Source organism: Macrotis lagotis, chromosome 1, assembly GCF_037893015.1.
Source record: "Macrotis lagotis isolate mMagLag1 chromosome 1, bilby.v1.9.chrom.fasta, whole genome shotgun sequence".
NCBI classification, from domain to species: domain Eukaryota; kingdom Metazoa; phylum Chordata; class Mammalia; order Peramelemorphia; family Peramelidae; genus Macrotis; species Macrotis lagotis.
This window is the reverse complement of record NC_133658.1, coordinates 430,841,227-430,985,405: the sequence shown is the minus strand read 5'-3', so window position 1 is coordinate 430,985,405 and position 144,179 is coordinate 430,841,227. Positions and strand designations below refer to the sequence as shown.

Below are 144,179 nucleotides of genomic sequence, written 5' to 3'. Positions count from 1 at the left end.
GAGGGTAGGGGAAAACATTTATAGAGTCAAAGGCAAATTACAAAGATCTACAGGGGGCAGTCCCCTTTGGTAGAACCACATGAATTGCAAGAGGGAGAAAATAAATACAAATATAAACTTCTGGTTCATTTTTTCTGGATACATCTAATGTCTTTTATATCTCCAGGAGTCTGTCAATGATCAGATTTTTTCCAAGTACATTCAGGTTCTTTGTATCTTCCTTTCTAATTAAATAAATTGGAATCCCAATCTAAGACTTGTTGAAAAATTTCTTCCCCAAATCTCTCAATGAGCCTGTCACCCACAAAAATATTCATGAACCCCATAGAGTTGTTGGTCTCATAGTCATTGGTCCTATCAAAATTTCATTTATACCTGGATTTCAAGTTCAGAAGGCCTATTTTCAGTCTCATGAGGTCTTTACTAGCAATTTCCTATAATCAGACAGAGATTTAGCTCTGAACTTTATAATCTAAAGCATCAGAATATGCCACATGGTGACTATAATCTTTCAGTGGCAACAATAATGTATGCCATTGCATGACAACTTTAGATCAGAAACAATGAAAATATACAAGGTTGCCTGTCCCTGATTTCATTATCAAAGTTGGACAAAGCTGTTACTATCAATATTAGATTAATATTACAATGAATTAATTTACAGATGAAAATTTTTCAGAGGGACTTTTATCACAATTTAAAAATCATCCTGTATAGATGGTTCATTTGGATAGCACTGACTGATTTGTATATCTTAACTTTAATTTATATATAAACAGATGAAATAGGCTTTTTTTTTTTTTTTTTAGGTTTTTGCAAGGCAATGGGGTTAAGTGGCTTGGCCAAAGCCACACAGCTAGGTAATTTATTGTCTGAGGCCAGATTTGAACTCAGGTACTCCTGACTCCAGGGCCGGTGCACTATCCACTGTACCACCTAGCTGCCCCGAAATAGGCTTGACAATTACCTAATTATAACCCCATTTTGTCCAAGGATTTCACCAGAATTTTATAACACAGAATTTTCCACTACATTATCCCATTTTAAGAGAGGGCTAAGATACTTCAAAAGTTCATTGACCTCTTTTCAAGAACTTGAAAACTGAGATGGGGGTAAAGGCCTTTATTGCAGAGGGAATAATTTCCTCAGGCAAGTTGTTTCATCTACCATATGCCCAATAATTCAAATGAACAAATTCAGTTTTCATACTAGACAACCTTAAGTCAAATTCTTTAACTCAGTTCCTAAATTCCTAAAAACTTTCAAGTAAATATAATAGACATTTTTAATAGTGCACAGAAAATGTCAACCCCCATATGGTTTTCTAATTAAAAGTGATCATATAGCTTTAATATATTTCTTAAAATTGTAGTTCTGTTCCTTTTCCTTCAGTACTAAAATTTGGATTAAACCGCACACACACCCACTCATATCATATTCATATAGTCAATTCTCAAAAGGATTTAAAGACTGTGTGTTGAGATTTTAAGGACTCTGGCCTAGCCCTCACAAACCTCAAGATAAGCTCTGTGATCTATCTCTTTTTAAATCTGTGGGCTAGTGGAGATTCTAGAAGAGCTGCTAAGGAAATAAATACACAGACCTCTGTACTACAGTATTATTTTTATGTTAAGACTAGTCAGAAAATAATTTTAGGGTCAAATATAATTCTTTTAGGTACCTTGTATGTATATTAAAATTTTAAATAGCCAAACAATAAGACCTATCTGTCAAACAGACCAGAACTTAAAAAAATTTAGGGAGAGAAAAATAGAATCCTTTTCTTCCCCCCCAAAACAACACGATTTTCAGGAAAATCAGTGCTGCAGTGCCAAATTATGTTTTTGGAAAGGAAAAATTTCTAATTTTGAAAAGGGAGACTGAAGAAGAAAGTTGGCCAAAAAGAACAGAAACAACAAACCAGCAGAGATAGCTTAGAGCTTCATTCTTTCTGCATCACACAGAACAAGGAGAAGCAGAAAAAGTAGAAGAAATTGAATGAGGCAGGAGAAAGAGGGAGAATGAATGCTGCAGTAGGGGGAGGGCAGAGAGAGGCAGAGTTTACCTTAAAATCATGTGAAGTAGGATAAATGGGAACAGATGGGATTATAACCCAGGTTTGCAGAAAGGATGGGTCCCCCCAGAACCAGTCTTAAGTAGATAAGGCAATGAATAAGGAGGAGGAGCAGTAGCTATAAAAGGAAAACAAGCTGGAACTTTTGGAGAGAGAAGACACCAACCCAACAGTTCCATAGGGGGAGGGGCTGAGGGAGGTGAAAAGTTTGGGGAAAGAGCCAACTTTTCAGGGGAGAAGATATGGAACCTTAAATGAAGAGAATTGAGTCTTGTGCTCTCTTGGAGAATACCATCTATATCCAGAGAATTGTGGAGCTTGAGCAAATACCAAAGACTATTACCTTTAATTTAGGGGAAAAAACCCCATTATCTTATTATGTAATTTTGCTATCTCTTATACTTTATTTTTCTTCCTTAAGGATATGATTTTTCTCTCTCATCACATTCAACTTAGATCAATGTATAGCATGGAAACAATGTAAATACTAACAGACTGCCTTCTGTGGGGGGATGGGGAGGGAGGGAAGTGAGATTAGGGAGAAATTGTAAAACTCAAAATAAATAAAATCTTTTTTTTTAGGTTTGTTTTTTTTTTTTTGCAAGGCAAACCGGGTTGAGTGGCTTGCCCAAGGCCACACAGCTAGGTAAATAAAATCTTTCTAAAAAATAAAAGATCCCCATCTTGACCAACATAATTTCAAGTCATCACTGGTTAATTTAGACCACTGTGGTCATTAGGATTATAATTTTTAAGTCATATTAAAAAAGCAGGAGTTCTCTCTCCTGGATCTCTGACCCTAGATTTAGATTGTCCCATGGTCAGGTACAACAATCAGTTAAAACAGCAATAATTATATGTAAAATCAAAACACCAAAAGCCACAATAAGATATTAAAACAAAAATCCTCCATATAATAGACACTGGACATAAGACAGGGATACTGGACAATATTCCTTGCTCTTTACCAAACAAAAGAGCCAGATCTAACCACTAGATCACTCCAAAGAATGCCACACTTAGATCTAGAATTAAGTCCTCAGCACCCACCTGGCCACTTCAAGCCAAAACAATTTTCACCAATCTTTAAGAATCCCAAAACAAAAGATAATGAACATGAACATTACTAGGATGGACTGGACATGTTAGAATACCAGATGTATGCTTGCCAAAAGAACCATTTTCTGTAGAACTCACACAGAGCAAGCACTCATAAGGGGGTCAGAAGAAGCTATACTGGGACACCCTGAAGGTCTCATTGAAGAACTGTAGAATTGATTACATGGCATGGGAGACACTGGCAGAACCACCTAGCATGGTGTACCCTCATCAGTGAGGGGGCTGCACTCTTATGAGGAAGATAGAATTGAAGCAGCTCAAAGAAAATGAGACATATGTAAGTTTAGAGGACCCACCCCAGGTGTTCACATGGACTATTTGTGCCTGACCTGTAGTAGAGCATTCCGAGCTCATATTGGGCTAAGTCACAGTCAGACACACTGTAATTTGCCTCAAACATAGTGATGTCATTTTGATCTTTTTTGATAATGGATAAGAACCAGTGTGAGGGTCTGATGACTGAGTAGGAGAAGATTAAAGGACCTTCCACTGTGAAGGGATGCTGTGCACAGCTGTGCTGACCAGATAAGTCTTGGACTGTGGCTGCAGTAAGAAGGAACTAGCAGATGCCTGGTGAGTACAGTAGCTGTGGGTGGGGTCTTGCTGGCTGTTAGCATTTGTTGGAGAGCAGAATTCCTGGTTTTAGTTCCAGTCAAAGAGGACAGTTGTTAATAAGCAACCACCTGAGGGACCCCAGGGAGCAAGATCCTTTATAGGACAGAGTGTCTGGGGACCCTAGCCATGATTTAGGAATGGAGAAGAGAACACAAGGTTGGACCCTGAGACAGACCTCAGAAAATAACAGTAAGAAGGACCTAAGGCTTAGGGCATCATTCCCCATACCTTGGGATGAGAATTTGATTATTCCAATAATTTCTAAAAACAAATTAAAAATGAATAAATCAAAAAGAAAGAACTCAACCATAGGTATCTTTTATGGGGATAGAATGAAGGAAGATACTATTCACTTTCTTTTTTTTATTCACTTTTAGAGAAAAAGATAGCAATTGGATATATACATTGTACAGCCTTACATATATATGTATATTTATTGGTGTCCACATATGTGTGTGTGTGTGTGTGTATATATATATATATATATATATATATATGTATATATTTGCCTTTAATTGTAACCTTCTTTGATGGTGGTAAGGGAATAAAAAGTACATAACAGAGAACAAAAGAAAACCTTTAAGAAAGGCAAAGGAAAAAATGGATAGCTTTGAAAACAAATACAAAGGTTTTCTTGAAATGGAAATTCATTGTTTTATATTGAATCCTCTCTTTTGTTCTGCTATGTGCATGGCAATGTTCTTTTTTTCTTTTTCCCATTTTGTTTTTAAGTTTAAAATGAATTTAAAAATGTACAATCCCTTTAACCCATACCTCATTCATTTCTTACAGCTCAACAGCGTTCCATCATACCTTAAGTTATTACACCATTCCTCATCACCCCATCACTTAAATCCACTTTTACTTACCTGTCATGGTATCACCTCCCCACTGTCATGGTCTTCTTGGAGAACAATGGACTAGCCTCAATTGGATGGCACTCCTCTAACTCATTTTCCAATTTCTTTAACACTATGGAAAAAATTCTATAAATGTTTTTGTACATAGGGTCCTTTCCCTCTTTTTTGATCTCTTTTAAAAATTTTTTTGTAACAAATCATGACACTGGGGCAGCTAGGTGGCACAGTAGATAGAGCACTGGCCCTGGAGTCAGAAGGACCTGAATTCATATCTGACCTCAAACATAAGAATTGCCTGTGTGAACTTGGGCAAGTCACTTAACCCCATGGCCTTAAATAAATAAAAATAAAAAAAAAAATAAATCATGACACCAATCAGTAACTATGCCCCAACCTAGTCACATTTCTTTCAGAAGAACCTCCCCATGTCACAAAGAAATCCCATGGATATGTTGTACTGCAGTTAGATACATCCACATCCTGTTTGAGGATAAGTCTTTTTGAACCATATTGACCAGCTATGCATATCTTGGGGAGCCATCATCTTGAGAGATGAAACTCTGAGGGTCTGGAACTTGAGGCACTATCATTATTCATACATGATTATCCTTGCATAGAGCATATCTCAGCACATATAGCAAAACTTATAAAAACTCCCTGTATAATCTACCCCCTTGACAAAGGAAAGATATATTGAATATCATATATTCTATATTGTTCAGTGCTTCTGATGAGCTTTGTCTCATTCTTGATACACTGAAAGTGAATATCTCATTGTCAATGATGCAGATATGTGTTTTAAAGAGATGAAAGCTTAGAAATAACCAGGTAGGTTTCTGGAATCACTCTTCAGTATTGCTGTCCCATTTGATAAACTACTAATGCATTTGCAGAGAACTGTACCTAGTTCCTTGCCACCACATGGAGTAAATGAGGAAAAAATCTACACTTGTGAGAAAAGTAATCTCCAATGATGAGTTACCAACTGGATGTTGATATGAAAAAGTTAATATGCAAATATGACTTAGATGATTTTGAAAGCAGAAAAAAAATGTGCCTCTGTGCTTCAAGAAAACTTGTTTAAGTTAGTGAGAGCGAACAAATAAAAGAATCTATTGGGGGCAGCCAGGTGGCGCAGTGGATAGAGCACTGGCCCTGGAGTCAGGAGTACCTGAGTTCAAATCCAGTCTCAGACACTTAATAATTACCTAGCTGGGTGGCCTTGGGCAAGCCACTTAACTCCATTGCCTTGCAAAAACATAAAAAAAAAAAAAAGAATCTATTAAGACTGTTTCTACCAAGGGGAATACGTTCACAGCATTAAACCTATGGAGTGGAACAACATTATCTAGGAAGCCTTGGAATATGTGACCAGAAAACCACTTTACCAACAAAACAACTGAGTTGCTTTGAGAAAATTGCTATAGTACAAAGATAATCAGAATCGGAGAATGCATTCATTGGTGTATAGAGGTAGAACAATAAGGGGTTCTAATAGAGTTGACTTTGTGTATTATTCCACTAAATAGAAAGAGGTAACCTTATAGAAGAAGGAGCTAGAATCTGGAGGAGGGTGGGGTGGGAAGCTGTATAACCAGGAAAAGCCTCTTGTATGAGGTCATGCTTGAGGCGAATCTTGAAGGAAATCAAGGGAAGAAAATCTTTGAGTTTTAATCTGGAGATGAATTGTGTGACTGTTGTACAAGACCTTGCCTTGCTAAGTATGGAGAGGTTTAGCCACCAGTTAGTTACTCAGTCACTAGGCATTTATTATCTGCTATGTGTCAGACACTATATTAAGCATACCTGTGTCATCTGAACATCATACCACCTTAAAGTGGACACCTTAAGAAGCTTCCATTCTTTTGTGGCCCTTGAAGAACAGGTGTATATTGACCACACCCAAGGACATGCACATCCTCTGAAAAGACTCAAGAGAAAACTTTAGTTCACCTTGGAAATAAAGGTTTGATTTTTTTTTTTTTTTTAGTATCTTGATGCAAGTGTCATGTTCTATTTATTTTATTTGAGCTTTGAGTGATGAGTGCAGAGTATGTTAGGTGATTGAGGGAGTGACTTAAGAAAGAAATAATGTGCAGTCTCTGGGATACCACCTCACACCTCTCAGGCTGGCCAATATGACCAGAAAGGACAATGATCAGTGTTGGAAGGGATGTGGGAAATCTGGGATACTAATACATTGTTGGTGGAGCTGTGAACTCATCCAACCTTTCTGGAGAGAAATTTGGAGCTACACCCAAAGGGCAACAAAAATGTGCATACCCTTTGACCCAGAAATACCACTACTGGGTCTATACTCTGAAGAGATGATAAAAAAAGGGTAAAAACATCACTTGTACAAAAATATTTATAGCAGTCCTGTTTGTGGTGGCAAAAAATTGGAAATTAAGTGAATGTCCTTCAATTGGGGAATGGTTTAGCAAACTGTGGTATATGTATGTCATGGAACACTATTGTTCTATTAGAAACCAGGAAGGATGGGAATTCAGGGAAGCCTGGAGGGATTTGCATGAACGGATGCTGATTGAGATGAGCAGAACCATAAAACCATTGTACACCTTAACAGCAACATTGGAGTGATGAGCAACCCTGATGGATTTGTTCATCCTTTCAGTGCAACAAGCAGGAACAATTTTGAGCTATCAGCAATGGAGAATACTATCTGTATCCAGGGAAAGAATTATAGACTTTGAACAAACACCAAAGACTATTACCATCAAATTAGAAAAAAAGCATTATATTATTATGTAATTTTACTATCTCATACTTTGTTTTTCTTCCTTAAGCATATGATTTCTCTGTTATCACATTCAACTGAGGTCAGTGTATAACATGGAACCAATGTTCCAAAGACTAACAGAATGCCTTTTGTGGGGAGTGGGGGGAAGTAAGAATGAGGGCGAAATTGTAAAACTCAAAATAAACTCTTTCTTTAAAAAAAAGAAATAATGTGCAGACAAGAGACAGAAATAATACTAAGACATGCAATTTGATTTTCAATTGACAGAAATACTTGATTATCACTACTCATGATGCAAGGCTAAGACTGGCAAATCACTATGACTTGAGCAGGCAGTAAATGTTCCAGGTTATAAAGCCCACAACTATCTTGTCATTTTGATTAATAACTTCAAAATGCATGTTTACTGTCTGATTATCCCTTATAGTGCATGTGTATAGATAACCCATATATATATATGTGTGTATATACATATACATATGTGTGTGTGTGTGTGTGTGTGTGTGTGTGTGTGTGTGTGTGTGTAACTTGTGGGAGTCATTGGTAATAGACAAGTTTCCTTAGAATTATCCTAGGGACTGTTTTGAACTTCATCTCGCCTACAGGAATGTCATCATCCTGCAAGATTTAATCAGCCTTGGATATTCATATCTACCTCATCAGTATCCTCTACCCCTGGGGCTCCTCTGAATAGAGGGTAGAGAACCTTCAATAAGGAGGGCTCCCAGACCAGCTAGCTCTTCATTTAGCTTTTTCTTTACATCTGCTTCCCCTTTTCAATTTCGTTTTGTGTGTTGTCTTCCCTTACTTGACCTTAGACTCCTTGAGATCAAGGGATCTTTATCTTATTTTTATCTCCAGAACATAGTTCAATTTGACTTAAAACTGCACTAAGATTTTTGAGACATCTTGTATAAGCATGTATATACACACACACATATACACAAATATGCACATTTATTCTTTGATGCTTATTTTTTTGTGTGACCTTAGGTAAATCACTTATTCTCTTTGGGCCTTACTTTTCTCATTTGTAAAATGAGGGTGTTGGGTTAGAGGAAAACTTCTGATATTTCTTCTATTTTTAGTCTATCATCCTAATTCTACCTCAAAATCAGGTTGCTGGGGATTAAGGGGTTCATTATCCATGTACAAAGCATCAGAATTAATATCAAAATATTTGAAGTTGAAAGGAGTTTTTAGTAATAATTGTAGTAGTAATTCCCACAAAGAGTACCATTATTCGCAAACCCCACAATGCCCACTTTAGATAACTATTCCAGGAAAAGGTTCTTCTTATTATAGACACAGTTATTTCTTAGGTTGCTGAGCAGTTTCATTTCCATTTGGTCCACAGGATGCTTGGTGTTATAATAGATAACCAGACCATGGCATATCCCAGAAGCATAACAGATACCAATAGGACCTTCTTGAAAAAGAATAATAGATGGATCAAACAAGGACTATATTTATTGATTTCTGTGTGTGAAGCAACATCTATGCTAGAGACTGATTGGTCTTTATCCTCTGCTATCAAAAAAAAGATCAAAATGGCACCACCATGATAAGTTACAGTGTGTCCACCTATGGCTGATCAGACCAATACAATGTCTGAATAATCTATCACAGGTTGGGCACAAATAGTCCATGTGAATGCCTGGGATGGGTTCTCTTAAGATTGTGCATCTCGATTTCTTTTGAGCTACTACAATGCTGCCTTATTCATGGAGCACTTGATAATCAAAGCTAAAAAATGAAACTCCATTCTCATGAAGTTTCCATTCCCATGTGGACATACATATGTATATGTAAAATAAATGCAAGGTAATTTTGTCATTAGCATTTGGAGGAATTAGAAATGAATTCATGTAGAAGGTGTTACCTGAACATAAGTACATTCCAGAAAAAGGGGACAGCCTGTGCCACTGTGTGAGAAATAGCAAGAAAGCCACATTGGATTGTAGAGCTCATGAAGGCGAGTAATCCATAACAAAGGCAAAAAAGTAGATCAGAGCCAGGTTGTAAAGGGTTTTAAATTCCCAGTGGAGGAATTTGAGTTTGATACTAGAAGCATCAAAGTAGTTTATGGAGCAGGACTGTGACATGATCAAATTGTGCTCTAGGAATATCACTTTGGCAACTCTAAGGAGGATGGAGTGTGAAGGTGAGAGATTTCAGGGAGGGAGACCAATCAGGAGGTTATTATAAATAGTCCAGATGAGAGATGATGAAGGCATGACTAGGGTGGTGACTGAGTGAATAGAGAGACAAGGCGGTTGTGGGGAGATGACGGATCTGGATATAAGATATTATGAGGGGCAGCTAGGTGGCGCAGTGGATAAAGCACTGGCCTTGGAGTCAGGAGTACACCTGGGTTCAAATCCAGTCTCAGACACTTAATAATGACCTAGCTGTGTGGCCTTGGGCAAGCCACTTAACCCCATTTGCCTTGCAAAAAAACCTTAAAAAAAAAAAGATATTATGGGGACACATGCTTAGACCATTAGACTAGTTCAATGACCATACTGAAGACATTTTCAGTCTTTTATTTTTATTCAGTACATTTAGTAACAATTTTTTTTTGGTAAAACAGGCTGCTGTCCATATGGCCAGGCAGCTCCAATTTTTTGCCACCTACTTTCAGACATGTACAGATCACAAAACATAATTAGTTCCCTCTGGGTCCATATCCTTGTAAAACCTGCTACCACATCACTGAGTGGTGTTATTGTTCAGTCATTTCAGTAGCGTCTGACTCTTTGTAACTCCATTTGGGGTTTCCTTGGCAAAATATATTAGAGTGGTTAGCCCTTTCCTTCTCCAGCTCTTTTTTTTTTTTTTTTTTTTTTTTAGTTTTTGCAAGGCAATGAATGGGGTTAAGTAGCTTGCCCAAAGCCACACAGCTAGGTAATTATTAAGTGTCTGAGGCTGGATTTGAACTCAGGGATTCCTGATTCCAGGGCTGGTGCTCTATCCACTATGCCACCTAGCCACCCCCATCCAGCTCACTTTTAAAGTAATATTTTATTTGCTTTCCAATTATATACAGTAGTAGTTTCTACCAATCATTTTTATAAGGTTTGGAATTTTGCAATTTTCCCCCCACCCTCACTTCCCTCCCCCAGTCCCTCCATAGAAGACAGTCTGGTAATCTTTATGTTTCCATGCTATACACTGATCAAAATTGAATGTGTTGAGAGAGAAATCATACCCTTGAGGAGAAAATATAGCATTAGAGATAGCTAAATTATATAGGACATAAGATACTTTTTAAAAAAATGAAAGGTAATAGACTTTGTCTTTGTTCAAACTCCACAATTCTTTCTCTGGGTACAGATGGTATTCTCCATTGCAGGTACTTTAAAATTGTCTCTGATTATTGCATTGATAGAATGAGCAAGTCCATTAGGGTTGATCATCACCCCCATGATGCTGTTAGGATATACAGTATTCTTCTGGTTCTATTTATCTCTCTCAGCATCAATTCTTGTAAGTCTCTCCAGGCTTTTCTGAAATCCTCCTGGTTTCTAATAGAACAATAGTGTTCCATAACATATGTATACCACAATTTGTTCAGCCATTCCCCAATTGATAGACATTTATTTGATTTCCAATTCCAATGATTTCCAATATTTTTACCCATTCTTCATGATCTCTTCAGAGTATAGACCCAGTAGTGGTATTGCTGGATCAAAGGATATGCACATTTTTATTGCCCTTTGGGCATAATTCCGAATTGCTCTCCAGAAAAACAGGATGAGTTCACAGCTCCACCAACAATGTATTAGTGTTCCAGACTTCCCACATCCCTTCCAACATTGAATATTGTCCTTTCTGGTTATATTGGCCAATATGATAGGTGTGAGATGATACCTCAGAGCTGCTTTAATTTGCATTTCTTTAATCAGTAGTAATTTGCTCTAAAGCAAATATGACTATGGATCGATTTGATTTCCTTATCTGTAAATTGTCTCTGCATTTGACCATTTGTCAATTGGGGAATGTTTTTTTTTTTTATAAATTTGACTCAGTTCTCTATATATTTTAGAAATGAGTCCTTTGTCAGAAATACTAGTTATGAAAATTGTTTCCCAGTTTACTATATTTCTTTTGATCTTGTTATAGTGGTTTTGTTTGTGCAAAAGCTTTTTAATTTAATGTAATCAAAATTATCTAGTTTGTTTTTAATGATGTTCTCCATCTCTTCTTTGGTTATAAACTGCTTCCCTTTCCATAGATTTGACAGGTAAACTATTCCTTGATCTCCTAGTTTTCTTATAATACTGTTTTTTATGTCTAAATCCTGTACCCATTTTGATCTTATCTTGCTGTATGGTGTGAGGGTTGGTCTAATCCTAGTTTCTTCCATAGTGACTTCCAATTTTCCCAACAGCTTTTATTAAAGAGAGAGTTTTTAATCCCAGAAGGTGGACTATTTGGGTTTATCAAACAGCAGATTACTATAATTGTTTTTTGCTGTCTCTTTTGCACCTAATCTATCCCACTGATCCACTCTGTTTCTTAGCCAATACCAGAAAGTTTTGATGACTGATGCTTGATAATATAATTTTAGATCTGATAAGGCTAAGCCATCTTCTTTTGTCCTTTTTCATTGAATCCCTAGATATTTTTGACTTTTTGTTTCTCTATATGAATTTAGTTACAACTTTTTCCAGCTCATTAAAGTAATTTTTTTGAAGTTTGATTGGTAAGGCACTAAATAGGTAGTTTAATTTAGGTAGAATTGTCATTTTTATTATATTAGCCCAGCCTATCCATGAGCAGTTGATATTTGCCCAGTTATTTAAATCTGATTTTATTTGTGTGAAAAGTGCTTTATAGTTCTTTTCATACAGTTTCTGAGTCTGCCTTGGCAGGTAGAATCCCAAGTATTTTATATTATCTGAAGTTACTTTAAATGGAATTTCTCTTTCTAGATCTTGCTGCTGTATCTTGCTAGTAATGTATAGAAATGCTAAAGATTTATATGGGTTTATTTTATATCCTGCAACTTTGCTAAAGTTGCTAATTGTTTCTAGTAGGTTTTTATTTTATTTATTTTTTTAGGGTTTTTTTTTTTGCAAGGCAGTGGGGTTAAATGGCTTGCTCAAGGCCACATAGCTAGGTAATTAAGTGTCTGAGGCTGGATTTGAACTCAGGTACTCCTGGCTCCAGGGCCGGTGCTCTATCCACTGAGCCACCTAGCTGCCCTTTTTAGTTTTTTTTTCCCCTAGTAGTTTTTTAGGGGATTTTTTAGGATTCTTTAGGTATGCCATCATGTCATCTGCAAAGAGTGCTGCCTAGCTGCCCCCACTCTCTAGTGTTTTTAGTAGGAATGGGTGTTGTATTTGTCAAAGGCTATTTCAGCATCTATTGATATAATCATATGATTTCTGATAGGTTTGTTATTGATATAGTTAAATAACAGTTTTCCTTATATTGAACCAACCCTGAATTCCTGGGATAAATCCTGCTTGATCATAGAATTATCCTAGTGATAACTTGCTGTAATTGCTTTGCTAAGATTTTAAGATTTTTGCTCCATATTCATCAGGGAAATTGGTCTATAATTTTCTTTCTCTGTTTTGACTCTTCCTGGTTTAGGTATCAGTACCATAATGGTGTCCAAGAAGAAGTTAGGCCTTTACCTATTTTTCCAGTAGTTTATATAGAATTGGAACCAATTGTTCCTTAAATGCTTGTTAGAATGCACCTGTGAAACCATGTGGCCCTGGAGATTTTTCCTAGGGAGTTCAATGACAGCTTGTTGAATTTCTTTTTCTGAGAAAGGGTTATTTAGGTATTTAATTTCCTTTTCATTTAACCTGGACAACTTATATTTTCATAAATAGTCATCCATTTCACTTAGATTATCAAATTTATTGGCACACTGTGGTCAAAATAATTCTGAATTATTATTTTAATTTCCTCCTCATTGGTGGTGCGTTCACCTTTTTCATTTATGAAACTGGTAATTTGGTTTTCTTCTTTCTTTTTTAAAATCAAATTAACCAAAGGTTTATCAATTTTATTAATTTTTTTCATAAAACCAACTCTTGGTTTTGTTTATTAGTTCAATAATTTTCTTGCTTTCAATTTTATTATTTTCTCCTTTAATTTTTAGGATTTCTAATTTGGTATTTAATTATCTCCATCTCATTTTACAGATGAAGAAACTGAAGCAAAAAAGGGTTAAGTGACTTGCCCAAACAACTAGTGTCTGAGGTTGGATTAAAACTCAGGAAGATGGGTCTTTCTGACTCCAGGCCCAGTGCTCCATCTATTTAGCCACCTAATCTGCTATGTCATTGAATACCAATTCAACACAAACCTTGAAGGGCTTGTTGCTCTGACTAATGAGGTAAGTGTTCACCTAGGATCACAGAGAGTTTTTGTAATTAGAAGCAATGAGCTACCTGATCAATGACTTGTTTTGCCCTCTCTTGTTTCATCTTTCTTTATGATTTTATGGTTGAAGTAGAACTTGTTTTTATTCAGATTTAAATAGTAATCACCAAGGCGGCTAGATGGCACAGTGGATAGAGCACCGGCCCTGGAGTCAAGAGTACCTGAGTTCAAATCCAGCCTCAGACACTTAATAATTACTTAGCTGTGTGGCCTTGGGCAAGTCACTTAACCCCATTGCCTTGCAAAAAAAAAACCAAACTAAAAAAAATAGTAATCACCATTCCCAGCCAACTAAAATTCCAGGAAGGGTGACTCCTAATAGTGTGGCCAGAAGGGACTCTAACATAAGTAGTATTTTTGATTCAAATTTGTGTAGGTGGTAGCTGAAATAGTTTCTTCTCAGATTTGGAGTATTCTTCAAAGCCATAGATATTAAAAGCTATTGTCACTTTGTGTTTTTTTTTTTTAAATGTCTTCTTTGGAGGATGAGGTATGACTCCATTTGACTTCCACATCTTGGTTTGAATGATATTTCTTTTCAACAATTTTTTCTTAAGAAACTTAGTTGGCTCTCTATATGCCTCCTTATACTTTGCAGTTTTCTGTTTTGGAGGACAGTTTTTCTCTTCTGTATCTGACATCTTTAAAAAAAAGATTGTGACATTGACAGGGTGGGGAGACGTTCCCCTTTGCTCTTGAGTGGGTTACCAAGCATATTGTTGCTATGTGACTCAGTATTCCAATAGCAAGATGTTTACCTTTTGCTTTCAGGTGAAGTTTTGTAATCTCCAGGCTTTTTCTGAAAAGAGACATAGCCTTTTGAAAGAGACCTTAAATAGGTCTCTGTCCACTTCTTGTTTGAACAAGATACTAATGTCTCAGCTTTTTGAATGAAGCCATTGTCTTTGCCTTTCTTTTTATCTCCAGCACAGTGCTTGGTATTGTCAGAGGTGCTGAATGAATGCTTATTATAAACTTGATTCTGAAAATCCTTTAACACATCTGTGCCTTGCAATCATAGAGTATGGATGATTCCCTGTAATCTTTTAGGAATGATATTTTACTTCGAAAAGTTCTGTGCGTGTTCAGCTGCAGAGAAGGTCCAGCTCACCAGCCCCTAGGGCCCCAAGAAATCATTTGGTTTGGCACAGCCACGGCAACCTTAGGTGGGCCTTGAAATTCAATAAATTTAGGAGCTTTTTCAGAGTGAATTAATTAAATATTTGACTAAATATAGCAGGTTAATTTTTTAGTTGATAATTTTATATGACCCATGAATGATATAAATATCCAAATGACCTTTGGTAGAAAAAATGATTCCCCACCCCTATTGTACTCGAACCTTTATAATTACCTTCTCAAATAGTTTTGTCCTGGTCCATATTTCAGTCAGTAAATAAGTATTTATTAGGCACTTGATATATATATATATATATATATATATATGTATAGGCACTATACTATACTAAGTGCTGGGGTTACAAAGAAAAGCAAAGATAAGTTCCTCAAGGAGTTCACAATCCAAAGAGGGAAGCAATAAGAAAACAAAAATGTGCAAAAAAATTATGTACAAGATAAATAGGAAATAAGCAAAGTCTTTGGAATTTAGAGGGATTGAGAAAAGTTTTTTGTAGAAAGTGGGATTTTAGTTAGGACTTGAAGGAAAAGCCAGGGGACAGTGATGAGGAAGAACATTTCAGATTTGGGTAACAGCTAAAATGTCTGGAGAGAAGGGAGTGGAGTGTCTTGTTCCTGGAACAGCAGGGAGGCCAATGTTTTTGTATCAAAGGAGGGGGAATGTAATGTAAAAGAAGACTCAAAAGGTTTGGTGGAGTTAAATAGATTATGAAGATTTTGAATGCTAAATAGAAGATTTTATGTTTGATCCTGAAAGTAATAAAGAGGCACTGAAGTTTATTGAGTAGGGAGGGGATATGATCAGACCAAAGTGATACTTAATCAGGGTACATAATAAGATTTGTCTTAAGTGACTTTGCAAATGGTGAATGTCTCCATGGATAGAGTCACACTCAATAAAGGACCATAATGATCTCCAATGAATTGAAGGTCTATTATATCTATCTATCATCTATCTATCTATCTATCTATCTATCTATCTATCTATCCATATATTCATATGTACTATTATGTAGAGTGATTACAGATGTGCCCCCTGACAATATTATAGCTGGTTTTAACTGTTTTAACTCCTGTATATTCCTATGTCTATATGTACATATATACATACATATATACATATATATATATATATATATATATATATATATATATATATACATACACACACACAAGGAATTAAAACCAGCTGAAATAGTAGCTACTTGTGAAGCCTTGTTGATTCCACATCAGGGAGCCCACTTACATAACCGTTATAGTATGCCCCTTGTTGTGAAGTGGGAGAATTCTTCAATAGACTTGGTTTCTACCTACCACAACATAGGATTATAGCTGTACTTCGATATCTTTTTACAATCTAAATTTTTGATATATTTTGTTTTTATATAGCCCAAATAGTCCCCATTTCTCTCCTGTTCCTCTCAGTCATCCCACACAACACATATTTTTAAGGAAAAAAATAAGAAAAAAATCAGCAAAAAAAAGAAAAAATAAGAAAACAATTGAAAAAAATCTGATAAAATATGCTCAGCATTCCTTGTCTGTTCACTCCTTTTATGCAGAGTTGTAGGAGGAGGCAGGCATCTTTGCATATCTCATCTCTGATAGCTCTTTTTGGAGGTTAAACTTGTTCATACTTTTGTAACATGCTTTTTCTTTTTTTTTCCTAAATAATTTTTTTTATCACTAAATGAATAAAACATTTATTAGGTACTTAGTATGTATAAAATACGGTGCTGGTGATAACAATAGAAAAGTAAAACATTTCCTGTTCTCAATGAGTTCACATTCTTATGTAAGAGACGAGACATATGGAAGATTTCAGTTGCAAGTTAGATGGAAAATTCCCATGATTAGGGTGTGACATCAGAGCAGGTGTTAATGTTTCTACTTTAATAAGATTTTCATTGAAAAAAAATCATAAAAGTTTCTGATGTTGACCCATCAGAGCAATTTCCAAGTTGTATCTCCACTCCTCAGGATGGGTGGGAAGCATTACTTTTCTCAAGGCTCTTGGGTCCAGGGTTCTAGGCTGTCTGGGACAGGGTTTGAGGGAAGGTGGTGATGGAGGTGGTTGCGACGGTTGGACTTGCTTGGCACATACTGTATCCTATTTCAGTCACCTGCTGCTTGATCTAGGTTGACTTGCCTGTCCTGTGTGTGGAAGATCGATCGTTGACAGTTGAAGGGACCAGTGGAGATGGCTAGCCTTATGCACAGGAATTACTTCCTGGATGATGGCTTTGAGGACTAAGCTAGAACAAGACAAGTAGTTAGGAGTGTGCTCCCACCCTGTTGGCTCCTAAGCCTGACTGTTGGATGAAATCTTTTGTCTATATATTTCCTACATTTCCTCATGGGTCTTTCCCTCCCTCCCTCCTAGCAAAGAAAAATTTTTTAATGAAAAAATTTGACAAAACTGATTAATACATTGGAAAAATCTGAAAATATGTGTAACATTCCATACTTGTGAACCTCCTATTTCTGCAAAGGCCATGCTTGTTCTTATTTGGGACAGATAGCTTAGATTATTTTGTGTTGTACTTTACATTTACATTGTTGTAATCACTGTGTTTACAAGACTCTGTTTACTTTACTCTATATCAGTTCATATAAGGATTACTGTGCTTTTTTATATTTATTATACTTATTTCATATAGAATATTAATTAATATTCCTTTATTTAAAATTTTTAGTCATTCCCCAATTGTTAGATATTGACTTTATTTCAAATTTTTTTACTACCGTAAAAGTACTGCAGTATATGTGTGTGTGTGTGTGTGTATATATATATGTGTGTGTATATATATATGTGTGTGTATATATATATATATATATACTTTTTTTAAAACCAGTGACCATTTGAAATATATGCCTAGCAGCGGAATCTCTAGGCCAAAGTATATGAACATTTTATCCATTTAATTTACATTTTTCCAAACTGCTTTCCCAAATGGAAATTCATAGTTTTACCACCAAAGTTCCTAGTTTTGATAATAATAGGCTGGCTTAATAACTACTAATATTAGCTAGCATTTATTTAAGATTTACAAAATTCTTTACAAATATTATCTTTTTTTTGTCCTTACTACAACCCTATAATATAGGCATTATTACATTTTATACTCACATCAACCACAAGAGGTAGGTGCTTTTATTGTCTGCATTTTATAGATGAGGAAACTGAGACTGATAGAGGTTAAATGACCTATTCAGGGTCCCTTAGCTAATTAGTGTTTGAGGCTAGATTTGAACTCAGGTCTTTTTGATTCCAGGTTCATCACTGTTCCTATATCACTTAGCTGCTTTCATATTATCTTTGCCCAAATGAATGTGCAGAGCTTAAATCATTTCACCAGTGATTTGCAATCTGTCCTTTGCATAGATCATATTTTCATTCCTATTTTATAAATAGAATCTTCATATAGAATGGACCATATTCTGGGGTGATTTATTTCTACAAGTCTCACCTCCTATGACCCATGCATTTCTAGGGACCCTTGCAAATTCATAGGGAAGTTGATATGGTGCTAAGTGCCCAGTTTACAAATGAATAAGTGAAAAGCAATCTTTATACATCAAGAAGATCATGTTCTATTGAGGATAGCAATATGAATATATTGATATGTAGAAAAGAAATGAAAGGTGTTTTAGTGAGGAGGACATTGGCAGCTGGGGCAGTCAGGAAAGACTTCAGGTGATATTTGAGAAGAATTTCAAAGGATTCTAGGAATTCCAAAAGGTGGAGTTAAGTAGAGAAACATGGGAAACAATCAGTGCAAAGAATATGGTGTTTCTTGCCATGTATGAGGAACAGTAAAAAAGGAATGATGTATAAGAGGATTGGAAAGGTAGGTATGATCCACATTGTGAAAGATTTGAAATGTCAAATATTTAATCCTAGAGGTAATAGGGAACCACTATATTATTATTATTATGGGTTTTTTTTGTTTTTGTTTTTCAAGGCAATGGGGTTAAGTGGCTTGCCCAAGGCCACACAGCTAGGTAATTATTAAGTGTCTGAGGTTGGATTTGAACTCAGGCACTCCTGACTCCAGGACCAATGCTCTATCAACTGCGCCACCTAGCCACCCCAAGGAACCACTATATTATTAAGAGGTAAATTGATAGTAGATGGATCTGTGCTTCAGGAAAATTATCCTGGATGAATTGGATTGGGGAGAGAATTGTGACAGGGAAGCCAATAAAGAGGAATATTAAGAGGGATGAAGTGATAAGACCTTGAACTGGGGTGGTGACTGGGTGGGTTGGTTGATTCTTGTTCCTTGTTATTGAAGAAGACCAAAATGACATCTCTAGGTTAGAGACAAGTTAGTTTATCCAACTGTGATTGATCAGACAATATGAGCTTGGAATCCTCTCCCACAGGTTGGGCACAAAGTCCATGTGGACACTTGGGTTGTTTAATCTTATGGAGTTCATGTTTCTTTTGAGCTGCTTCTATTCTGCCTTGCTCATAGAGCACAGCACTCTGATGAGGGCAAGTCATGCTGTGTCAGTGTCTCCTATGCTGCACAATGAATTTTAGAGTTCTTTTTTTGTTTGTTTTTGTTGTTTTTGCAAGGCAATGGGGTTAAGTGGCTTGCCCAAGGCCACACAGCTAGGTAATTATTATGTGTCTGAGGCCAGTTTTGAACTCGGGCACTTCTGACTCCAGGGCCAGTGCTCTATTCATCTAGCTGCCCGTAATTCTAGAGTTCTTTAAGAGAACTTAAGAGTATTCACCCCTTTGTGAGCACCTGCCCTGAGTGTGTTCTCCATTTGGCATTCTAAACGTGGAAAACCCTCCATAATTGCCTCTCTGTGGTAACATTTAGCTCAAGAAAGGACCTCAGTATCTTCTCCTGCCAGATACCTTCAGAATCTTCCTAAGATAATTTAAATGGAAATTTCCTGGCATGGTGCTGGTAGACGGCCTAGTTTTCACAGGCATACAGCAAAGAGTCAGCACAATGGTTCTGTAGACCTTGAGTTTGGTAGTTAGTCTAATATCTCTTCTCTCTCACACTTTCTTTTGGAGCCTTTCCAAAACTGAGTTAGCTCTGGCAATGTGTTTATCAACCTCATTATCAATATGTACCTCCCTGGAAAGGACACTGCCAAAAGTGAACTTATCCATTGTATTCAAAGCTTCTCCAAACAATGGTTCCACATATGGATGATGCAGTGCTGGCTGATGGAATACTTGTGTTTTTCTTTAATATTAATTTTTAGACCAAAATTAGCACAAGCAGCAGAGAATAGATTCATACTTTGTTGCATCTCAGCTTTGAAGGCTGCATTGAGTGCCATCATCTGCAAACAGAAGACCATGCACCACGCTCTCTCCATTTTGGTCTTGGCTTATAACCTTTTCAAGTTGCCATCAGTGCAGTAACTGACCTTGAGGCCATGTTCATCCTCATTGAAGGCATTTGATAACATAGATGAAAACACCATGCTAAAAAAGCACAGGAGCAAGGACAACTCATTGTTTCACTCCTTTGTTGACAGGGAAATCTTGAGAGCATTGTTCACTATCCAGAAAGCGGGCATGCACGCTGTCGTGGAACTGACATTAATACTGATGAACTTCTTCAGGCCTCCTAATTGAACTATGTGGTTAGAAAGAAGGGGACAGATGTGGTAGATTTTGTAGAGGTAGAAATAGTAAGATTTTACAGCCTAAAAGATACGTAGGGTGAGTGAGATGGAAGAATTAAGTTAAGTAGAGAAAGACTGGCCTATGGAAAGTCAGTCCATGTAGCAATAAATAACTTGTCATTTCTCCTGTGTGTGATGAAAGTCTCACATTGTGAGATGTTAAAAGATTTTCAAAACATTGGAGTCCTATAAGAAATCATATCTTGGAGATTGTTGAATTGGAACTAAGTGGGCATTGCTCTTTTTCCTTTGTAACAACAGAGAGATAGGACTAATTTGAACTGCCTTCCTGGGAGCAGCATGGTGGAAGGTTGGTTCTTTTGTCTCCAACTCTGGACAATGATTATTTAATGTATGGCTGCCTTTGTGTCTTGGTTTGGGTAAGTTTGGGTCAGTTAAGAAGTCCTATGAAAAATAGCAACAGTAAGAATAGTCATCAGAGAGGTAGGTGCTGGGAATGGATGAATAAAGTTGGTCAGCCAAGGGCAGCAGCAATTTCAATGAATTTGACACCTTAGAGAAGAATACCTTGGACTATAGAAAGGAATGGATCCAGACTGAGCAACCCTCTTTACAGAGTGGCTACACCTAAAGGGAACTTCATGGAGGCTCTAAAAAGGAGAATGGGACTTCAAGTACTGAAATAGTGAGTTACCACTTTGCCAAAAATGGTCTCTCTTAAGTTTACATGCATACTCCATGTGTATATTGTATGTATTTGTGGGAGAATGCCTTTGAGGACTGTTTTGTGTCAATTGTTTATACTAAATTGTCTTAGCAAGAACCTTATCTAAAAGTGAATTGTCTGGTTAATATGATTGTTCCTCACAGTATCACTGTGAGGCTGGGCAGTACAAGTATTATACTCATCTTAAAGATGAGGGAATGGAAGTTCAAATTTGTGAAGTACTAACTTAGAGTTTAGAAGTAACAGAAAAGTCTTAATAGCTTTTTAAATTTGAATTTAGTATTCTTACCATTTATGTCATGCTTCTACATTCATGGCTATAGACCATATCCTTTCCACATCTTATCAGTGATATTTTATAAAATGCTGTGGCTAAAAATATTCATCTGACCACCTTCTTGGGGTTAGTCTTACTGCACTTGCACTTGCACTCATGGGTTTGATTCCCAGAGGACAGCTTCTGCCTTGAGTTATTGGTTACCCTTTCGATAGCTTCTTCTATTACTACAATTCATGAACCTCTATTAATGAATTTCAGTCAGTAGCGGTCAACCAGTAAACAAAAATGATTCTTAGGAAAGACATTTACTAAAACATCATAGAAATAACAGTAGCTTAAAAACCTTTCCTCCATAAACCACAGTTATACTTCCATTGTGTTCATGGAAAGAGTAGACTTTAATTGAGGGGAAGATGAGGCAGAGAGATAGTATAAGGCTCTCTCCCACCAGCAAATTGTTTCTTGGGTCTGTTGCATCACAGGCTCATTTCCTGTTGATACACAGGTTATACTAACAATAAAATAAACATTAGAGTTAAAATAAACAAGGACTTTGGTAACTTCATTACCATAAATGTGGTCTTTTTCTTTTAACTTTGAGTATAATTTTGTTCTCCTAATTTTGTTTTGGTAACTACTGTGGCACTCAAAGCACTTTAAAAAATCATATTGTTTTTCTTTAGAAAGATTTTATTAATTTTGAGTTTTACAATTTTTCCCCTATTCTTGCTTCCCTCCTCCTACCCCGCACAGAAGGTAGTCTGTTAGTCTTTACATTGTTTCCAAGGTATAAATTGATCTGAGTTGAATGTGATGAGAGAGAAGCCATATCCTTAAGGAAGAAAAATAAAGTATAAGAGATTGCAAAATTACATAACAAGATAATGGTTTTTAAAAAACCATGTTAATGGCCATGGTACTCAAATGTTTTCAAGTAGATATGTGATCTTATTAGTTTGGAATAAATCTATTGTTTATTTTTAAAATTCATATTTAAAAATTTTGAGTCCTTAATTCTCTTCCTTTCTCCAGTTCCTCTACCATTCACTGAGTAGGCAAGCAAAATGCTATCAATTATACATGTGAAATCATGAAAACATATTTGCATGTTGTTAAAAAATAAACAAAAAAGTAAAGTGAAAAAATTATGCTTCATTCTGTACTCAGAATTAATCATTTCTCTCTTTGAAAGTGGATGTAATTTTTCATCACTAGTCCTTCAGAATTGTCTTGTATCTATCCAGTTGATTAGAATTGATAAAAGTCTTTCATAGTTGAGCTTAGTTACAATATTGCTGTTACTATATACAAAATTCTCTTGGTTTTGCTCACTTCATTTTACAATAGTTTGGGGTGGCTAAGTGGTGCATTGGATAGAGTGCCAGCCCTGGAGTCAGGAGTACCTGAGTTCAGATCCAGCCTCAGACTGTTAATAATTACCTGGCTGTGTGGCCTTGGGCAAGCCACTTAACCCCATATACCTTGCAAAAACCTAAAAAAAAACCCCAAACCAAAAAAACAAAACAAAACAAAATACAATAGTTTATATGTCTTCACAGATTTTTCTAAAAATATTCTGCACATCATTTCTTATAGTACAATAGTATTCTATTACAATTATGTACAACTTGAATTGTTTACCCCTGGATGGGCATCTTTTTAATTTCCAATTCTTTGTCACCACAAAAACAACTTCTTAAATATTTTTGTATATAAAGATACTTTTCCTTTTCCTTTGGTGTCTTTGGGATTTAGACCTAAGTGGTGGTATTGTTGGGTCAAAGGGTATGCATAGTTCTATAGCTCTTTGGACATAGTTCCATCATGGAAAAGTGTTAAGACAGACTATCTGTTTACTGAGCACCATCTTCGCTAGAACTTGCTTAGAAGTACAAAGAGACACATCACATATCTGGTGATAATTTTTTTTGGCTATGACAACTTGTAAAATTCAGAGAAGGCCATTTTAAGCTGATTTTATTTAAGAAATTAACTTTAAAAAAAGATAGGGCCCCCCATCACCTAATTAGTGTTTATATAAGGAATGTGACAGTAAGCAGATTGGCAAACTGTGAAATTAACTGGTTGAAATCATAGCTCTTATTCTTGCTGTCCCCCAAATTCATATCTTGAATGATTGGAATAATAATGTTACATTAGAAAGTTTTGATGATAAAGTTACATTTGGTTGTAATGTATCATTAGCTTATTGTGAACCAGGGCAAATGAAATAGGGGGCAAAACTTTCTAGAAGTAAGGAGAAGTCATTTGCAGTTATAAAAATGATTAGAGTTACCTTTGGTTGTAATCTTTCTCACAGTTAAAATATTATAAGTAGTTATATCTCTGAGTTATTATTAATTATATTGTTAGTAAGTGTTAATGAGATGGATAATAATTTTAATTTTGATATAAGTTGTTTAATACACAGGAATTTTAATTTTAATACACAGAGAGCTATAAATGACTGCTTCTGTGGAAGTGGTATCTCCAATTTACTAAATAATATCTAATAAACTGGGGGGGTTAAGCTAATTGATCAATTAATAACAAAGGTTGCAATTTTATTAAGGAGGAAAATAAGCCTAGATTATTCTAGAATATAGGATGCTGAGCATAATTATAGTTATAAACCAAGAAGCAAGTTGAGGGATGGCCAGCAATTGAAACTGGTCAACATTGTATAACTCTGCTATAGTAATTTACCTTTATGTAGAAACCTCATGCTATACTTTATGACCTTGGATAAATTCCTTCTCTCTGAGTCTTAGCTGCTGTCTCCTTAAAATAAGAACAGCAATACCTTCCCTACATCTCTCACAGGAATGTTGTGTAGGAATCAAAATGAGATAATGACTGTGAAATTAATCAGCAAATATTTATTAGGCCCTACCATGTGTCTAACACTGTGCTCAATGCAGGTGATACAAATATATTCAAAAAATTTATATTCTAAAAGGCAAGACAACCAGAAAATATGTAAATATACACATAATAAATGTAGAGAGAAAAATATAAACTAATTAAATATAAGGCATTTTGAGAAGTAGGGCACTGGTAGTTGAGATCAGGAAAGGTTTCATAATATACTTCAAAAATGAAATAGAACCATACAAATATCAGGAATTTATATTTTAATAATAATAAAAGCAAATTCCTCTAGGCTGTGTAAGAGGCAGCTACATGACTCACTGGATAGGACTTTGGACCTGTAGTCAGGAAGACTGAAGTTCAAATCTTGACCTCAGGCATTTGCTAGCTATGTGAATCACTAGCTGGGCAAGTCATTTAACCTCTGTGCATTAATCTACTGGAGAAGGAAATGGCAAACCACTCTAGTATCTTTCCTAAGAAAACCCCATGTACAGTCTTGGTGTGCTATGGTCCACAGGGTCATGAAAAGTCAGATACATGTGAACAATTGAAATAATATTTACAAGACCCTTTTATGACAATAATTGAGTGAGTTTAAGTCATATATCCCTATTTTATAGCTATGAAGGAGAGATGTAGAGTAACCCACTGCAGGCCAAAACAGCTTGTTACTTGCAGAGTTAGGATTTGGATACAGATTTCATGACTCCTCTGCTACTAGATTGGAATGGGTTGGGAGGAACATATTGATACTCCTTAATATAAATAATCTTTAAGGGCAGCTAGGTTAGAGCACTGGCTTTGGAGTCAGGAGGATCAAAATTTGAATCTAGCCTAGACACTTGACCTTGGGCAGGTCACTTAATTCTGATTGCCTCACATCCAGGGCCATCTCCACTTGTCCTGTTTCATATCTGGTCACTGGACCCAAATTGCTCTAGAGGAGAAAGTGAGACTGGTGACATAGCACAGTATCCCCTCACCCAAATCCAAATCATGTGCTTCTCATGACCTCACCTCTATTTTTCCTTTTTAATTTTTTAAATTTATTTAAGGCAGTGAGGTTAACTGACTTGCCCAAGGTCACACAGCTAGGCAGAGCTCAGGTCCTCCTGACTTCAAGGTCAGTACTCTATCTACTGTGCCACCTAGTTGCCCCCCTCACCTCTATTTTTTATGATCTTTGAAAAAAATGAAGGACAAAAAATATATAATCTTAATCAATAGAACTGATTTTACTAAGTAATCATGGCTAGTGCCAGATGGAATGGTTAAAAATAATAAATTCAGCAGCTAAATAATAGTAAATTCAGTCTAAGTTTCCTTAAATTAAGTGATATGTTTATCTGAGAGATAATGTCTTGACACATCATTATCAGATGTTATTTTTGATGAGAAAATTTTGATTATTCTGAATTGTGTTTATGAGCTATATACCATGATTAGATTTTGTTTTTTAGTCTTATCTCTAAAGGAGTTTGCTGGCTCAGATATGGAATATAGAAAGAAACCTTTTCCCTAGGTCCAATCATATTCCAGACTTGACTACTGGAAATGTTCATGGCTGAGGATAACCTTGTATTATTTAGAGGTACCAGAGGCTTTAGAGTTGGATGAGACTTTAGAAATCATCTAATATAACTGTTTCATTTTATGTAAGTAGAAAAATAGCACCCAGAGAAATTAAGTGATTTGTTCAAGGTCACATAGCTATCCTTAGATCGGCCTGGAGCCTTGAAGCTTGTCAGATCCTACATATTGAAATAGATTGGGCTGGAGTCAGCATTTCACAGGCCTTAAATAATCACACCAAAAGGTACTAGAATTTCTTCTTTCACTTAAAATCCCCAGAATTTGAAAATCCTAAGACACCTTGCAGAGTACCTAGTCTTACCTCCTTATTTTACAAGTAGGGATATTGAGGTCCAGATGGGGACATCTGTTATTCAAAGTCTCAAAGAGAAGTTAGTGACATAGCCAAAGCTCAGACTTAGGTTTTCTTATTCCTAACCCATAACCATTATTTTTTTGCCATCTGAGATTGTTCCTTTTTTTCTCCTCAAATTCATCTTGGAATCTCTCCACACAAAAGAAAATTATATGTTGATCTTGCTCTATTATTTCATTTTAAAGGTCAATTTGCCTTCCACCATCCTGTAGGTTAACTTTTATTGTTGACAAAATTAAAGCCAATGCTTTCATATTTTAAAAACAGTTGCTTTTCCTTTAACTAGCAGTATCCTTGTCAATTTCCATGGTTTTTATTTGTAATTTGGGTCAAAATATTAGAAACATTCTTCTGTGAATGTTATGCCTATTCCTATATTATCTTGTCTCCTTAGAAAATTGTCCTCTAAATGGGAGATTATCATTATTAAGACCAGTTTTCACTGAATTGTTAGATACTCGTTATCAGAAAGGAGAGTTTATATGACTTCAGAGTGTACTAACTGAAGGTCATCAGAGTAAAATGACATCAGCTCATGTGAAAGGAAACCACAGAATTTATTCAATTGAATTGATGTCCACCCTTAAATTCAACTTGTTTTAAACTAAACTTAGTATTTCAACCTCTACTCAACTTATTTTTCCTGCTGATCTTACTATTTCTGTCACTGGAACTATCATTCATTCAGACTCCTATGTTTGAAACCTTATCTTGAACCTTCTGTTTGAAATCTTTGAAAACCTGTGTTTGAAACCTTTGATTCTTTTCTGTTCTTTTCTTATAATATCTACTGAGTTGCTAATTTAAGTTGGCTTCTACCCTCCAATATAGCTGTCATGTGTCACCTCCTGTCTTTTTCTACTACCACCAACCTGGTGGGTTTTTCCTGACCTAATTCTTGAGAAGTATATGGAGTCAGGATGATTCTAAATAATTAGACTGAAACTTTGTGAATATATGAGGAGAAACTCTTTTTTTATTTTAAAAAATTTAATATTTATTTATTCTCATTTTGTACAAATAATGTTTTTTATACATTAATAAAATATTCTTGTTTAAGAGTAAACAAAATACCCCTTCCCCCCAAAAATATAGACTCACTTGAGCGATAAAGCAAAGGGAAGAGAAAAAAATAAAATTAAAATTAAAAAAATAATAGTAATAATTGTAGGTATGGCCAGGTGGTGCAGTAGAAGGAGCACCAACCCTGGAGCCAGGAGCACCTGAGCCCATATCCAGCCCCATACACCCAACAATTACCCAGCTGTGTGACATGCAAGCCACCCCAACCCCATTGCCCTGCAAAAACCAAAAAGAAAAAGAAAAAAAAAGACCCAAAATAAAATAAAATAGTAATAATAGTAGAGGTGGCTGGGTGGTGGATAGAGCACTGGCCCTTGAGCCAGGAGCACCCTGGTACAAATTCAGCCTCAGACACCCAACAATCACCCTGCTATGCAGCCCCAGGCAGGCCACCCAGCCCCATTTGCCCTGCACCCCCCCCCCCAAAATAATAAAAAATGTGCTTCAGTCTGTGTTCCAACACCTCCAGCTCTGTCATGGGTGGATCACATTCTTTATGATAAGTCCATCACAAAAGTTACTTCCATATTTTTCCACCATTACCATTGCTGATCGCAACTTCCTCCTTTCATATTTCTCCACTACCATGTACTATATTTTCTCTCTCCTTTCACTCTGACTCTGCTGTAGGGTCGCTGAGTGGGGCAGCAGACAGATCCCTGGCCCTGGGGCCCAGAGGCCCCAAGACCCCACCCCTTAGGCCCAGCATCCACCTGGCCCTATGGTCCTGGGCAGGCCATCCAATCCCAGCCCCTTGCAAGAAATAAAAAAGAAAATGTGTTATATCTGACCACTCTTCCCCCCAGGTCCATCCTCTCCTCCTTCATTCACATCCCCACCCCTTCCCCCTGCCCCCCCTCCTTCTTACTCCAGATGCCTATACCCCATTGAGTATATATGACGTTTCCTCTCCTAGCCACCTCTGATGAGAGCGAAGCTTTCCTCATTTCCCCTTGCCTTCTCCCCTTCCATATCATTGCAATAGCTCATTGGAATAAAGAAAAATCTTATTATATGAAATATCTTTGCCTATTCCCCTCTCCTTTTTCTTTCTCCTATTACATTTCCCTTTTTTCTATTGACTCCATTTTTACACCATATTTTATCTTTAAATTCAGCTTTCTCCTGTGCTTCATATATAGAATCTCCTTTTACCTGCTCTGTTAATTGAGAAGGTTCATATGAGTATTATCAGTGTCATTTTTCTATACAGGAATACATGCAGTTCACCATCATTAAGTCCCTCATATTTTTCCCTTCTCCTCCAATCTCTATGCTTCACCTGAGTCCTGTATCTGAAAATCAAACCTTCTGTTCAGCTCTGGCCATTCCAACAGGAACATTTGAAATTCCCCTGGTTCATTGAAAGTCCATCTTTTTCCCTGGAAGAGGACATTCAGCCTTGCTGGGTAGTTCATTCTTGACTGCATTCTAAGCACTTTTGCCTTCCAGAATATTATATTCCAAGCCCTATGAGCTTTTAATGTAGTTGCTGCTAAGTCCTGTAAGATCCTGATTGCAGCTCCACGGTATTTGAATTGTGTCCTTCTGGCTGCTTGTAATATTTTCTCTTTTACTTGGAAGTTCTGGAACTTGGCTATAATATTCCTGGGGGTTGGTTTTTTTGGGGATCTCTTTCTCTGGGGGATCTGTGGATTCTCTCCATTTCTATTTATCCTCTGCTTCTAGGATATCAGGGCAATTTTCCTGTAGTAATTCTTTGAAAATGATGTCAAGGCTCTTTTCCTGATCATGACTTTCAGGTATTCCAATAATTTTTAAATTATCTTTCCTAGGGGTGGCTAGGTGGCATAGTGTATAAAACACTGACTTTGGAGTCAGGAGTACCTGGGTTCAAATCTGGTCTCAGACACTTAATAATTACCTAGCTGTGTGGCCTTGGGCAAGCCACTTAATCCCATTTGCCTTGCAAAAACCTAAAAAAAATAAAAATAAATTATCTTTCCTAAATATGTTTTCCATATCAGTTGTTTTTTCAATGAGATGTTTCACATTTTCTTCTAATTTTTCGTTCTTTTGGTTTTGAAGTACTGAGTCCTGATTTCTCGTAAATTCAGCATCAGCCTGAGTTCTATTCTTTGTCTGAAGGATTTGTTTTCCTCAGAGAGCTTTCTGATCTCTTTTTCCATCTGGCCAATTCTGCTTTTTAAAGCATTCTTCTCCTCAATTACTTTTTGAACTGTTTTATCCATTTGACCTAAGTTGGTTTTTAGCATGCTATTTTCTTCAGCATTTTTTTTTTGACCTCCTTGACTAAGCTGCTGACTTCATTTTCATGTTTTTCCCACATCTCTCTCATTTCTTTCCCCAGTTTTTCTTCTAACTCCCTCATTTGATTTTCAAAGTCTTTTTTGAGCTCTGTCATAGCCTGAGCCCAATTTCTGTTTTTCTTGGAGTCTTTAGATGCAGGAGCTTGTGCTTCCTCATCTTCAGACTGAGTGTTTTGATCCTTCTTGGGCTCACAGGCAAAATATTTCTCAATGGTGTTCCTCTTGTTTCTCTACTTGCTCATTTTCCCAGCCTAAGCCTATTTTTGGGGTGCTTCCTGAGCTTTTGGGACACTCCCACAAGGGTCTTAGTGTGTGAGGCTCTGTCCTCCCTCCTGGTCTGTGAATGACCATAAGTGCCCCCCTCTGCCAATGGGGCTGAGGTGGGGGAAACCTGCTTTTCTATGGGGGGAGCCTAGACTATGATCAGGGTCTGAATGTGGTCAGAACCCCAGCATCCTGTTCCATGGGCTGAGCTCGGCAGTCTCTCTTCACTCCCCTCCCTAGGTTCAATGGGCTCATGCCCTGAGGGCTCCTGCTTACCAGCTCTGCCTGCTTCTGTTTCCTGGATCTGGGCTGCTGAGGCCATGCTGCCCATTGTGTGCCCTGAGGGCCGGTCTTCATGTGCTCACTCTGGTAGAAGTCCCCCAGCTGTTCCCCCCAAGTTATGTCCAGTGCTCCCTGGGGCGTAAATCAGGAAACTCCCCTGCTGTTGTGAGCCACGGCTCCCAGTGCCCTGGGGCTGCCTCCAGGAGGCTGAAGTTCTTTGCTCAGGCAGGCCACACCTCTGGTGGGCGCCCCTCTAACCCCCGAGGAGAAACTCTTGAGTAGACAATTCATTCCTCTGTACTAGCCAGAAGTATAGATTTCAGAATCAGGAGCTGAATAAGGACCTAGATCATTGTGTTTCCTAAGTATTTGATTCAAAATTAGGGGGTCAGAGTTTAGCAATACTTTAGAAGGGGCAAGTTTCACCAGAACAGGTCAGAACATCAAGGAGTATTCTAGGAGAAAGGCTGATTTAAGCAGGTTTCAATATAGTCTTGTTTCTTTTAACACCTATCCTGAAAACCCTGAAAGGATCGTTTTGGGTCTTAATGGGCTTAATCTAGCTAAGACAGGGTTTGGGTCTCCTGAGAATCAAAAGATCTCTATTCTTCTATTGGTCATCTATGCCTATAACTAATGGGGAAAACTTCTTTCTGTTTAGAATTTACAAAATCATAGAATGTTAAATCAGGAAAGACTTTTGTAGATAATCTCATTTACTGCTGAATTTACAGTGAAGCTCAGTGAGGGAAAATTACTTGCAAGTTAATGGCAGAGCTGAGACTTGAACCCATATCTTGTAACTCTAAGAACAAGATTCTTTTCCCACACTTCACAGTCCTCTAAACTGGAATTCTACTGGAGAGTCTGCAGGTCTCAGGGCCTCTATTGGACCAGGTTCTGAAGAAGGAACTGCTCTTTCATGGGAAGGGACTTTCCTATTGAATGTATCCAAGTCCTTTATTCTTTGTGACCCAGTTATTCCCTAGGAATGGATCAGTGCTCCTGGCTTTGGTAGGAAATGCTCACAGTTTCCACAGAGAAACATTTGCTGTTGCTAGTAGAAGTGCCAACATGACCCTAGTTGATGATTTTCCTGAGTAACTTTCCTGGATGGTAGAAGTCCCCTAGTTGGGCCTGTTTGAGAGAGATGTCCCAAATCTGCTAGTGGCTGAGGCTCAAACTATCATTCATTCTCTGCAAACATGGTGAAAAACCAGGTCAAGAAAATAACTTTAGGATCAGTCCTGGCAAAGAATCTAGGTTAATTAAAGTTTAAAACCCAGATAATTTCCACAGAGGCTTGGGAGCTCTGCTTCTGTCAGCTGAGTACAACTGTAGAGAGAAGAGCTGGATAGGAAGTTAGAGCTGGAAGACCCCCTTAGGGGTTAAGCCCCCTCTTTTTAAAGATGAGGGAATGGAGGCCCAGAGAGGCCAAAAGATTTTACCCAAGGTCACACAGACAGTAAGAGCTCTTTCCACTGTGTTGGAGTCTTATCATCCACTAAATTGTGTTTGAAGTAGGACCCTGACCCTTAGGCAATCTGCTGTTTTTCCTGTAGAGGGAAGCTTTTTAAACTGAATTATGACTTTAAGCCACATTTAAATTCTCAGCTCCAAACTGCTTCTACTGCCTGGGAAATCTCATTGGAGCTGAGAATCTAGGTCGGCTGTTTATAAGATAAGATTGTGTTCACTAAATGAACTGTACAGGCCCCAGGCAATAGATGATGCATTTGGGGGGCAAGAAGGTTGTTGGGTTTTTTTTTCCCCCCTCATGGGGGAGATGAGGGAGTATATTTTACTGCAAAAACATTTCTTTGACATAGTTCTTATGTTGTAGTGCTATTTTTGTCCTGGGAACAAGATTAATTTGGGTACTAAAGAAAGCTGAAAAATGAGAGATGAATTAATCAAAGGTTTACTCCTCTGTTGATAAAGATGCAAAGTGTTCATTAGAAGAAGTATGAAAGAAAAGATTATTCAAGAAAGGCTTCTGGTTCTTGGAGAAATTCTATCCAATCTGAGCTATTTGTGGCTAAAATACCTGAGGCCCTCCTTGCTCCTGTGCTTTTCTGTAAGGAGCTTGAGCATCCTTCTATAACCAAAAATGAAACCTCTTGGTTATATTAAAATGTTATGGTTTACAGATTACTTTCTTCACAATAGTTGTCTGTGAAATAACTTGGGCATCTGTTTTTATCACCATTTTACAGGTGAGATAACAGTCAAAGAAGATTCCTGCCCCTCTCTCCTCACTTTTATTTATAACTATTTTCATTCTTTTTTTTACAAGGCTATGGGATTAAGTGATACACCCAAGGTCACCCAGCAATGTAATTATTAAGTGTCTGAGGTGGAATTTTAACTCAGGTCCTCCTGAGTCCAGGGCTGGTACTCTCTCCACTATACTACCTAGCTGCCCCTTTATTTATGTCTTTTTTTTAATAGCACTTTGTAGTTTACAAGGTGTTTAAAATATATATATATATATATGTATATACGTATATATATATACACACACACATATATATATATTATCTCATTTGATTTTCATACCAGAGAAATCAGAAGGCATTATTATTCCTATATTTTTATACAGGGAAACTATAACACAAGGAGATCAGTTGACTTTCTCCAAGTCAGCATACCAGTAAGTGTCCAAAGCAGATCTTAAAACTAGATCTCTTGACTTCAAGAAAGTTCAAGGAACTTTCCATTACACCAGGTATATATCAAGGCACCTAGGTGAAATAGTAGATAAAACATTAGACAATGGATTTGGAGTTAGGAAAACCTGATATAGTGAAGGAATAATTGGATGGGGGAAAACTCACCCTCCTTTGACCTTTGAAGACTATGCATCATGTCCTCATCAACCTTTATAGCTTCTAATACCAGGAAGCTGGGGGTAATGAGAATAGGAAACTCTGTCAGGGGTTTAGGTCAGTAAATATCTGGCAATGATAGGGGCATAATTTGAGGGGACATGAATAACAGATAATAAGAATATTATAGCCTATTTTGTGTTTGGATTTTGATGTTTGTTTTTAGTTGTTGCTTTTGTTGAACTTATGATTCCCCTATTCCCTTATTCTTTCATGGTTTAGTATACTTGATTACTGAGAAATAACATGGCTCTCTAAATTGTGCTGATCTCTAACTTGCATTGGTATATCCACAGTTTACAAAATAAGACAAAACAAATGAAATATTAGGTTGCATTAATGAAGACAGGGAAGGGGAGCAGGGGCAGTCATAGTCCTTTGCCCTGGTCCACATCTGCAGTATGACTATTCATAGTTTTGGATGGTGCATTAAAGATTATTCTAATTACTATAACAAAACATAAATTTTATAACAAGCTAGTTAACTCTTACCCATGAACCAGTCATGGGATAAAGTTCCACTTAGAATTTCCAAATTAGAACCATTTGCATCAGAATTAAATAGGGAAGAAAAAAATAACAACATATCATGCATTTCAACAAAAAAAAACAAACCAACACACACACATGAACAAACAACAAATATATTTGCTCTGTCTCCTTTCAAACTAATAGGAAGTCTTTTGTCTGTGACTTTTTTTTTTTTTAGGTTTTTGCAAGGCAAATGGGATTAAGTGGCTTGCCCAAGGCCACACAGCTGGGTAATTATTAAGTGTCTGAGGATGGATTTGAACCCAGGTACTCCTGAGCCGGCGCTTTATTCACTGCGCCACCTAGCCGTCCCCTTTTTCTGTGACTTTAAAAAAATATAGGGGTGGCTAGGTGGCGTAGTGGATAAAGCACCCGCCCAGGAGTCAGGAGTACCTGGGTTCAAATCCGTCCTCAGACACTTAATAATTACCTAGCTGTGTGGCCTTGGGCAAGCCACTTAACCCCATTTGCCCTACAAAAACCTAAAAATATATAGCTGAAGACAGAGAATCATAAAATTATAAAATGTCTCCAATTCTGCATCACTAATCTTGGGCATTTTGAATTGGATATTCCATAGATATCCCAATATGTACAAAACAGAATTTATTATTTCCCCTTCCTGACCAAGTCCACTTTTCCCCAAACTTTACTGTGACTGTTCAGAGGACCAGTCAGTTAAAAATCATTTATTAAGTGCTTACTGTGTTGTAGGCTAAAGGATAAAAAAAATAGGAAAAAACCCAAAAGTTCCTGACCCCCATGAGAATGTACATTTTAGTGACTGAGATAATATGCAAGTCACTACTGATATATAAAATATAATGTACAGAGTAAAATGCAAGTAATCTGAAAGGGGAAGGAATGCCTCTTGCAGAAAGTGGATTTTGAGCTGGGTATTGAAGAAAGTTGAGGAAATAAAGAAGTGGTATAAGAAGACTGAATATTCCAGGCTTTGGGGAAAACCATTATAAAGATATTGAGGGGCAGCTGGGTGGCACAGTGGATAGAGCATCTGGAGTTGGGGGACCTGAGTTCAAATCCAGCCTCAGATACTTAATAATTGCCTAGCTGTGTGACCTTGGGCAAGTCATTTAACCCCATTGCCTTAAATAAATAAAATTTAAAAAAAACCCCAAAGACATGAAGACAGAAGGAGATGGAAGATTAAGCTTTGCATTTGAGAAAATGTCAGTAGAATACATGGAGGGGAGTGAAACTAGAATGATAGAGATTAGGTTAGGAAGAGCCATACAGAGCTGATCCTAGAGGTATTAGGGAGCCACTGGAGCTCACTGAGTAGGTGGAAAAGGTAGGGTTTGTTGGGGATGGGTGACATAGTTGGTTCTACTTTTTAGAAAAATCACCTTGATAGTTAAATGAAGCATGGAAAAGAGTGGGTAGGGACTTGAGTTAAGGAGAACAACTTGGAGGCTATTTCAGTGGTCCAGGTGAGAGGCAATGAGGGAATATTTATGAGAGATGTTGTGAAAGAACCATTTCTGGAAACAGATATATGGAGTGAGTATGAGAGAGTTGAGGATGATACTGAGGGTTCTAGACTGGGTGATTAGGAGGATGGTGATACCTTTAATAGTATTTGAGAAGCTTGGAAGGAGGGAGGTTTTGGGGAAAAGATAATGACTTTTGTTTTAGACATGTTGAGTTTGAGATTCCTATAGGATATTTAATTCAAGATTTTCAAAAGCAATTGAAAACAAAATCTAAGTTTTCTCAGTCCTCATCCTTTGACCTCTGCAGCCTTTGACACTGTTGATCATTTTCTCCTTCTGGACACTCTAAAGTTTTCATGATACTTCTCTCTCCTTGTACTCCTCCACATTATCTGACTGTTCCTTCTTGGTTGTCTTTATAGTTTCTTTAACCATGTCACACCCACCATAGGCAATCCCCAAAGTTCTGTCCTGTGCTCTCTCTTCTCTTCTCCTTCTGTAGTCTTTTACTTGAATGATCTCATCAACACTTATGGATTCAATTATCACCTCTTTGTGGATGATTCTCAAATCCATTTCCCCCCTAATTTCAAAGGGCTTTTATTTGTGGCTACTCTAAGACCAAAAATTCAGAAAACAGGAAACTAGCTAGAGAAAGCATTCATAATAAAGAAATAGTGACTCTATTCCTTCCTTTCCCCATAGTGTGTGTGTGTGTGTGTGTGTGTGTGTGTGTGTGTGTGTGTGTGTGTGTAAAATTTCATTTTTTATGCTCATTTAAGGGAAGGTTATCATGTCCAGAAAAAATGATGCTTTTTTATATTTAACATTTTTTAATCAAGTCACTGTTAGGTTTTACTACAACTAAAAAATGTGCAATGTATTTCATGAAACAATAAATCTAATAATAAAACCCCAATTAGTCTTGGGAATTTATTATATAACAGAATATCAGATATATATATCCTTTGTTTTACAGCATTAATAATTCATGATAATAATAAGAAAATATACTTTTTGAAATAAAGTCAAAAGAAATTAAATATAATATAAATTACAGGACTGTGATTTATATTTAATCAAATCAGCATGAAAAAGCTATTTTCCTATATTCATAATTAGTGAACATCGCATTTTCTGTGTAAAGCAGCAACAACTGAAATCTTCTAATTAAATACCTTAAAGTTAAAAAAAAAGAGGAAAATGAGAAATTATATTTCAGGCAGATACCATGAAAAATGACACATTTTAAAAGACACTCATAATTATGTCCTTCCACCATTCTATCCTTCAATGGTAGACATTGTGAGGTTATTCTAAGGTCTCAATCATGAGACATCTCAATAACACTAAAATATTGGAAAGTTCTTTATCTAACAAAATAAAATATTTTAAGATTGTACTTCCTTGCTAGTTTTCCTATATATGAAAAAATCTTCTGAAATAATTAAATTATTCCTAATTGTTGATCACAAATTGAGAAATGTCCAGAAGTGAGGTGAAGCTCAAAACTTGACATGTTGTCTCCCATTTCAAATGAGGAAAAGAGATGAATTATTACCTCAATTAAAGTCTTACTCCTTCAATTTAGCCTCTTTCAAATATTAACCAATATTTAAATCTTGAACAGAACACATTCCTAAGACAGCAAACCAGCAGAAGTTCAAAGACATGAGTAGAAGGAATCTCAGTCCCATTTTTCATTTAACAAATTTACTAACTTGTTATCAGGTGTAACAGCAACCTGACTTTAATAACATGAAGATGTTTGTATTGGTTGTTCTAAGAAGAGATAATTGATAGACTGATACTCTTCTTGTTCAAGATTTTGAATTATTGAGTTAGATCCTAGGCCTGGTGAATATGACATAGATATATCTTACTAATGGGAAAACTCTTTGGTGAAGGAAAACTCCTTTAGGAAACAGGTTTTTGGCCTTTATCTTGAGGGAAAGTTGGAAGCAAAATGACACAGCTTTCTAGTTCACAGGAATAACTGTTTGGAATACCTTCACCTAAAGGGAATTGACTACATTGAAGATCTCCTCAAAGTTCCTGCTAGAAGTTGCAAGATAGAGGATAGACAGATTTATCTTGTTATCTAGGCTAAAAATAAACACTATACTAATCATTCCAGGCATGTCCTTACTAATCCAGATCTAATATAACTAGCTGGACAATAGGGTTTTGATTATGATCATTAACAAGAGAAAGGGAACAAGTATTATTAAGTACCTGCTAAGTGCCAGCCACTGTGATAAATGTTTTACAAAAAATCTTGATAGAAAAACTCAGTAGTCATGTCAATAACAAAGATTGTGATTTGGGAAAGAAATCACTAATAAGGTATGAAACCCAAATTCTTATTAAAAAAGAAAATGGGAAATTGTGAGGAATATAGGGTATTTGGGTTCCACAAGAAAGTGAAGGGAAAATTGCTAGTTTACATTACAAAGACTGGGGGTCTTCCTGTATTGTTTGCCTATGGGCAGGTGTGTGAGTAAAAGCTTAATCTCACCTGATCAAAAAAACCCCCAAAAACCTGAGATTAGGTCAGGTCTGCCCCATCTAGTTGTAGGTTAACTAGGGTCTGTGTCCTTCTCCTATGGCATGTTCAAGAAGCTGTTATTGCTCATTAGTATAATGAACAAGTCAGGGAAAACATATGGGGGCAAATATATCAATTAGATTGTGATCCTAGTCTATGATTGGCAAGAAGGGGCAGGAACAAAGCCTTTTAAACTACATATAAGACCCAACATTTCCGGGATTCCTCATCCCTCTTACCTTAAGAGAGAGGTGTGCCATTTATTAAGATATCTTAATAAAAAAAATTTTAATCACTCTGGAAAAAAATAAATGTTTTACAAATATCATTTCATTTGACCCTCAGCAACGCTTGAGAGAAAGAGGTGTTATTATCTCCATTTTACACTTAAGAAAACTGAGGCAGCATTAAGTGACTCTCCCAGGGTTACTGGGCTGAATCAGGTCTGATTTCATCCAGGCCCTGTGCTCTATCCATCAGCTGATGGGGAAATGTGGCTTCTCTTTGTTGAATGCATTCATCTTTGTTGTATGCATTGATTTTCTTATTCCAGGCAAAGAGTCAAGGGAAAGGGTTTAATTATCTTAATCATCTTAACATTTCACTTGGCAAATTCTAGTGTCAGCTTTGCAGCTTGTCCCAATTCTATTGTGTAATTTAGAGTAAAGTCTTGAAGTGGAAGAAAACAATGCCTCATGAGTCTCCTAACAAGTTATGGAAACAGATGCAGTGGACTATAGTTTTTGCCTTGAAATTGGGGCCAGGATGCCGGGAAGCAGACCCCCAGGCATGGTGATGCAACTGCAGTGGGGGGGGGGGGGGAAGGAGAGGGAGAGGAGTGGGGGAGGAGGAGGAGGAAGAGGAGCTGGATCAAACATGTACAACTTCAAATCTATTTATTTTGGACCTCTAGTCTTGCATATCCAAACACCTCTTGGTCATCTTGATCTGGATGTCCTGTAGGTATCTTAAACTAACATATTAAAAACTGAAGTCATTATCTTTTCCCCAAAACCCTGTCTCTGTTTCCTCGATTCCCCATGGTAAGGGCACTACCATCTTCTCAGTTACCCAGGACCACAACCTGGGTGTCATTCTCAACTCCTTATTCTTTTTCAACTTCCCCCCACCCCCCATCATATATAATCTGTTGTCAAATTCTGTTAATTCTACCTTCACAGCTTCTCTTTTATAAGCTCCCTTTTCTTCTTTGACACTGCCGTTGACCTTGTTCAGGTCCCCATCATCTCCTAGACTATTGAAATACAAGTCTCTCCAGACTCCATATCATCTAACGGTGATAGTAGAATGACATGGTCAGATCAATACTTTGGGGAAATCACTTTGGCACATGTGTAAAGAATGTTTTGGAGTCTGGAGGGACTATTCAGTTTATTATTATAATTCCTAAAATGAGGTGGCTCTTGAGTGGTGACTGAGGGAGAGCCCCACTTGGTGGAGGACTCAGGTATTGCTTTAATCTAAATGCTAATTAATGCAGCGACAAAGCTTTCTTTTTTAAAAACTTAAAACTTATGAACTTAAACATTAAATAAAACAAACATTTCCAAATATATAGCAGGAGAGAAAAAATGGGATTGTACATGAAGCTATAGATTTCTATTACTGCTTTGCTTTTAAAATAGATTGTAAATTCAAAGGTAATTTTTAGTTTTTTCTTGTTTCTGATCCTTTCTGGCCTTCCCTCTGTTCTTTTCTGCGCATATTTTAAAAAATGCTTTGGTGACCTTCTTTTCTTTTAATTTTTTGTTTGTACACTACTTTTGAGTAGATTTAAAAACAACAACCCATGAAGTTGGATGGCTGACATGTAGGTGTGATACACGTCAGAGCTTCAGGGGCACATTAAAGACATACAAATATCTCAGATTGTTCTCCTTTGCAGTGAAAACAGAAAAAAATTATAGTTGATTTAATTCAAATTAGCAAGTGTTCATCAAGTGTCCACTCTGCTGGTCATTGGGTCTCATAAATACACAAATTCCTGCCTTGAAGGAACTTATATCCTACAGGGACTTAAGACAGGACATGCACAATAAGTTTGCATTTGCAAACTACATGCAAAAATTAACAGCAAATAAATACAGACTAATTTCAGTGAAGAGGAGAGAACTAGATTGCATGTTTACTGTCGAACTTGTGTTGAGACTTAAAGGAGGATAGTGATTCCAAAAGGTAGTGTGTAAGGAGAAAATTCATTTCTGGCATGGGAGAAAGCATGGGCAAAGGCAGAGAGGTGGGAGATGGAATTTCAGTACAGATGGTATGAGTAATGTAAAATGAGTTTAGAAAGATAGGATGGAGCTAGACTGTGAAGTCCTAAAGAGATTTAAATTTATCCTAGATGAAATGGAGAGCCAGTTCCTAAACAGGGAGTTTATGCCTGCCATCCTTGTATCATCTTATCATCCCATACCTACTGAGCAATGTTCCTATTTCTTTGATGCTTTTCCACAATATAGTTTTTAAAAATCTGCCCTTTTAATGTCCTTAGCCTTCTTTGCTAGGCTCAGTTTGATCTGAGTATTATTCATTCTTCATCATTGACTCTTACTTCCATTTTTTCTCTCTGTGACTAGCAGTATGACTAATAGTATGTAGGTTTAAGCTGGAGAACTAGTTATTCCTTTTTAGCTGACCCCTTTCTTAGCTGGCACACTCCTTTGTATGAATGGTGCTACTTCTTCTCAACTCCTCTTTTTGGGTTGTGGCTCTTTCTTTAGCCAATGTCCTTGACTCTTCCCTTGCGAAAGGGGATAGAGATGGGCTTCTGGAACAACAAAAGGAAAGATGTTCCTGATGACATTATCTCAAAAGATCATTGCTAGCTCAGTTGTAGCATTTTTCTCTTTGTGGTCCACTAGCATTTTTATGTATGGATTTTGGTTCCAATTTACATATTCTCTCTGTTTTTGAGAAGTTATAAAATATGTTTTATGTAAAATATATTTTGTGTCTCTGATTACCCCCCAATTTTAATGCCCTTCTACTAAAGATAAAATCTGTCACTCTCTCTCAGTGTGCTTTGCTGTCCATAATATTCTCAGCTGCATTTAATCCTCCAAGGATGCACACAAACCAGTATTGCCTTGAATGATCATATTATTTTAGAGAAGCTGATTTTTTTCAAGACACATGATGAGATAAAAAGCAAACAGATAAAGACTGAAGTGGGGAATAAGCTTAGCACTTTCCTGGGAGAATCTGAGTCAGATTGCTACAAGATATAGGAAAGTCCAAAGTCACTAGTTTTGTTCTCAGCAACCATCCTACCATTGTTCATTTCATGGAGCTTCCAAATAGCTCTTTTTTCTTAGTATTTTTGTACTCATCTGATAGGTTAGGGCTTCTAGGTGGTACCAGGCCACACAGAATGCCAGACCTAGAGTTTGGAACACTCATCTTCTGGAATTCAGATCTGACCTTTATTAGTTGGGTGTCCCTGGGCAAGTCACTTAACCCTCATCTATAAAGTGGAGATAATAATAGCACCTACATCCTATGGTTGTTGTGAGATAATAATTGTAATGGTAAATTGTGGGATATACAGACCTCTTTTGAGACTGCTTTCTACCTTTGGTGCCTACCTGTCATCCAAATCTCACCTGTGGTTGCAAGAAGCTCCAGCATATGTGGTGGCCATATCATGGCAAACTATATATATATATATTTTTTACCTCATCCTCTTTCTTTTTTTTTAAAACAAAGATTTTATTTAAGTTTTACAATTTTTCCCCATTCTTGATTCCCTCCCCCCACCCCCCACAGAAAGCATTCTGTTAGTGTTTACAATGGTTCCATGTTATACATTGATCTCAGTTGAATGTGATGACAGAGAAATTATATCCTTAAGGAAGAAAAATAAAGTATGTGATAGTAAAATTACATAATAATATAATGCTCTTTTTTTTTTCTAATTTGAGGGTAATAGTTTTTGGTCTTTGTTCAAAGTCCATAATTCTTTCTCTGGATACAGATGGTATTCTCCATTGCAGACAGCCCCAAATTATTCCTGGTTGTTGCATGGAAGGGATGAGCAAGTCCATCAGGGTTGATCATCACCCCCATGCCTGGCAAACTATTTTGACAGACAGATTCAATCAGATTGAGGGTAACTCATACCCATGGATGAGTTAGGGGTGTTTCTACCCAAGCATGGGAAGACTTCCCCTGGAAGAATGGGTGGATGTGAATTTTGTTCCAACAGCTATGAATGCAACTGAAGCAGGGACTGTGGAGCGCCCACTGCTTAGTCAGACCTCTGAGATGGCGATGTCAATTGTCCTGATTTTTGTCTTGCCACTGAACTTCAGTGTCTCCAGAAGAGAGAATAAGGCTGATGACTTTGAGAATTTTGCCTTATTTGAGTCTAATTTAAGAATGAGCCAAAAGACATTAACCATACTATTTTACCATTTTTACCTACATCAAAGTCCTATGGTGATGGAAAAATGACAAAGTATCATGTGTGGATACACCAGGGGCTATAAGTCACAACCTTGCACACAGGCAGCCCAGAATCATCTTTTCACTGGACTGACAAAACAGTGGGTCTCTGAGCAATCTTTTTTAAGGACTGCACTATTTATCTCTTGGCATGAGAAAGGCTGTAGAAAAGCTACCCTAAGAATTGTCTTCTTTACCTTACCTGATCCTGGCCAATTTACCATGGCAGGTGGGAATACTAGCCTGTGGCTGGGAGACAAAAATAGTAAAAACTTTAGCAAAGATTGATTTTACCCATCATTGGTACATGGAATATTTGCACACTTACGGACAACATGAAATTCAGTGGATCTAAAAGATGAATACCTCTAGTTGCAAGAGAACTTGGCTGGTTTCACATCTAAATAGCATATCTGAATGAAACAAGGTTGATAATGTTTTTCCTTCATCCTCAAAGAAGATCATGACATCAGGGAGGTGATGCCATGACAAACCCACATGAATTGGATTTGTGTGTGTATGGGGGGGTCTTGTTAACTCACCAGCCTTACTTTTTCCACCAGAGTCACCTGGGTCCAGTAGCCAGATGTGAATCAGGATGACTGGAGATGGCTCTGGATACAAGGCAATCAAGGTTAAGTGACTTACCCAAGGTCACACAGCTAGTAAGTGTCAAGAATCTGATTTGGGGGAAGTGGAGTCAAGATGGCAGCATGAGGTCAGGATTTTTAGAAGCTCTCTTCCAAAATATTCCAAAAAGTTTAAAATTTAACTCTAACTAAATTTTTGAGAGATAGAACCCACAGAAAGACCCAGTGAGGCAATTCTCCAGCCCAAGGTAACTTGGAAGAGCATGGAAGGCTCCATTCCTTGGAGTTGGAGGGGGTGGCAGTGCAGCCAGGATCACTGTGTCAGATCAAAGGAGCTCCAGCTTTTCTGGAACAGACTGTGGGGTGCCTGAGTTCCTGGGAACACTGGCTCAGAGCAGCAGAAGCAGTTTCCAGACCTCTCCACCCAGGGAACATCAAGAACAACTTGGAAGATCAGTGGCGAAACCTCTACCAGAGTGAACATGGAGCCCAAGCCAGCATGGCCCTCAGCATAGCTGAGGCCATTGGCACAGCCTGAATCTGGGGAACAGAAGCAGGCCTGTGGAGCCACCCAACAGGGAACCACTGGGCAGCTGCTCCCAGAGTACCCAGCTCACAGAAGGTAAGGGGGGAGGGAGACAGTTGAGGTTGCTTCTCTGCCCCTGGGGCAAGACTCTGTGATTTCATCTATATTCAGACCCTTGTTGCAGTTTGGGCTGCCATAGAGCAGGGACCCTCCTCATAGCTCCAGGGCAGAGGGAAGTGTTTGTGGTCATCCACAGACCAGAGCACAGGCAGGAGAGCAATCAGATCCTCCCATAAGACCTTGAAGGAACTGAGGTCCTTGTGGGGGTGTTCCAATAACACTGAGAAGTTTGGGAAACACTTCAAAACCAAGACATAGGCTAGAGAAATGACTAAACAGGAAAAAAGGAACCTGACCATAGACAATTACTTTGGTCCCTTGAAAGATCAAAATGTATACTCAGGAGATGACAAAATCAAGCTTTTATATCCAAAGCCTTCAAGAAAAATAGAGATTGGGCTCAAGTTATGGAAGAGCTCAAAAAAGATTTTGAAATCAAGTAAGGGGGGGTGGGCAGGTGGCTCAGTGAATAGAGCACTGGCCTTGGAGTCAGGAGTACCTGGGTTCAAATCTAACCTCAGGCTAATTACCTAGCTGTGTGGCCTTGGGCAAGCCACTTAACCCCATTGCCTTGAAAAAAATCTAAAAAAAGAAAAAAGAAAATCAAGTAAGGGAGGTAGAGGAAAAATTGGGAAGAGAAATGAGAGTGATGCAGGAAAAGCATGAACCCCTCCCTCCCCCCCAAAAAGCAACTTAGTCAAGGAGATATTAAAAAATGCTGAAAAAAGCAACCAGTTTGGGTCAAAGGGAAAAAGCAGTCCAAAATATCAATGAGCAGAGTAGAATACCTTAAAAAGCAGAATTAGCCAGATGGAAAAGGCCAGAAGGAAAAAGGAAAAGAAAAGTTTCTGAAGAAACCAACTCCTTCAAATGTAGAATAGAGCTATGGGAAGCTGATGACTTGAAGAATCAAGAAACAAACAAAATCAAAGGAATGAAAAACTAGAAGAAAATATGAACTATCCCATTTGAAAAAAAAAACTGACCTGGAGAACAGATCCAGAAGATACAATTTTAAAATTATTGGGCTACCTGAAAGTCATGATCAGGAAAAGGAACTTTGACTTCATTTTAAAAGAATTTCTATGGGAAAATTGCCCTGATATTCTAGAAGCAGAGGGTAAAATAGAAACTGGTTGAATCCACCAATCTCTTCCTGAAAGGGATCCCCAAAAATAAGCCCCAGGAATAGTATAGCCAAATTCCAGGACTCCCAAGTCAAAGAGAAAATATTACAAAGCAGCCAGAAAGAAGCAATTCAAATATCATGGAGCTATAGTCAGGATTACACAGGACTTAGTAGCATTCACATTAAGGACTCATAGGTCTTGGAATATGATATTCTGGAAGGCAAAGGAGCTTGGAATGCAACCTAGAATCAACTATCCAGCAAAACTGAACATTGTCTTCCAGGGGAAAAGATGGACATTCAATGAAACAGGGGAATTTCAAATGTTCCTTTTGAAATGGCCAGAGGTGAACAGAAAGTTTGATCTTCAAGTACAGAACTCAGGTGAAGCTTAGGGTGAATGGGAAGGGCAAATTATGAAGGATTTAATGATGTTGAATAGCTTGTATTCCTGCATGGGAAGATGATAATGATAACTCATATGAACCTTCTCATTTAATAGAGCAATTAGAAGGAACATATTTAGACAAGGCACAGGAGGAAACTGAATAAGAAGGTACAATATATTAAAAAGATGGAATCAATGGGTGAAAAAAGAATGTACTGGAAGAAAGGGAAAGGAGAGGTAGAATGAGCTAAGATATTTCACATAAAAGAGTCAAGAAAAAGCTTTTGCAATAGCATGAAAGGGGGGGAAAATTAGGGGGAATAAGTCAGCCTTCATTCTCATCCAAAATGACTCAGAGAGGAAACAACATGCATACTTAATAGGGTATAGAAATCTTTTACCCTAGAGAAAAAGAGAGGAAAGGAATGTGAGAAAGGGGATGGGAAGGGGGTGCAGGTAATAGAGAAGAGGGTAGATGGTTGGAGAGGGTAGTCAGATACAACACACTTTTTTTTTTTTGCAAGATAGTGGTGCTGGGTGGCCTGCCTGGGACCACATGATTGGGTGGGTGCTGGGTCTCTGGAATGGGATGTGGGCTTGGGGCCTCCTGGCCCCAGGGCTGGTATACTATTCACTGTGCTACTCAGCTGCCCCATAACACATTTTTGAAGAGGGACAGAGAGATAGGAGAGAGAAAATAGAATACATGGGAATGGGGAGGAATAGATGGAAGGAATTACAATCATCAATAGCAACTATGGGAAATAACATGGAAGTAACTTTTCTGATAGATTTATGAGAAAGAATACAATCCACCCCAGAGACAGAGTTGATGGTGGCTGAACATAGACTGAAGCACATTTTCCCCCTCTTTCTTTCACTTTCTTTCTCTTGAGGTTTTTTATTTTTGTGGGGGGGGGTATGTTTACTCTTACAACAAGACTATTTTAGTAATGTATAAATAAATAAAAATGTAAATAAAAATATTTAAAAAGTTTTTTAAAATAGTCTTATTCAAATTCCCATCCTGATTCCATGGCCAGTGCTTTATCTACAGCACCACCTAGCTGCCCCTCAGAGTTGGATACATGCTTTTCTGATGTAGTCAAAGTGATGGGGTGTACCATGAAGTAGCTGTAGGTTTCACAATTAAAACTAATCCAGTTAATAAGCTTATATGCCTCCCCAAAGGAGTGTATGACAGGCTTATAAAAATGTTATTGCTCTTTGCTGGAAAGTACCTTAGCACATCATCAGTGCATATGCTCCTATCTTGATGAATCCTAATGAGGTCAAAGAAAAATTTTATGAAGACCTAAAGACCCTCATCATAAAAAGAAGACAAGTTTGTAATTCTGCATGACTTTAAGGCCAGAATGGGCACAGCCTATTAGATATGGCAAGAAATCTTTGGGAAGAATGGAGTCAGAAACAGGAGTAGCATTGGTCACTTATTACCAAAGACATGACCTCATCACTAGCACTATCTTTTGTTTACTTTAACACAATAAAACTTTGCAGATGTATCCTCACAGCAAACATTGGCATTTAATGGATTATATCTTTGTAAGGAAGAGGCAGACAAGATATGAGAGTGACAAAGGTGATGTGTAGTGCAGAGTGCTGTACCGGTCATAGACTTGCTCTCTCCAAGCTAAACATTGGCATTCATTAAAAGCAATGACCCCAAGGCAAAGGAACTATTATGATACTTAATGTCAACATATTAGAGTGCTTCTCTGGCATGAATAGTTTGTTGGTAACTTGAGGGAAAAGCTGAGCCAATACATGGTTGGCAACATTGGAGAAGAAAAAGAGTGAACAGCTTTCAGAAATTTGTTGTACAGCACTGCATTTACTCATCTGGGTCAGTACATTTTCAGCAATGAAAATGAAATTTAGAAGCTGCTAAGTGAAAAATGAGAATTTTACAGGTTTTACCAGCAGCATAGTTCATTCAACTCTAAGACAGTGCTTAACTCCTTCAAAAAAAAATTCAAACAAAATTTAGAGAGATGAAAGATTCTTGACTCAGTAAGAAGGCAAATGAAATTCAGTTTTACACTGATAGCAATAGTCCAAATGTTTTTATGATGCCCTGAAGGCTATTTAGGAGCCAAAGACCCATAATGCATCTCAACTACTCATCACTGATGGAGCTAAATTGATTAGAGATAAGGACATGATCCTGGAGAAATGGCTGAACATTTTCATAAGTGTTCTCAATTGACAGACTAAAATGAACCAATGCTGAAACCATTGATTGTATACCTCAGATTGAAGTCAATTCCTCTCTAACTGAACTTCTAACTGAAGAAGAGGTTTTGAATTCTATCAGGTTCCTCTGGTGTGGCTAAGTTCCTGGTGCTGAATCTGTTCTAGCAGAGATCTGTATAAGGCAGGAGGTTCACTGTTCATACAAAAGCTAACTGAAATCCTGAAATCTTTCAGGTATTATGGCAAGAGGAGGTTATCCTGAAGGAGTTCAAGGATGCCTACATTGTCCATCTCTATAAAGGAAAAGGGGTTGTTCTGTAACAGTCACAAGGGGCATTTCTTTTGGTTTCTGCCAGAAAGATTCTCACTATAGGCTTCATTAATTGACTGATTCTGAACCTGGAAGATGATTATTTACCTGAGTACTGGTATGACTTCAGAAAGGGCTAAGAAATGGTCATTATGGCATTTGCTGCCTGACATTAGCAGGAGAAATTCAGGAGCAGAAACAGAGGTCTGCATATAATGTTTGTTGATCTGACCAGTTTTTGATATTGTCAGTCAAGAGGTCTTGGGGAAGATCATGACAAAATTTGATTGCCCGAGAAATTCATTAGTATTGTATACCAGTTTCATGATGGCATGCTTGCATGGGTTCTGGATTATGGATGATGCTCTCATGTTTTCCCAGTTACCAATAAAGTGAAGCAGGATCCTGTGGTTCCTTATGCATTTTAGCAGGAAGCTTTCAGGAATGCTGTCAGATACCTCCAAGCAGGATTTAAGTGACATCAAGGTCAATTATCATTCTGACAGTAAGCCAAGACTAAGTCACTGCTGATTGTGTACTCAGTGCAGCCTCTGAGGCTAAGAACCAACAAAATATGGATCAGTTCTCAGCTACTTAGGCTAATTTGGCCTAACATCAACACCAAGAAAACAGAAGTTCTTCAGCATCTAGGTTCTGAACCATTCAGAGTGAAACTATCAGCAAAGGGAAAAATTTTGAATTCTGTGAATGGGTTCACTTACCTTGGTAATATACTTTTCAGGGATGACCTCCTAAATGGTGAACTTGTCACACACATCATCAGAACTAGCTTAGTGTTTGGGAGGTTCTAAAGGAAAGTATGGAGAGAAGAGGTATTAGATTGCCTAACAAACTGAATTTGGGTCATTGTGCTGATCTCATTGTTGTATGCCTATAAAACTTGGACAGTATACTAACACCATTCCAAGAAAATGGATTATTTCCATTTGAGTTATCTTGGGAAGAGTCTGACAGAGATAGATAAAGACAGATAAAGAGAGCACTCCAGTGGAATTAAGACAATTGGGGATGCCCCAGCATCTCTTTGATACAGACTTGTGATCTGTTTTCCAAACTCCTCATCACTTTTAACTTTCCTCATATTCTGTCATATACTTCAGATTGTCTCCATTGATTTTTTTTTTTTAGAACTAGATTTGTGTTTTCAATTGTGTAGAAATGAAATGGCTATAACTGTGTTCATAGAACTTAGTGTTTGGGAGGCTCTGAAGGAAAGTATAGGAGAGAAGAAATATTAGATTGCTTAAGAAACTGAAGACCATTGTGCTGACTTCATTGTTGTCCTTTTTACCTGTGTGACATGGTAAGCCTGGGTCTCAATTTCCTCACTTTTCAAATAAGAGGTCAGATTAGATGGTCTCCAAGATCTGTTTCAGTTCAAAGTCAATGACTTCATAATCCTTCCAATAGCATTTTTTACATATAACCCTAGTAGTGGCAACATTAAGTCAAAGGTTGTGAGTGGTCTTGAAACATTTATCATGTATTAAATATTGACTGATTTCACCCTCAAAAGTTTTCTAATTCCAGGCTTGTTTTTACTATAACACACTATCTTCTTTACTGAATATCTTTCATTTCTCTTATGGCCTCAAGTAATATGTACTATATTCTTTAATTAAATAAGGGAATTAATTTTATGAGCAATGCCCTAAAATCTTGCAGAAATCTTGGAGAAAAATCATTCAATTTTCATTCAATTTTTCAAGACCTTCAGAAAACCATGATCAGTTTGCCCCCATTACCACCAGGTGGCGCATTGATATGTTGGTCTGATCCTTCTGTATCTAATCTAGGGAGAACTGTGGATGTGGAGCTTCAGGTTGGAAAAACTGGGATCAAAGTGAAAGAGCTAGAAGGGATGTGGAAGGATATCTAATCTAACTCCTTCACTTTACAGAGGAGTAGACTGAGGTTAATTAAATGATTTGCTCAAGGTCATACAGGTATTAATCCATAGAGATGGAATTTGAACCAACTCCCCTGGTAATGGGGGCAGGTGAGTAGAGCAGTAGATTGAGCCTGGAGTCAGGAAAATTTGAGTTCCAATCCGACCTCAGACACTTAGTAGTTGACCTTTTGTGTCTCAGTTTCCTCATCTCTAAAATAAACCTGAAGAAGGAAATGGAAAACCACTACAATATCTTTGCCAAGAAAACCCCAGGTCATGAGGAGATGGACATGACTGAAACAACCAAATAACAGCAGCATCAACAACAATAAAATCCCTTTGGTTTTTAAGGAAAAACCTCATAATTGTCAATTAGCTCTACTGTGATTTTATTTGTGAGACTAAGGAAGCTTGTAATAGGTAGCTTTCAAAGGAGGTTATATTGTCATAGGGGATAGGACAGTATGCGATAAGAGACCCTGAATGTCATATATTCTATCATATATTCATTGTGAGACCTTGACAAGATTTTTGAGTTTATGCTGTCATTATTTGTGAAGTGCTTCAGGTTCCTAAAAACAGAAAAAGGAGTTTTGCGGGGGTCCAGTCTCCGCGGGGTCCTTGGAACCTGACAGGAGGGATAGAGTCGGCGAAATGAGTTGAGTCAACAAGTGGGTAAAGGCAGGAGCAGGTTGACTGACTGTAAGCTGCTCGGATTTATTTTTATAGTTTCAGAATCATGTATGTTTCAAGCAAGCAAGCTGAGATCATTTCCTTGGTTACAAGAGTGTACAATTTTCATCATCAGTCATATAGTTCATATGGTTACAAGTTTTTATCATGTGATTACAAGTTTAAATAATAATCATATAGTTAATTGATTTCTTATCCCTACTCAGATCATGATGACCTTAACCTGTCTGTTACCTTATTTATTACTACATTGTATAATTGTTAATTCATTTAAAGTTATTAATTAAGCAATTCTTTTAATGGAAAGTTTTTATATTTTTTGTGTAAGTAATGTTTTTTGATACACTCCCTTAACAATCTATAGTGAGGGTCTTTATGCTTGTCCACGCATCCATTAACTCTTACAATAACCAATTTTTCTTTCAGGCCTTGTTGGTAGAAACCACAGTTTCTGTGACTTTTTTATTCTTTCCCATGAAACTAAGGCTGCTGGAGTTCACATATCAGTCACCTGTACTATTTTCTCACCATCTTTTTCATATATTCCTGTGTATGGTAAGGGGGGAAAAACTATTAATTTTCCTGGAATTCTATCTGACCCATCTTGTATCTGTTTTCCCTGTATATATTCTGACATCTTGGAATTCCCAGTGTTGGGTTTTCCAGAGATTTCATAATGTTGAAGCCTTTTGTATGCCTCAGGGAGAGGCAGTCCTGTTAAATTTGGACAGAGTTTACAATCTGTTTTATTCAAGGAATTTTTCTGAAATCCTTCCTTTATAGTCATTCCAGTATTAGGGTGAGTAAATATTGTAATCAATAATAAACCTATAAATATTAGTATGCATGAAATCCCTATATATATTGAAGAAGGAAATGTTCCATCAGGCAGTATGACTGCCTTGAGTCTTCTTGCTGCAACTGTGTCAAACAACTTAGAGACTCTGGCTCCCAACAGAGTTTGGTTTAGGTATTCTTTTAAAATTTTTTTCAAATATTTTATTTTTTTTCAAATAAATGTAAATTTTTTTTTAAAATTTTGAGTTCTAAATTTTTTCCTTTTTTCCTCATATACCCCCATTAAGAAGACAAGTGACTTTATATAGGTTATATATGTCTGTTATACATTCTGTTTTTTATATATATATATATATATCTATACATATATATATATGTACACACACACACACACACACACACACACATATATGTATATATCTGTTAAACTTTCTGTCAAGTTGTGAAAGAAAATACAGACCAAAAAGAAAATAAGAAAAATAATGAAAGTACAAAGAAGGCATGCTTTGATGTGCATTCAGGTTCTACCAGTTCTTTCTTTAGAGTTAGATAATATTTTTTCTTCATGAGTCCTTCATAACTGTTTTAAATCACTGTATTGTTGAGAATAGCTGAGTCATTCTCAGTTAATTCTCACACAAAATTGCTGTCACTATATACAATGTTTTCCTTGCTCTGCTCACCTTACTATGTATCCATTAACATTTTTCCAGGTTTTTCTGAAAGTATCCTGCTGGTCGTTTCTTAGAGTATTATAGTATTCCATCACAATCTTATACCAAAACTTGTTCAGCTTTTTCTGATTGATGGACATTCCTTCAATTTCCACTTCTTTGCTACTATATTCCAATTCTTTGCACATATAGATCTTTTTCCTTTTCCTTTGATCTCTTGAGGCAGAGACCTAATGTTAGTATTGCTGGGTCAAAGGGACAAACATTTTATAGCCCTTTTGGTATAGTTCTAGAATGTTTTCCATAATGTTTAGGTCAGTTTACAACTCTATCAATAGTGCATTAGTGTCCTGATTTATCCATATCCCTTCCAGCATTTGTCATTTTCCTTTTCCATCATGCTAGCCAATCTGATAGGTACCTCAGAATTGTTTTAATTGGCATTTACCTAATCAGTAGTGATTCAGAGCATTTTTCATGCTTAGTTTTTGCAAGGCAATGGGGTTAAATAACTTGCCCAAGGCCACACAGCTAAATAAGTATTAAGATCAAATTTGAATTCAGGTCTTCCTGACTTCAGGGTTGTTGCTTTATCTACTGTACCACCTAACTGCCCTCCCTTACATAATCTTAATCAGAGAAACTTCCTATAAATTCCCTGCTCTCCCCCCTCCCCATTTCCTGCTTTCCTTCTAATCTTGGCTTCATTGATTTTCTTCTGCAAAATTTTTTGGATTTCATGCAATCAAAATTATCCCATTTATTTCTTGTGAGCCTATTTCTTGTTTGGTCATAGATTCTTCCTTTATCCATAGATCTGTCAGATAAAATTTTCCATGCTCCCCTAATTCTCTCTCTCTCTCTCTCTCTCTCTCTCTCTCTCTCTCTCTCTCTAGTTTTTGCAAGGCAATGGGACTAAGTGGTTTGCCCAAGGCCACACAGCTAGGTAATTATTAAGTGTCTGGGGTCGGATTTGAACTCAGGTACTCCTGACTCCAGGGCCCCAGTTCTATCCACTGTGCCACCTAGCCGCCCCTCTTTCTTTCTCTTTCTTTCTTTCTTTCTTCCTTCCTTCCTTCCTTCCTTCCTTTCTTCCTTTCTTCCTTTCTTCCTTCCTTTCTTTCTTTCTTTCTTTCTTTCTTTCTTTCTTTCTTTCTTTCTTTCTTTCTTTCTTTCTTTCTTTCTTTCTTTCTTTCTTTCCTTCTTTCCTTTCTTCTTTCTTTTCCCATCCCCTTCCCCTTCCCCTCCCTCTTCCCCTCCCCTCCCCTCCCCTCTCTTTTTATTTCCTTTTCTGTTAATTTGGGGAAAATATAAATACATATTCATTAGTAAATATATATTAGAAAATATAAATGTATAGCCATTAGTAAATATCCATTTATTAAGATTACCATCAGATTTATTGACATATAATTAGGCAAAATTATTTCTCATAATTGTTTAATTTTACCTTCATTGGTGGTGCATTTACCCTTTTCATTTTTGATGCTGGTAATTTTGTTTTCTTCTTTTTTAAAAAATAAAATTAACTAATTTTTACCATTTTTTCATAAAACCAGTTATTAGTTTTATTTTTTAGTTCCTTTTTAAAGTTATTTTCAATTTTATTAACCTCTCTTTTGATTTTTCAGGATTTCTGTTTTGGTGATTATTTGGGGATGTTTAATTTGTTCTTTTTCTAGGTTTTTTTTCAAATTGCACACCTACTTTATTGATTTGTACTTTCCCTTTTTATTGATGTAAGCATTTAGAGACATAAAATTTTCCCTAGGTTCTGCTTTGACTGCATCTCACAAATCTGGGTAATTTGTCTCACTGTTGTTACTATCTTTTAAATTTTTTTTTTATTTATTTAAGGCAATGGGGTTAAGTGACTTTCCCAAGGTCACACAGCTAGGCAATTATTAAGTGTCTGAGGCTGGATTTGAACTCAGGTCCTCCTGACTCCAGGGCCAGTGCTCTATCTACTGTGCACCTAGCTATCCCCTGTTATTATCTTTAATGAAATTATTGTTTCTGTGATTTGTTCTTTGACAGACTCATTCTTTAGGATTAGATTATTTAGTTTCCCATTAATTATATTCTTCCCATTAATTTATTCTTCCAGGGCTCATTATTGAATGTAATTTTTATTGTATTATGATTTGAAAAGATTCAATTTATATATCTGCTTTTCTGGATTCATTTGTGAGTTTTTTGTGCCCGATACCTGATCAGTTTTTGATAATTTATTTTTAAGTTTTTTAAGTTTCCTTTATAAAAATTAATTGAGAAGTGAGACATTGGGAACTAATAGTGGGGGCTCCTGAAATTAGCTTGAGCCACAGATAGTAGAGATGAGATACCTTTAACCCCTCAGGGTACTCATAAAACCCTGAGGGAGAGATGAAACTGATCTTTTTCTGAGAGACAGAGAGAGGAGAGACAGAGACAGAGACAGAGAGAGAGAGAGAGACAGAGAGAGAGAGAGACAGAGAGACAGAGAGAGAAACAGAGAGAGTACTCTCTACTTCCTGTACTATCAGAGCCTGAGAGCATGACCAGCCCTAGGTGGCTTCAAAGGGTCTTGCTAAACTGAACTAAGAAGAGCCCTGGTCTGAAGTCAGGAAACTTGGGTTCAAATCCTAATTCTGTTGATAATTTATTATGAAACTGTGAGCCTATACTTTTTCCTCCAGGACCTTAGTTTCCTAATCTGGATTAGATTATTTTGAAGGATTTTTTTAAGAGCATTTACTTCTGTTACTGGAATGACATTTTTGTCTATCTGTGTAATGCTTTAAAACATTAAAACCTGATTAAGGAGTTTTAGCTGTACAGCTGGGGGAGATCTGATTAATGTTTATATAATGACTTGTGGTCCTGACGTCTCTAAGGGGGAGTCTGCATGATGTAGTGGAAAGAATGCTGGAGTTGGAGGAGTTACTTTGACTTTTTATTCCCACTACAAGCACATCCTTTATTAATTTGGAATTTCCATTTTGTTTATTTGGGGATTTTTATTTTGTTCTTTTGCTAATTCTTTTCATTCTTGCTGGGAAATTCCAGGATTACAAAATAACAACTTAATAAAAGTGAAAATTTTTTTTTAGGAGCTGCCTGGAGATTTTTAGATGAGAGCTGTCTGTTCAGCTGTTCCATATGCCTGACTTCCTAGAATAGCATGCTCTTTTGGATCATACCTAATTTTTTTTTTGACACCCCTCTCCCCCATCCCCTGCCCCAGCTCATTCTGGAAGTTAATGGGGGATTGGAATAATTTCATTCCCATTGAAGATGGACTCTGTGATGGGCTTTGCAGCTACTTCTTTATCGGTGGTGAAAGGGCTGGTATTAATATCAACAGATTTCAGGAGTTATTGCCCACCAACCACAAGACTGAAGTTGGCAAAGTTTGTTTTGAACCAAGCTTTCTCATGTTTCTCTAGCTTTTGTTCTCTATTCATTGCCCCTTCCTCTACTCACAGATACTCAGACATTCTTGCCTCATTGGTTAATTGGACCAGTTTATAAACTCAATTCAATCTTGTAATAAATTCTAGCTACTTTATGAAATAATATGTCAGATGTAGACAGTTAACAAGAATTTATTTTTAAGTGGCATTTTTTCCCCCAATTACATGTCGGTATAAATTTTAGCATTCATTTTTTTGGATATTCTTTTTTGTTTGTTTGTTTGTTTTCTTTTTTTAATTTTTATTAAAGATATTATTTGAGTTTTACAGTTTTCCCCCAATCTTGCTTCCCTCCCCCCACCCCCACCCCACAGATAACACTCCATCGGTCTTTACTTTGTTTCCATGTTGTACCTTGATCCAAATTGGGTGTGATGAAAGAGAAATCATATCCTTAAAGAGAACAGAATTCTCAGAGGTAACCAGATCAAACCATAAGATATCTGGGTTTTTTTTTTTTCCGAATTAAAGGGAATAGTCCTTGTACTTTGTTCAAACTCCACAGCTCCTTATCTGGATACAGATGGTACTCTCCTTTGCAGACAGCCAAAAATTGTTCCCAATTGTTGCGCTGATGGAATGAGCAAGTCCTTCAAGGTTGGACATCACTCCTATGTTGCTGTTAGAGTGTACAGTGTTTTTCTGGTTCTGTTCATCTCACTCAGCATCAGTTCTTGCAAATCCCTCTAGGCTTCCTTGAAATCCCATCCCTCCTGGTTTCTAATAGAACAATAGTGTTCCATGACATACATATACCACAGTTTGCTAAGCCATTCCCCAATTGAAGGACATTTCCTTGATTTGCAATTCTTTGCCACCACAAACAGGGCTGCTATGAATAATTTTGTACAAGTGATGTTTTTACCCTTTTTCATCACCCCCTCCAGGTATAGACCCAGTAGTGGTATTGCTGGATCAAAGGGTATGCACATTTTTGTTGTCCTTTGGGCATAGTTCCAGACTGTTCTCCAGAAAGGTTGGATGAGTTCACAGCTCCACCAACAATGTAATAGTGTCCCAGATTTCCCACAACCCTTCCAATAATGATCATTATCCTTTCTGGTCACATTGGTCAGTCTGAGAGGTGTGAGGTGGTACCTCAGAGAAGCTTTAATTTGCATTTCTCTAATAAGTAATGATTTAGAGCAAATCTTCATATGACTATGGATTGCTTTGATCTCCTCCTCTGTAAATTGCCTTTTTAGCATTCATATTTATAAGATTTTATGTTCCAAGTTTTTCTCCCTTTCTCCTTTCTCACTCTTCTTCCAAAAATGGTAGACAATTTGATATAGGTTATGCATGTGCTGTCATGTAAAGCATATATTTCCTTATTAGTTACAGTTGAGAAAGAGAGAGCAAAAGGAAAAAAAATCACAAAAAAGAATAAAATAAGTGAAAAATATGCTTGATCTACAATCAGAGTCCTTTAGTTCTTTATCTGGATGTGGATAGCATTTTCCTTCATGAGTCCTTTGTACTTGTCTTGGATCATTAAGGTGCTGAGAAGAACTGAGTTATTTATAGTTGATCACAAAATTGCTGATAACTGAATAATGTTTTCCTGATTCTCCTCATTTCACTTTGTATCAGTTCATACAAATCTTTCCAGATTTTTCTGAAGCTGTTGGCTCATTATTTCTTATTGCACAATAGTATTCCATTTTATATTTGATCCTGGAGGTGATAGGGAGTTGTTGAAGTGGGAAGATAACATGGTCAGACATGTGCTTAAGGAAGATGAGTGTAGGATAGACAAGATTGAGGAGAACCTGAGCCAAGAAGAATAAGAGGGCTATGCCAACAGTCTAATCTAAGTGTGAAGAGATAAAGGCATGCAACAGTCTGGTAGTGGTTCCAAAGGGGACTCAAAAAAAATGTTATAAAGGTAAAATCAACAAACCTTGACAACAGATTTGATAGAGGGGTAAGAGAAAGTGAAGAAGTGAGGATGATATTGTGTGACTGAATTGTAAAATACCAAAATCTCCAGGGAATGGAAGTATAGGATCATCCAAAAGGATAGCCACATGGTAGGCATGAGCATGGTGTGGTAAATTGCAAGGAAGGAATTACATGGGAAAAGTAGGGCAAGGATGTTATCAGAGAATATATCATGAGAAAGGTATATCATGAGAGAGAGAGTGATAACCTATGAATGCAAACAGTGTGTTCCATTGGTATCCACACAAAAGAATTCAAAGTATGCCTTCAGACACATTGAGGGGATAATTCATGAAAGATTTATGGAAGAATATGGAAGACTGTCACACATGACTAACTTGCAGTTTGCATCTTGAAAGAAATATTCACAATGATGAGATCACAAATCTATCAGCTAAAGTTTTAAATTTTTATTTAGATTCTTTATTTGAACCCAACAGCTGTTTCCCAATGAGTCTTCAGCAAACCTTCTTACAAAAAAGGCATTTCTCAAAAAAAATCTCCAAAACATCAACCCAACTTTATAAGAAAGGAGAGATGTGTTGTTTCACTTTCACAATGTGGTATGTGTCATTTCACTTTGACAGGGTGATCCTAACATTTTCCATTATATTTACCTGGAATTTATTTATACTGATACTAAATTCATAACTGTAATAATTTTGTATATTCTTGTTTTGAATCTTTGTGTCACTTCATACAAGCCTTTTCATGATTCACTGAATTCTTCATATTTACCATTCCTTTATGGTTCAGTAACATTCCATTATATTCACTTAGCATGATGTGTTTCACTTTCCTAATCTCTGGGTACATACTTTGTTTCCAATTTTTTGTTAAAACAAAAACTGCTGTATGAACATATTTGCATATGGGTCCTTCTTGTGGATAACCTCCCTGAATTGTTTTCCTGTCTCCAAGCCAAAGAGTATAAACAATTTACTAACTTTTATTACATAATTTCAAATTATTTTTCAGAACTTTTGAGTCAATTCAAAATCTAATTAGCAGTGAAATAGCCTGTCTCTTCTCCCTATCACCCTAGCAAGAAATAATTTTACTATCTTTTGGCATCTTTGCTAGCTTAATGACCATATAATAAGTAGCATAGTAGATAGAGTATCAGACTTGAGAGTCAGGTATACCTCAGTTCAAATATGGTTTCAGACAGTTACTTGTGTGATCCTGGACAAGTCACTTAACCTCTGTTTGCCTTAATTACCTCATCTGTAAAATGGGGATAATCATTGCACCGACTTCCTTTGGCTGTTTGAGAATCAATAAGATAATTATTGTAAAACATTTTGCATATTGTTTGGCATAAAGTAAGTCATATGTAAATGTTTGTTTAGTTATTATTGGTGAGTGTGAGATGTTGGGTGTTAGGGTTGTGTTGCAAGTAAAACTTTTTGACAGACAGTTTCTGGGTAAATTATAATCAATTTTATCAACCACTGCTTAGTGAGTAAGTTAACAAAATGAGCTCATATGTCTTCTCGACTACCAAAGAGACCTTAACCTGGGAAACTGTCAATACTTATAAAACCTTTGGAAACTGGGGTACACTTGAGGTGAATCAACTCTGCAAAGAGAGAATGAACATTATAATGGAAAGTGAGCTTATTATAATGAGGACCTGGATGTGATCTAATCACTTAGTTTTGGTCAAAGAGACTTACCTATAAGCAGAACACCTTTCTAGAGTAATATGGGCAAAAGGGAGTATCCATATTTTCTCTGATCTGTAAGTAAAACAAAATCGGTTGGAATTCATCAATTCACCTAAACTAAAATTTCTTTACCTTTTGAACAGATCAGTATTATCCCTCTCATTATCAACCCTACACTTCAAAAAGTTCCCCCAGGGATTGATTTCTGAATGAGTAAGTAGAAAAAGTGAAAATTGGGCCTAATTCAATAATTGCTTATTAGTATGGCAGAAATAATAGTTTCCTTCAGTTGTTTTAAATTGTACTACTCTGATTATTAATCAGTTTGAACAATTTTTCAGGTGATTGTTGACAGTTTGTATTTTTTATAAGCCATTTTTTTCATATCTTTTTGTGAATGACTCATATTCACTTACTTCTGACTCAGTTTCCTTACAAGTAAAATTAGAATAATAATAATACCTACATTTCAGGGTTCCTCTTAGTATAAAAAGAAATAACATTTTAATGTTTAAGCAAAACTTAAATCACTATTTAAATACTTACTATATTATTATATATTAATTCTGTCAGGGATAAATGCAAATGTATTACTCCCACTTGTATCTTTTCTGTTTTTGTTGTTGTTGTTCAAAAGCTTGCATTGCCCATGTTAAGATGACACACAGTTCCTGGTAGAGAGCAAGGATACAATATTATTATTATGTAATGAGAATTTTTGCAATCTGCCTCATTAGAAGTTGTACCAACATTGGATCCACTGAAATATTGGAGCATATAAGTAATTAATCCCCAGATCATTAAGTCTCCCAGAGTTCACTTGATGAAATTTTAGGATCTCAGGGGTAGGAAACAAGGGCATGCCCCCTTTCAGGTTTTGATTGGCCCATAGCAGCTCATAAAGGGCATGGAACCCCTTTCGTCAAAGATGTACCCTCTTAAATTTTGATTGGTTCATTTGCATATAAAACTATAGTCTTTTATGGGCGGAGGGGAAGATAGCATCTATGAAAGTTTAAAAGAGGAGAAATGGAATTTCCCATTTCAGTTGAGAGACAGTCAAGAAGGTTTGAGAATTATTGTGGGATTAAAGCTGATGAAGATATTTTTCCTTTAATACTGTGATACCTAAGCAGGGAAGAAAAGATATATCAGAGCCTGAAAAGTAGCCATTCAATGATGCTCATCCCTATGTATTTGTCCAGGTGAGGAGAAAAGGCAAGCTGGTATTGACCCCCAGGCTAGAAGCAGTTCTTTCTTCACTCACCAGTCAGAAAGTAATCAATTAATCAATAAATATTAAATGCCTACTATGTGTCAGGGGATACAAAGTGCTGCAGATACAAAAAGAAGAAAAAGGCAATTCCTACTCTCGAGAGCTGACAATCCAAAGGAGAGACACAATTGGCAGGTTAATGCCTTTTAGTATATATGTGAAAGTCCAGCTCAGCAGCCAATCAGAAGGGCCTTTTTTCATCTGGCAAAAAGTAGTCAGGAAAGAGTTATAGGATACTTATAAATGCTCTAAAGTTTAAAGGTGAGCCCCTCCATTCCATGTTATTATATACTCTTAGAAGTTTTGAACTTTTACTGAGCAGGTGTAGTCAACCATGTAGGGTTCTTGTGCATGCCCTTGACATCAGCCCTCTTTGACAAATCTCTTGTTATCTACATATGAAACATATATGGAATAAATACAAAATAAATACAAAATGCTTTATGTAAAAATAGTGAATGAGTTGAAGAAAGCAAGAGTCCTAGGGGCAAAAATGAGTCATTGAAGTTTGAGTGGGAGAATAACATGGTTGGTGTGTACTTAAGAAAAAAATAGCTTTATTATATTAGGCAAGTCACTTTTCCTCCCTGGGACTAGATTTCTTTGACTATAAACTAGGTGTGGGATAAGGGCTAAATGGCTTTTAAGGTTCCTTTCAGTTCTGTGACAATTAAAAAATTCAAGAGACATAGTTTCTGGGTAATTATCATTTTGTTAATAATGCTACCATATTATTAATAAAAGAATAGTTATTCGGCAGTCTCTCTTAGTCAAAGACAAATAATGGAACCCATTCAATGTTTATATATCCATACATCTATATCTATTTATCTTTTGGAAAATTGGTTGCTTTTGAGGATGGAAATCAACTCTGAGTGGTTAACTATTAATGATTGCAATGAGAGGTGGAGCTATTCTAATGAGAGGGGAAAGTTACTATGATTATGTTGTTTACTTCCAAACCACCCCCAGCCTTGGACAATCTGATCAAAGAATTTAACCCCGCCTAAATTTGAATAGAATACAATTAAATTCTCTCCACTGCAAGATTAAGGAGAAAGTTAATCTGATATCATTCTTTTCTTTTTTTTTTTTTAGTTTTTTTTTTTTTTTGCAAGGCTATGGGCCCAAGGCCACATAGCTAGGTAATTATTGATTTGAACTCAGTTACTCTTGACTCCAGGCCCAGTGCTGGTGCTCTATCCACTGCACCACCTAGCAGCCCCTCATTCTTTTCACCTAAGTCTTTTCAGATACTTGTTTGGCTTAGTAGAGAATAAGTTTTCTGAGAGGGCTAAATCTATTTCTCCCCAATATTAATAATTAGATTTTTAATAATTATTTCTCTCACTTCTAAATCTATGAAACTGAATTCATTTAAGAATTTTTCAGGGTGTTAATTAGAAGGTGCTTGTTTCTTTTGAGTTTCTAGAATTTCTTTTCTTTTAAATTGATTTCACTTTCTACTGTCTGCCTCCGTTCAATAGTAGTACAGTTAAACAAAATAACTGAACATTTTGGTCATATTTGAAAGTTCATGATTCATTCCACACCTATAGTTTTCTACATTTCTACTAAAAAGCCCGAGGCATGCTTCATGATTAACTCAAGTAACAACTTGCTAGTGTATTTGTCAGAACTTGGAAATCTTTCAATGTAAATTGTTCTATGATTTTGCTTATTGGCCTAAGGGAGTGTGAGACTGGAATCCCCTTGAAAATTTCTGAGGGTTCTGGGGGGATAGTGATTCAACATTTGACTGAATCAGAGATGACAAATTTCCCAGCTACTTCCAGCATGTGGGTGATTCAGTGCTGAACTGTAAATACAGTTTTGTGACTTTCTGGTATAATTCCAACTTGTTTCCCACAATAGTTAGATTCCTTTACAATTCCACCTATAATGCTAATATTGGTGTGTCTTCCAACAATCCCTCCAACATTTTAACATTTTCATCTTTTGCAAGTCTCATAGGTGTGAGATAGAGTCTCAGAATTGTTTTAATTTGCATTTCTCATATTAGGGAATTGGAATATTCTTTCATATGATTGTTGATTGCTTGCATTTTTTCTTTTGAAAACTGCCTGTTCCTATTTTTTTTTTTTAGGTTTTTGCAAGACAAATGGGGTTAAGTGGCTTGCCCAAGGCCACACAGCTAGGTAATTATTAAGTGTCTGAGACTGGATTTGAACCCAGGTACTCCTGACTCCAGGGTCGGTGCTTTACCCACTACGACACCTAGCTGCCCCCCAGTTCCTATTTTCAGATAACTTATCTATTGAGGATCAATGTTTTGTTCCTAAATACCAGTGGACTCTGATTTTGTCAAATCTCATCTTAAGCATCATGACCTTTACTAGATGTTAATATTTAATTAAATAATTCAGTTAAACAAATTTAAACAAATATTGTATCCTATCTCTTCTTTCCACTGACATGACTACTCTTGGTTTAGTACTTCATGATTTCTTACTTAGATGCTTTCAGTAACTTCTAATTGGTCTTCCTGCATAAACTCTCTTACTACTCTAGTCCATCCTACACTGTGCTGCCTGCCATGTTGCAGCCGCTGGCTATTTGAGTTCAATTCTACCTGTGAGGAATCTTTATTTAGACTCCAGAAAGCAAGGGGAGAAACAAAACAAAAATTTAAAAGGAGTTACAATACATAAAAGGAATTGGGGAGAGAGGGAGAAAAAGAGAGAGAGAGAGAGAGAGAGAGAGAGAGAGAGAGAGAGAGAGAGAGAGAGAGAGAGAGAGAGAGAGAGAAACAGCCAAGCAGTGTTGACTGAACCACAGGTTGGCCCTGAGCTCTAGCCTAACCCAGGTTTTTAGGTCTTACCTCTCATCCAGTGGGCAAAAGGTGAACTACCTTTCTCTTACTAGAGGGTAAAGTCTAAGGAGATCACGTTACAAATTTTACATTAAACAATGAATCAATGGTAATGGCGATTTCCACCCAATTTGAGATTAGAAATTGTTTCTGTTACAATGATAATTCTCTACTTCTAGTCAATTTACATCTCAAGAGTAGGTGGTGGTCAATTTACATCTCCACCCAATTTCTTTCAGTACATTCACAATTCTCTTATCTTTCTTTTGCATCAATGTGACTTCTCTATTCAATCAACTTCAGGTAATAGCTTAGGTTTTAAAACCATTTTCAGACTAGACCTGTTAACTGGACCTAACTGGCTGCTAACCTGTGGATGAACAAGCCAGGAAAAAGTAGTTTAGGATCAAAGAAAAGTTTAATTTCAAAGTGAGGGAAACTGCTTGTAAACCAAGACACATATGCTAGGGTCCTGCCCTGAGTGAGGTGGGGATGTGGAGGGGACCTGAGACAGTGTGGGGAAATCTCAATGAGCTGTAACCCTGATAATAATGTTTGTCCTGCATTTTCTTTTTTTTATTTTAATTTTTATTTAAGGCAGTGGGGTTAAGTGACTTGCCCAAGGTCACACAGCTAAGGTCATATTTGAACTCAGGTCCTCCTGACTCCAGGTTGTTGCCCTGTCCACTGCACCACTTGTCCTTCATTTTCGAGAATCATGACAGGGAGGTGATGCCCATGACAAGAACTTGATTCTATTTGAGTGAAGGGGTGTTGTGCTAAGTTATCAACCTTACTTTCTCCTCCAGAACCATCAGGCTCAATGGTCAGATATGAATCAGGACCACTGGAGATGGCCCTGGATGTGAGGCAATCAGGGTTAAGTGATTTACCCAAGGTCACACAGCTAGTAAGAGTCAAGGGTTTGAGGCCAGATTTGAACTCCTGTCCTCCTGACTTCAAGGCCAGTCCTAGATTCTGGGTCCCAGAATCATTTCATATAATTATTTTACTGCTTATAGCAGGGATAAGGTGTTTTTTATTTTTTGAGTTGGAAAAGTTAAGATTTTTATTTCACAAGCTGCTTGAGGTCAGGCTGAATAACAAAGATCTAGACAAGAGTACCTGAGGGAAAGAGAGAAAGGGAAGCAGTCCTCAGAGCAGGCTTGTGCTCAGTCTCCAGTGAGTCCTGCCAGGCTGGGAGCCTGAGGTTTTGGTTTAGAGAAAGAAAGAGACCATCCTGCACAGAAGAAAAGAGAAGAGGAGAAAGCAGCCACTGGGGAAAGACCTTACTTAAATTTATTTCCATAATGGGTTGGACAAGGGTAGTGCTTGGGGAGTGGTTCGCCAAGGTGAATGTCACAGGGGCAGCCCCCCACCCCATCCCCAAGGAAGGAATAGGATTTTTAAGCATGAAAATTACAAGAGTTTGGACCATAAGACAGTCATTCTTAGATCTTAAGTAAATAGTTCCATGGCAGGCCCACTCATGCAGATATTTTTGAGGACAACACAAATGTTCTTGGGTTCTATGGGAACAGTCTCCAAGTTATTAGACCCCTTGAGCCTTGTGATTGTTTCAGGTCATTAGGGCTGTTGATCCTTGTGATCATTCAGTGGAGTAGAGAACTAGAGTTACTATGGGGGGAAGAAGAATACAACACCTGGTTCAATTCAGTTAGCAGTTATAGCTCCACAACTGTTAGTATGTAAGATGTGATTATTTTTCTGTTGCAGCATTTTGGCTGCAGTTCCAACTGTCTGGTCAGGACCTCTTGGGAAATAGGGAGGCTTTAACAAATCTATATCATTATAATTATCATATCAATTAATATGAAAACCATAAATTCTATGACAGCATTTCTCAGAGGGTGAAGTCATCTAGAGGACCCATACAAAGGATTGTTATGCCAAGCTCAGGGCACAACTTGTTTGCTGGACCTTAGTCTGGAAGACAGGGTGATTCCTGATATCTTGATACTATTTGGCATCCAAATGTCCTAATGCCCCCCTTTTCAGTTTTCTTATACTTTATACCTCTTCCTCCCCCCCCCCACCTCCCCACATTTAGATCCACTGAAAGTAGTTACAGGTAGATATATATTTTATTGAATATATGTAACTATTTATCAATTAGAGAACTGATGAGAAATGTAGGGTTCAATAGTTGAAAGGAAGGAAGGATAAAAAGATCATGAGTGGTAGAAACCACAGAGAGAAAGAAGATAGAGACTAAGGGTTGTGCAGATAAATGTGCAGGCCAGAGGACAGCCAATTTTGCAAATGAAGGGTGCAACCATGCTGAACGGAATAATTGTGAGCAATTTGAGCCTTTTCTTGCTTAGTCACCTGTTTAAGAGTTGACCTACCTGGACAGAATTAGCTGTTGCTTTGGAACTGAATAAATTTATACTTCTTACCAAGTGGAAGTCCCTTTGAAGAAAAACTGTCTTTAGGCATTAGTTAGATGACAGGCTGGTTTGTGTTTCTTAGCCTTTAGAGGTAAGAGACAGACTTATCTACTTACAGAAAGTCAGACTGTTAAGCTTTTGTTGGGAGGGGATGGTGGGGGTAGTGGTGGTGGCACTACTAAATACCAGACACCTTGCTAAGTCCTGGTAAGATAAAGGGGAAAAGACAGACTTCAGAGAATTCACAAGGCTAAAGAGTGAAACAACATGCAAACAATTATGTACAGATAAGCTACATACACAATTAAGTAGGGAATAATTAACAGAGAAAAGACACTAGAATTAAAAGGAAGGCTTCTCCTGGGATTTTAGTTAGAGCTTGAAGTAAGCCAGATGAATCAAAAAGATCAGGTACAATAGGTGCCTCCATTCTCCTCTCATTCTCTTCTTCACCCCTTACAGTCTGACTTTTGACCTTATCATTCCACCCAAACTGCTCTCCTCAAAATTACTAATGATCTCTCAGTTGCCAGATCTCAAGGTCCTTACTCAATCCTCATTCTCCTTGACCTCTCTGCAGCCTTTGACACTATTGTTCACTTTCTTCCTTGTTACTCTCTTCTCTCTAACTTTTCCAGGACCACTCTATTCTGGTTTTCCTCCTATCTGACCACTCCTTCAATCTCCTTCAGTCATGCCTTTTAAGAATAAGGGTCTCACTGGGTTTTGTCCTGGTACTTCTCTTCTCCCTCTGTACTACTTTACTAATATTGATCTCATCAGCTCCCATGGAATTTTTTTCTTTTAAATAGAATTTTTTTTCAATGACCAATTTCCAATGTAAAGACAATTTTAAACATTCTTTTAAAATAAAATTTTGAGTTTCAAACTTTCTCCCTTTCTCTTTCCCCTCCCTCCTCCCTGAGATGGCAAGCAATTTGATATAAACATAATAAATGTTAAAAAATTTACAAAAATAAAAATAATAAAATAAAACATTTCCATATTAATCATATTGTATAAGAAGGAACAGAACAAAAATAAAAAACCTATGAAAAAATAAAGTGAAAATAACATGCTTTGATCTGCATTTAGACATCGCCAATTCTTTCTCTGGATGTGCTTCTTCAACTCCTCATTTTCTGTCATGAGTCTTTTGGATTAGTCTTGGATCATTGTCTTGATCAGAGATTTAGAGCCTTTTCACACTTGCATATTCTTACAATACTGCTGTTACTGTATACAATGATCTCCTGGTTTTTCTTATATCACTTTGCACCAGTTTATATATGTCACTCCAGGTTTTTCTGGAAGCATCCTGCTCTTCATTTCTTACAGCACAGGAGTATTCCAATACATTAGTACCACAACTTGTTCAGCTATTCCCCAGTGGATGGGCATTTCCTCACTTTCTCAGTCTTTGCAACACATAGAGAGCCACTATAAATATTTTTGTACACGTAGGTCCTTTTCCCTTTCTTTTTGTAACAATTTCTTTGGGATACAGATGTAGTAGTGGTATTGCTGGATCAAAGGATATGCATAAATTGATTGCCCTTTGGGCATAGTTTCATATTACTCTTCAGAATGGTTGGATCAGTTCATAACTCTACTATTAGTTCATTAGTGTCCCAATTTTCCCACATCCATTCTGACATTTATCATTTTATTTTCTGTCATATTAGTCAATCTGATAGGTATGAGATGCCACCTAAGACTTTTTTAAATTTGCATTTCTCTAATCAATAGTGATTTAGAGCATTTTTATATGGCTGGAGATAGCTTTGATTTCTTCATTTGAAACATGGCTGTGTATATCATTTTTCCATTTATCAATTAAGAATAACTGATATTATAAATTTGATTCAATTCTCTTTCTATTTGAGAAATGTCTTTGAGACACTTGCTGTGAAAAAATTATTACCTAGCTTTCTGCTTTCCTTCTAATCTAAATAGTTTTGACTGTGTAGCTCCCATGGATAATTATCATCTCTCTGTTAATGAATCTCAAATCTACCTTCCCCAAATTCTCTGCTGGCCTCCAATCTCACATCTCCCACTGCCTTTCAGATAGCATGAAATGGATATTGAATAGATATCTGAAAGTTAATATATCTAAAACTAGAACTCATTATCCTTCCTTCCTTCTAAACCTTCCTCTCCCAACATCCCTATTACTATAGAGGACAATACCATCTTTCCAGTTCCTCAAGCTCACAGCCTAGAAGTCATCTTAGACTCCTTATTATCGTTCACTTTCCATATCCAAGTTTTGTCAAGGCCTATGGATTTCTCCTCTGACACTGCTATTACTCTGGTGCATTATCTCACATTTGGATCATTACAAATGATTTAAAGTGATTTTTCCTAAAGTTCAGGTTCATTCATGTTACACACACACACACACACCTCTCCCCAATAAACTCCAGTGACTCTCTTTTACTTTTGGGATCAAATAAAAAAAATCTTATGTTTGACAATCAAAGCCCTTCATAATCTAGCACTGTACCCCTACTTTTCCAGCCTTCTTATACCTTTTATACCCACTTCAGTCCAGTGACACTGATTTTGGGCTATTCCACAAACAAGACATTCCACCTTTCAGTTCTGGCTATCCCTCATACCTGGAACATTCTTCCTCCTCTGCTCTTTTACTGCTAACTTCCTTGTTTCCCTTAAGTCTGAATTAAAATCACATTTTTTTTTAATTGGGAGCCTTCCCAAAACCCCTCTTAATTCTAGTGCCTTCCCCTGTTAATTGTTTCCTGTTTATTCTGTTCATAGCTGACTTTGTATATATTTGTTTGCATGTTGTCTTCTCCACTAGATTTTTTTTTTTTTAGGTTTTTGCAAGGCAAATGGGGTTAAGTGGCTTGCCCAAGGCCACACAGCTAGGTAATTATTAAGTGTTCCACTAGATTTTTTTAGGCCAGAACAATAGTTTATTATTTCAGCATTCAGCAATATCTTAGTCATCAAAAATAAAACTCTAACATGGAAGGAAGGAAAACTTCTTAACAGCATTAGGTGGGCTGCATCTAAGGCCTCCCAGGGCAACATAGGCAGGAAGATTGGTGATTATTCATTCATCCATTAAATTGGGAAGACAGAACCTTTTTTTGGGTGGGGGGGCAACTGCTCCTTTCTTGGTTGGCATAAGGTCAGTGATGAACTGGTCCTACTCCAAATGTTTCTTCATCTCAATGAGCAACTTCACACCATCCACCACCATCTGCACCACTCCACCACAGAGAAGTCCAGTCCATCAACAATGGAAATATGAAAGACACCATCATAGCTGCTATGTCCACACTCCCTGACCCCCTCTTCTGCAGCCTCGACTTTTTCAGCTCCTTACCAAACTTTTCATGCTTGCCCAGGTGGGGAAATTTGATGTGGACACCTGTTTATAGACCCACATGAACTCCTAGTTCTTAGTCTTAAAAGTGTGAGAACACCTCCTTCATATTATCCTCCTTCTGCATGGAAATGATCTTCAGGTGATCTTCCTCATTGATCCAAATCAGAAAGGTCTTGTCATTGTGCCAAATGCCCCTGCCATTGGGTCAATCTAGAGCCATGCCAGAGGCCAAGAGGAGTGGGGAGACGAGGAATATTGTAGAGGAAGTAGTCATCTATCAGGTGCTGCTGTTTCTGCTCAATCACATTCTTCAAAGCATAGTACTTCCCATTCAGGGCACCTTCCAGGATGACCAGAGATTCAACAGAGAGCTTCTCTTTGGCCAGGTTACAACATGGGGCAGGCAGAATCCTCAGGTGCTCCGTCCAATTGGAACATGAGAACTCAGCCCATAGTTGAAGTCCAGGTCATCACCACCCTGCAGATTGTTAGTGTTAAGGTCAGTCTTATGCTCATCTGAAGGTTTGTAGCCTCCATGTTGGTCCTCATTGATAGGATCAAACAGTTCCTTGAACATATTTATAGCTCTCTTCTTCTCCAGCCAAGGAGCCCACAGTCATGATGAATGGGTGCCCTGGGCTGTCTTTACTGATGTGGATGACATCATCCACAGGAAAACCTTATCCCAGAGTTTTTTGTAGAGTTTTGGAGTCAGCACCTTAACCATGTCATTGTTGTACAAGGAGAGGTTGGGATATTCCTCCTCAGTGAGGGTAGTGGGACTTCAGCATGTTATGGATATTGGATAATGGCATGATGGCAGGAGGTGAGGGTGCTTCAGGGGTTGCAGAAGGAGAGGAATTCAGAAGATGCTGCCATTCCTGTGCTAAGATCTCAGAGAAGCTTAACTTGAGCTCAGTCACCAAATCCTCCCCTCCACTAGATTTTACAATCTCTGAGGGCAGGAACTTTCTTTTCTCTTTTTTTTGTATCCCCAGTTCTATGCTTGGCACATAATAATAGACATCAATAAATGTTTATTAATTTATCAATCTATTGGTTGATTGAAAGAGAATTCTAGGCATACATATGACGAATTTCAAGGAGGTCAGTGTCACAAGATTGTGGAGAAAGTAAGGGGGAGTAAGGTATAAGAAGCCTGAAAAGACTGATTTGTAAAATCCTTGACTACTGTAATGAATGAAAAATCCCAAGAGACAGAGTTTCTGGATCATTAATCATTAATTGCTTTAGCTAGCAATCAATAAATTTGTGGTCAGTGGTTTCTTTGTTATCCAAAGATAAGATAACCCACGGAGAACCTGAAAGCCTTAAATATTTTTTTGAAAAGGGAATGCTCTTGAAAAGTGAAAATCAACTCTACTTGGTAAACATTTAATGAAGAAGTTACTGAGAGTCTTCAACTCCTGATGAGAATGTAACATGATCATGAGACAGCCACTATCTCCAGCAATCTGGACAGTGAGATCCATCTCCATTCAGACCCCTCTGGTTGATTTTCTTCTTCATGAGCTGGATTACCCTAAATTCTAATGGAGAGAACAAGGATAGGCTCTTTCCCCTGAGAAAAGAACTCTCAAACTGGATTCTGCTTAAAGTTTAAACAGAAGTTGGGTCTCCTAGTTGGATAAGATTGGAGCCTGTTTAATTGAAATCCAAGGCAACATCTGTTTCCCTTTCTGGATGGAATGAAAGTCTCCCTTGAAGTGTTGGGGAGAAGGGCTAAAGATTTTTCTTCTGTCTCTCTTGGAAACTCACACAATAGTCTCCTCACCATCTACTACACCTTACTACACATGTGGGGCCCAAATACACTCTATTGCTATATCCATATTTTAGTTGTCTGTTTAGTTTTTTCACTTGAGGAATTTTCTGATGAACTTTACCCCCTTGACTTCAGTGACACTAATGTCTCTTGAGTTTCCTCTTACCAGTCTGAATTTTCCTTGGTCCACTAATTTAATGATTCCTCCTCTCATTCACTATATGTGTGTGTCCCCAAGACTTTGTTCTGGCTGGACCATGTTTTCTTTTCTTTCAATATATACTCTTTCCTTCAGTAATTTTTATCAGCTTCCATAAATTTATTGATTGTTTATATAAAGGTAACTTCCTAAATTTACATATTCAGTCCTAATGTCTCTTTTGAATTATGGTCCCATATTCAGGTTAAGCAAGATATTTCATAGGCATCTCAGATTCAATGTGTATGAAATAAAACCAGCTAGTTGGCCATAAAATTCCCTTATAGTTCTAAATTATGATTTTTATAAACTTCCATTCAACAGAGATACCTTCAGATAGAAGTTTGACAGAGACATTCACAGAGAGTAATTTGGTAGAGGCAAAGATCTCAGCTCAGCAGAGAAAGCAGTTGAAACCCATTGATCCCACAAGATGATGTCTTTGATTCCAAGAAGCAGTGCTGGAGACAGAGACAGGTGTCAGTGGGGCTGTCATTTTTTGAGTGTTTCCCTGACCATACGTATGCATCCCCTTTCCCATTGGAGTGGAGAGTAGGGATCATTTCACTCTTTGTATGGGGTTGGACATGGTGGGCACTTCATAGTTCCCATCGAATGGTTGGAGTTTACAATTAGGGGAATCTGAGGAATTTGAGGAAGATCTCTTTTCTACTGCCATCAATTTGAGCTCCCAGCAGTCTTGTTTTCCCCATTGTTAGGGGCCAGTGACTAGCTCACTATTTCCATTTGTCATCCACTTAACCCTGGATTGTTCTTACATAGAATTATGTATGTTGAAGATAAAGAAAGAGCAAAAGACAAATATTTCCCCCACCATATATACTCTCCCTTCTACCAATTATTATCTAGGGAGAAGAGGTTCAACTTAGCTAAGTTCCACCAAGTTCACAGTGCAGAAGTGGCATTGCTGCCAGGCTTAGACTTTGAATGTCCCATCTTATTCTGCAGTATTTCTGTGCTGTGCCAACTGGGCCAGACTTTGGAAAGCCAGGATGCTAGGTGCCCTCCCCACTTTTTAGAAGCTTACAAAGCTGGAACCTCCACTCTTCATCTAGTACAGAAAAAAACAGTACTGGGGCCCCAATTTACAGAGTCACATGCTGTGTGTGTGTGTGTGTGTGTGTGTGTGTGTGTGTGTGTGTGTGTGTAAGATGGGAAGCCCCAAGTGCTCTCCTTTTGCATCATTGCCTCTCACCTAACACTGTGAATGATGGAATCCAACAGATCTACCAGGAATGCAGCCTATGAAAAAAGGGCCAGAAGGGCAGGCTGAGGTGGAATGCCCTGTGGCCAGGCAGACTTCTTTTGACTCTGTGATTTAGTCCTTCTTGTTACACTGCTCAATGAAAAGATGTTTTTTATTTCTTTGTTTTGTTTTGCTTTGAAGTACTGTGTCATCTGGTTGATTGGTAAAAGAAACAAGATCAGCCTCCACTTTCTGACCTTCCAAGATTTTCCCTTCTCCCCTTCAGGTTCTTTGCTTTATCTCTTCACTTCTCTATCTGTCTTTCTCTGACACTGTCTCTGTCTCTGTTTTTCAGTCTTCCTCTGTAGTCCTTGGTAGTGAGTTAGTTGGTCCTGGAGTCAGGAAGACATAAGTTCGATCTGGTCTCAGACATTACTAGCTCTGTGTCCCTGGGCAAGACAATTAACTTGTTTGCCTTAGTTTTCTCACCTGTAAAATAGGGTTAATAGTATCTACTTCCCAGATTTGTTGTATGAATCAAAGGAGCTAATAAATGTACAGCACTTAGCAGACTTCCTGGTGTATTTCAAACTCTAAATAATAATAATAATTATTATTATTATTACCTTTCCCACTCCATAGGTAGAGAAGGGACTTAGTAATTAACACGAGTCTAGAATCTGGTATACATCTCCAGATGAAGGGGGAAGGACACTCAAGAAACAGGTTGGTTAGGCAGGGGATGAATGACTTTTGGAGATGGAGATAAAGGGTTTTCTTTGCCAGAGTTTTTGTGCAAAAAAAGTACTGAGAAAAAATACTACCTTGGACTCCAATCTTACCTGGGAGCTAAAGATATAGGGCTAGGAACTGCCCAGCAGAGGGAGCTAAGGCCCCATTGAACTGTAGACTGGCAAAGCCCGGAGGTGGTGCCAGTATAAAAATTGGGGGCAATTTTAGAGCTCTCTCTGAAATGGACTATTCCCACAGTATGGATATTTGTCTCTTTAGTCAATAAAGAAACATTTACTAATCACTACCTCCAAAGAGGGTAGGAGGAGAGATAGTGCCACTGGACCAGGGTTGAGCAGAGAGAGTTTTCCTGACTCAGTTCAGTTCCCCATCCAGCTAGCTCAACCCTCAGACAGGATCAGATAATAAAGAGCTGCTAGCATAACTGTTGTTCTCTTTTCTACCCCAAGAACCAAATTTTTTTTTTAGCATGTAAAACCCTTTACAGGGGCAGCTAGGTGGCTCAGTGGATAGAACACTGGTCCTGGAGTCAGGAGTGCCTGAGTTCAAATCCAGCCTCAAAAACCTAAATAAGTACCTAGCTGTGTGACCTTGGGCAAGCCACTTAACCCCATTGCCTTGTAAAAAAACCAAAAAAACACACCCCAAAACCTCCTTTACACCCTGGCTACAATTCATCTTTCCACTCTTTTTCACAGATTATTCACATACTCTTCAGGCTAGTCAAAAAGGGACTCTTCCTCTTCCTCACACATGATATCCCTCTTGTTTTCTCCATTCTTTTTGAACAGGCAGCTCCTGATTCCTAGAGTGCACTTCCCTGTCATCTGCCGTTCTTAGGAACCTTATCTCTTCAAAGTTCAGCCAATGTGCCACCTCTGTGAGGCCTTTCCTGATGCCTTCAGTTGCTAGAGCCTGTTCCTTGCCAGACTTCCTTGTCTTTACTTTTAAAGTACATACTTTACACACACACACACACACACACACACACAGCCAGAAGGGCAGGCTGAGGTGGAATGCCCCATGGGCCAGGAAGACTGGTTATGTCACTCCCTTACTCAATAAACTCCAGTTGCTTCCTTCTAGGAGCAAATTAAAAAAATGCTTCATTTGCATTCAAAGCTCTTCATAACCTAACCCCTTCAACCTTTCCAGTCTTCTTACCCTTAACCCATCTGTTCAGTGACACTGGCTTGCTGGCTACTTAACAAATATGGCACCAGCCATTTCCTTTGACTGTCCCCCATATCTGGGGTGCTCTTCTTCTTTCACTTCAATAGTTGGACTCCCTGGTTTCTTTTAAGTTCCAATTAAAATCCCACTTTCTATACAGCAGGAAGGGGGAATTTCTATCCGAGGGCAGTTATAAGACCCTCACAATCATTTGATCTGGTGCTGCCAAGGTAATTGCAAGTGGGTCTTGAAATTCAATAACTCTAGGAACTTTTTAGGGGTGAATTAATTAAATGTTTGATCAAATATGGCAGGCTAATTTTTCAGTTAATAATTTTTTAGGGCCCTTGAATGATATAAATATTCAAATGGCCTTTGGTGGGGATAAAAGGTTCCCCACTCCTGTTCTATAGGAAGCCTTCTCTAACCCCGATTAATTCAAGTGCCTTCCCTCTATTAATTATTTCTTTTTTCCTTTTTATGTCCTTTGCTTTGTATATGTGTATGTTTGTATGTTGTCTCTCCTCAGACTGAAAGTTTGTTGAGGGCAAAGACTATCTTTTGTCTCTTTTTGTATCTTCAGAGCTTAGCACAATGCCCAGCATATCATAGCTACTTCACAAATGTTTATTAATTGATTGGGTTGGGCTGATTCCCAAATACCTCTTCTGATCAAGCACTGGAGACCCCGAATATGGAAGACTGGGTGGGACATGAAGACCTTGTGTGTCTCAAAAAGAAATAGAATTTGAAACAGCAGAACTGTTTCAGTCAGTATGAAAAACAATCACAGAATGTCAGAGCCAGACTGAATCTAGGAGTTCATCTAGTCTAACATTCATTTTATTGAAGGGGGAAAAAAGTGAAACCCCCAGAGAAGGAAGAAGCTTAAGGATTCAAGGTGGGAACCAGGATTTTGAGTCTAGGTCTTCTGACTCCTAACATATGGCCTCTCATCTCATTTCCTCCTACTTCAATGTCAGCCCCAGATAGACTGAAACCGAGCTTTGTCTCAACCTAGAAAAGGGCTGGAGGGCACCTGGGTGGCACAGTGTATAGGGCACAGGCCCTGGATCAGAAGGACTTGAGTTCAAATGCAGCCTCAGACACTTAATTATTGCCTAGTTGTATGACCTTGGGCAAATCACTTAGCCCCATTGCCTTAAATAAATAAATTTTTTTAAAAAAGGGCTAGGACTTACACAATAGCCACTTAAATGTGAATTGAAATTTGCTGAAATTGAGAAGGATTAATAAAATAAATATGGAGGTAAAAATCAAGTGGGGAAGTTAAAGAAAGGTGGTCTTTAGATTATTATAAATATTTCCTAATAATCAGAGTTTTCTTACAATGGAACTGGCTGTCTAGTGAGCTCCCAATCACTGGTAATATTGAAACAGAAGCTGAATGACCCACATCAGGGGGCTGCAGAGAGAATTTCCCATTGAGAGGGAGATGGACTAAATGATTTCTAAGGTTTCAACTCCCAGTTCTTTTGGGCTCTGTGCCTCAGTTTCCTCAACAGTACAATGAGAAGGTTGTAATAAATGATCTCCACATTTCCTTCCATCTCTTTTCTATGATTATAGGATCCCAAGATTACCCTACCCCCCCCCCCAACCATTCACATAGAGACCCTACTTTGCTCAATCAGAAGCCCAGCTGTATCTCCTCTCTTGGCTTGCAGCTTTGTTAGTCTCTCTCTCCCTGCCTCCTGGAAGGATTGCAGCAGACACATTCTATTCACCCAGGCAGTAGCTGCTAAGAAATGCAGCCTGTATGAGGAAATCACATGGTTCTAGAGGGCTGCTTCCCAAAGGATCTGGTTAGGGGCTGAAACCCAGAGCCTCTGGGTCAGCCTGGGACATTAGTCTGGTTCCACTTAGTCATCCTTCTGCCTCCCCCTAATGCTAACTATTCTTATTCTGACAGGCACACACAAATGCCTCTGAGGAGATTAAATCTTCTCTGAATGCCTTTCCTGCTGCCAGGGACTTGGGGGCTATCTCTCCCATGCTTATCTAGCTGTCCTAGGCATAGAGGCAAGAATTTTCCTCAGACATTGTATGTTGACAGTTGAATTCCTGGGATTGGAGATCAGGCAGCAATTGGGGAAATACCAACAGCTGCCCCTTCGTCAAAGGGTTATATTACCTGGCACAAGGTGCTATAGTTTCAGCATGTATCCTTCCTCTTTTCTGGGGATATCTTTCTGGGCAGTGGCCCCAAAGGAAATCCATCGGGGTCAACCCTGGACTATGTGGAGTTTTGCCTCCCTAATGGATGACTCTCACAATTCACTCCACACCTCCCTTCATTTCCTTGGCACTCAAATAATTTTTACTCAACTTTCCATTTGCCCTGAACTTCTCTGAGATCTTAGAACTTGAAATGACAGAGCCCGGAAGGATCTTTAAAGTCATATGGTCCTACAAAAAAAAGGGAAATTAAAGGAAAGTTTTTTTATCCCTAATAAGGAAGGTTATTTCAGTTCAATGTTAAGTGTTTGGAGATTGTACCTCATGGAGTATTCATGGGAATAGGCATATTGGGGTCATCCCATGTACTGTCCTCTAAATCTCTTTTGGAAACTTCTAAGGACTCTGAGGACATATGCCTTCATGATGAAAGAGCTGGGTGTATTGAGATGATGGAACAATCTCCTTATTGACCGTTGAGCAGGAAGAGCCATTGACTCAAAGGACCTTTAAAAAGGAGTATTATTCTCTCTCTTTTTATTTGTTCTACAAATTGCATTATGTATTTCTGGAACTTCCTGGAAGGGGAAAGGAAGGGTGACTTTCTCTAAACTGGCAGCATGATAACTGCTTCCACATGGCAGGTAGAGTAGAGACTCAGCCAGGTGAACTTGGGTCTGGATCTCTGGCTGCCTCTTCTGCTTTGTGTTTCTTTGCCTCATTATAGGTGATGGAGCAACAAGCCTGAGATGGATGTGTTCAACCTTGGAGGCAGACTTGAGTTTTAAGAGCTTCTTGGAGAAGAAACCAACCACTGGCTAGAGGAAGAGCCCAACCCCTGACTTGACTTGAAAAAAGACATGGACCTGGAGGAAATTTTGACAGTGTTGAGTTGAGGTGAAATGTAAAATGCCTATTAAACAGTCCTGCAAACTGCATCATGTCTTCATGGCTTAAGTATTCTTCTCTTGGGAGAACATAGTAATAGCTTTGACAGTGCTGCTGCTTGTTTAAATTTTTCTGTCAACGCACTCTTGTAGGTCTTCAATATTAAAGTGCTTTTTTGTGTGTGTGTGTAGAGGAAGTAAAACACTATATCTTCACTGTGCATTGAATGCCTTTCTACTACCCTTTTTGGATATATCCTAGTCATGAGAAATAAACCTAATCTTTAAATAATTTTCCCCAGAATTCCAGGGTAGTGGTATAGAGAGCCCAAAAGTGAGAAAAAGGTTTGAGCTTTTTTAAGGTGATAGGAGTTCCCCCCATGATTGAACTTGATTTGTGTATGTGGGTCCAGAGCTGAGAAGGGTCCCCTTTGTGAAGAAGAAGGCCTCTACTCCAGCTCCTGGGTCCCCACTTTATGAGGAACTATTGTTATATAAGGAAATCTATCCTAACAATTAGAGTTGTCCAGAAGTAAAGTGTATTGCCCTAAAAGTTTTCCAAGCAGAGCTTGGAGAAGTTGTAGAAAATTCCTCTTCAAAAGGCTTGATACATTGTGGTATAGTGGTTAGGACACTGGATTTGTAGTCAGGAAGACTTGGCTTCAAACTACCTCAGCTAGTTACTAGCTATGTGACTCCTGCATCTTTCTGTGCCTCAGTTTCCCCATTAGGCAAATGAGGGAGTAGACTCTGGCTTCTAAAATTTTCTCAGGCTCTGAATGTATGATTCTATAAATCAAATGGACTTCTAGTTTCTTTCCTATCTTCACTTTTTAATGGTTTGATAGGGTTTTTATTTTATTTATTTTTTTAATCTAGTTTTTTTGTTTTTGTTTTTTGCATGGCAGTGGAATTAAGTGACATGCCCAAAGTCACACAGCTAGGTAATTTTAAGTGTCGGAGGCTGTATTTGAACTCAGCTTCTGACTCCAGGCCCAGTGCTCTATTCATTGTGCCACCTAACTGCCCCTGGTAAGGGCTTTTAAAAATACTAGGGATGAATTCCTGTATATGATAGTTCACATTTCTATATATTTTTGCTCATTCTTTCAAACTACTTCCTCAATTTAGATTTGATGTTAGGGCTGGGTTTTGTGATACTTCAGGAGGGAAGATCTGGGCTGGTTCCCTTGCTATTTGCTTGAAGCATTGAGACTTGTGTTATCCCAGGATCTCAGGGACAGGTTGGGGAACTTCAAGCTTTCAACATTCTCGAGTAGTCTAATCTGGGGCAAAATCTAGTTGATCTGAGGTGAAGCGTTACTATCCCTCTTCTCTGGGTTCTGAGCTGGAGTTATTTCATGCTAGAGCCCCTCTAGGCTGTACCTTGCTTTATGAAAATCTCCTTATAGGGGCATAACCATAATATTTTCCACTGAAGCTTAGAGAATACCTTTGGAATGGAATCTCCATTGATTCCAAAAGTCCTGGTAGAACTTGGATTGGCTGCCTTGAAAGGGGTCCTATGTCACTAATGATCCTGGTAATTGTTTTCTTTTCATCATGGGCAAGTTCCTGACTTTGGGTTTTAGTTTAAGCAAGAACAAACTGTACCTAGACTAGGTGTCTACCATCACCTGAGAAGTTCAGTTGGTTCAGTGATCGAACTGTTGGTTCCCCATTCATCTGGGATTCCTGCCCTGTTTCTTCCTTTAATGCTGAACTAGGTTCTGGAGCTGAGATCTCACCTCTGCTCCTGGGGTCTGAATCACATGGATTTATCTGAACTTTCTCCTTTCTCAGTCCACAGCCCAGAACCTCCCTGCAAGGGACCACCAACCCTGCACACAGTCTTCCTTCTTAGTCCACCTTAGATTTGTGATCTTGATTTTTCTCAGTCATATGACTAGTAAATATCAGGGATAGAACTGAACCTCAGCACTCCTGAATCCGAGTCCAGGGTTCTTTCTACTAATCCAGGGTAGGGATTATTGAGAGCTTTAGTACCTCCTTCTTTGGTCATTAGTCATCTACTAGAGGAAAATAGGAGGGGCCCAGAGTAACCCTCTGGCTCCTGAGCTTGTTTCTACATCTGAAAAATGGGGATAATAACTCCCCTCTCAGGAAGGAAAGAAAGGAACAGAAAAACTTGTGAAAAGTACAAAGGGGAAGGGTGATTGCTGTCATTACTTATGTTGTTCCTGCCTGGTCCCTGAGTGCCAGAGTTGTTTCATGGTAGGAACCTCTCCAAACAATTGGTTTGATTTGCTTCAAATTCCTTGTAGTGGGCTCTCTCTTAATCTTTTCCAATGAAGCCTAGAGAAGCCCTTCCTTGAATCTTCAAAATTTCTAATTCCTTGGACTTGGATTGGCTGCTTTGGAATGAGTCCTAAGTCCCTAAGACCCTGGGTGTTGCACTTCTTCCCATCTTGGGTCTTCTTTTATATTAGCTTCCTTTCTTTCCAAGCCAGGAAAAAATATAATTCCTAGGATTTTGGTGCCTTGGTTCCTTTTTTCAGGGACTATTTGAGCAACTCTCTTAGTTTTTCAAGATTCAATTCTAGACTTGCCTTCACTGACCTCTTCCAAGAAATGACAATTCCTTCTCCTTAGCATTCACTGTATACCTGGATTTATCCCTCTTTAGTGTCTTTATGAATTTCATTGCTATGCTAGAATTTTTGGGAAGGCTAAGCCTGAGTCTGTTCCTCTTCCTTTCTCCCACAGACTTGAATTAATTTCCTGATTTCAAGGCCTGGCCAGGCCTGTTCCTTCTCTATTGGTCTAAAAGGAAGTGAAAATGAAGGATTGGAGTTTATGGAAGACCTGTGGTGGGTTTGAGGGGAAGTAGCCATACAGTTTGTTACTGCTCTACTGTGTCTTTGGGCAGAAGACTAACCTCCTTCATGGGAAGGCGGTCTAACCCAGAATACAAAAAGACTAGAAAAAAAGCATGGCTAGGTGGTACAGTGGATAGAGCACTGGCCTTAGAGTCAGGAGGACAGGAATTCAAATCCAACCTCAAACTTGACACTTAACTAGCTGTGTGACTCTGGGCAAGTCACTTAACTCTGATTGCCTCACATCCAGGGAATCTCCCTGATTCATATCTGGCCACTGGTCCCGGATGGTGCTGGAGGAGAAAGTGAGGCTGATGACTTAGCACAGAGCCCCCTCACTCAAATCCAACTCCTTTGCTTATAATGATATCATCTCCCTGATGTCATGGTCTTCTTTGAGAATAAAGGACAATCATTATTATTATTATTACAAAAAGACTAGAGGTGGAGCTGAATGAGGAAAACCAGAGCTTTTTTAGAGTCAATCTATGAAAGAAATCTCTACTGTGCTAATCTCTAACAGGGATGAGCTTGTCTGAACCTTCCAAAGAAGGGAATGGCCTCTAGCAGCTGGGATGAAGATATAGCTGGGGCTTCTTAATTTTCAGAGTAACTAGTTTGCCAAGTAGTCTGACTTTGGTCACCCAAAACAGCAATAATCACTCCCTACTTCAGAGATTGGGACCTACTCAGGCTTTGTGGTAAGGCAGTCAAAAAGAGACTTGTTGATGGCAATATCTTCAGAATTTATAGTCTGCCCTTTTCCTAGACCATTAGTACTTGAACTACTCTTTGTCCCCAGGAATGATGACAGAAACTAGAGTTGAAAGAAGCTTCAAAGGGCTTTCAGTTCAATCTATACCTGAACACCAAAGGAAGTTTTTCTTTACAATGAACCAAAAGCTATCTCCCTCTAAATTTGCTCTCATTTCTTTGAACTATCTGGAGACAAAGCAAAATCCCTCTTCTTAGTATTTGAAGGTTTATTTTTGAGGCTCCTTTAAGTGATATTCATGATAGCATGGTTTTCAGACTCCTCATCATTGGATGAGGTCTGGTTTTTCAGTGCCCTTAAACTGTGGTACCCAAACCTGAGCACAAAATTCTGTGGTTTTTTTTTTTAGCATTTTATTTGTTTTTTGTCAATTATATACAATATTAGTATCTACCTATCATTTTTTGTAGGTTTTGGATTTTACAATTTTTCCCCCACCCTCCCTTCCCTCCCCTCACCCCCCCACAGAAGGCTGTCTGATAGTCTTTACATTATTTCCATGCTATACATTGATAGAAATTGAATGTGTTATAAGAGTAAACTCCCCCCACCCCAAGAAGATGAGAAACCTCAAGAATAGAGAGAGAGAAAAAAAATGTACTTCAGTCTGTGTTCAGATTCCAATGGCTCTGTCTCTGGGGTGAGTTGCTTTCTTTATCATAAGTTCACCAGAGAAGTTGCTTCAATATTTTTCCCACAGTTTAGCAACTGTTTATTACTGCTTTTCCCTCCACTCTAATCTTCCCTACTCTCATTTATTCTATTCTCTCTCTCCTTTCATCTTGGCTCTGTTCAGCAGTGTGTTTTATCTGAGTATCCTCTCCCACAATCTTCCCTCTCTTCTATCACCTATTCCACCCTTCCCTCCCCCCATTCCCCCTTATCCAATCCCTTTCTTCTCATTTTTATCTAGGGTAAGATAGATTTCTATACCCTATTAAGTGTGTATGTTATTTCCTCTCTGAGCCATTTCTGATGAGAATGAAGGCTCACTCATTCCCCCTTGTCTTTCCCCTTTCCACTCCATTGTAAAAGCTTTTTCTTGACTCTTACGTGAAATTTCTTAGCTTCTTTCTTCTTCAACTCCTTTCCCTTCCTCCCAGTACTTTCCTTTATCACCCATTGACTCCATCTTTTTACTATATTATACAATTATATTCTGCTCCTTCCTATGTCCTGTCTATATATGCTCCTTTTAACAGCTCTTATAAATGAGAAAATTCATATGAATTATCAATATCTTCTTCCCATGCAGGAATAAAAACAATTCAATATCATTAAGTTCCTCATAGTTAGTCCTTCTCTTCCACCCCCTCTATGGTTCACCAGAGTCCTGTACTTAGAGATCAAACTTTCTGTTCAGCTCTGGTTGTTTCAATAGGAAAATTTGAAAGTCACCTGTTTCATTGAAAGTCCACCTTTTCCCCTGAAAAAGGATGTTCAGTTTTTTTCAATTCTTTTTTTCAATTTTCAATATTTAATATTTATTTATTATCATTTTGTACAGATTTTTTAATACATTAATAAAAATATTCTTGTTTAAGAGTAAACAAAATACCCCCTCCCCCCCAAAAAATATAGATTCACTTGAGCGATAAAGTAAAGGGGAGAGAAAAAAAATTAAAATAAAAAATAGTAATAATTGTAGGTATGGCCAGGTGGTGCAGTGGATGGAGCACCAGCCCTGGAGTCATGAGCACCCAAGCCCACATCCCGCCCTGTACACCCAACAATCACCCAGCTGTGTGACAGGAAAGCCACCCGAACCCCACTGCCCTGAAAAAACCAAAAAAAAAAAAACAAAAAACCTCAAAATAAAATAAAATAGTAATAATAGTAGGGGTGGCTAGGTGGTGGACAGAGCATTGGCCCTTGAGCCAGGAGCACCTGGGTCCAAATCTGGCCTCAGACACCCAACGATCATCCTGCTATGTGACCCCAGGTGGGCCACCCAGCCCCATTTGCCCTGCACTCCCCCCCCAAATAATAATAATAATAAAAAATGTACTTGAGTCTTTGTTCCAACACCAACAACTCTGTCGCGAGTGGGTCACATTCTTTATGATAAGCCCATGGCACAAGTTACTTCCATATTTTTCCACTGTTGCCTTTCGTATTTCTCCACTACCATGTACTATATTTTTCTCTCTCCTTTCATTCTGACTCTGCTGTAGCATATCTGAGTGATGCAGCAGACAGATCCCTGGTCCTGGGGCCAAGAGGCCCTGAGCCCCCATACCACCCCTTAGGCCCAGCATCCACCTGACTCTATGGTCCCGGACAGGCCATCCAATCCCAGCCCCTTGCAAGAAGTAAAAAAAAGAAAATTTGTTATATCTGACCACTCTCCCCCTGTGGTCCATCCTCTCCTCCATCACTCACATCACTCCCCCTTCCCCCTGTCCCCCCACTTCTTACTCCAGATGTCTATACCCCATTGAGTATATATGCCGTTTCCTCTCCTAGCCACCTCTGATGAGAGTGAAGATTCCCTCATTCCTCCTTGCCTTCCTCCCTTCCATATCATTGCAATAGCTCATTGTAATAAAGAAAAATCTTACTATGTGAAATATCTTGACCTATTCCCCCTCTCCTTTTTCTTTCTCCCATTACATTTCCCTTTTTTCTATTTTTTTTTTTTAGATTTTTGCAAGGCAAATGGGGTTAAGTGGCTTGCCCAAGGTCACACAGCTAGGTAATTATTAAGTGTCTGAGACCGGATTTGAACCCAGGTACTCCTGACTCCAGGGCCGGTGCTTTATCCACTACGCCACCTAGCCGCCCCCCCTTTTTTCTATTGACTCCATTTTTACTCCATATTTTATCTTCGAATTCAGCTTTCTCCTGTGCTTCAACTATAAAAGCTCCCTCTACCTGCTCTATTAACTGAGAAGGTTCATATGAGTATTATCAGTGTCATTTTTCTATGCAGGAATACATGCAGTTCATCATCATTAAGTCCCTCATATTTTCCCCCTTTCCTCCAATCTCTATGCTTCACCTGAGTCCTGTATCTGAAGATCAAACCTTCTGTTCAGCTTTGGCCATTCCAACAGGAATATTTGAAATTCCCCTGGTTCATTGAAAGTGCATCTTTTTCCCTGGAAGAAGACATTCAGCCTTGCTGGGTAGTTGATTTTCGGTTGCATTCTAAGCTCTTTTGCCTTCTGGTATATTATATTCCAAGCCCTACGAGCTTCCAATGTAGCTGCTGCTAAGTCCTGTGTGATCCTGACTGCAGCTCCACGATATTTGAACTGTGTCCTTCTGGCTGCTTGTAATATTTTCTCTTTGACTTGGGAGTTCTGGAACTTGGCTATAATATTCCTAGGGGTTGGTTATTTGGGATCTCTTTCTCTGGGGGATCGGTGGATTCTCTCCATTTCTATTTTGCCCTCTGCTTCTAGAATATCAGGGCAATTTTCCTGTAGTAATTCTTTGAAAATGATGTCAAGGCTCTTTTCCTGATCATGACTTTCAGGTATTCCAATAATTTTTAAATTTTCTTTCCTAAATCTGTTTTCCATATCAATTGTTTTTTCAATGAGATATTTCACATTTTCTTCTAATTTTTCATTTTTTTTGGTTTTGAAGTATTGATTCCTGATTTCTGGTAAATTCATCAATCTCCCTGAATTGTATTCTTTGTCTGAAGGATTTGTTCTCCTCAGAGAGCTTTCTTATCTCCTTTTCCATCTGGCCAATTTTGCTTTTTAAAGCATTCTTCTCCTCAGTAACTTTTTGAACTGTTTTATCCATTTGACCTCAGCTGGTTTTTAGCATGCTATTTTCTTCAGCATTTTTTTGGATTTCCTTGACTAGGCTGCTGACTTCATTTTCATGTTTTTCCTGCATCTCTCTGATTTCTTTTCCCAGTTTTTCTTCTAACTCCCTCATTTGATTTTCAAAGTCTTTTTTGAGCTCTGTCATAGCCTGAGCCCACTTTCTGTTTTTCTTGGAGTCTTTAGATGCAGGAGCTTGTGCTTCCTCATCTTCAGACTGAGTGTTTTGATCCTTCTTGGGCTCACAGGCAAAATATTTCTCAATGGTGTTCCTCTTGTTTCTCTGCTTGCTCATTTTCCCTCTAAGCCTCTTTTTGGGGGTGCTTCCTGAGCTTTTGGGACACTCCCACAAGGATCTCAGTGTGTGAGGCTCTGTCCACCCTCCTGATCTGTGAATGACCACAAGCTCCCCCCCCTCTGCCACGGGACTCAGGTGTGGGGTGGCCCTGCTGTTCTATGGGGGGGCTGGACTGTGATCAGGATCTGAATGTGGTCAGAACCCCAGAGTCCTGTTCCAGGAACAGAGGACAAAGCTCTGCAGTCTCTATCTCTTCACTCCCCTCCCTAGGTTCAATGGGCTCATGCCCTGGGAGCTCCTGCTTACCGGCTCCACCTGCTGTTTTCTGGATCTGGAATGCAGTGGCCAAGCAGCTTGCTGTGTGCCCTGAGGGCTGGGCTCCACATGCTCGCTCTGGCAGAGGTCCCCCGCTGGTCCCCCACTTTGTTCCCGGTGCTCCCCAGGGCGCAGGTCAGGAAACTCCCAGGCTGCTGGGAGCTACGGCTCCCAGTGCCCTGGGGCTGCCTCCGGGAGGCTGAAGTTCTTTCTCTCTGGCACGTCGCCCCTCTGGCGGGCTGCCCCTCCAACCCCGGGGAGTAGAGCCTTTCTGCTCTTGTCCAGGTTACCTTGAGTAGGAGAACTGCCTCACTGGGTCCCTCTGTGGGTTCTGTCTCTCAAAAATTTAGTTAAAGTCCTTAGTTTCAAAGATTTATGAGAGAGCTCCTAGGACATGCTCCACTCTTGTCGCCATCTTGGCTCCACCCCCGGATGTTCAGTTTTGCTGGGTAGTTGATTCTTGGTTGTAAACCAAGATCTTTTGCCTTCTGGAATATCATATCCCAATCCCTATGAGCCTGTCATGTAGATGTTGCCAGATTCTGTGTAATCCTGACTATGGAACCTCAGTAGTTGAATTGCTTCTGGCAGTTTTTAGAATTTTCTCTTTGATTTGGGAGTTTTGGAATTTGGCTATAATATTCCTAGAAGTTTTTCTTTTGGAATCTCTTTCAGGAGGTGGATGGTGAATTCTCTTGATTTCTGTTTTATCTTCTGCTTCTAGGAACTCAGGGCAATTTTGCTGTATTATTTCTTGAAAAATGAAGTCTGGGCTCTTCTGGTCATGGCTTTCAGATAGCCCAATAATTTTTAAATTATTTCTTCTGGATCTGTTTTTGAGGTCAGTTGTTTTTCCAATGAGATATTTCACATTTTCTTCTAATTTTTGGCTTTTTTGGAAGTTTTATTTCTTACTGATTTCTTGCAAAGTCATCAGCTTCCTTTAGTTCCATTCTGCATTTGAAGGAATTATTTTCTTCAGAGAGTTTTTTTAATCTCCTTTTCCAGCTGGCCAGTTGTGCTTTTTAAGGCATTCTTCTCCTCATTTGCCTTTTGTTTTGCTTTTTCCATTAGACCTAAACTGGTTTTTAACATATTATTTTCTTCAGTATTTTTTTGTGTATCTCTCACCAAGCTGTTGATTTGATTTTCATGATTTTTCAGCATTGCTCTCATTTTTCTCCCAATTTTTCCTCCATTTCCCTTAATTGCTTTTCAAAGTCTTTTTTGAGCTCATCCATTAGTCTGAACCCATTTTCTATTTCTCTTAGAGGTTTTGGATTCTGAAGCTTCCATTTTGTCATCGTCTGAGTATGTGTTTTGATCTTCCATGGGACTAAAGTAATTCTCTATGGTCAGATTCTTCTTTTTCTGTTGTTTACTCATTTCCTCAGCCCAAGACAGCACTTCAAAGGCTTTGGATTTTTTTTTTGGGGGGGGGACACCCCACTGGGACCTTTATTCCTCCAAGGTCTTATGCTCTCTTGCCCATGCTTTGATATGTAGATAATCACCTCACTTCTCTCTGCCCTGGAGCTATAAGGAGGGATCCTGCTTGGTTACTTAGTATGGAAGCCCAAATTGCAACCTGGATCTGTGTGTAGGCTAACAGCAGAGTCCTACCCTGAGGGAGAGCAGAGAAATTTCTGCAGTTTTCTCTGACCCCCTTACTGGCTCTGGTTTCTCCAAATTCTCACTGAAGAGTCTGCGGCTGGTGTTCCTTACTCCACACTCATTCTGGTGTAACAGAGTTCTCTCCCCACCCCTTCAAGCTGTTGCCAGTGATCTCTGGGCTGGGTTGGGCTGTGCTGTGACCTCGAATTTTTTTCCAACCCCTGGTCCTGGTGAAACACATCTTTCCAAAGGAACTTCTAAGTTATCTTGGACTGGGAAAATGTATCACTCAGTCTTTCTGTGAGTTCTGCCCCTCTAAATTTTGAGTAGTATCATAATTTGTTGGCTTTTGGGGGGAAGGAGTTCCTGGGAAATGCTGCCTTCATGCCGCCATCTTAGTTCCCTCTAATTGTGTTTTGATCAGGGTCTTATAACTCAAACTTTGTTTTGAATCCTCTTTTTTCTCTCTCTTCATATTCTCCCTTGAAAAAAATTAGAGTGTTCAAAGCAGGACCAAGTTGTCTGGATATCCCAGGTAGGAATAATAGAATAGGATGCTGGTTCTGTTCTGTTGTTTTTCAGAACTAGGGTCATGATTAGAAGGGACAGCAGGGGCATTTTTATTGTGTACTGTTAGAGGTGAAATTCTTGCACCAATGCAATAATGATCAGAATTGTCAAGAATGTTTTCATTAGTCAAGAACTAAAGCTGACTTTAATCTCCTTAGTTTCAAACTAAGTTTGAGGATAATCATGCATAGTTCTGACTATAAACAAGCTGACTAGGGTGGCTAGGTGGCACAGTGGATAAAGCACCAGCCCTGGAGTCAGGAGTACCTGGGTTCAAATCTGATCTCAGACACTTAATCATTACCTAGCTGTGTGGCCTTGGGCAAGCCACTTGACCCCATTTGCCTTGAAAAAAACCTAAAAAAAAAAGAGTGGGTTCAAACTGACTAGCAATCTGGTGATGGAATTCCCATGACACACCAGGCAGCTCCAGGAAACCCAAGTCTTTGAGATCTGGGGGAAATGTGGTTACAAGGTAGAATAGACCATCAAATGACAGATAGCTTTATTGTACTGTTGAAAATTTGTCACCAACTCATGTGCTTGTCTTGGCAAGCACAAAATTAGATCATTGAGAGATGATACCATACTGGTGAAGTGTCTTGGTGATATGGGAAAGACCCGATTCTAAAAGTTTAAGGTCTCCCACTAATCACCAACCATTCTGATATTATTATGTCAGGCACCTGGACTTACATGGGATAATGAGAATGGAGGCTGTACAATACCCCCCTCATTTTAATCAACCTTATGTCCATGTCATGATATCACTTCACTAATATCATGGTATTCTTCAATACCACAGGACAGTTACTACTAAATATTCTCTCTTGGTGACCATATCAACTCCCACCAGATATATGCAGATGACTTAGAGGGAAAATATTGTCCTAAAATAGGGAAAAAATAGACTTTGCACACTTACAGGCCAGAAGCTTTGATCCCTGGGAAAATCAGAGAATGAAAAAATGGTTGGCAAATATCTAGATAGTGAAGCAGGGAATACAAAGAGCCAGGGTGATTTTATCAAGAACGTATCATGCTGGACTAACTTCATTTCCTTTTTTTGACAGGATAATTAAAATAGTATACAGAGAGGATGCTGTAGATATTGTTCAACTATATTTTAGCAAAACATTTGATACATTATGTCATATGATTCTTTCTGGAGAAGAGGGAGAGATGAGGGCTAGGTATATTATAATTAGATTCAGTAGTGCTGGTCTCCTAGGTGTTCCGCATCAAGGCACTCCATCTCTTGACTCTGAACATTTTCTCTGGCTGTCCTCCATGCCTGAAATTATCCTCCTTCCTTATCTCAGCCTGCTGTCTTTTTTCAAGCCCCAACTGAAATTCTTACCTTCTGCAGTAGGGGTGGGGAACCTTTTTTTTTTCTTTCAAGGGCCATTTGGATATTTATAACATCATTCTCAGACTGTACAAAATTATCAACTTAAAAATTAACCTGCTATGTTTGTGAAACATTTAATTAATTCACCCCTAAAAAGCTGCTAGATTTATTAAATTTTGAGTCCTGCCTGCAGTTGCTTTGGCAGCACCAGACCAAATGATTTTGTGGATCTTATAAGGTCCATAGACTGGACATTTCCCACCCCTGTTCTACAAGAAGCTTTCTTAACTCCCTTTTAATTCTAATGTCTTCCCCTTCTTATTTATTTCTTAGTTATCCATATATATATATCTTACTTGTTTGCTTATTGTCTTTCTTATTATATTGTGAGTATATTGAAGATAGGAACTGCTTCCTTAAAATAAAATCCCCAAGGCTTAGCACAGTGCCTAGGACATAGAAGGCATAGTGACTGAAATTAGTTCAGAATTGGTTTGATGTCAATGGGGCTTAAGAGTTTTCTAGAGGAATGCTCCAGGGATTTGCGCTTGGTACCATGTTTAATTTTTTTTTTAAATCAATGATTTGGATGAAGACAGTGTGCTCATCCAATTTGTAGACTAGACAAAATCAAGTATGATAGTCAACACACTGATTGACAGTAAGGATTCCAAAAGATACCAATAGGTTGGAGAAATAGGTTAACTTTTAGTGAAGAAATTAAATTAAATAGAGATAAATATAAATACTGGGATAAAAATAAAAACTGGGGTACAGGAAATCAACCTCATAAATATAAGATGGAGGAGGCAGGGTTAGACAACAGTTGTTCTGAAGAAGATCTGAGGGTTTTAGTAGACCACAATAAGCAATATGATATAGCATCCAAAAGAGTCATTGTGATCTTCAGTTGCATTTAGAGAGTATAGCTTCCAGGAATAGGAAGGTGATAATCCTACTCTTCTATGTGTCCATTACACCTAGCATTGAGTATTGTGTTCAGTTCTGGTCACCATGGATTAAGAAAGGCGTCAATAAGCTAGAGACTCTTGAGATGAGGACAACCATATTGTTGAAAGGCCTTCAGTTGGATGAGGAGTGGTTGAGGTAACTGGTTGAGTTTAGCCCAGAGAAGGGAAGATACAAGGAAAATATTATAGGTATTTTCAAGTATTTGACAGGCTGGCTGTTCAGTGTAAATATTCTCCTTGAACTCAGAGGATAGAACCAGGAACAATGAATAAGAGTTGTAAAACCTTAGCCTTTATATATCCAGGAAAACTTTCAAAGATGATAGTTGTCTGAAAGTGAGGTGGGCAAGGTGTGGTGGGGTTCCCTCCTTCAAAGTCATCAAGCAGAGTCTAGATGGCCACTTGTTAAACTTGAAAATCCCTTTTATGTGTGGGTTGGCTAGAGATCCCTTCCATTGTTCAAATTTTGTGATGTTGTGGTTCCTTGATCTATATATATCATCTATGTCACTTCCCTGAGGTCTAGTCCAATATCAACGACTATTGATTGGATATTTCCAAATAACTGGAGTTATTTTCAAATTCAACCTGTCCAAAAATAGAAGCTGATATCTTCTCCCTCTCTGCTTCTGAAATTTCCTATTGCTATGAATGACATCAGTGTCCTTCCAGTAACTCAGGTTGAAAAAATGGAGGCACAGAAAGATTAAATTACTTGCTCAGGATCACAAAGGCAGAAGTAGAACTGAGATTAGAACCCAGGTCCTATGATTTCAAGACTAGAAATCTTATTGTCATGGAGATTGACTAAGCTTTGAAACTCAACACTTCCTCAAAAATCTCTGTGACATCTCCCCTTGGCCTGGAAGGCCAAGGGCAGAGCCACAAATTCCTCCCAAAGCCTCTCTTTACAGAGGGCTCAGAATTTTCCACCTGACTTCTTTTCCCATCAGCATCAATGCTTGATTTTGACCCCACAATTTCTGCCTCCTTTTGTGTATTGTTTCAGATTGTAAACTCCTTGAGGGCAGGGACTGTTATTTTTTCTTTTTTTTAAATTTGTATTCTTGGCACCTAGCACAGTGCCTGTTGCTTAATAAATGTTTATTGACTATTTTTTTCACTTCACCATCTTTCAGTATTTGTTCCTAAGAGCATGTGATTATATTGCAAAATAGTTTTATATTACAAAGCCTAGATGGGAGAGGCAGCTAGAACTGAGAATATAATCCAAGCTGATGAAGCAGTGGCAGCTGTTATATTTTCCTTCTGGTTCCATTGTTGTTGTTTGTTGTTCAGTCATGTCCAGTTCTTTGTGACTCTATGGATCAAACTATTGATGGGGTTTTCTTGGCAAAGATATTGGAATAGTTTGTCATTTTCTTCTTCAGTGGATTAAGGCAAACAGAGGTTAAATGACTTGCCCAGGGTCCCACAGCTAGTGAATGTCTTAGATTGGATTTGATATCAAGTTTTCTTGACTCTGGGCCCAGCATTCTCCATTAAACCTAGCTGCCCAATTGTGATAGTAAAGGAAATTAGCCAGTCCAAGTTGGTGTTCCCTGGAATCACATCTGACCCTTTCTTTTCCTTTTCCTGTGGTAGGGACAGATGGTCTCCATTGTCTTCCCTTCTCCCCTTCCCCCCCCACCCCAGCACCTCATGCTGTAGTTCATTTATGGAAAATCCAGTGGATTTTCTTCCTATGACTCAATTGTACAAACTCTGAATTCCCAACTAGAGTAGTGGGAGAGAATCCTTACATGTTATCTTTACAGACTGGACACTGAATCAGGACTTGAACTAGACCAATGAAATAGGTGGAGTTTGTCTTGATATCCTTCCTAGATCCCCTTAATGATCTATGGTTATAATAGAGGATCAAAGTTTAATGCAAATAGTGACATATTAGATATAGGAAGTAGTAAAAGTCTAACAACTAAAAAGATCTAACTCCCCCCTCCCAAATTTACATTATAAATTTAATCTGCATTCTTAACATTTTCTTTGTCACTTTCTTAAATCTAATCAACAAAACAATAAATCAAGCCCCATTTGCAGCCTTTGCTGATTTCAGTAGTGTAAATATTCACCTTGAAAAATTTAACAATTGGCTCTCAAGGCAGAGTAGAATGAGGGATAGAATACATGACAGTCAGCAGGGTACAGTAGAGAGCCCAGATCTAGGGATTAGGAGATTTGGGTCACTATATGTTGGGGCCACTGGCCCACAAGTGTTTCCCTTCTCAGATCTCCCCTTTTGTCCTCTGTAAAAATCATCAAGGTGGACCTGGTGATCTCACAACTGCTGTCCAAGTCTGACAATCACTTTAGGTTTGGGGAGGAATTATATTAGATGTTATAGTTCTCCAGATTAGAGTGGTTAAATCTGGAAAATACCACCTGAGTCCAGGATGGCTGACAACCTACAAGTTCTAAGACTTTTCCCTAGAAGAAATGTCTTCTATCATGAGGGGTGGAACATCAGAAAAACCTGAAAAGACTTGCATGAACTGATGTTGAGTGAAGTGAGCAGAACTAGAAGAACAAGTTACACATTAATGATAACTCAACAGTACAATAATCAAAGACAATGTTTTGCTTTTTATTTTTTTTAGATTTTTCAGGGCAATGGGGTTAAGTGGCTTGCCCAAGGCCACACGGCTAGGTAATTATTAAGTGTCTGAGACTGGATTTGAACCCAGGTACTCCTGACTCCAGGGCCAGTGCTTTATCCACTGCTCCACCTAGCCGCCCAATCAAAGACAATTTTAAAGGACTTGTGATGGAAAATACTATTCACATTCAGAGAAGGGACTATGAGGTCTGAATGCAGATCAAAGCTTACTATTTTCAACTTTTAAAATTTATTTTATGTTTTTCCTTCCTTTTTTGTTGTGAAAGAATAATCAGAAATATGTTTAATCAGAATTATGTCTAATAAAGTTATATAGGTATAACCTATATTAGACTATATTGGGGAAGGAGGGAGTGAAAGGAGGAAGGAAGAAAAATGTGCAACTCAAAACCTTACCAAAAAGTGACTGCTGAAAACTTTCTTCACATGTAGTTGCGAAAAAAATAGTTTTAACAAAAAAATGAATCTTCTGTTTCTTCTTTCTTTCATTCCTTGGGAGTTCCATTTGTTGTGGTGGTCAGGGCACCTTGAGCAAAGACCTGAGAAAATGCTCTGTTCTCTCCTTCCCAAGGCCTTTCTCCAGCCGAGGGACCTGTCTCATTGGATGCTATCATATTCCTCATTTCACAGAAGATCCACCGTCCCAAACTTCACACTGAAGGCATACCTCACCTCCAGATAGAACACTCATCCTGATTCTAGATGGATCCTCCAGAATGGTCCCTAAATGATCTCTGACCCAAGATTGATCACATATGACCACAGTCATAGAGGAGCTCTGATCCTGGTCACTGGTCCCAACTCCTCTATATAATTTGAACTAAATAATCAACCCGGGTCTCAGATTGAGCCTTGACCCTAGCCCCAATCTCAGTTCAACACTTGAGATAGATGAGGTCTAAGATAGAAGTTAAAACTAAATTTGCACATTGCTCAAACTGAATTCTGACTCATCTGAGATGTCAAGGTTGGGGCAGTGAATAAAGTTTGGACCTAGAGTCAGGAAGATATGAGTTTAAATATGACCACAGATAGATATTATTTGTGTGACCTTAGGTAAGTCACTTAACATCTATCTGCCTTAGAATCCTTGCCTGAAAAATGAGGGTACTAATTTAAAGGGTCTTGTGAAGATCAAATAAAATAATATTTATAAAAACACTTATGCATGCCACATAATTGTTGCTTAATAAAATCATATTCCTTCCTCTATTTCAAGTACCTGGCTTAGATTCATCTGATACAGATAAGTCCAAGGTCACAGACCTGAGGGAGAATACCAAAAACTAGCTTTAAATTTACCATTGACAAAGAAAGAGCCTCAAATACCTCTCTATTCTGCCACCTGACAAGCCCTGACTGCAGGTCCTGATTGAAACCCTGGAGTGAACCCTTATCCTACCTTTAAAAAGACTCCTTTTTTTTTTTTTTTTTGCCAGGCAATGGGGTTAAGTGGCTTGCCCAAGGCCACACAGCTAGGTAATTATTAAGTGTCTGAGGTCATATTTGAACTCAGGTACTCTTGATTCCAGGGCCAGTGCTCTATCCACTGCACCACCTAGCCACCCCTAAAGACTCCTTTTTGAAAATTTCATTTTATCTTTTTTTTTTCAAATAACAAATGCTTATCTCCCTTTCATTGAATATGGAGAGTCAAAACAAATTCCCACATTGGCCTTGACTAACAAAGTATCATTCTGTATCTTGAGTCTCACTTCTCTCTCAGAAGAAAGGTAACCTGTGCTTCCTTATCTGTCCTCTAGAACCATGGTTGGTCATTGCCTAAGTTCTCTCATAGTTGTCTTTATACTGTTGTTGTTATATAAATTATTTCCTTGTTTTTGCTCACTTCACTCAGCATCAGTTTGTACAGTCTTCCCATGTTTCTCTGAATAGACTGTCATTATTCCTTACATTATAATGATATACAATAATTTGTTCAGTCAATACCTAGTATATGGGCACCCCTTAGTTTCCAGTTTTTTGCAACTACAAAAAAGAGCTGTTATGAATATTTTTGTATATATAAGTTCTTTTCCTTTTTCTCTGATCCCTTTAGGGTATGGGTCATTAGTGTTATCTCTAGGTCAGTAGTTCTGAAACTTTCTGGTCTCAGGTACTCATGACACACTTAAAATTATTAAGAACTCCAAAGAGCTTTTTTTATGTAGGCTATCAATGGACATTTATTATGTTTGCTTATGTTGGTTATCAATTTATATTAAATGTGTTTGAAATTAAAACTTATGAATTTTTAAAAGCCTTAATTCATTAAAAATTATGATAATAAATCTACCACATGTTAACATAAAAATATTAATGAAAATGATTATTATTTTTCCTCAAATCTAAACAGTGACATTGTTTTACATATTTTTGAAAATCTCTTTAGTGCTTAGATTAATAAAAGACAGCTGGCTCCTCATGTCTCTTTCTGCATTCCATCTGTTGCAATGTTTTTTTTGTTTGAGAAATATGAAAAAAATCTGGCCTCACATAATTATTTAGTTGGAAAAGGGATGAATATTTTAATAGAGGAATAATATCTTAGTATTACTATGAAAATAATTTTGACTGGGAAAATCCTTTCAAAGTTTCTTGGGGACCTCCAGGAGTTGAGGGGTCATCCTTGGAGAACAGATGCTTTAGGTTAAAGAAAAGAGTATGTACCATTTGGTGGTTTTTGGAGCATACTTCCAAATTGCTTTCCAGAATAACTGGGCCAGTTCATGGCCCCTATCAGCAATGCAGTAATATGCTTATTTTCTCACAGCCCCTCCAATAGTTTTCATTTTCCCTGTTATGTATGCCAATCTGATAGCTGTGAGGTGGAACATCAGGGCTGCATTTCTATAATTGTTTGTAATGTGGAACATTTTTTTTGATAATATTGTTGATAGTTTGTATTTCATCCTTTAAAGCTACCTGTTTGTTTCCTTTGACAACTTTTCAGGTGAGCAATTGGGGAATGGATCTTATTCTTACAAATTTGAATCACTTCCTTATATATCTTAGAAGTGAGGCCTTTATCAGAAACTTAGAACAAATATTTTCTTCTATTTTTTTTCTAATTTTAGCTTTATCCATTCTGTGCAAAAAAATTAATTTTATAAATTTAATCATAATAATAATATTTAGTTTTTTCTTCTGTGATCCTCTTTTATGATTTGCTTGGTCATGAACTCTTTCCCCTATTCATAGACCTGATAGGAAATTTCTTGCTTGCTAGTTTATGATATCACCTTTTAAATCCAAATTATTTATCTATAAGAAGTTTATTTTGATAGTAGGAGGTATTTGCCAAAATCTAATTTCCATCACACTACTTTACAGTTTTCTAGGTAGTTTTTAGGAATAATTAGTCTTTACATACCCCAGGAGCTAGTGTAGAAATGCTCCTGATTCCAGAGATCAGATCCACTTCCAGACCAAGACCCTGTCCTGACTAAGCCATGACATTATTCCCAGCTTGAATCCTGACTCACCTTCAGAATGAGTACTGAGCCGACTCTTTCACCAACATCTGCATCCTATTCACAAGGAAATGGTAGAGATGTGTTAGTGTGTGTTAGTGTGTGTTCATGACTCAGTCCCAGGGGTCTAGCTCTGCTTTATGATTCCAATTTCCCACATAGGAAGGGAGAACAAGAAAATTCTAGGGCACTCTGAGAGAGACTGCTGGCAGGGACAGGGACTGAGTTATACTGCTATTTTTTTCAGATCTCTGAGGACAAAACAGGACTTTGAAGTTGCAAAGTTAGAGATATCCTTATATTGTATATGTTTTTGTACAACTAGCTTGACTATACTTCAGGCTTGGGAAGTTTTCTATCTCTAGGAAAGCATATGAAGGGTGATCTGTGGTCAGGATTGAGCTTACTATGTATACAAATAGGCAAGGTTGTGTGGGAGTCATGGTTAGAATCCATGCAGGGGATCAGGAAATTGAGTTTCTCTGTCAACCATCTCTCCTCGTGGTCTTGATAAGTTCTTTTCCCTCCCTGGGACTCTACAGAAGGAAGGCATCTGACTGGATGATCTTTATTGTCTTTTTCATTTCTAAATCCTATGACTCTAAGTCACTTCCCCTCTCTGAGCATATTTCCTCATTTGTGTTTTATTTTGTAATTTTTGTTGTTAGCATTCTCCCTTTTCATTTTGAGAACCAAATTCTCTCCCTTCAGGTCCTTCCCCAACCAATATGATATCAATTCTAAATATGAAATCATACAAGACATATCATTTGTAAAATCCCTGGATTTAAACACCTTCCCTGCTCTCCCTGTTTCTGTGATATAGCTGAAAAGTATACTAGCTTGGAGTTTGAAACTTAGCTCTCTCATTTAACTTGAGAGATCTCTGAGGCCATGGGTCCCTCCTCATCTACAAACAGATAAGTCTTGTTTCTGAGAAGATTGAATGCTTTATAAATAATAAATTCCTAAGAGAGTATCTATTCAAATAATGATTTGTTATGCCAGGAAGAATAATTATTATTACTCTAGTGCAAAAATGAAGCTGAACTTCAGAATAAAGACATTCCACCCAAGACTGCTCAGCAGAAGTTTTAATATCAAACTATTAAAAACTCAAGTACAAATCTCAGATATAATGACTTACAGACAAAAAGTTCTCTACAGTATATACAATTTACATTAGACTGGGGCTCCAGAGGCAAAATGGAGACAGAACCACCATGGGCCCCAGACATGGGCCCCAGACATAACAATACTAGTCACTAAGAGATTTCAATCTCCTACAATAGATGGGAGTCCTGAGGGCTCTGGTTCTAGAGCCTCCTTTCAGATCCAGTGCTTCTGGTTTCCTGGAGGGATGGAGAAGTCCTAGTACATCTTTTTGTTTGTGAAGGTACCAGAAGACACAGCTCTAGAAGGGAGGGAGGGAACTATGTGGTCTCCAAGAGATTCTGGTGAAGGTTTGGAGGGAAGAGGCTGGACCTCTCCATCAAGACTTCCAGTATAGAATCTTGAGGGTTTCCATTTCCAATCCTGTCCTTTGGTCCCACTCAGCAGGCTGCTCCCAGGTTGGGGGGGCGGGGAGCAGAGTCAGGTTCAAGAAGGTCTTGGTCCAGTCCTGGTCCAAACCAAAAACCTGCTGTGGACCATTCCATGGGTATGAGGAGTATCCTGAAGAGAGGAGCAGGGGAGCAGAAAGAGCCCTTAGATAAGAGAGGCCAGCAGAAAGGGCAGCGGCCTGGGCTAGAAGAGGGGCAGCTTTCTCCTGGGAGCTTTCCCATCTGACTTGGGGTTTCACTACTCTGATTGTGGAGAAGACTGAGCTCAGACATTTTCTGACTGTGAAATTTGGGGGTGCCATCTCTCCTTTCTTAGCCTCATAGAACTGAAAGAATGCCAGAGGTAGAACAGAACATTGAATGTTTAGAATCCCAGACCAGAGAAGGACAGAGCTGGATAGAGACTATCAGAGTTAGGATGAGTTTTAGAATCACAGAATACAGAAGAGCTGGAACAGATTTCAATTGAGGACCAGACATGGGAAGTGACTTAGAGCCAGAGGATATCAGGACTGAAAGGTACTTTAGTGATCATCTAGTTGATCCCTTCATTTAACAGAAAGGGAGTCTGAGTTCTTTAAAGGTGAGTGAATCCCAGTCTTTCCTGGACCCCTGCCCTGTCACGATTGCCTTGATTCAAAGGGCAGGGTCTGAACCACTCTTCTCCAGGTTTTGGATATCAGACCTTGGGTTTTCCCTTGGAAGGTCTGGGGGAGGGGGGATCCCAGGAGCCTCAGTCTCCATAACCTTCAGGCACATGACCATCTTCTGGGCCACCAGCTGGCTCCTACTAGAGAGTTTCTTGTACCATGAGGCAGGGGTGGGAGAAGGGAACGATGAGCATGTAAGAGACTGGGCAGAGTTTTCCAGGTGATGCGTGCAGCAGTATGGCCAGATCAGACCAGGTCTTGGTGAAAAGCTAACCAACCTTTATAAGTGAAAATAAGGCCTTGGAGGAATTGGTCGATGGTGTCCTAACTTCCAAGATGTTTTTTATGCTTTTGATTTCACTGTTGCTCAGGTTGCCCTTGATAGTCAGAATGGCTCCCAAATGTCCTTTGCTGTAAGACAAGACAATACCAAGATAAGGGGAATGTTACTTGGCATTCAAGGTTCTCCTTGGGCCTTTCTTCCTTCTGTCCTTCAATCTTCCCTTATCAACCTATAATTAAAAATGTCAGAGCTAGAAGGGATTTTTTGAGGTCATTTAGACTAAAATTAGACCTCATTTAGTCTAACCCACCTCAACTGAGGCCCAGAGAGGAGACTAGTTCTGGGTGTACATAATTTTTTTTTTGTTTGTTTTGGCAAGGCAATGGGATTAAGTGACTTGCCTAAGGTCACACAGCTAGGAAATTATTAAATATTTGAACTTGGGTCCTCCTGACTCCAGGGCTGGTACTCTACCAGTAGTGAAGATACTAAGAGAAATGTGCATTCTCTGCCCTTACTCACAGTGAGGAAGAACTCCTACATAAATAACTATGATACAAAATAAGGTGATGTGAGTGCAATGCAGCAGTCTGGATAAAATTCTGTAAGAAACTGGAAAGTAGAGAAGATCACATTTGACTGGAGAGGCTGAGAATGGAAGAGGGGGGGTGGACTTTATGGAGAAAGAAGGAAGGAAAGGATTCCAAGAAGGAAGACCTGTCTTTCAGACTGGGGAACAGCTTACACAGGGAGGGACTATACAGCAGGAAGTGATGAGGAAACAGTGGGAAAGAAGTCTGGGGAGGCTTAAGTTGAAATCAGAGAATCAGGGACTGAAATGCCAGGAAATGACTCAAGAGGAAGAAGTAATAGATCCCTGCCCTATCCTTTTAGAGCTGTTGGGAGGACACAAAATTATGGGAGCAAAGGCACATGAATATTAGTGAGACTATTGCTATTATTTAAGGGCTGCTTCTTATTTTTTTCCCTCCAAGACCGTGCTTCCCAAGGATAAGGAGAACCTCCTTACTCCCTGGCCTCCACCCCAGTTCCTGAATACTGGTCCTCAGGAACAAACAGTAGAAGTCAAGAGACCTCTTGACATCTGAGACAATTATTCTTTTTTTTCAGGTAACTGAGGCTAAGTGACTTGCTCAGGGTCACACAGTTAGTGTTTGAGGGCAGGTTTGAAATCAGGTTCTCCTGACTTCAGGGCTGGTGCATTACCTAGCTGTTTCCTATAGACTATTCCTCAGACAAATCACTTCATCTCCAGATCTGGTACATTTCTATTGGCTGTCCCCATGTCTAGAATACTTTGTTTTCTCATATGTACTTTATGGATTCCTGGATTTCAAGTTCCAGCTATAATCCTAACTCTTCTTCAAAGAAGAGTTTTTTTGAACCCTTCTAATGCCACTGATTGACTCTATGATCTTGGAAATCACATTTCTAGTGGGAAGAATTTTCAACACTGAAGAAAAGAGAAGTCAAAATGCCACTTTCACCTCTTTCCTTTTAAACCATTTTTTTTGGTTTTCAAATAGGCAGTTTTGAAGATAAAGTGGTGCTTTGGAGGTAGTTGGACTGTTGGAGATAAGCAAGTGACCTGGCTTCAGATTCCATTTCCAACATTATCTATGTGACCTTTTGTGAGTCACTAGGCCTAGGGTTTCTTTATATGTAAGATGAAATGATTGAACTGGGTGATTTCTAAGAGCTTTTCCAGCTTCAAATCTATGACACTTAATTTCTTTCATCTGTCAAATGCATAGATTTGGGATGAATTTTAACTTCTTTCCGTTCTTCCACTCACCTGAAGTCTGGGAACTGACTAGCAAATGTAGCCACCTCAATCTTGATGGCACTAATATCCTGGAGGCGAATGATTTCTGCCAGGGTACGGAGGGCTGGTTCTAGCCAGGTGGCAGGAGATTCCTGAAGGAGAAAGAACCTGGTCAGTTATGCCTCAAGACTTCTATTCCGCACTGGGGTAAACCACTCTGGCCCCAGACTGAACCTCATCACCACATCATGGAGGGCCCCCCAGGAAGTAACTTTATCTTGCTCTTTTCCCCTCAGAGACCCCTCAGAGTCTGCCTTCTTTGCTAAAGGCTGTTCCCTTACATTCTGGTCACAGAAGCACTGGATGTTCTTGGTGTCGTTCAAAATCTGCTGGGCCAGGGTTTGCTGAAGATCAGCAGTCCTCAGCACTAGCCGCTTCTTGCTGAGCTGGATAATATATTCCTTCACCAGGTATAGGTGGATAGCTTCCATGATGTCCTGAAATCAGGGGGGACAGAATAGCTTGGGTAAGCACAAGGGTCCGGGAGCATGTACAAAATATAGGGCACCAAATTGGAGGAAGTGCTGAGGGGTCTAGAAGGGAAAGAAGGGGAAGATCTAGATCATGACTTCTCTGGGATGATGCTCAGATACTGGTTGGACTAGATACCCCAAGATTCTAGAATTTTATATTATCTAATTCAACCTGTAGGGCAGATTCAAGGGCAGAAAGTTATTGAGCAAGTTTTCCCTTAGATTAGAGATTAGATCAGAGGCAGCCAGGTAGAACAGCAGATAGAACACTGGTCCTGGAGTGAAGAAGACCCAGGTTCAAATATAGCCCCCCAGCTGCCTCATTTTCTTCATATACATAAAAGGGTTGTAAGGATAAAATATGATAAAAATTTTAGTGCTCTTAAAACCTTAAAATTATTAAATATTCTAGCTATTATTATTAGATTGAACTAAAAAATAATCCACATTTCTATAACATCCCTGTGAGACAAGACAGGTGTGTATTGGGAGATTACTACAGAGATTCCTAGGGTGAGGGATCACAAAGATGTCCTTGGATCCATCCCTTCCTCCTCCCAAGGGGCATGGACTGTTCCCACAGCCCATATGGGCAAAATGAAGGTAGGGAAAAGGGTGGAGTAGGGGTCAGATTGTCAGACAGGTTTCCTGTTACTAATGGCTAAAGTGATATATTGATATACTTCCTGGCCCAGCTACATCCTCCTTACCTCTTGGTACCGTTTTCTTAGAGCTTTGAATTCTGGCAGACGGTCACTGGTGACCTTAATGATTTCTGCCACAGTTTCCTCATGTGTGGTCCAGCTGGTCTTCGTCAGCCTCTTGAACAGGGGCTAAAGAAGGAATGGTTTTGTTTAGGTTAAAGATGCTTAGCCCCTGATTCCCCCGAAACTGAAAATACACACACACACACACACACACATCACACACAAATATGGCTATTGGGAGGGGTGTGTATGTGTCAGTCAGTTAGTATTTGACCTTCATTTCCAGGTTCACATGCCGAACACAATCTGGTAGAACTAGATTTCCAGTCCTTCCCTCTTTACCTTCCCCAGCCTCAGCCTCTCTCCTTTCTCTCTGCCTCTCACAGGAAGTTCAAGCCCAAGGCAAGAAACTCTCATTCTTTATGTGGTAGATTTGGGGGAGACATTTTCTCTAGGGAGATAACGGCTCCCTCTTTAGGGGAATGAAGGTGCTGAGACTCAGGGACCTCTAGCTATCCCTGAAACAGCCATAGGAGAGGTGCTTTTTTAAAGCAGTGTTTCTCAAAGAGTGATCCAAGGGATCCCTGGTGGTCCCTGAGACCCTTTTAGACTGTGTCATGATCAAAATCATTTTCACAAAAATACGAAGACATTATAACTTCTAGGATGGCAAGTATCAATAGAAGGGCAACTAGTTGACATAGTAGTCAGATTGCCAGGCCTGAAGTCAGGAAGACCTAAGTTCAAATCTGAGCTCAAATGCTAGCTGTGTGACCCTGGGTAAGTCACTTAGCCCTTTTTGCCTCAGTTTCCTCATCTGTAAAAATGAGCTGGAGAAGGAAATGGCAAATCACTCCAGTATCTCTACCAAGAAAATACCTCAAAAAAGAGTCACAAAGAATCAGAACTGAAAAAAAAAATGACTCGACAACAAAATATCATTAGTTACAACTCGTGCAAGTAAAAACTCTTGTGTGTAAAAGGAGTCTTGCAACCAAAAATGTGAGAACTGTTGCTCTGAACTAAGGGTTCATGACCCAATATAGGCTTCTGCCTGTCCCAGAACAAGTTTTAAAGCAAATATTATTGGGGTGGGAGGGAAGGATTTAAAACATTTCTGAGAAATAAAGGTATGTAGGATGTATCTGAGTCCAGGCACACCAACCCTGGAAGTGGGTGAGGGGCAGGACCCTTCAGGGCAGAGCACAGGAAACAGACTCTGGGAATGTGGCAACAGGGGGAAGTCTGGGGGCTGGGAAGGAGAAGATGAGGTGGAAACAACCTCAGTTGGGCCACGATTTTCCCAGCTTCCCATCTGTGGTTCCTGTGCCTTCTCAGAGAAGGCTACCCACTCACCTCAGAGTATCTGACTGTTCCAGCCCCCCACCCCCCTTCCCCCCAGGTCCTAGTTCTTCTCTGTTATACCCCTTCTTCCTTTAAGTCAGGAGTTTCTATTACCTTTAGTGCCAGAAACAGGTCTTGAAGAAGTATGTTGAAACCACTTTGCTCGATTTCATGCAGGGGGTGGAAGATGTAGGCTGAGAGGTCCTTTTCCAGAATCTCTGAATCAGTGTAAGTCCTGAAAGGAGCAGGGGGAGGCCGTTCTAGCCACTGGCCCAAGTCCAAGACAGACCATACTGAAACTCTGAATAAGCAAACCTTCTAATTCTAATTCTATTTTCCTTTATTTCTGATGCTAATCTTCTTCCTTCCCTACTTAATAGTATTGTAGTTTTTCCAGTTACATTCAACATTTTCAACATTCACTTTAATAAGATTTTGAGTTCTAAATTTTTCTCTCTCCTTCCCAACTCCTCCCCCACCTCCTGAGACAGCAAGCAATCTGATATAGGTTATATTTATCCAATCATATTACTCATATTTCAACATTAGTCATATTGTAAAAGAAAAATCATAAAAGGAAAAACTATGAGAAATAAAAACAGACAAGCAAAAAACAGCAACAAAAAGTGAAAATATTATACTTCTTTCTGCTTTTAGACTCCATAGTTCTTTCTCTGGATATGGGCTGATGCTAATCTTTTAAAGTTTAATTTTAATTTATGGAATAAAACAAGCATTTACATACAGTATAATAAAACTATGATTGCACATGAAATTGCAAATCCATTGTGTACAACTTCTGCTCTTATAAATATATAATAAAGTTACTCTAAAAGACCATAGATCTTGAAATGTTATTATATCTTATTTTATAAAGAAGGAAAAGGATACCCAGAGAAGAAAAGAGATTAGTCCAGGATCATAGAAGTGAAAGCAACCAGTACTTGAACCCTGGTCTTCAGTCACACAAAAAAGAAGCTTTACTGAGAGACTGAAAAGCTTTCCAATGGAATTATTCTCTTGGAAAATGAAGTCCAAGACCCTTATCCTAGTATCTTTCCATGATTATACCCCAGCCTGTGTTTCCAGACTCATTTTTCTTTATTCCCTGGATGAAAGCTCTCTAGTCAGGCCAGGATGAGCTCACCAGCCAATGTTTACATTGGCCTTTCTCGAATTTCCCCCTCTCGCATTGTCCATTCTCATTCTTCAAGGACCAATTCAAATTCCTTCCTTTTTCAGGGAGTCTTCTCTGACTACTTCAGTATAGATTGACCCTTTTTTTTCTCATCAGGGAAAAAAGACAGAGAAGATAGATACTCTGATGACTAGTGAGATGAGTTTTCTGGTTGAATCTTATTAATCACCTCTTGCTGGATTTTGTGATACATTTTTAAAACTTGCTTAACATTTGAATTCTTTCTTACATTGATCCTGTTTATAGGACTTCTTCCCTTTGTGGATTTTATGATGCTCAGATAGATACTTCACTGAAATCTGACTTCCCTTCCAATCTATCTTTAGTAACTTTAGGCTCTCGAAATCCTATTAGATTATAAATTTTGGGGGCAGCTAGGTGGCACAGTGGATAGAGCATTGGCCTTGAAGTCAGGAAGACCTGAGTTCAAATTCAACTTCTGATACTTACTTAATAATTACCTAGCTGTGTAACCTTGGGCTAATCCCCATTGCCTTGCAAAAACAAACAAAAAGATTATAAATTTCTTGAGGGCAGGGATTTACTTTTGCCTCTCCTTGTATCCCAAACACTTAGCTGGAACATAGTAAATATTTCTAAATATAGGTGATATCATGTTCCCTTGAGAAGGAAGAAATAGGACTTTGGGGCTGAGCTATTCTAAAGTTTTCAAACCCCCTTTCCCAAATCCACCCTGCTATTAACTCATAATCCCAAAAGCCTTCTCTCTCCCTGGGCTGGCACTTACTCTGCCTTTAGATAAGTCACATCTTCTCCCTGAATCTTCTATAAAATGAGAGTGTTGAACTAGATGATATCTGAGATCCTTTCCAGTGCTGAAATTCTATTTTCGATATTTTTTGTACTTCTTCAGTGAAATATGGAACGAAGATCAGGGACTTATTCTACACCTCCTTTTATATTCCCAACATCTGGCACATGATGACAGAAGTGGGTTAGGCAAAAGAAGTGGGGAAGCAGGAGAGGGCTCAGGAAATACTGTTTCAGTGTCAGAATGCTAATTCTCCTGTTCCTTGGGCTTACCTGAAAGTCAGGCAGTTGTTGATGTTGGCCATGATGGTGGCTCTGTAATGCTTCTGTTTGCTTTTCTCGGTGAAGTCTGCAAAGGCTTGCTGGTAGCTGTGGATTCAATTCTCTAATCTTAGAGATGGGAAAGCTGGGACCCAAAGGGGAAAAGAAACTGGTCCCCAATTACAAAATGAATGACTGGTAAAGGCTAGAAATGCAGAATTGCAGGGATCCAGGTTCTGAGTCCTTCTCCCTTTCCCTCTCTACCTCCAAGGGCTGGGCTGAGAAGGGGTGAGCCCAGCATCATGTCTCCCAGTGTCCCACCCCCAAAGGGACGTACCTTTTCAAGAAGGAGGAGAGTTTAGACATCAGCAATGGTTTCATTTTTTTACCCAGGGCCTTTGTGATGTTCTCAGCGTTGATTTGTGCAGCGGAGATAATCTGTGAGAAGGACATAGTTAGAAGGAGAGAGGGCTGGGAGTACAGGCCTAGAGTTGAGCAGATCTAGGAGTCTGGTTAACAGGGATAGAGGGTTATGGGCATGAAACCTGACCTTTTCAGCTCAGGAAGAGAGAAGGCTGTTGGGAATATGAGTTAACAGCAAAGGCTTCCCAGGGTGGATTTGGGAAAGGAGGTTTGAAAGCTTTATAGTAGCTCAGCCCCAAAGTCCCATCTCTTCCCTCAAGAGAACATGATTATATGAATATATGTGTGTGTGTGTGTGTGTGTGTGTGTGTGTGTGTGTGCAAATGTAGGTATACACAGAGTGTATGCGCAATTAACCAATGTTTATTAATTGATAAATGGGAAGAGTGAGCAGTTTTATGTGTGGAGGGAGGAGAATGTCTGCATATATTTTTAAAAATCACAGGGACATTAGAGATCCTCCAAGTTTGACTCCTTTATTTTATAGAGGAAGAATAAGTCCCAAGGAAGGGACTCGTTATTGTGTTTTCTGCCTTCAAAGTCATCTGTCTGGCCACAAATTTGTTTTTTTTTTTTCTGGGGGTGGGGAGGAGGGAGGCAAGGAAGAGGTCAAGGGATGGAATGAAAACTAGAAGCACAGATACTACAATACCTGGATATGTGCAACTGGATAAAGATGGTATGCGAGAATGAGTGAGGTGGACCCAGTGTACTATGTGACATACAATCATAGGTATATCCAAGCATGTGTAGATATGTTATAGAAGGGCCACAATAGATCTAGACTTGCTTATGTGAATATTTTCATATCCATCTTGTCTTTGACAGTCAGGGCTATATATCCAGGTACTGACCATGCATATGGATGGATACTTGAATGTGAATTATGTCTATATATTGCTTACCATATCAGGGTTGGAGGGAGAGATAGAGAATTTTCAACTTAAAACTTTAAAAATTGCTTTAAACATGTAATTGGGGAAAAATAAAATATTATAGAAAATTAAAAAAAAAAACTATGTCAGGGGCAGCTAGGTGATGCAGAGCACCAGTCCTAAAGTCAGGAGGACCTGAGTTCATATGTGACCTCAGACATTTAATAATTACCTAGCCTTGTGTTCTTGGGCAAGTCACTCAACCCTACTGCCTTGCAAAAACAAACAAAAAGAACTCTGTGTTTTTGGGGGGCTAAAGCCCCCAAAGTGTCTGGATGTGCATGGATTTATATTCCATACACTTGTGTTATGACTCTGTGTTGTAGGAAAAATGGGAAGAAGACAGGGACAGAAAGCTTGTTTCAGTACCTGGATGATGTCAATCGCGAGCTCACTGTGAAAGAACCCTTCTAGATTCATGGGTTCCTTGTCCTCTGACCATTTCTTCACTTCTAGCTCTAGTCCCCGCATCATTAATTCCTGGACATTTGCCTAAGTAACAGAAGGAAGGATCCAGTTGATCTTGGGAATTTGCCTGAGGACAAGAGAATGCTGGCTATCCCCATAACCACCCTGTGCTGGCCCTAAGATTCCAGTGGGAAAAGGGATATAAGAGGAAAGCAAACTGGATGACTTGTGAGTCAGAAGACCTGAGTTTTTATCTGGGTTCCCCTACCAACTTGTAGTCTCACCTTGAGAATGTCCCTAATCCTTTCTGGGCATTGGCTTCCTCATCTTCACAATGAGGGTTGGGTTGAATGATCTTTGAAATCCTTTCTGACTTTAAAATTCTATAACTCTATTATTTTTCTCTGATCCTTAATAGCATTCTTTGTCAAATATCAGCAGCTAAATTACCTTCCTACTAAGGCTTTTGCAAGGAAGGTGTTTGGAGATATAGCACCATAGTTAACTGAGTTATTATTGCTATTGCTATTATTACTATTTTATTTTCCATTCCTGGGTAGCCCTGAGTCATCATGGTGAAAGAAGAAAAATGTTGAATTTGGAGTCAGAGCTTTAGGATTCAATTCCCAGTTCTAACACTTACTATTAATTACTACTTATTATCTCCCTAAGGAAACTATTTGTGATCTTAGGCTAGTTGCTTCTCTTTTCTGAGCCTCAGTTTTCTTATCTGTAAAATGAGGATATTAAACTAGACTCCCTTCCAGCAATATATAGTTAGAGGCCTACTTTTTTGGAGGGAGGTTCCAAAGTGTAGAGTCAGGAGGGTGTCTTTCTCTTTCCATTGACTCCTTTTGCTTATATTCTGCTGGAAAGTTTCTCTCTCTCCCTTGAGAATCTACTAATGCCTTCTTGGGAAGGAAGCCTATCTACAGACAGGAAAATTTTTAGTTTGCATGACATGACTGGCATCACAACCATCATATTGGAAAATAAAAAATATCTCCACACATTTTTTTATTCACTGAAACTCTCCAAGTACTTTTTAGTACTTTAACTATTATCTACATCCCCACCTCCAACTTCTACTCCTATCAAGGATCCCTAGCAGGGATCATTATTCTTATTTTACAGATGGGGAAACCACAGCTAGAAAGGGGAACAGAGGTGCCCAAGATCACATAGCAAATTAGTGGCATAGGCAGGATTCTAATCCAGTGCTCCTGACTTTCAGTTTGGGGTGGCTATCAATAATTCCCACTCTCTCATCCAATTGACCGTCTTTATGTCAACCTATGAACCTCAAGATCTCCACTCCTCTTCTTTACCATTCCTCCCTAGACTTCCAGATCAGGCTCTTCACCCGAGCCTTTGTACCCCAGAGACCTCCAGTCCCATTACTGGTTTCTAGTCCAGAATCCCACTAAGACCTTTAGATTTAACTTTTAGGGAGTCAGGACAGAAACTCACATTGACACTTGATGACTTACATTCAAAGGATACGTCTCTTCATCTGGGCAACCAGTTCCTACTCTCTCTGTCTTTCCCTCCCTCCTTCCCTTCCTCCCTCCCTCCCTTCCTTCCTTCTCTCCTTCCTTAAGTGATTTGCCCAGGGTTACACTGGCAAGTGTCTGAATTTGAACTCAGGTCTTTCTGACTCCAGGACTGGTGCTTTATCCACTGAACCACCTAGCTGCTGGTCCCCTAGCTTTCCTCACTATATATGTGTTTCCTCTAGCCCTTTCCAATCTATCTGATTCTCTCTCGAATTGTCTTTTTTCTTCTTTTTGTTTTTGTCTCCCTAGCTCCTCCCTCCATCTATGTTTTTCTTTCCCACCTTTAGGCTGTTATCTCAGTCCCTTATCTTACCCCTTCATTCTTCTCTCTTTCCCTTATCTTTCCATTTCTGTCATCTCTTTGTGAATTAAAGTCTGTTACTTATTCCCTCTTTCCAGTGGGCTAAGATTGAGAGGTCAGGAAGCCCTGGGTTAGAATTCTGGATTAGTCTCTTCAATTCCTATCTCAAACTAGACTGGGATGGAAGGGTAGAAAAAGGAGAGCTAGTTGTGAGGAAGGTTAGGGGGGAGCAGAGAACAGAGCATGTTAGACAGCACAACTCTTACCGTCTCATTAGACAGGAAGGTGACTTCCAGTTTTCGGATCTCATTGAGGGGCAGGAGACTTCCCAAACCAATTCCTTGAAACAGCCCTGATAGTTTGGGATTATTGATGATGTCACTAATAGCAAAAACAAGGGCAAACCCAGAAATGAAGGGTTTGTGAGCAAAGAAGGCTTATAAGACTGGGATACTTCCCTCCCATGTCCTTGATACACAGCTGAGCATGGGGCTACTCATGTGGATGGTCTCAAAAGAAGAGGAAAGATTCAGACCCTGTATTCAAGGGAACTCCGAATCATGGAGTCAGAATTGAAAGGGATCTCATTCACCCTCTTGTTCAACCTAGACCCTATTATAGCACATGAGACAAGGGATAATGAGTTTTTGTTTAAAGAGAGACAGTGTCCATTATCTCCCAAACCCTGTGGATGCTATGCCCATTTTACAGATGAGGTACCTAGAAGTTCAATGAGGTTAACTGACTTGCATCCACACCCACACAGTTAGTAAGTACTGGAAATGTCATTTGAACTTAAGCTTCCTGAACAATTTCCATACTGCCTTCACTATTCTATGATGTTTTTCCAGGTCATCAAAGAGATTTCTCCTCCATCATCATCTTTTAATTCTCATGTGGTAGGTCAGGAATAGGATTAAGATGAAACTCAGCTGCCCAAGGTCATGCAGCAGGTGAGCAAGGCAGCAGAACTGAAGCTAGAATCTGGGCTTTTTGACTCATGAGGACTTTGCTCTATCCTCCAGAACTCTGGGTGGCCTGCCATTCAGTCCCCTAATTCAGCTGAGGGTAGAGATGACTGGGAGACTAAGACTTTTTGGTCCTTAAGGAACACAAAGCAACCAGCCAGCCATGACCAACAATGACTGGAATTTCCCCCCACCCCCATCCCAGGAGGCATTTAAGCCTGACTCTGTCAATCATTAATTTTTCCTATCTAGGGGCAGATTGTGGTTGTGGTCGGTGCAGGATGCTACTTGGCCCCTTTTGGGGGGTGGAGCAGTTCTTGTGTTCCAAAATTATCAATCTCTATTCTCTTCCCCTCCCAGCTCAGGCTCCACCAGCTTTCCGGAAAGTTGGCAGGAATAGCTGTCTTTAGAGTCCCAGGGGATACTTTGATAAAAATGTCAGGACAACACTTGGGCTGGAATCCCAGAGGTTCTATCGTCAGAGACCAGGCACACCTGAGTCTCAGTCTAACTGATCTTTCTCTTCCTGACATCCTCTCCCTTACATACTTCTTCCTTATGTACATCTCTTTCCTGGCCTTCCTTTCCTCACTCCCTTCCCTCCCCAAACCCTATTGTCTCCAGGTCCTTGTAACTCTCTAAGTTGAACTAGATTGGTAACTGTAGCCAACTAGGGTTCTGTCTACTCTCAGTTTGGACCACTCTTTCCATAAACTGATGGACTCACTAACACCCAATCTAGAACCTCAGAACTGAAAGATATTAGAGGTCATCTTATCCATTACCATAATTTTACAGATGAGGAAACTGAAGTGCAGGGAGGAGAATTGCCTAAGGTCCTACTGCAGTGGTAAAACCAGGGTTAGAACTCAAGGCTCTATCTCTTCATTTGCATATATTTAAATTACATGATATTTAAAAATCAAATTTTCCAATACCAAACATTTCTCCCATCCATATTATGGAGTGGTGGTGGGAAACTGGGAGGGATATGTAGTGGAAGGAAGGTTGGACTTGGAAGCAGTTGCTTAAGACTTGTGCAACCTTGGTGAATGATTGAATTTCTCTGGGAATCTGTTTCCTCATGAAGTGAGAGGATTGAACCAAAGGGTCTCTAAGATCCCTAAGGCAGCTAGGTGGCAAAGTTAGGGGATAGAGTGCCAGACCTATCAAACTCATCTTCCAGAATTCAAATCTGGTCTCAGACACTTATTATCTGTATAACCCTGGGCAAATCCCTTAACCCTGTTTTGTTTCAGGTTGCTCATCTGTAAAAGAAGCTAGAGAAGAAAATGGCAAACCACTCTAGTATCTTTGCCAAGAAAACCAAAACAAAACCCCAAAAGGGTTTCCAAAGAGACAGATATAACTGAAAAAAAACAACTGAACAACAGATTTCTTTCCAACTTTTTTTTTTCAAGGCAATAGGGTTAAGTGGCCCAAGGCCACATGGCTAGATAATTAAGTGTCTGAGGTCAAATTTGAACCCCTGACTCCAAGGCTGGTGCTCTATTCACTGTGCCACCTAGCTGCCCCTCTTTCCAACTTTCAACTTGTGATCTTATCCAGGGACTCCAAGTTGCTGTGTTATCCTGGGTTCCTAACTTCATGGTAACAGGAGGTTTTTTTGACCCTCAGCCAAAGCATAACCTTGAGGAGGAAGTGAACAGCCACTGTCTGCTGTAGTCAGGAGACCTAAATTCCTATCCTGGCTCTGCTCCTGCCTTGTTGTATGACCCTGAGTAAATCACTTCACTTCTGAATCTTTGCTTCCTTTTTGGTCCCAAAGGGGAAAATATCAGCCCAGCCCTACACCTCTCTACTGGTGCTGGTGTGAAGATCAAAGGAAGAGTTGATAATAAGCATTTATCAGAAAGTGGGAGATAATGTTTATCAGAGCTCTATGAGTTGGGGAGTTGGTTATTTTCCCAAGAGTCCTTAGAGAGAGATCTAGAATAAACACAGCTGTTTAGAATACATTCCATCCTCCTCCTTAGTTCAGCCTCAGGTTATAATTCTTGTATAAAGTATGTGACCCCCACAGCTATTCTTCCTTCCCTAGGCAGTTTCTAGTCATTGATGTTTTAAAAACATTCCAGTAAAAAGGGGCCAAGATTTCCATTTAGTATTTTTGAGTTAGAGAGGACCTTTGAGATAATCTCTTCCAACTGCTTTATTTTATTTTTTATTAATTTTTTTTTTGCAAGGCAATGGGGTTAAGTGGTTTGCCCAAGGCCACACAGATAGGTAATTATTAAGTGTCTGAGGCCAGATTTAAACTCAAGTACTCCTGACTCCAGGGCCTGTGCTCTATCCACTGGCCACCTAGCTGCCCCTAACTGCTTTATTTTATAAAGGAGGAATTTGAGGAACAGATTTGGGGAGGAACTTGTCCAAGGCCACACAGCAAGTAATTAGGACAACTGGAGTTTTAAGCCCAACTTTCAACTCCAAGGCCAAAGACTGAATTTCATTCAAAGATAGAGGAAATACACAGATATTACCTCTTCCCCAAAATGCTTCCCAATATGCCTCTCAAATCTCTCCCACACTATGCAGACAGGCTACTATCTAGAATCTGAGATCTTTAGTGAGGCTCTTTTGGGATTCTGGGTGTTAGGAGATCTGGGTTCTAATTCTGGTTCTGATACTGATTTGTTGTGTAACATAGGTGAATCCCCTTTCCTCTCTATTCACCTCAATTTCCTTATCTGTAAATGAAGGGTTTGGACAAAAAGATTTCTAAGATTCCTTCTAGATGTGACATTCTATGAGACCATCTGCCTGGTCTCTTTGCCCCTTTCTCTACCATTTTACAACCTCAACATTATTTTGAGGCTAAGATAATGAGAAAACTTTTTGTGAAAATAGGAAGCACTATTACAGATGTGACAGTATTGTAAGCTCCATTAAGTTAGAGGGAAAACCTCATCTAAATTCTATTCTTTCCTCAATGACTAGGGATAGGGTTTTGCGCAAGAAAAATACTTTGAATATATGAGGTATCACTTGAAATTGGCAGATAAATTGAGGGGGGCTGCTTTATTCCAGAACCAGGTTCATAGAAATAGGGGAGGCAGGAGAGGAGGAGAAGAAGGAGAGAATTGGGTTCTAAGCTTTAAAAAACAAAAACCAATCCCTAGCTCTTTCCTAGACATATATTTCCACAGGGGTCCTTCATTTCCTACTACCTCATTCTCTGGACTTCTTACTCCATTTTGTTACTGTTCAGTTGTTTTTAGTTATATCCAATACTTCATGACCCCATTTGGGGTTTTCTTGGCAAAGATATTGGAATGGTTGTCATTTTTTTTCTCTAACTCATTTTAGATGAGGAAACTGAGGTGAACATGGTGACTTGACTTGCCTAGGATCATTCATCTAGTTTGAGGTCAGGTTTTAACTCAAGAAGATAAGTATTCTGTATTTCAGACATTCTATCCACTGCATCACCTAGTTGCCCCTTCTTCCTTCTTGCTGACCACCAGTCCTGCTTGGAAGGGGGAGACTCTCTCAACCCACATATAAAACCATGTAAGGTCCCCTAAAACTATATTCATCACTCCTAATGAGAGGTCAGGCAAGAGAAAAGGCTAGAAGAGAACAGGATAAATGTTGAATAGGATGAAATTGTGGGAGACAAGCGGACTTTATAAAATAAGGATCATCAGATATCCAGGATAGGAGGAGGTTCCTATCACTGAGGAAAAACCAAAGTTGTTCTATACTGGTCTATAGCTAGATCCCCACAAGGAATGAAACCAGTAGCCCCACCCTTCTTTCCAAAGGGATGAACTGGAAATAGTGGACCTGACTTTTATTCTGAGGACTGTTACCAAATCATTAAGATACATACATACATACATAAATTATAATTTATATGTTATATATGCTTATATTTATATATATACTCATAATGAGAGAGGGAGAGGGAAAAAGGGAGGAGGATATATATAAAGATGCAGAGAGACTGAGATACAGACACACACACACACACACACACACACACACACACACACACAGAGAGAGAGAGAGAGAGAATGAGAGTTGGGCTAGACAATCTTCCAGCTTTGGCATTTTCTTTGGTACTCTGTTCTAAGAAAAAAATCTATGGTCCAAAGTACAGTCTCTGATGCTATCCTCTATAGTTCCATGTCCTCTTAGAATTCCAAATTCTAAGCTTTTTATAGTTCTACCTTCTACAGGTCTGTGGTTTCAAAGTGGCTGACCTTAATTGGGAGGGAAACGAAGGGGAAGGGCTACAACAAAATAACCCACTAGTCATAGGATTTAAAGCTTTGAGGAACTACTCCAATCTCCTCATTAAAGGTAAGGGGACTATTCTTCATTACTTTCTCACCTCTAGCTATCATCTCCCCTACTAGATTAAGTTCCTGGTGGACAGGTCCCATATATTAGCTTTACATCCCTAGCATGAATGTTAGCCAAAGCATTGGTACATACTTCATGGATTGGTAATGTCATTGCTATGAGAGTCTCCCCAATAATATAGATTGTACTCCTTTCTCTATTCTCTCATACTAAGGAGATACTGAGGACAAAAAATTTCCATGAAACTGAATTTAGCTAGGTTGGGCTTTCATAAAGAATAAATCTAAACTCCTCAAGAACTGCTAGAACCAGATTAAAATGTAACTGGGAAATGTTGAGCAAAATAATAAAAATGTGGTATAACAGATTATATTAATTTGTGGTTTTCTAAATTAATATGTTGACCACAGGGATCCTCTCTATTGAGTTTGACACCACTGGTCTAATAAAGGGATAAATGGGCCTCAGAATATTTATACATAGTGTATGATTAGTAAATACCTTCTGGAGTAGATTAGACTAGTGTACTTGGTTCAGGAGGATAAGGACAAACCATGAAATAGGTTACAGTTTTAGGTGATATGGTCATTGAGTTTCAGTTCCAGAAGAAACCTTAGGAAACAGGGAATTTAATTTCCTCATGTGAAAAAACATGGATAATAGAACCTCAGAATTGGAAGGGCTATTGGAAATTATTAGTTTGCCACTCATTCATGTTTTAAATGCACTATTTGAGATAAGGGAAATGACTTGTCTAAGGTCACAGAGGTTGCAGTAAATGGCAGCATTGAGATTTGAGCCCAAGTCCAGAGCTCTTCCAGGACAGAAGGTAGATAGACACACATCCACATTCTGTGGTCTCTACTTACTTTGGGTAGAAGTTATGCACCCAGAGAAGCAGAAGGGAGGTATCTTGCTCATTCAGTTCAAACTGAACCATGGAAATGAGTTGGGATGAAAAGTAGTTATGATAGCACTCAGCATAGGTGCGGAACACATTGAACTCAGTTGGATAGAGGGGCTGGAGGCGCTGAGCCACAAGCAGAAGGTCTTCCTTCATTGTCTTGCCCATGTGCAGGAAGTCCTGGGAAGCCTCTGAATTGACCTCCATGCCTTTGGGCCTGGGTTCATCCAGAGCTGATGAGGGGAGACGAGTCATCCGCTCCTCCACAAAGTCTTTCACATCTTCTTGCCACTGCTTGAGCCAATGCCGGGGTCGGGTGGTTGCCAGGACTGAGGGTCCCCTTGCCTCGGCCATCACCCTTTGGTCCTCCTGCTCCTGCTCCAGGATGATACTCAGGGCCTGGAGCAGCAGCGCAGGCTCAGTCTCCAGAGGCCGGTGAAGCACCTGCAGCACAGCTGACTGCAACAGAGTATACAGGGATTCCACCTTGCTCTGCTGGCGGATTAGATCCTCCTCATTCATGCCACTGGTGTCCTGTACCAATGCTCGCTCCAGTGTCAGTAGGTGATGTGACATACAGAGCTGTCCCTGTTTTAGTGCTGAGTACAGTTCCTCCACTGTCCCCAGGGGAAAAGAGGGAGTTAGTCATGCCTGAGATTCTTTATTGGGATGATAAAAGAAAGGGTCTTTATAACCTTTCAGAGGAAACATTCATTAAAGGGGATTATTCAATCATAGGAATTAAAACTATGTTGAGAGAGGGAAAGTGAGGGCCAGAGATGGGAAGTGATTTGTCCAAAATATCAGTTAATCAATGGGTAGCAAAACTGTAATTGTAACTTAGGTCCCCCGACTTTAAAGTTTACTTTCTTTCCTTCCTTCCCTCTTTCTGTCTCTGTCTCTCTTTGTATCTCTCTCATTCTTTCTTTGAGGAAACCAGGGTTAGTAAGTATCAAATATCTGAGGCTGAATTTGAATTCAAGTCCTCCTGACTTTATGGCCTCTATCCACTTTTCTCTATTCACTATGCTACCTAGCTGCCCCATGCCTGGTATTTCCTTGGGTATTTTTCCCTCCTTGATTGAAAAGAAGGTGGCAGCATGATGAATTCTGGCTCTGGTCAGAGGAGTGAGGGTTGAATCCTAATTCTGAAATTTCCTAACTATGTGACCTTGAATAAATCGTTGGCCTTTTTTGAACATCAGTTAATTCCTCTCTAAAAATGAAGATAACAATACTTGTATTATAGGATTGTTGCGAAATAGGTACTTTTAAAAACTTATATTGTTTTTTTAAAAAAGGAGCTATTATTATATTATCATTAGCTAAAGATTTTGAAGCACCATGCAGGGAGTTGCATACAAGAAGTAGAAGGAGAGATAGCTTGTGGCTTAGTAGATAAAGAGCTGCTCATGTGGTCTTGAAAACCCATGGTCAAGGCCCTTCTCTGATACACACTGGCTTTGAGACTTTGAAGCGACTTAGGCTCTCAGTACTTTGTTCGGTTCTTGAAGATTAGGAATCACTGACTAGGTGCCCTATCTACATAGTTAAAAGGAATTTCCTCATTGAGAGTTTCCTATATCAGCAAAATGACAGAGCTAGATCCCTTTTTCTCCTCAGTCCCTCCCCAAATGGAAGAAATGATACCCGAACTTGCCAGACCTTCAGGAGGCCTCCTGATTGATGGAAAGAGAGCTTATGATTTGAAGAATAGATCAGTTAATGTGATCCTACTGAGCCCAAAGATTTTTTTGTAGTGAAGATGAACTAGGTTCAAAGGAAATTGATCCCTTATTGTGATGCTTCTGTCTAGAAGGATTGTGGGCCAGAATTAACTAGGAAGAACCTTGGCTAAGGCCAAGAAAGTTTAAGGACTCCTCAATTTGAGACTGGGGAAGCTTTTACAAATCTAATGACTTACACTTCAGTATTATTTCTGAATATATGTACATCTGTATATTCTCAGTGACATCATAAATAAACCCAACGGGGCTGAAACAGTCTGGGAAAGAAAGAAACTGGATCCAGAAAAGAGCCCAACTCAGAACTGAGGCAGAATTAGGAGAAAGGGAAAGTCATTAGGGCTCAGGAGCTTGGGTTTTAAGGCAGGCTTTAGTTTAGTAAAGCATTAAAAAAAAAGACTGGGGTGGCTAGGTGGCGCAGTGGATAAAGCACTGGCCCTGGAGTCAGGAGTACCTGGGTTCAAATCCAGTCTCAGACACTTAATAATTACCTAGCTGTGTGTCCTTGGGCAAGCCACTTAACCCCATTTGCCTTGCAAAAACCTAAAAAAAAATACTCCTGGAAGGTATTAAGCTGTTGTCCTGGCAATGATTCATTCAGGTCCAAGGTTCAGATTTAGACCTCTCACATATATGTAAGGCACTCCACTGTTCACACTGCTTTCCCTCCATCTCTTCTCTTATCACCATAGGACCATAGATTTAGGTCTGTAAGGGACTTTAGAGACCAATCTAGAATACTCTTCTCATTTTACAGATAAAGAAACTGAGGCTCAGAGTGGGTAAGTGACTTGCACAAGATCAAATAGCTTATAGGTGCCAATTTGGGCTTTGAAACCTAGGTCTTCCAAACTCTAGGTCCAGAACTATTCTACCATGTTGCCTCACATTTACACAGGGCTTCAAAATGTGCAAAATCTTTTACTTATTGTTCCCTCATGAGCCTCATGAAAACCTATGAGGTAACAAAGGTATTATTATTCCCATTTTTCAAATGAGGAGATGAAGATGCAAAATATTTTAAATAACTTTCCTTAGGTCACATAACTATATGTCTGAGGTAAGATTCAAGCCAGGTATCTCCAAGTCTAGCACTCATTCTATTATACCATAGGAGCTCATGATGGCTTTGGGTGCAAAATATCATATAGTGCCTATTATGAGCAAAGTACTGTCCTGAGCACTTTTTTTTTACAATTATTATCTCATTTGATGCTCACAACAACCTTGTGAGGTAGTTGCTATTATTATCCTCATTTAACAGTTGAAGAAACTGAGGCAGACAGAGGTTAAGTGTCTAGTTTAGGGCCCCAGCTCTTAAGTGTCTGAGATTGAATTTGAACTCAAATCTACTCTTGTGCCACCACATGCATGAGAGGAGGGAGGAGAGGGTTATTCTTCTCATTTATTAACAGAGACTTGCCCAAAGAAACACAGTGGCAGAAGTTTAGTGGCAAATTCAGGTCAGTCACAATTGCTCTGTCCTCAATAACCCCTACTTTTTCTGAAGAAGTAAGGATAACTGAGTTTGTGAACATCGGTCAGAAGCATTTAGAAAAAGGCCCAGCAAGATGCTTTTCTTGGTCTTGCTGTGTGACCTTGGTCTAATTACTTCCAGTCTTATCCTATGTTGTCAGTAACTGGAGAGAACAATGAATCTTCCACCCACCCCTGCATGTCTTTCCAAAGTAGAGTTCAATTCCTTTATTTCATCAGAACCCAAGTGAAATTACTTTTAAAAGATTTACTATCTCTGGGCCCTGAATGGAACCTCCCCACCCCACTTTGATAGATTCCTCTTTCCTACAACCTACCTGTAGGGGGTGGGGCATCGGGTTTAACCTCTTTTTCCGGCACTTCAGCAGTGGGCCCTGGATGACTCATTCTTCGGATTCCTTTGGAAAATACATCAAGCACCTTTCTGAATCCTTTCTTCTTTTTCTTCTTTTCCTTTTCCTTGTATGGGGTTGAGCCCCCCTCCTTATGAGAGAGGTCCTCAGAGGAGGCCAGCGAAGTTGTGTCAGACTCTGTTTCTGATACTGCAGAAGTCTTTCTGCCAGGAGGACTGAGTCCAGACTCATATTGAGGAGACATAGTGGTGTTTGGCTGGTCACCTAAAGTTGTCTGAAAGAAAGTCATCATCTTCATCATTTCAGCTCAGCCCTATGGGGACAGGAGGGAAGAGACTTTTAAATGTAGAGGCCTACCCTTATCTTATCTCCCTAACTCATAGGGTTCTACCCTCATAAACTCTACCTTCTTTGACAGTTGAGAAGGAAGAGAAAGGTGACTAGATAAACCCTAGAATATCTGTCTGGCACATAAAAAAGGCATTGATTATAGACAACCTTCCTCAAGTAAAGTCACAAAAGGTGGATAGCAAGTGTGGATGTGCGGGGTCAAATGAAGTTTTTTTGTGAATAGGAGAGATGTAGGCATGTTTTTAGGCAATGGGGAAGCAACCACTAGACAAAGGGAGACTGGAGATAAATGAGAATGAGGATGATGGAGAGGGTAATCTGCTGGAGAAATCAGTAAGGAATGGGGTAACTGTTGCTTGTTAGGGAGGCATAGGTTTTGTCATGTCACTCCCTTGCTCAAGAGGCTCTCTTTTACCTCTAGAAAAAAATTGTACGCTCCTTTACCTTTTAAAGCTCCTTGCCTGCTTCAATCTTCAGGTTTCCATTCTTTTTTTTTTTTTTAATTTTTTTGCAAGGCAATGGGGTTAAATAACTTCCCCAAGGTCACACAACTAGGTAATAAGTGTCTGAGGCTGCATTTGCACTCAAGTCCTCCTGACTCCAGGGCCCATGCTCATTCCGCTGTGCCAGCTAGCTGCCCCCAAGGCTTCCATTCTTAATTTCACATTGATTCTGATTTCTATAGTCCAGTCGACCCATGTCCTTCATGTTGTTTCTAAATGGCATTTCATATCTCAGCTCCATAACTTTCCATTGACTGTCCCCCATACCTGTAATACACCCCACCCTTCACCTTTGCTCCTTAGAATACCTAGATTCCTTCAAGGCACGGTTCAAAAGGCATTTCCTACATACAGAGCACTTCCTGATCCCCTCATTTGTTAGAGCCTTCCCCCAATATTACTTTGTATCTCCTTTGATACAATATAAAATATACAATATATAATATAAAATATATTTTGTATTCACTTCTGTATAAGCTATTTTACCCCAGTAGAATGTAAGTTCCTTGAGGGCAGGGAATGATTCAATTTTGTCTTTGTATATTGGCACTTAGCATAGAAACTGTCATTTAGTAAGCATTAATAAATGCTTATTAAGTTAATGAATTAGGAAGCTCATTTTTAATGTCTCTGTCTAGAGAGACTTCCCCAGACTAAACAGTTAGTTTCTGGGATCAAATAGAACAAGGGTTGAGTGGAAGTATAAGAGTGGAAAGAGTCAGATTTTGAGTCAGAGATTCTTTACAGGTAAGATTCCATGGTCTAATATTCTATAAGCGAAGTCAGCCCAGAAAAGATTTGAAACTCTTAAGAATTAAATTCCAAAGATATAAAGAGAAACAATTCTGTTGGAGAAGTAGTACAAAGAAAACTTATCAAGTGATGTTAATTTTAAAAAGACATACAGAATGTGAATCCTCCAGGACAGGTAACAGAGGATGAATACAAAAGTTTGTAATACTGTCCTGGAAGTTTAGTGTCGCAAATACTAATACTTGAAATGAGCTGAGGCTAGTGAAGAAAAGAGGAACATCAAAGAAGGGGATAGCATTCTGCTCATTTAAATATTAGTCATTAAATATTTAAATATTAGTCATTTAAATATTAAATGGATGCCAGATAGAAGATTCAAAGAAGGGCAAAAAAGAAAACCCATTCCTTGCCCTCAAGAAATTCTAATAGGGGAGACAACATACAAACAATTATGTTCATACAAATAGAGATGGTGTAAATGGACCAAGAGGAAGAATTTCAGGTATAGGGTCAGTGAAAACTTTTGGAGGTGGGAGATGGAGGGTTTTGAGTGAAGAGCAACAAAGTCATTAGTACCATTGTATTGAACTGTACTTGGAGGGGAGTAAGGAGTAAAAATACTGGAAAGGTAGGAAGGCTCTAGTTTATGAAGGGGTTTAAATAAAAAATCAGAGGATTTTATGTTTGATTTTGGAGGTTTAGGAAGCCACTAGAATTTGTGAAGAGGGATGATATGGTAAGACCCATGCTTTAGGTAAATCATTTTGTCAAGCAAGGGGAGAACAAATGGGAGTGGGGAGGGAGACCAACTAAAAGCTATTGCAATAGTTCATATAGAAGGTGATTAAGGGTCTTTCACTGGAATGGCTGCTGTATGATGTAAGAAGGGGAGATGTTGTGAAAATACAAACAACAAATCTTGGCAACAGAAAAAAGGCTGCAGATGGTGGGGCTTGCTTGGTAAAGCCCAATGGCATAAGGGAGTAAGGAATTCAAGTGCAAAAATAGTTTCCCATGGTTCTCCTGCAGGTTGACATAAGGAAGGGAGGAGAGTATAAAGCAGGAGGGATGACTGGGAAAGAATTGAAGAATGGAAGGATTGTATGGTAACAGTGAGGACAAAGAACAGGGTGAAGGGCAAAGGGATAAGGATGACAGACAGACCACAGAGAAAAGGCAGAGCTGTTTTTGTTTTTTTGTAACAAAGAAAATGATCTTTAGACATTTAGAACTTTAAGAAAGGTGCATATGGAAATGATAGTTAATACCTAATTCAAAGAAAGAGACAGCAAATCATTTCTTTATGTACACAAAGCCAGCAGGCCCAAATGATGTAATTCTGGGGCATACTGACAGTGGTCAGAGAATTTAGTGAGATCTCAAAAGAAGGCAAGAGACTTCAAGTTCCAACCTTGATTTCAAAATTCTAACATATTGCTTAGAACAGTGGATAGAATTCTGGTTATGGAGTCAGAAAGACCTGAGTTCAAATCTGCCCTCAGACACTCACTAGTTGTGTGACCCTGGGTAAATTACTTAATCCTGTTTGATTCAGGGCCTCATCTGTAAAATGAGCTGGAGAAGGAAATGGCAAACTACTACTCCAATTATCTTGGTCAAGAAAACCCCAAATGGGGTCATGAAGAGTAGGGCATGCCTGAAATGAGTGAACAATAACAAAATAATTAAAATAAATTATGGGTTGATTGGAAAAGGAAATAGGGCTAACAAGCTTTCATCAAAACAGATTAGCCTCATTTCCTTTATGACACAGTTACAGGACAGGTAGATTAGGGAATGCTGAAAATATAGATTACCTAGAGAAAGTATGTGTGTGTGTGTAACATAGAGAGTTGAAGCTTGAAGCTATGAAAACCTGGCTTCAAGTCTTGTCTTTGATAAGCTATGAGACCCTGTACAAATCATTTAACCATTTCAGTGCTCTAGCCCAGAAGTGTTCAAACAAGGGACCCATGATTTGTAGGACCACCAATCACACTCCCAATGCTTCCTGAACAAAATAAAAATACAAAAGAGCACAAATAATGTCAACTTGTGATTGTCTAAATCATTATGTACCCCTTGTGTTTAGTGGCCCTTGTTTCTATTTAGGTTTGATATTCTTATTCTAGGCAACTTTCTAAGACTGTAAGATGCAGAGAATGCTGACCTGCATTGATAGGGTGCATTTCCTCACTTGGGAATTCCCCATATGAATGAAACCACAGGTTAAGTCTGTTGACCTAAATTTTATTAGAAAAGAGATAAAACCTCTCAGGCTTCTTCTATAGAAAGATAAAGAATTATGGAGTCAATGATTGTGTAATTATGTGGATTTAGAACTGATTGAAAGGGTAGAGCAACTCTAGTCCAACTCTTCATGACCCAATATGGTGTTTTCTTGGCAAAGATTGCAGAGTGGTTTGTCAGTCCCAACAGAAGGTATAGCAATCCCAAGTCCCCCATCTACCAAACACATCAGCTGTGGCATTGCTTTTGCTGTTTCTAACCCTTCTATTTCCTTCCCAATCCTCAACTTTATTCTTTCCACAGATTCACCTATAAAGAAATGAACCTAGGGTCAAAAAGATCCTAGTTCAGATGTGTCCTCAGATACTAACAATATCATTTAACTTCTGTCTGACTCAATTTCTTCATCTCTAAAATGAGAAGAAGAATAAATAGCATTGTTGGGAGGTGCAAATGAGAGAATACTGACAAATTATTTTGCAAACCTTTAAATAAATAGAAACCTGGAACAACTAAGGAAACCATTTTTTTTCAAGACATCTAGAATCAGGGAAATCATGCAACAATGATGAAAAAAGGAAAGAAAAGAAGCTCACAATTGGACAGTGTTTTCATAACAAAAGCCCTGGGAAGCAGGTTTATGTAGTTTATGTAGAAGGGATATTCTTCTTTTAAAGGTAGAAATTTGAAAATTTAGCACTCCTCTTTCCTCTCCATTTTACAATGAAAGTCTCAAAGATTAATTTAACTGCTTATCTTTATAAGACTACTTCATTTAACAGAAGAAGAAACAGACACACAAAGAGGTCAAGGAGTTCCAGGGGCCACACATCAGAGACATCTCAGAACATGGCCTTGGGGGGGACTAATTTTTAGTTCTTTCTTTTCTCCACTGTAGAAAGTACTCAAAAGATCAAAGGTTTATTTATTCAATCCTAGACTTCAGACTCCTCAAGGTTTGGGGGACATAGAAAGTTGGCCACAGGTGTTGAAACTATTAATTCCTACCTTACCGCTCATTCTAGTTATTAAGCAAAAATTTCTGTGTGGAGTATTTTTTCAGAATATATCCTCCTCTGACATCAATTAGCCAGCCCCTCCTAAGTTTGGAACTGGTTCATTGAAAGTATAGTGTTTGCCAAGCAAGACTGATTACTCTACTTCCTGGGCAGGCCATGAATAATTAAAAAAGTCTAAATGGCATGCACAGGCCAGAGTTTCTATTGCTCCCAGACAGGTCAAAAAAAAAATCATAGGGAGCCCTTCTTGGGCCTTTGTCTCCTCTGTAAGCATCCTAATTCCTTATAAAGCATTTCTGCCTTCAAATAATGCCAGAGTAATCTTTAAGAGTTGGAAGGGACCTCAGAGGTCATTTAGACAAAGAAACTGAGGCCCAGAGAAGTTAACTTGTTCAAAGTCACACTGAGATATAATAAGTGAAAGCTCTAGCATTTGAACCCAATCCTTCTGATTCCAAATCCTGGACTTTCCTCCACTACACCACACTGACAGGGCCCTTCAAGAGTAGACATTGTTTAATAAACGTAGCTAGGTTGAAAATCTGTGGCCTCAGTAGTAGATAGAACACTGGCTCCGGAGTCAGGAGGACCTGAGTTCAAATCTGTCCTCAGACACTTAAAATTTTTTTAAATTTATTTAAGACAATGGGGTTGAGTGACTTGCCCAAGGTCACACAGCTAGGCAATTATTAAGTGTCTGAGGCCAGATTTGAAATCAGGTACTCCTGCCTCCAGGGCTGGTGCTCTATCCACTTTGCCACCTAGCTGTCGCCCCCCCCAGTTGTGTGACCTTGGGCAAGTCACTTAATCCGGTTGTCTTAAATAAAAAATAAATTAAAAAAAAGTAAAAGAAAATCTGTGGCTCTATTTACTTCCTCTTTGCCTGCTTCAAATCCTATTCAGCCTTCAAGGGGCAGATCATTCCTTTCCTTTTCTCCTGGAAGCTTTCACTGATCAATCCATATTGATATCTCCCTTCTCAACCTCTTGTCAAAACCCTGGTATTTTAGAAGACAATTTGGAAATCTCAGATCCTCTCTTCCTCTGTCCTTCCAGTACAAGAATTTCCTTTATAGGTTCCCTGACCATAAATAACTCAGAAGTTGGATTATCCAGTCAAAATCCCTCACCTACTATCCCTTGATCATCTCCAAGTAATAGGGAACTCTCTACCATTGGAGGAAAGTGGATCAATTGTTGGACAGTTCTGATGGTCAATTGTTCTTTTATTGAATCAATATCTCTCCCTCTTGTACAAAAATTTCCCCTTTCACTAAGGATCATCTATGAGGATGCAGTTCCTCTTGGCAGTTCAGAGATGAAGGACAACCCTGAGAGACTTGCTATGGACAGCCATCCATATCCAGAGGGAAAAACCTTGGAGTCTGAATGCATACTATATTCACTTTGTAAAAACTTCTCTTATGTTTTTTTCTTCCTATTTCATGATTTTCTTTCTTTCCCCATAGTTCTAATTCCTTTTACACAAAATAATTAATATGTAAATATGTTCAACCAAATGTACATGTAGAACTTTTACTACCTGTTTGCTGCCATGGGGAGGGAGGAGGGAAGGGGAGGAAGTAGAAAAATGTGTTACTCATAAATTTGCAAATGTAATTGGAAAAACAAAATAAAATTTCAATTAGAAAAAAAAACTAAAAGGTTTTCCCATTCACTACTCTGCACTGCTTTCTGCTCCCCTCCCCTCTTAGCCCTGGTTTTCTAATGCTGTAAAACATCTGCTGCTCTGGAAGGAGGAAAAGGTTCCCTGTATTAGGGATGACAGTCTTGGGGATCAGAGATTTTCCCTGAAATGGTGGTAGCTGAAGGAATGGTGATTTAGGTGTAGATCTAGATTCAATGGTATTGACTGTGACATTTATTAACTATTTGACTTCGTACAAGTCATTTGCCTGCACTATGCCTCAGTTTCCTTCTCTGTAAATAGACTAGATCATCTCCAAAGCCTTTTGGAATGAATTCTTTCAAACTGAGGCAGACTCTGGAGGTACTCTGAAGGTAACCTATCCTGCACCCCCAAGCTCTCTCTCCTAAATTAGGCAGGAGTCTCTAACATCCCAAAAGACTGCAGGACAAGGGCAGTAATTCTTCTAGCTACAGGTTCTTTGCCCCACTTCATTTTCAGCTGGGTCCTTTTCCAGAGGAAGATTAAAACTTATTGCCAACCTGTCTAGTCTGGCAGGGGACACAGTAGGGAAGATTATGGGGGGAATGGAAAGAACCTCAGTTTCATCCCCCTCCGTGTCCGTAAGGGAAAACTGAGGAAGAACTAGAAAGGGGTTTTGCCCAAATCCACCCCGGAACTTTCAGATCTCTCCCTCCTGAGCTGCCTTTATCCCTTTCCCTGGTCACCCCAGCGTAGGAACCCCTCTCCCTCTTTTGATAGCGTTAGTACCAAAAGGAAGTCAAGGTAGACGGAAAGGCGGGAGGATGCTGACTTGGAACCTAGGCAATCGAAATGGGATTTAAATTCGGAATTCCTTATGGCCAGCCTGGGACTCTTCTCCCTGTCCCGGAGAATGTCATTTGCTCTCGGGGAGGAGACTCGAAAAGAGGTAAAAAGGGAAATCTCTTGGGACTGGAAGGAGAATTCCCGGGACCAGTCAGGAATCAGGTTTGGCCACATGTTATGGAAGGGGGACCCAGCTGCGGGCAAGGGGCACTCACTGTGTCGCGCGTCCGGTCCTGGTCTGGAGCGGGAGCGGGAGCGGGGGAGAGGCTCCCTGCCTCTGCGCTAGCGGTAAGTGACCGAGTCAGCTCCCCGCAGCCCCACTTATAGCACACCAGTAGGGCTCTATCTTGGGGTTCCCGCCCCCTGCCCCGCCCCTAGGCTGCAACTTGGAAAATCCGTGGGCGTGACTTTAAATTGGTCCGGGGGTGCTCCTGCACAGTCCTTGGGGGAGGGGGACGTGGATGTGGATCCAAACAGCGGCTCCAAGTTCCAAGAAGCCCTCAAAGTCTTTGGTTAGCCATCTCTCATTGCCAAGGACAGCGGCTTCCTTGGAGGCTGCCCTGAAATCCCAGGGCTCAGTTCTGTTTTTATGACCTCAAGGCTCTTCATTTTGGGGTTTTGTTTTTTTTTTTGGTTTTGGTTTTTTGAGGGTTTTTCCCCCAAGCTGAAAAACAATCCTCGCGGCGTTCAACCAGTTTTTCCCAGAGTCTAGAAATACAAGAAAGTTTTAAATCAGAGCCTTGTTGTTTGTCTTTTATTCTTCAAGAAAACCGTGGCGTCAAAGAGGTGACGTTGTGACATGCAAGTGAATTTGATTTGAGTGAGGGGGTGTTGTGCAAAGTCACCACCTCAGAGCTATGTGAGTCCAGGGACCAGAGGTGAATCAGGACCGCTGGATATGGCTTTGGATGCTTTGGGTGCCCTTGACTTTTAAAGCTAGGTCTTCATCCATTCAGTCATTAAAGATTGGGGAACAGAGAGATGAGGCAGAGAGGTCAAGAGCGACCAGTTCCAAAAAAGAAGAAAAAAAATTGTTGGGAGGATAAGACCCTTGGGGTATCTCAATAATTTAGGGTGATGAGAAACAAAAGAATCAAGGAACCTCTTCTGCACTCTTTTGTCAAAAAAAATAGCAACCTGGGCAAAACCTCGGAGTTTCTGGCTAAAACAGAAATAATTGATGTTTGAATTCACTCTGAACCAATCAGGGTCCAAATAAGGGTCAAGTGGGTTTAGGCAGAGACCCATTGTTGGCCTATCAAGGAAAGTCAGAATGATTTGGGATTTGTAAACCTCAAGAAATCTGCCTTTGGACTGAGCATACAGAAATACAAGGAGAAAAGAAGGAAGGAAGGAAGGAAGGAGGAAGGGAGGAAGGAGAGAAACTGTATAGCCAAACTTGCCAGCAATGGGGCTATTCCTATTACTCACAGAAGTTGATTTTTGTCCTTTGTTCTCGACGACGACCATGACAAATGGAACACATCCAGTCCAATCCCCTCATTTTTCAAATGAGGAAACCAGCAGAAAAGATACTTGGATCTGGGGTTGGAAGACTCACAAAACTCCTGTTCAAACCTTGCTCTGCTATTGTCTGCATGACCTAAAGCAAAGTCCTTTCTGTTCCCTGGGTTTCAGTTCTCTCATCAATAAAAAAGAAAACAGCTTGTTTCAAAGGGAGAGAAAAAGGGGAGGTTAAGATGGAGATGGAGATAGAAAGTTGTAATAATCCTGTGTGAAATTGAGACCTAAAGAGGTAACCAAATTCATAGAAGTGCTAAGTGGTGCCAGGATTTAATGCAGAGTTTATTTTGGTCTCCAAATCCAGTATTCTAACTTGCTTATTCTCTTCACTTATTGGAAGAATTGGGGGTGGGGAAGACAAATGGAGAGGACCACAGGTGAAGCTCTCTCTCTATTGGGGGTCGAGGGAGATGGGGTGGACAGAAGAGAAGTTAGTCTAAGGGAAGAGCGGAAATTAGAATATTTGGTTTCTTCTAGTACAGGCTCTCTTCTCTCACTCTGAGACCCTTCCCCTTTGGGACATCAGTTTCTCAACTATAGAATGAATGGGTGGGATTTGGGGCTTTCTGAAGTCTCTTTCAGCTCTACCCATCTGATGTTTGAATCAATGAATGCATGATTCATCCCCAGGCAAAAGAAAGAACATGCAAACTCTGTTTTGTGTCAAGTGCACAGGCAATTAGGGATATAGGGGTAAGGGGTGTGTGTGTTTGTATGTGTGTTGAGGGGGAGGGAGGTGTACAACCTCTTCCTAAACTCTGTTCTAATAGCTATGTGATGGCAAGCGATTGTGCTGTTTAATACAGACTTCTTTTATTAACTGACTGAGCAGGGAGTCAGCTGCCCTCAAAGAGCATGAAGAGAACTCAGAGCTAGGGCAGAGGGGTAGAAGCAGAAACTATGAGGCAGAAAAAAGGGTAGAAGCAAAAGGCCAAGATCAAAGGCTCCATGTTTCGAGGCAGTCGCACCACTTTGTTTTCCACTTGACAGTAATCTTGGGATCTACAGTAAGGATAAATGAGCAGGTTATGGGCAAGTGCATAAGCTTCAAAGCAGAAGGTAATCAACATTCTATCTACATCTTTGGAGTCCTCTGGAAGAGGACAAGATGTGCTGGGATATATGCTTGGTTGGTACTAGCTAGCACTTAATTGATCTCAAGAGAGAATAAAGTTGCCTCCAGACAAATGAAGGGCATCTCATGTTTTGTTCAGACTTTCTTCATCTCACTAGCCTTACTTTCTATTTCATTAAAAAAATTTTTTTTCAGTTTTAGGAAATGTCTTCAAATGTCTCCTACTCTTTGCTGAGTACCACTGGGAATGCAAAGACCAAGACCATGCTTCTTTAATCATCACAGGTAACCAACCTCGATCCTAAAGGACAAGGGATGGAGAATGTGATCTACCTCTTGACAGACAGAAGTCAGGGACTCATTATGAACAATGAGACACTTTGGCCCATGATCAAAGTGGAAATAATGATTTTAAGGCGTCCCCCCCCCTTCCTTTTCTGACATAGGAAGGAGGAAGTGGGGGAAAAAAGAGACTTTTTGTTCATTGGAAAAGTCAATTGTTACCTAGCTGTGTGGCCTTGGGCAAGCCACTTAACCCCATTGCCTTGCAAAAATCTAAAAAAAAAAAATCAATTGAAATCAATTTTTAGAAATGACTGTGATCTTGGACAGGTCACTTAATTTCTTCAGGCATTGAGTTAATTCATCTGTAAAATATTAGGACTTTCTCTAACCCTTACTACTTCAATGCCTGCTATTGTCTGCATGACCTAAAGCAAAGTCCTTTCTGTTCCCTGGATTTCAGTTCTCTCATCAATAGAGTGAGTTATTGAGGAATGTGATTATGATGGGAAACCAGGGGAAAAGGGACTGGGATTGGAGCAGTATAATGGTATACTCTAGGGTCCACTGGTTATAAGATATAAAGGAGGAGGAGAGAGCCATAAAATGGGTTGCTGAGGGAGATCTTGTGGGAGAAGTAGAGACTGGAGCTTTCAAAACTAGTAGGAAGGAATGGAAGTAGGAAGAAATGCCTAAGATAACATCACTTACTCTCCTGTTCCCCCTATCAGAGCTGGCCTGGCCACAAACTGATTTACCCTTTGTCCCTTAAACACAAGTTCTTGCTTCTAAATCTTTTCCCACAATGTTTTCCATTCCTGGAATGGCTTACCTTCTCTTTACTTATTAAATTTCTAAAAGGCCAGTACAAATGCCACCCATTCCTGATTCTCCTGATTGGTAATGCTTTTCTCTCTGGACTTCAGATAGTGCTTTATTTATAAGCCCATAATTCAATTAAATTCAATTAAAATCTGTTTTATACCTACTGGTTTCAGAATTCTATGATAGATATTTCAAGATATAAAGGTGGAAAAATTGACTGCCCTTGTAGTCATGGAATTTGTAGTCTAGCAAGGAGAAATATAATTAACAATAATTACAACAGTTACATTCAAATTATTTTTGCACCATGGTTACCCTATATGTATGGTGTGAGCAACTCACCTCTAGACCCCAGTTTACTCATTTGTAAAATGAAAAGGATACCCTCTCAACTCTCTTCCATATATAGATATTATGATTTTTGCCTCTGTTAACCCTTGCAATGCCATAAGTTCCATGAAGAGATCATGTCCTTTCTAAACTTGAATGTCCTCTAGTGCCTAGCACATTATTCTTCTTTTCTTTTTGTTTTGTATTTACAAGGCAATGGAGTTAAGTGACTTGCCCAAGGCCATACAGATAATTATTAAGTGTCTGATTCTGGCTTTGAACTCAGGTCCTCCTGACTCCAGGGCTGGTGAGCTATCCACTGAGACACTTAGCTGCACCAGCACATTGCTCTGCTTACAAACTAGGTATTAATGTTGGTTGAGATTAATTCTTTTAATTAATAAATTAATAAAGACTTAATTCTTTTTTCTAAGATCCTTCCCTAGTATTAAGACCAATATGAACCTTAACACTAATTCTTTGCTAACCCGAACATATAATGAATTACTGAATCTTTAATTTAGCTAATACAGAAATTAAAAAATCAAAGCTAAAAAAGTGTTCTGAAAGAATGAATTAATGAATAAATTTCCTTCTAGTAATTAGAATTGTCTGAAAGTGGAATGGATTGATTGCTTCAGGAGATAATGGAGTTTTCCTCAATGGAGATGTTTAAGAAGAAAAAGAAAGGAAAGGAAGGAAGGAAAGAAGAAAAGAAAGCAAGAAAAAAGAAAAGAAGAAAAAGGAAAGGAAGGAAGGGAGGAAGAAATAAAAAAGGAAAGGAAAGGAAGGAAGGAAGGAAAGAAAGAAGGAAGAAAGGAAAGAAAGAAGAAATTCTTCCTAGTCATTAGAGCTATTTGAAAATAAAATGGACTGCTTCAGAAGACAAATCTCCGTCAATGGTGATGTTTAAGTAGAGTTTGGATGGTCACTTGACAGTGATGTTGTGGGGGGGGGGGGGCGTTGCTGGATAGTTGTACTAGATAACCTGAATTTCCCTCCAGCTCATTCAGTCTGTGATTCTGGGAATAAATGCTGATTGACAGCTAGCTAATCTGACCTAATGTTTGTTCAGAAGTTAAAATATTACCTGTGCCAGGTAGCCGAACTCTTAGGAAGATTCCTTGCAACCCCTAGACACCATGACTCAATAGTGGCAGGAATTTTGAACACCGTGACTGGACACTTGGGTAGGGTCAGATAGTTTCCTGGAAAGGCAAAATAATATTATTTATACAATATTATATAATAAAGGACGTAGCACAGTCTAATGAAAAGCTGGGAGATATTTTTAGCTATGTCATTAACTTGGTGTAGGTCCTTAGTCAATTATTTTACATCTCTGAGCTTCTATTTCCTCTTTTATTAATTAAAGGGGTTAGATTAGAAAGTCTCTAGGATCCCTTCTACCTTTTAATTCTATTATCAACATCATAACAACCACAATAGCACAACAGTTAGCATTATAGAGCACTCCCTATATGCCAGTCATTGTGCTGAGGATTTTACAATTATTATCTCATTTGATCTGTGAAGGAATGTGGAATGTAAGAAGTACCAAAGTAGAAATGTTGTCCTGAAATAGCAAGTAGTTTGGTTTTCAAAGTACTTTACAAATATTATCTCATTTGATCCCCACAATAACTCTGGGAGGGAGATACTTTAATTATCCTCATTTTACAGAAGAGGAAATGGAGACACAGCGATGTTAAAATAGGGACTGTCTTTTGCCTCTATTTGTATTCCTAATATTTAACACTTAGGAAGGAAAAAAGGAAGAAAGTAAGAAAGAAAGAAAATGAAGGAGGCAGGGAGGGAGGGAGGAAGGAAGGAAGAAGCAAAGAAAGAAAGAAATATATACCTTAACATTAAAAAATGGAAGAGAGGAAAGTCTACAATCTATAAATTATTGAGCTTAATTCTGATTTCTCACAAAAAAGGGAAGAGGGACTGTGATTTCACTAGTTTAGGAAACTCCCAAGTGAGAAAACTCTGTCTACTAATGCAAGTCAGCACCTTCTCTGTAACTTATAATCTTAGAGAATTGCCTAGAGAACCAACAGGTTAAGTGATTATCAGAAGTAAGACTTGAACCCAGTTTTTTCTTTTTCTTTTCTTAAAATTTAGTATTTTATTTTTCCCCAATTACTTATAAAAGTAATTTTCAAATATTCATTTTAAAAATTGAGTTCCAAATTCTTTTTCTCCCTCTCCACTGCCTCATTGAAAAAGCAAACATTTTGATCTAGGTTTATATATGTAATTATATAAAATAAATTTCCATATTAGTTATATTGTAAAATAAAATGCAGATGAAAATTAAAAATCCCAAGAAATATAAACTAAAAATATGCTTCAATCTGTATTCAGATTCTATTAGTTCTTTCTCTGGGAATGGGTAATATTTTTCATCATAAGTCCTTATGTTGAGTTGGATCATTGTATTGCTGAGAAATCATTTTAAAATATTGCCATTAGTGTATATGATTTTCCCTTATTTCACTCATTTATTTCACCCTGCATCAGTTTTGGTAAGTTTTAGTAGATTTTTCCTGAAAGCATCTTAGCTTGTCATTTGTTATAGTTAACAGTGTTCTATCATGATCATAAATCACAACTTGTTCAGCCACTCCCCAATTGATGGGCACCCCCCCAATTTTCAAATTTTTGTCTCCAGAAAAGAGCTGCTATAAATATTTATATTTTGTCACCCATCTGCCCTGAGGAATGGCTAGCACAATGGTCATGAAATAGTAAAGATCCAAAAGGCTAAACATGACCAGTTACTTCAACCTGTCCTTATATGACATGGACTCAAGATTTTTCATCATTCTAGTTGCCATCTTCTAGGCAATCTCTAGTTTAATCCATTTTCTTCAAGCATGATACCTAGAGTTGAAAACAGTACTCCAAGTGTGATCTGACAAGGGAAGAATAGAATGGTACTATCACTGCTCCATTCCTATAAACTGGACTCCTCCTAATTCAGCCAAAGATCACAGTTTTATTTGCTATTTCATACTATAGATTCATATAGACCTTACAGTCCATGAAAACTTCTAGATCTTTTCCAGAACAACTGCTATCAAATGATGCCTCCTTTATTTTATATTTCATGAGAATGATTTTTTTTATACTCAAATGTAAGATTTTACATTTATTCCAATTGAATTTCACTTCATTAGGTTCAACTCAATGCTTTAAAAGCCTGTCAAGGTCCTTTTGAATCTTTGCTATTTCATGACCATTGTGCTAGCCATTCCTTAGGGCAGCTGGGTGACGCAGTGGATAGAGCATTGACCCTGGAGTCAGGAAGACCCAATTTCCAATCCAGACTCAGATGCTTACTAGTTGTGTGACCCTGAATAAGTCACTTAACCTATTTGCCTCAGTTTCCTCATCTGTAAATGTGCTAAAGGAGGAAATGGCAAACCACACCAATATCTGCCAAGAAAATTCCAAATGGAGTCATGGAAAGTCAGACACAACTGAAATGACTCAACATAAAAAGTTACTCCTCTCAGAGTTATGTCCTCCAAAATTTGCCTTTATCTAAGTATACCCTGGGGCACTCCATTGAGTACCTCCTGCCACTTTGATATATTAAACCTTTACAACTACTCTTTGACTATCCAACCAGTTCTGAATTTATCTAATCACAATATCTCTAGTCCTCATCTTACTACCTTCTCCACAAGAATATCTTCAGATACTTTATCAAACATTTGGCTAAAACCTGGGTAAACTGTATCCATAGTATTTTGCTCATCTACTAGTTTGGTGATCCTATAAAAAAGGAAATGACTTTTTTGTAAACACTCCATCTCTTCCTTTCACCACTTCTATCATACTCCAGCTTAGACTCTTGACTCTCTAAGCTGACTCCACTTAAGTCAGTTAGAATCAATCAGAATTTGTTGTATGATTCCTGTAAATCTAGCTTGGTTTTAAAAGGGCTCTGATGGTAGGGCTGGACATTTTCCTTATGCAGCCTCTCGTGATTGGAAAACTGGGACTCAGTTACAGAACAGTTAAAAAATTAATGAGCCTTAAGTAAAAATTGTGAGGCATAGACTTAAGATGTAGAGGTCATTGTGGGTCAAGAGTTTCACACAACCTGTCAAAAATATTTCTATGAGGTACAGGTCTGACTATGTTACTCCCCTGCTCTAAATTCTTCTGTGTCTCTCCATCGCCTGGAGAATAAAGTGCATACTCCTCAGGCTTGTATTTAAGGCTCTCTATAATCTGACCCCATTTTCCCCCATCATATTCTACCTTCTAACCAACTGATCTATCTGTCATTACCTGATTTCGATGTGCCATTTCCTAATTTATAGAGGAGGAAACTGAGACTTAGGTTGGAGTCTAAGTTCTCTGATTCCAAATCCTCTCCATTCTCTGCATTGTTGATGTGAAAAAGGATCCTATGATCTATGATCCCATGACTAGACCTCTGGTCTCTAGACTCTCAGCTTAGAACTTTTTCCATTGACCTAAACTAAACCTGGTTTGGGGAAGGTCAGTGAAGAGGACAACCAGAATGACATGGTGCCTGGATGACAGAAGGTAGATTTAACTAACCAGAGAGGCTCCTTGAATGCCAAGATGCTACGTAGCCTAAGTAGTAGTATTCAGCTCAGGATACAGGAGGATGAGTAGATAAGGCTACTTCCAAATCTTTTCTCTTGGATGTGTATAGAGCCCCAGTACCCTCTTTCTAAGTGGGTTGTGTTTATGTCTGGCCTTCTCCCTCAGCAGGCTCAGAAGCCTAGAGCAGTTCCCCCTGAGAAATGACTTGCATTTCCTTTTCTTCCCTACCCCCTATCCATCAACTTCCCTTCTTTTTTTTTTTCGATTTGATCTAAATTCTATGGCATAATCAACAAAACTTTGAATTTTGAATCAAGAGGAAGTAAAATCTTGACTCTTTCACTTTTTAGCTATGAGACTCTAGACAAGTTATTTCTTTCAGCTTCAGTTTTATCATCTGTGAAATAGGGGCTTGCACTAAATGATTTCTAAATCTTGTCTGAATCACATAATCCTAAATCACTTCACCTTAATTACTTCATCTGCAAAGTGGGAATGATAATACTGACTTTATGTAAAATGATTTTTCAGTGTTTTTTTAAATAAAACTTTTTTTTCTTCCATGGTCATTCCAGCCATATTTCTTCTCCTGGTTTATTATCTGTGGTAATGAGCATATGTCAATATACATATATATATATATCTTATATATGTATTATCTATATTATATATACATACATAATATGTTTCTTTATCTCTCTCTCTCTCTATATATATTATATATATATAATATATATATATATATATATTTAGGAAGAGGAGGTGGTGGTAGTGGTGGTGGTATGTGTATCTATCTAGACCTATGAATTCATCATAGGGAGCTCTTGGTGAAGAAACTCCCTCTCTCAGCTTAGGTCAGATTGGCACCTTCTCTGCCATTGAGAACTGAGAAAAAATTCTTATAGGTCCCTAAGAAATTAAGGGTCCCACATCAAGTATGTGTTAGCAGCATGGTTTGAACACACATTTCTTTGACTCTAAGGCAGGTATCCTCATTGCACCTCAGTAATGAGATTAACATTAATCACTTGGATCAAATCTGAAGAAGTGACCTTTCCTTCAAGGTCCATTTCAGGGGGCATCTTCTCCATGGAGCTTTCTTTGACTCTGACCAGTTCACCTTAGATGGAAGTATTCTTTTTTCTTTGTTCTCACTTTATTTTCCAATACATTATATACATTAGTCATTCTTATTAGAATGTGAGCTCTTTTGTATCAGGGCCTTTGTAGCATCTATATTTACATTCTAAGCACCCAGTACAGGATATTGCATATAGGCATAGGAATTAGACCTATAATCTCATTGGTAGGGAAATCTTAGGGAAATTTCCTCTACTAATAAAGGTTGTTAACCTTTTTATTTCCTTCCAATTTATAGTCTTAGAGAGTTGCCTAAAACATGTAGTTTAGTGACTTGTCCAGGGTCACATAATTAATATAAGTCAAAGCAGGACCTGCACAAGTTTTTCTGTGTGTCCACTCTCTATTCATTATGATAATCTGCTTCTTTTGAAGAGTATTGAATTGAATTCTGAGTTCTATGTGTTTCTCTTGTTCCTTCTTCAGAGCTTCCCAGAAAATCATCAGCCAATCTCAGCAGGGAGAATGATAGCATGTCTTAGTATTAAAGCACTCCAGATTTTCTCCTTGGATTCACATTATAGGAAACTCCCTGATGGGAGAGTCATCCAAGCTCCATTTGGATATCTCCTGTGATGAAGAGGTCACTATCTTATGAAAAAACTCCCTCTATTGTGAGACAACTCAACATTCAATGTGTTTTTCTTTCATTGAACTGGAATTTCTCTCTTGTTCTTGGTTCTTCTCTTTTGGCCAAGCAGAACAAGTCCATGGATACCTAATGACAATTGTTACTGTTCTCCAGCCCCAACCATATCTTTTCCTACTGGCCAAAATGATCCCTTCTACTACTCCTTGTGTGGCACATCTCCCCCTTTTGGGTTCATTGCAGCCTGAAAACTGAGTTTGGTATGTTTTCCTCCTGTCTTCGTAGAGAGAGTATTAGACACAATTGGGAGACATGTAGAGAAGTTGATCAGTAGAACACAATAATTGCAGGTTATGCAGAAGCAAGCAAATGGAGAAGTTTAGTGTATGATAAATCCAAACTCAGGAGCTAGGGTAAGAACTTTAACAAAGCTTCCTGGAAAACTGGAAAGCAGCCTGGCAGAACTCAAAGACAGACTTAACCTTATCACTCCTTATGCCAAGATAAATTTCAAATGGATATATAATTTAGAGACTAAAATGTCACATTAAAAACAAATTAGAGGAAGGAAATAACTTTCACAATTAAAGAGAGGGGAAGAGCTCATGACCAAAGAAGTTAAGTCACAAATGAAAACAATAGTTTTGATCAATGAAAATTTTAAAGATTTTACAAAACTAATTTAGTTAAAATTAGAAGAGAAACTGGGAACATATCTTTGAAGTATCTCTGATAAAGATCTTATATACAAGATAGATAAATTCAAATCTATAAGAACAAAAGTTGTTCCCTAAAATAGAAAGAGTCAAAAGATATAAATAGGCAGTTTGTTTTTCTTTGTGGTTTTTGCAAATCAATGGGGTTAAGGTAGCCCAAGGTCACACAACTAGGTAATTATTAAGTATCTGAGACTGGATTTGAACTCCTGACTCTAGAATCAGTGCTCTATCCACTGTGCCACCTAGCTGCCCCATAAATGGGCAGTTTTTTTAAGAAAGAAATTCAAGCTACCAAAAAATAAAAGGCTCCAAATTACAAATTAAAATAGCTCTGAGATTTTATAATAATCTATCAAATTGACAAAGATAAAAAAGGAAAATGGCAATTATTGAAGGGATTGTGGGAAAGTAGATACATTAAGCAAGCATTGTTGGTGGAGCTGTGAATTGGTCTAACCATTCTGATAGACAATTTGGAACTTTGTCCCAAAATAAGTGCATTCCTTATGACCTAGCAAAATCACTACTAGACTTATACTCCAAAGATATCAAAGAGAGAAGACCAAAGGCACAAGAAAATTTATAGCAACTCTTTTTTTAGTGGCAAAGAGTAAAAAACTAAGGAGATATCTATTAACTTGGGAATGACTGCTCAAATTATATTATACAAATGTAATGAAATGTTTACCACCATAAGAAATGATGGAAGGGATCATTTCAGAGAAACATAGAGAGACATTTTAAAATGTTACAGGGTGAAATCAGAACCAGGAGACCAATTTATGCAATGACTAGATATTGCAAAGGAAAAGTACTTTGAAAGACATAAGAACTCTGATCAATATAATGATCAACCCCAATTCCAGAGTATTAAAAAACAATATGATACCTACTTCCTGACAAGTTATGGACTAAGCATGAAGAAAGAGACATCTGTTTTTGCACTTGGTCATTGTGGGCATTTGTCTTGTTTGACTATTAAATTTTGTTACAAGGATTTTGTTTTTCTTTTTTTTTCCAGTTTTTTTTTGGAGGGAGAAAAGTAGAAGAGAGGGTTGGAACAGGATAGCTAAAAAAAATAAGAAAAAGAAAAGGATATTGAATTTTTTTTAAAAAGTTTAAAAGAGAACAGAAAGAATCACAACAAAATGAGAGAGCTTTGAGATGTTTACTTTTTATTTTAGAAGTCTTTTGTTTTCCAATTATATACAATAGTAGTTTCTATCAATCATTTTGTAAGGTTTTGAATTTTACAATTTTCTCCCACCCTCCCCTCCCCTCAACAGAAGGTGATTTGATAATCTTTTTTTTTTTTAGGTTTTTGCAAGGCAAATGGGGTTAAGTGGCTTGCCTAAGGCCACACAGCTAGGTAATTATTAAGTGTCTGAGACCAGATTTGAACCCAGGTACTCCTGACTCCAAGGCCGGTGCTTTATCCACTACACCACCTAGCTGCCCTGATAATCTTTACATTGTTTCCATTGAATGTGTTGAGAGAAAAAACATCCTTAAGGAAGAAATAAAATGTTAGAGATAGCAAAATTATGTAGTACATAAGACAATTTTTTTTAAAATTGAGTATAATAATCTTTTGGTCTTTGTTTAAATTCCACAGTTTTTTCTCTGAATCCAGATGGTATTCTTCATCACAGATCCCCTAAAATTGTCCCTGATTATTGCAATGATGGGAAGGAGCAAGTCCATTAAGGTTGATCATTACTCCCATGTTGCTGTTAGAGTGTACAGTGTTCTTGGTTCTGCTCATCTCATTCAGCATCAGTTCATGCAAGTTTTTCCAAGTTTCTCTAAAATCTCATCCCTCCTGATTTCTTTTCTTTTTTTTTTAAGTTTTTGCAAGGCAATGGGGTTAAGTGGCTTGCCCAAGGCCACACAGCTCATGACTCCAGTGCCTGTGCTCTATCCACTGCACCACCTAACTGTCCCTATGAAGGGTTGTTTTAAAAAAAAATGCCTGGCAAATTGTAAAGGGCTCTTCAAATGTGAGATGCAAAGTCCATTGGCATGGGACTCTCTCCTTTGAGACTTGGGGTACTTGAATATAAACCCTTATTGTTTTAATATCTAACTGAAATCCTTCACTTTGCAGTTCTGGCATCTTGAAGCATTGAAGCAGCTTCTTCCCTCCCCCAGCTTTCCATAATACTCTTACTCCCCAATACTTCTAAATAGCAGAACAGATTAGGGGAAAAAATTGGTCCCATTACTACTTGTTTGCCATAGATTATTAAATGTAATTAATAATTTTTCACTACCTACTGTCTATAAACCTCTATGTTATTGTTGCAACAATCCAATTATATCCTCCTGAAACCAATAACTTTGTAAAAGACAAAGAAGGAACAGCCTTACTTGCCTTCCTGGAGGCTACAATCTGAGGTGGAATCCAGTCTTTGGTTGAAGATAGATCCAGGATTCCCCCTCCCTCCAAGCAGACAATCAGAAAAGGAAGCTGAGATCCTGAGTGAAGGATAATCTCCCTGGAGAGGACAAATATTTACTTCTGTATTATACCAAGTTGAGGAAAAATGGTATCAACAATCTTCTGTTTATTTGAACTTTATATTTCTCCAAAAATTTCCCAATCTAAGAATTGATTTGGTCCTCATGATAATCCTGTGATGTATGGTCAGGGTCATTAACTTCATCGTCTATTGGAGAAGAAAACAACTTAGAGACAGGAAGTGCTTTATGCAAGGTCATATATCTGGTTAATGCTGGAGCTGGGTCTAGAACCTAAGTCATCCTACTTCTAACCTAGGGCTCTTTCTCTTTCATTATCTATGCCTGTACAAGAGTAAGAACATTTTCCTCTTGGACATTTCCTAGACCAGTAGCCACAGTATGATCTTGGACTCTTTCCTTGACTCTACTTCCCCCTTATTCCCATATCTTTTTTTTTTGAATTCTATCTCTACTCCAACTTTACAAGTCTTGATTTCTTGCCTTTGGTACTTCTTTCCACTCACACAACCCATCACCCAAATTCAGATCATTACCACTTGTGCTGGACTATTGGAATTATTTCTTTTCAACCTCTTCCTTGACCAGTCAATCCACTGCCAAACTGCCTAAACAATCTGTAACATATTATCCTCTCACTCCCAAACCTTCAGTGACACCTCTGATTCCAGTCTAACTTATGTCATATTGCTTTCCTTCATGGTCTCTACATTCCAGTCAAACCAGAATATTCAGTCTATCTTCTATCATTAAATCAAGCATTTCCTTATGTCTAGAATGCAATCCCTCTTCAACTTGATTCTTGAAATCTGAGTTTTAATTTTCTTTCTAGATTCAGACCAGGTGCTGCCTCATCCATAGAACTTTCCCTAATAACTCTCCCTTGCCCCTCACCCCCAAGATATCAATGTTCTTCTCAAATTATACTGCCTTTATTTTATTAACAGAATTTTTCCTGAGTCAGTCTCTAATCTTTCTAGAGACAGAGTGCTAGTAAGCAGAGAGTGGTTTAATTACTTTCATTGAAAAGAACCAATTTGCAAGTCATGAAGTTACTCCTTCCTTGGAACACCACCTTGCTGTAGTTCAGACAGAGAATAAATGGGAAGGAAGGGAGAAGGTGGATCATAGAACTATCAGTTTTGGGATTTGAGTGATGCTTCCAGGACAGGCCTATCATGTTGGATAATACAATTATATTAGTCCTCGAGTCCTGTGGGAATGGCTAAATTGATTGTATAGTCTTGGGACTACTCCATTATTCTACTTGGCTACTGATTTACTTTACTTAACACAGGCAAGTAGAGTACAGGGAAAAAATGTAGGATCTCATGTATTTCCCCATGTATAAGAAGCTCCCATGTATAAGATGCATCTTAATTTGGGGGCCTGAAATTTGAAAAAAATGCATTATATAAAGTTATTGAACTCAAGTTTTATTCATCATGAATTCAACTCTTCATCACTTTCAAAACTCCCATCCATTAGTTCATCCTCATCTGTGTGTGAGATGATGAATCTGCCTGCTCTCCTGCCTGTGCTCTGATCTGTGGTTGACCACAAGCTCTCCCTAGGTAAGTCTAGTGCTTAGACAGCATGCTTAATCCATTCTGTTTCATGATCCTGAAGCATACCAATTGTGTCTTCCTTTGAGATTAGCCACTTCTCGTTCATCAGCAATTCTACCTGCCTCCTGCTGAACCATCTTTGTGGACACAGGAATTACAATGAACCTTTGCTCTTCAATCCTTCTCTTCAATTCCCTCTCTAACTCAGGCCATTTGGTTGACTTGCCTCTCATGGCCTTCTTCTGCTATGGTGTTTGCAGTAGGGTTTCTTCTTCCTGTAGCCAGTCTCAGATTGTTTTCTCAGAGGAAGACCAAACTGACTTTCAGCAGGACGATTTCCATTCACTTTTGCAAACTGGATCACTTCGAAATTGAATTCAGCCCTGTATGAAAATCTTTTCTGAACTATTTCTGGGAAGAATGTGGCAAAACATAACCTAATATAACAGTAATAAATGTGAAACAATGAGTGCAAAGCCACAAGTGTGAAAAAGGGAAATGCAGGTAAAAAAATCTACAGCCACTGTATAAGATGCTCCCAGTTTTGAGAGCCCAAATTTTCCCACAAAGGGTGTGTCTTATACATGGGGAAATTCGTTTTTTTTTTCCCCAAACCCAGAGCTTGCCTGTGAAAATGCTCTGTAGAAACTAAATTATTATTATTAAATTCATTATACATATCATATTAATCAATAAACAATCATCTGTAATTGATCAATTTAATTAATCGACATACAATACTCTTGATAATTTATTGGAATGTTTGTTGCAAACTTTGCAAAAGAATAAAAGTTCCTTGAAGGGAGGGACTATTTCATTTTGTTATTAGAATTTTAATATCTAGCACAGTGCATGCTGTGTAATAAATATTGTTGAATTAAATTAAATTATTGACAGCAAAAACAGAGAAGTAGAAAGGGCAAGAGTAAGGGAGAATTCTGGAATTTTTATGTTTAAACAGAGTGAGAAGAGGGACAAATACAGTCCATTTCAGGCTCAAGCCAAGACTTCCTAGTAGATGCATTGCTCTTGTCCATTTTCTTCTTCTAGGTCATTAGAGAAAAGGCTCCTCTTCTTATGCAGAGTTACATTGTCATAGATGTATAGGATTTAGATTTGGAAGGGCTCTTAATGATAATCTAATTCACTTGCTCATTGATAAGTGTCAGATATCCAAAATATAAGGAATTAGCAAATATATGACACCAAGAGTTAGTCCCCAATGATTATGGTTTCAAAGGATATATACAAATAGCTCTTAAAAAAGAAAAATTGCAAACTTATTAATAGTCATATGACAGATTGTACCAAATCACTAATATTAAAAGAAATGTAAATAAAAACAGGAAAGTTTTACTTCATACCCAACAAATTGGCAAAGACGACAAAAGGTTGAGTTAATGTGGAGGACCCATGAAAAAAGAGAGGATCACATACACTGTTGGCGAAGCTGTGAATTGGTCTGGCCATTCTGGAAAGTAGTTTGGAATTATGCTAAAAAAGTGAACAAAATAATCCGAGATCCCGCCACTAGGCAAATCCATCAAAGACAGAAGAAAAGGTCCCATGCACAGCAATATATTATACTAGTACTATATTTGTGGTAACATAGAACTAGAAACAAGTACATGAGTGCAGTGGGATGTTATTGCTATGTAAAAAACAATGAATATTCTGAAGATTACAATATGTTTAAATCAGGACATGAATCCAAGTCTTCACACCTTATAGTTAAAAATCTGTTCCTCTTTTATTGTGCTTCCCCTGACCAGGGGAACACAGTAAGAATTTGCACAACTTTTGGTGTTAAAAACAGTTTCTTTTTTTGCAATAATAATAATCCCCAGTGGGCGGGTCCTTTAGAAACTCTAAAATTACATCAGGGCTTTTCCACTAAAAGCCTCTTGAATCTCTTCATAAATTCCTAGAAACCAAAACTGACTTCTCTGTGAGAGCAAGTGGAGACAAGTCCCTATTGGGGAGAATGGGAGACAATACCTGTTTTGAGAACACTGATTCACAGCATTTGAATGCCTTCCCAGACCCACTGATTCTAGAATTCTACAATAACTAGGAACTCTCTCCCCTCCTCACTCCTACCTCTAATTCTATCAGGGGCTTCTTCTTTTGGTTTAAGAAGAGGCAGGGAGGAAGGAAGGGAGAGAAGGAGGAAAAGGGAGAAAGAGAAGAAGAAAACAGTATTTATGGGAAACAATATGACAGAATAGCAGAAAGCAAGACAGCAAACCCCCAAAACTCTTCCAAACAAATCTAGAATATGTACCAGATTGAATCTTGATGGGGAAATCAAGAAGTCTCAGTGTCATTTTCCCCCCTATTTAAACATTTTTTTACTTATTTAAGGCAATGGGGTCAAGTGACTTGCCCAAGGTCACACAGCTAGGCAATCATTAATTGTCTGAGGTTATATTTGAACTCAGGTCCTCCTGACTCTAGGGCCAGTGCTATATCTACTGTGCCATCTAGCTGCCCCCCTGCATTGTCATTTTTCTAACTCAGATCAGCATAAGAATTGATAGAGTAAAGAGCCTGAGGACAGGACCTAGTACAGAGCACACTTTACAGAGCATGCCAGTACTCAAAAACTGGCTGTGATGCCCTAACAGCAACATGGAGGTGATGATCAATCTTAATGGACTTGCTTATTCCATCAGTGCAACAATCAAGTACAATTTTGGGGTATCTGCAATGGAGAATACCATCTGTATCCAGAGAAAGAATTGTGGAGTTTAAACAAAGACCAGACTACTACATTTAATTTAAAAAAAAAGTTATCTTATTATGTGATATTGCTATCTCTTATACTTTATTTTTTTCCTTAAGGATATGATTTCTCTCTCATCACATTCAAATTAGATCAATAGAAACAGTATAAAGACTAACAGACTGCCTTCTGTGGAGGGGTGGGGGGAGGGAAGCAAGATTAGGGGGAAAAATTGTAAAAATCAAAATAAATAAAATAAATTAAGTTAAAAAAAACTGGCTGTGATGTAGGGCAAGAAGGGGGCCCAGATCATACCAGAGTATACCCAGATCTGAACTGTGGCACATATACTGGTGACAGATGTGAATTGACAATTTGACAATTTGTTATATATTACTCAATCATGGGTCATAGATCTAGGGAGATTGAGGAAGGGACTGTGCCAGCTTCCCCTCCTATCTTTCTCATCCAACAGTCTTGGGTCCTAGGAAGTATATCAAGAGAGAAACAGCTTCAGACGCAAGCAGTCCTAGGGTATTTCAAATCTCAGCAGCAGATGTGTTGATCCATTCCATCAAACTAAAGTGTATAAAGGAACAACAAGGGAAGCCTGCATTTCTGTCATTCTGAACCAGTAGAGGTATCTGGCAGGTTGATTATGGTTGAGTCCAACAGCAGTCTACTGTTGCTCATATCCAAACTCATATTTGAACTCAGGTCCTCCTGACTCTGAGCTTGTAGAGCTCAGAGGTGCAAGATAATGGAGCCAATAATCAGAGAGGGTGCCATATATTGATTGGGGCAACAGGCTATGGAATTTAATGTTATGAAATGCTACTGTGATGTTAGAAATAATGAAAGAAAAGGCTTCAGGAAAACCTAGGAAGACTTCTATGAACTGATGCCAAGTTAAATGAATAGAACAATTTATTTTTTAGTGAGTTGATTTATTTTTATGTTCCATTTAAAAAATTTTTGAGTTCCAAATTTTTTCCTTCCTTGCAGGTCCTCCCCAGACCAATGAGGAGGCAATAATATCATGCTTATTATGTATGTAAAGTCATGCAAAACATATTTCCATATTA

The 144,179-nt window shown here is 38.7% G+C and overlaps 1 protein-coding gene and 1 pseudogene across 1 annotated transcript; both read right to left on the bottom strand.

The window, feature by feature from the left end:
* Positions 1 to 68,360: 68,360 nt before the first annotated feature.
* On the bottom strand, positions 68,361 to 69,358 carry LOC141518774 (creatine kinase B-type pseudogene; annotated as a pseudogene).
* A 26,983-nt stretch (positions 69,359 to 96,341) lies between these two features.
* On the bottom strand, positions 96,342 to 125,547 carry TNFAIP2 (TNF alpha induced protein 2). Its single transcript, XM_074213166.1, has 13 exons — positions 125,459 to 125,547; positions 117,856 to 118,204; positions 114,262 to 114,913; positions 108,359 to 108,473; positions 106,197 to 106,319; positions 104,807 to 104,907; positions 104,482 to 104,577; positions 102,354 to 102,474; positions 100,899 to 101,021; positions 99,997 to 100,152; positions 99,686 to 99,807; positions 97,865 to 97,997; positions 96,342 to 97,048 (listed from the first exon to the last, which is right to left on the bottom strand). Exons 2-13 carry the CDS (start codon positions 118,190 to 118,192, stop codon positions 96,974 to 96,976), a joined length of 2,154 nt encoding a protein of 717 aa, XP_074069267.1. The 5' UTR covers positions 118,193 to 118,204; positions 125,459 to 125,547; the 3' UTR covers positions 96,342 to 96,973.
* Positions 125,548 to 144,179: the final 18,632 nt, after the last annotated feature.

Excerpts from the sequence above, each read along its gene's own strand:
- TNFAIP2 (XM_074213166.1), bottom strand. The coding sequence starts at position 118,192 with ATGATGAAGATGATGACTTTCTTTCAGACAACTTTAGGTGACCAGCCA. Across the intron at positions 106,320-108,358 it reads CCTTCCTGTCTAATGAGACG|GCAAATGTCCAGGAATTAAT; the intron begins GTAAGAGTTGTG and ends TCTGTTACTTAG. Across the intron at positions 101,022-102,353 it reads ACCTGTTTCTGGCACTAAAG|CCCCTGTTCAAGAGGCTGAC; the intron begins GTAATAGAAACT and ends TTCCTTCTTTAG.